This window comes from Notamacropus eugenii, chromosome 2, assembly GCF_028372415.1.
Source record: "Notamacropus eugenii isolate mMacEug1 chromosome 2, mMacEug1.pri_v2, whole genome shotgun sequence".
Classification (NCBI taxonomy): Eukaryota; Metazoa; Chordata; class Mammalia; order Diprotodontia; family Macropodidae; genus Notamacropus; species Notamacropus eugenii.
Window position 1 is genome coordinate 387,167,188 of NC_092873.1, and position 144,179 is coordinate 387,311,366.

Here is a 144,179-nt window from a genome sequence, read left to right on the forward strand (position 1 = left end):
AAACTCCTCATTTTATAGATAAAAAAACAGGCTAAAAGAAATGAAATTACTTTCCCTGAGGTCATTCAGTAAGAGGCAGAGCCAGGTTTTAAATGGACATCTTCTGATTCAAGATCCATCCCTCATTCCAGTCCACCATGGTATGGAAATCATGCTGGTTCTTGAAAATTATACCAGTAGAACAGAAGTACTAAGGTCCTCCCAGATTGGAAAAGAGCTTAAGTATAGGTTCCTGAGATATGCCTACTTAAATGTGAAGAAGTTCATTATCATAAAGTTGGCCTTTGGGTGAGATCTCCTGAGACATGGAGGGTTTGCATTGTGCTGATGAAATCACCAATATTTGCTTTTCTGTTTCACAGAAACAGACAACAACAAAAAAGACACAGAACGGTTATCATTTACATCACTTACAAAACATGTCATAAGACTAAGCCAGTAATAGGACTGGACTAGATGGTCCTTTTAAAGTTCCTTCCAATTCAAACATTCTGTACTTTTGATTCCAAACCACGGCCTTCTTGTTTTCTAGTTCAATCCTCTCTCAGTAATATAATGAGGAAAATCCTTCATCCAACCTCAGAGGACATTGTGAAGGAAGGACAAAACTAAGGTGCTTCCAGTTTGGGGAAAAGCATTGGAAAAAATCTGCAAAAATCTCCCTCCTAACTGCCCAGACTTGCCTGTTTTGTGCTCCATCCTATTAAGGAACCAGTTTCTACTAGGTGACAGCTAGTTAATCTGATAAACTAATCAATTTCCAGTAACACCTGCCAACTTGAAAAGAGTCTTGCTGGAGAAAAATTCCTTAATTCAAGAGAGCAACTGCAGGGTGGGATTTTCAGGTAACACAGAGGATTAGGGAAGGAAATATCTTGAGTAGGCGGGGTTTTTATAGGATACTTCTAGTCCCATATACATGAGCAGATCTCTAGTCCATCTTAGGAAAAAGAGGTCCCTGCTTCCCAGGGATCCTTATTTTGGACTGCAGAACACCTTATTTCCATGCTTATACTGGACTATCCTGAGACTCTTTAAATGGGCAGGGCCTGAAGAAAAAAACAACAGAGAAAAGGCTGGTTCCATTCAGTTATCCTTTATTTTATGCTTGAAACAATTTGTCACTGACCTGTACTCATTGTGTTTACTTTGGCTCTTTTGAATGGGAAAAGTCTACAAAGAGGGATTATCCTCACTATTTAATAAGCATAGATAAGAGATAGCTGACTAAGTGGAAAATTCAGCCTTCCTTCGGTTCCCTAATCCCAGTGGTTTTCTGATTATTTAACTTGTGCACTTCCTGGCTGGAGATGTTGCTCTCACTGACCTCCTGATACACCTGGAAGGTCTTTCCAACTTCTACAGGAAACATTGGAAGAAATGTGTGAGTCTTAGTCTCCCCATTGGCCAGAGCCTCTTGTTTGTAAACAGTGGAGGAGAGAAAATCCTAAGTGGAACTGAATGGTCTTATTTGTTCTAAAACAAGTATGTGTGTGGAATACTAGTCATATGTCCTGTCACAATAGAGGAAAACATACATCCAAAAGGTTTGAAAGTATGGTATCTGTTGAGTTAACCACCAGGTGGCACTCAACTTGAGCCACCAGCATCAGACTCCAGCTTTCATGCTCATTGTCTAGTCCATATCCCTGCTGGCCAGTACAGGGTATTTAAACCAGCAAATACCTGGATTGCTCCCTCCGCCATGGAATTATGGCTTTACATTCACTAGCAAACAGTTTCTTATTAATTGTTTTGTTTCTTCAAGTTCCAGTCTAGTCTAGAAAATGAAATATTGAGCAAATATTAAAATATGTGCAATAAACATGGATGGACCATGTAGTTCAAAATTACTAGCCGTAGATTGGTATGAATGAATATGATGTGGGATCTGATCCACCAGGTTTCCAAGGGAGACTGAAATTTCCCACTTTGTGGAGAGTAAGAGGAGGACCATGGTTACACTATCAGGAACCTAGCAAGGGAGGATGAGCCAACATTCAGGACAGTCACAGTTGGGTAATCTCTTCTTCATTTTCCTATTTCCAAGAGGGGCATTGGGACTAAAATCATGTCTATCATGGATCAAATATTGGTAGAATAGAGCTATGATGTCCTCTTTAGTAGTTCAGAATAAAAGCCGCTTTTCTTGGTCTCTCTAAATGGGAGGGTAACACATAGCTTACCGGGAGTCAGCTTGGTTCCCTTCTACCAAATGTTGGTTAGTTCAAAGACAATTGACCACACATCAAAAATATCAGTAAATGGAAACTGAGGAAGTTGTACAGATTAGGGTAGAAGGACATCAGCATAAGAAAGTTTAAATGAACTCTTTGACTTGGGAGCAAGCTTAATAAGCTCTCAGTTTAATAGAGAAGACAATGATCAAACTAGGAAGTTGACTTCAAGCAGTTTCTGGGAATACAGATGCTGTGAATCAAGGGATATAATGGGGGACCAGTTTCTCTACATGTCTCCAGCTGTGTGGACTTCCTTCAGCTATTTGTAAGTTTGTAGCTTACTTCTCACCCAGCCTGTCTCAAATTCACTACTTTCTCTGGAATCTCTACATTTATACAGTATCATAGACTCAGAAATCTCTCAGCCAACCAGGGGTCATATTTTCCTCTGCAAAAAGCAGTACCCAGCTTCCCGAGATGGTCTTTCAGGTAACCACCCTAAGCTTCCTTTGGGTAGACATGTTATTATAGAAATTTACTAGTTTTACTTTCAGATTGCTGCTGTACCCCCCTGGATCTTTGATATGGATTGGAATACTTCCTCAGTCTCTCACCTGGGGCTCCAAGGAGCTGTAGCATGCACAGCATCCAAATCCTGGTTAAACGACTTGGGCGGCAAAGGTAACCAACAGTCTTCAAACTCAGATAAGAACCATTTGATCCACCAGCCATGACTGTATTTGAAGCAAGCACTAAGGAAGCTCAGAGCTTGGTCAGACATCAAAGATGCCAAGTTATCTACCGTATCCCAGGACATTGCCAGTCATCTTGCCTTTTGTTTTGCCACTGGACTTTGGTGACTCTGGAAGAGAGAATGAGGTTGATGACTTTGTGCATTTCTGCCTTACTTAAAACCAATTCATACACAAGTCAAGACATCAACTCATGATGTCATTGATCCTCTTTAAAAAAGGAGGATGAACAATTACAAACATCACTTATCACCCCATCTCAGTTCATGAATCAACGTGAAAAATATCGTTTTCTCCAGCTTATCAGGCTACTGGTGAACAGGAATCATAATAGCTGCCAGTCCTCAACTAGTTCTGGTTGTGGAATGGGGTTTATTCCTTGCTGCTTAGGCTGCCCTTATGGAGAATTGTCTTTCAACTGCTTTCCCAATTCTTATTTTGAGACCAGAAAACTAAACAGAGAAGGCGTACGAAGTGTAGAAAGTATCTCCTTCATAGTGTTTTGTAGAACTTTGTTTCAGAGAGATGTTTTTTGTTTTCTTGTTTGTTTTAGGGGCCTTAAGGACAATCTCATTGTGCCTTCTTCTCTTACTGAGAAGTTAGGGACAATCTCATTTCTGGTGTAGTTTCTCAGGACTTTTTGCTCTCTGATATAAAATCGTGATGAAATACTGTTTATTGTGTTATAAGATATAAAAAGAGGGATGGTTTCAGAAAAACCTGGGAAGATCTATATGAATTGAGGCAGGATGAAGTGAACAGAACCAGGAGATCATTGTACACAGTAACAATATTGTAAGACTTGGATACTCTGAGCAATACAATGATCCCAGAAAATTAAGAAGAGCTCATGATGAAAAATGCTATCTACCTCCAGAGAAAGAACTGATGAACTTCTTTTCCCCAAATTTATTAATTTATTTGTTTTCAGTTTCCAACAATCACTTCCATAAGTTCCACATTTTCTCCCCCTTCCTCTCCACTGCCTCCCCAAGATGGCATGCAATCTTATGTGGGTTCTACACATGCATTCCTATTGAACACATTTTTACATTCGTCATGTTGCATAGAAGAATTAAAATGGATGGGAGAAACTATGAGAAAAACAAAACAAAAGATATCAAAGGAGAAAATAGCCTGCTTCGTTCTGCATTCCAACTCCATAAGAATGATGAACTTTGAATGCAAATTGAAATATAATTTTTTCACTTTATTTTCATAATTTTTTGCAACATGGTTAATCTGGAAATATGTTTTCCATTACTTTACATGTATAGTTAATATTATATTGCTTGCCCTTCCAATGGATAAGGGAGGAGTTAGAGGGAGAATTTGGAACCTGAAAATTAAAAAAAAATGTTGAAAATAATTTATAAACAATTTTTAAAAGGATGTTTTACTCTGTTTTACACCTTTGAATTGATCTAACTCATAGAAAAGGTTTGAAGAGATAGCAAAACAAAGCAGAGTTCTCTTGGGCTCTCTATGTATTTATACTCACTCATTTTTTCTCTTACAAACGTGTTTGCAAATGTTCTAATGAAAAAAGAAAAAAATGTCATTTAAATTAAAACAATTTATTTCAAATTTTCTTGGGATTTGAGTTACATGTGAAAAATGTGTTATTTTACAACTCACAATAGCTAAGTATATAGTACTAAGCAAAAGTAAATAGATCTTCAGACATAGAATCCACAATGCATTGTCATATCATTGAATTTGCCATATTGACTTACAGCTCTCTGCTGAAAGGGATCCAATAATAAAAAGTCATGGCCTCAAGTGTCTAAATACAAATTCCCAAAGTTCAGGCAATAACCAAGAGGCTAGAGGTCCATTATGTATGGGTGGTGGTGGTGGTAAATTTGACATTATAGGTATCACTGAGATTTAGTGAGATTAAACCTATGAACAAATCATGATTTTCAATAGTTAATGCTATATTATAAAGAAACAGGGTAGGTAAAAGAGGTTAGGTGGGTAGCACTTTATATTAGGAAGGTATACACATGTAAGGAAATTTCAGAACCCAAGGAAGAAAGCACGGCAGAGAATATTTTTGTAAAGGTCAAAGGACAGAGAAATAGGAGTAATTTTGTCACTGGAGTATACTATGACATGATATAATACAAACTCTACCCAATATAATGATTATAATTCCAGAAGACCAGTGAAAAATGCTACCTACTTCTTGACATATGAAGGGCTGATAAATATGTAGAATAAAACATACATTTTAAAACATGACCACTATGGGAATTTGTCTCACTTGTTTTCCAATTTTGTAAAAGCTTTTGTCAGTAGCTGCTCAGTGACTGAATGATTGTTTTTGTAGTCTCATGTTTAAGGTTATCCAAAGAATGAGATTTAAATGCATATATGACAATGTTGACATGACCCCACAAGAAAAAATTTAATGGAGCTAGATCAGGGCACTGAGGTGGCCAAACAACCGGGCTTCCTCTGCCAATCCAGCAGAGTGAGAAAATGTCATCCAGAAACTCTTGCACATGTAATATATAATAACATGGTGCCTAGTTTTGTTAAAATGAAAATTTATTATTCAAAAATCACAAAAGTAAATAAGTATAAAGAATTTTAAATAATTAAGCGTTCATTTTTTTTTACAAATGTGTAACATTTATATATATGTATATATGTAAAACTTAAAACTGCACTAATATTTTTGGAGCATATTCTATTTCAAAAATCAAATCAAGGCCTGCAGAGATACAAAGCATAGTATGAACATTTGTGCTAATCTGAGAGATTAAATCCATTAACTCATAAAGCACATCACCTTCTTTGATTATGAGGGCATGCCATGCTAGATGATCTTGTGCCAGTGTCTCCCATGTCTTACAACTGACACCGAAGTTCTTCAGAGAGACTTTGAGAGTGTCTTTGTATCACTTCTTCTGACCTCTGTGTGAGCACTTGCCTTCTCTGAGTTCTCTGTAAAATAGCCTTTTAGGCAAACATGTTTGGCATTTGAACAACATGGCCAGCCCATTGGAGTTGTGCTCTCTGTAGTAGAGTTTGAATGCTTGGCAGTTTAGCTCAAGAAAGGACATCCATGTCCCATACCTTATCACAGCAGGTGATCTTCAGAATCTTCCTAAGACAATTCAAATGAAAGTGATTCAGTGTCCTGGCATGGTGCTTATTAAATTTTCCAGTTTTCACAGGCATATAACAATGAGGTCAGAACAACGGCTCTGTAGAACTTCAGTTTGGTAGGCAGTCTAATATCACTTGTCTCCACACATTCCTTCTGAGCCTCCCAAATGCTGAGCTAGCTTTGGCAGTGCATTTGTCAGTCTCATGATCTACGTGTACATACTTAGAAAGTATACTGCCAAGGTGAGTGAAATTGTTCAAAGCATTCCAAATTTCTCTATTTGCTGTGTGTATATACTATTTTTCATTTGTCTTTGTATTCCTAGTTCCTAGAATGAAGTTGAGAATAGATTGTTTGTTGGATTAAATTGTTTGGTATGCACTATAATGACTTAAAAAGAAACCAGAACTTAGTAAGAGCTAGCATAATTTCAAAGTGGTATTGAAGGCCTAGTGACCTAGGCCTTAAAGTCTGGTTAGAATTTGGGTTGGACTGAGGGGAGGAAAGTGAACTGAGCAAAGAAATAAGCATCTTGTGTTCTAGGAAGAATTAAAAAGGTCCCCTATCCTGTGCATCTGAGAGAACTATGGGAAACAATTTTGGATAAGAAAGGTGAGCCCAGATGATGCAGGACCTGGAAAGTCAGCAGTTTTTTCTCTGGAAATAGGGAGCCACTAAAAGTTTTCTAGCAGGGAAGTGACTTTAAAGTGTATTTTAAGGAAGATTCTTTATGGCAGGGCTGTACAAGATAGACTGAGAAATGTTTCAATTTCCATATCATTTATTCATTTTTGATCTTTTGCTTTATATAAAGCAATGTGTTGGACACTAGAGAGTCGTAATGATTAAATTAGACATGTTCCCTACTTACACAAAGGTATAGATGACTTTCCAATAGATGATCTGGAAATACATAAATGACTTTAATACATGGTAGGTACATGAAAAATACAAATTAAGGGCTATGTGAGATAGTGGTGTCAAACTCAAATAGACACTGATGCCTGCTGCTCTCATATGGTTTAAAAAACACCACAAATTGACATTATCTATGTTGTATTTTCATTTATTTTGTTAAATATTTCCCAATTACATTACAATTTTATTCCTCTGAATTTGATACCTGTTAGTGAACAAGAGGGAAAATATCAATCCTGAGGCTTAAGGAAAGCCTCATGAAGAAGATGACATTTGAGCTGGACTTTAAAGTTGGAAGGAACCTCAAAAGGTAGGGTGAAATGAGAAAGGCCTTGAACACTACACTTAAGGAGCTTGAACATAAAATAGCAATAAATCTTGAAGAAGCAGCATTGTATAGTGGGATGAATGAGTGAGAGCAGGAATTTAGATTCTAGTCATTCCTTTACCACTAAATAAGTAGCTTTGTGAACTTAGGCAAGTTATTAAACCTCCATGAGTCTCCATTTCTTCATTAATGACAATTATAGCTAGTATTCATTGTATATAATAGTATACATATATATTATATGGTATATAATAGTAGCTTATTTTATCTCTCACACTAATTTGATCCTTTCAAGAATGATGAGGTAGGTAACACAAACAGTGCCAGCAAACTGTCTAGCACATAGCAGGAACTTAAAGTTGCCATGGAATTGAATTATACCGGTGTTACAGATGAGAAAACAATTCCAGAGAGATTCAGTTACTCGCCCCCAATCACATAGCTAGTGACAGAACCAAAATGTGAAGCCAGTTCTTCTGACTCCTAATTTAGCATATACATATATGTATACTATATACGTGTATATACGATACACGTATAGTAACATTATACATAGAGTAACTACATACGTTATATAGTTACTATGTTATCATATAATATAGTCAATAACCATATAGTAACTGTACCATACGTATAGTATAGTTAATATATGATATAATGTAATAACTATATATAGTGACTATAGTTGTTCTATATTATATAATATGATTAGCAATTATATATACACATATATATACAGTAACTATACTAAATGTATAGTTACCATGTCTATATGGATGTATGTGGTATAATATAGTTAGTAATTATACTCTCCGGGGGATTTGACTGAATAATCTCTGACACAAAGGTTCCCCAACCAGTAGACCAAGAATCCACTCTCACACCCCAAGTCAGTGCAACCATATGCATACAAAGCATTGTCATTTTTGCCTTTATTTAGCTCCTGCAAAAATGCAGTGTGACTCATTATAATAAATCAGCAAATATTCCTTCTGGAGGACAGCTGACAATTAGGTAGTGATTTAAGGTTTGCAAGACAGTTTAACTACATTACTCATTCTACCCTCCCATCGGTCCTGTAGAGGAGGTAATACAAATATTATCATTCCCATTTTGCAGAACAGAACACTCAGGGTTTGAGAGATTAAGTGACTTCCCCAGGTCAGGCAGCTAGTGAGTGCTGGGAAGTTTGATCCCCTTCTGACTTCAAGCGCAGCATTCATCCCAGGAGGAATGCACATATATGTGTACTGCCATCTCTTGATTGTATACAGATGCTATTGTGATGAATAGGATGCAGAAGCATTCATGAATGCACAGTAGCTTTTTATCTTCATTTCTTTTGTTGGCCAGTGGACATTAATAGCACATCTATCATGTAGGGGTCCTAAGTTTGAAAAAAGACTTCACATTGGGACAGATTTGGAGCCATTGTTCTAATTTCCCTTCCAACTCTACAGAAGGGCCTGATTTCCCAGTAGAGTTATAAAGAATAGTTCTACAAAGTGTCAAATGCTAATAAATGTGGACAATAGCAACTTTTGGCTGAAAAAAATTATGTCTGCTTCCCAGCTGGGATTAGGTTTGGGAACAAATTACATTTGAAAGAACTTGGAAAGCAAAGAAATAGGGCATTTGTTTACTTGGAAAAAGGCATCTCTGTAGTCACTTTGAAACATTTAGAGATTCTAGGAATCTGAACAGCAGGGATACCAAGTCACAAAGAAATTAGTGTGAGTGGACAGAATTTGCATTGTGGCTACTGATGGCTCCTCTTTTCTGAGAAAAGAGGCAGTATTGATTATTAATGCTGAGGGGAGAGTCCAGAGACTGAGAACATTTAAAACTGCATTCCTGTCAGTGCTTAATTCTGTAACCAGTTCCTGGATAAGAACAAGAAGAGCAGCTTTTTTCTTGCAGTCAGAGGTGAGGAGTAAAGGGCGGGGCAGTACAGTGAGTGGTACTGTGTGACCTGAGCTGGCTGTGGAGTCAGGACCTATATTCAAATCTTCTTTGACATTTACTACTGGTGTGACGTTGGGTAAGTCATTTAGCCTCCTGGGGTCTTGGTTTCCCCATCTGTAAATTGAAGGGATTGGACAAGATGGTTTCTGAAGACTTTTCTACCTCATGATCTGACTTTGGACTTTTGCCAAGATTGATTTGAAAGGTGGAGGGAGAGATGGTGGAAGACCTCTTTCAGCTCTAAATTCTAAGATCTAAATGGATGAGTGAGATAGCAAATGGCCTGGGTTGGGTGTATTAATTTACAGAGTGGTCTTGCTTAGCAATTTCTCCTCCTCTTTTGACTTGAAAATAGTTGGAGGTTTATCATTTCCACTTCTTGTACCATTTCTACTTGACTTGTCAAGAACAACTAGGTATCCAAATGTTGCCCAGACTATGCCTGGAAATGATGTTCTGTGAATGTTATGTGATATTATAGCCTGGATTTCCATTTCTTCTGTGTGATTTAGTAGGTCCTTGAGGACTGGTGTTTTCTGAGTCCCCTAGATAAAGAGCTCAAGTTCTGAGATGATGTATTTTGTTTCTTCCTAAAGGGTATATAGCACTTATCTGTTATCATTCATTTATTCATTTTTTTTTAAATGAAGTGTGTTGAAATGAATTTTTGTCTTAAGAAATTTGAAAGAGCTTTGTGACAGAAAACTGAAGATACTAAGGATGTCAAAGCCAGAGTAGAGTAATCCAGTTGTCATTCTCAATTTCTACTTTCTTTCTTGTCATTCCAGAGGATCATCGATTTAGAGATAGAAGGGACCTTAAAGGTCATCTCATCCAAATCAGAAAGTTTTGTTAATTTGGCAAGAAGCATTCAGTAGGCACCAGGCACTGTGCTCATCAATCTCTTTGTTTTATAGATAATGGAGCCTAGGACCGGTGTGGTCCTGTAACTCCAGGTGATCTGATCTAGGTCACCTGGGTAGGGAGTGGCAAAGTTGAGGTGTGAGCTCAGGTCTCTATTCCTCTAAGACTAGCATTCTTTTTCACTGTATCATGTCAAGTCCCTTTTGTTTTTTATACTCAGCACCTTAATTCCCCTCAATTGCCTGTCTCCTCTAATTGGAGGGCAAGAGGATGGAGCAATGAACTCCCCCCAAAGCCTTCCTCTATAGAGGGCTCAGATCATTTGGCAACAGTAGCTCTGCTTCTTTTCCACTCTATGGAATATCATCCCCCCACTTCCCCTGTGGAACTCCCCCCACCCTATGTTTCATCCTTTGTGTATTGTCTTCCCCCTGGGCAGCTAGGCGGTACAGTGGATAGAGCACCAGTGCAGGAGTCAGGAGGACCTGAGTTCAAATCTCACCTCAGACACTTGATACTTACTAACTGCGTGACCTTGGGCAAGTCACTTAATACCAATTGCCTCATTCTGATGAATATCTGGTCACTGGATTCAGATGGCTCTGGAGGAGAAGTAAGGCTGGTGACCTGCACAGCCCTCCTTCACTCAAAACAAAGTCAAGTGTAACTCATGCCATTATTTCTCTGATGGCATGATCTTTGGCAAAGAAGGATGAGCATACATTTTCTTTCCCCATTAGATTGCAATCTCCTTGAAGGCAGGAACTATCTTTTGTTTTTCCTTTTTGTATCCCCTGCTCTTAGCACAATGCCTGGGTTGTAGTAATACTGGATATGTGTTTATTGAATTGGATTAAGTGAAAATCATCAGTGATTGAGGAGACCTAATCTCCTCCCCTACCCCCCTTCTCCAGTCCTTGTTATATTTCAAAGGAAGCGATGAACGGTGACTAGAAAGCTGGCTTTGGAGACTGCATCATGAAGCTCAAAGTCTCATGTTTGATACATACTGGCTTGCAACCCTGAACAAGTCACATACCTTCTCAGTGTCCCCAGGCAACTCTCTAAGACTCAGACAACACAATTGGAGATCTCATTGGTAGAGGAGATGCCCTAACTAGGTAGCTCCTTACATCAATGAAACCACAGGTCTAACCCATCCTATGTAGCAAGGCCTGTGTCACTCTGTTTTGGTCTTCTGTTTTCCAGGATCATAGCTCTGGGTAGGTCAGAGCTATGTATGGGACTGTCTCTAGGGTGGTCTTTTATTAGCAGTGATTATAGCTCTAGGCATGGCCCTAAGAGCATAGAGTCTGGGGGGTTGGGAAAATGCCTGCTCATTCTGTGGCTGTCTTTTTCTGAGCTTATTTTTGGTGTTACTATTAGGGGAAAAGCAGATGGATTGCAGGGGTCTTATCTGTAAAATGAGTTGGAGAAGGAAATGGCAAAGCACTCCAGTATCTTTGCCAAAAAAACAAAAAAACCCCAAAAAATAAATAAATGAGGTCAACAAAAAGAATCTGGCATGACTGAAAAATGAACAAGAAGATACCTTCCAAGGGTGTCTGCTAACTCAGGTTTTTGCCCTATTTAACCCTTTGAGGTAAGCAGCTGAATGTTTTCATTATTTTTTTTATGGACCTTTGTTCAGTACCAAGCACCTGGAAGGTAGGGATCAGATCTCACCTAGCAGGGCACCTGTGGTTAATGTTGAGCAAGCGTTAATATTGGTCAACTATTCAGTAACTTAATCTATTGTAAATCTATATCACTGGGCCAGTGATAATAAATCCACTTAAGATGAAGTAAAAGTTAGCCAGTTTTCTTTAATATTTCCTGATTGATTGACAAGAGGAAATGTAGAGTAGAGGATAAAGTGCTGTACTTGGAGTTTGGAAGACTTGGAAGTAGCTTCCCTCAAAATACTTTTTAGTTATGTGATCCCAGGTAAGATAGTTTATGTCTCTGGGCCTCAGATTTTTTATAGCTATATAGCAACGTAAGGCTTGCAAAGCAGTTTATAAATATTTTACCCTCACATTTGCCATTGTTATCTCCATTTTATAGATGGGGAAACTAAGGTGAAGAGAGGTTAAGCTAGGGGTGGGAAATCTATGGCCTTCAGGCAACATGTGACCTTCTAGAACTTTAAGTGCGGCCTTTGGACTGAATCCAATTGGATTTAGATCTAAAAGAAAGGCCTCCAGTTCCCCAACCTGGTTAAGCAATTTGCCAAGATTTGTACAGCTACTAAGTATCTGAGCTCAAACTTGAACTCGGGTCTGCTGACACCAGGACTTCTGTTCTAGACACCTAGTTGCCTAATAACAACCATATTTTACATATCACACTAAGGTCTGCAAAGCATTTGACAAATGTTATTTCATTTTATCTTCATAACAACTATGTTATTATCCCTATTTACAGATTAGGAAGCTAAGGCAAAAAGAGTATCAATGACTTGCCCAGGGTCACACAATTTTTAAGTGTCTGAGGTCAGATTTAAACTCAGATCTTCTCAAATCCAGGTCTAGTACTCTATTTACTTCATCATTCAAACGGTCCTTCTAGCTGTAAATCTAATCTTGGTTATGAAATAATTGTAAGAGTAACATCTACAGTACTGCTGGATCACAGAAATTCTTAATGACTAAAGAATTTCAGAACCAAGATTAGGAGGGAAGCAGAAAACTGGGAAAGAATTTTTGCAACTAGTGTCTGTGATAAAGGCCTCATTTCCAAAACATATAGAGAACTGAGTCAAATGTAAAAGAATACAAATCATTCCCCAATTGATAAATGGTCAAAGTTTATGAATAGGGAGTTTTCAGAGGAAGAAATTAAAGCTATCTATAATCATATGAAAAAATGTTCTAAATCACTACTGATTAGAGAGATTTAAATCAAAACAACTGTGAGGTACCACATCACACCTATCAGATTGGCTAACATGACAAAACAGGAAGATGACAAATGTTGGAGAAGATGTGGGAGAGTTGGGACACTAATCCATTGTTGTGAGCTGATCCAACCATTCTGGAGAGCAATATGGAACTATGCCCAAAGGGCTACAAAAATGTGCATACCCAGCAATATTGCTTCTGGGACTCTATCCCAAAGAGATCACAGAAATGGGAAAGGGTCCCACATGTACAAAAATATTTATAGCAGCTCTCTTTGTGGTGGCTGAAAACTGGAAATCAAGGGGATGCTCATCAATTGGGGAATGGCCAAGCAAGTTGTGGTATATGAATGTAATGGAATATTATTGTGCTATGAGAAATGATGAACAGGAAGACTTCAGAGAGTTCTGAAAAGACTTATATGAACTGATGCTGAGTAAAAGGAGCAGAACTAGAAGAACCTTGTACACAGCAACAACCACAGTGTGTGAGGAATTTTTCTGGTAGACTTAGTATTTCATTGAAATGCATGGACTTAAAAAATTTCCAATGTTTGTTTTTTATATTACTTTCATTTCTAAATATATCCCTCCCAACATCCTTACCCATTTCTTACAATAAAATTTTAAAAAGAAAGAGGAGAAAAGCAGTTGAGTCATATCAATCAACACATCAGTTATGTTTGATGGTACATGCAATATTCTTCAATCATAAACTCTTGATGGTACCATGCAATAATATTCCGCAATCATAAACTCCTGGCTCCCTCTGCAAAAGTTGTTGGGTGGGATGTGGTACATTTTCTTAACTCTTCTTCTGGATAGCCTTTATTCACTGTTGCCAGGTTATCTCTAGCTGAATCTTCTGTTTTAGTTTCAGGGTAGTCTGATGATAAGGTCACAGCTTGAGAGGTTGAAGGGTTAGGAGATGGGGAATTTAGGCCAACCCATGAAGTCCCCAGTCCCTGTAAGAAGGGCTCTTACCCTCCCATTCTAATAGTGGAGACACAGAAGCACAGATATTGATGAGTTTCAAAGTGGGGAAAATACAAGTTTCACTGGTGGCAATCTGGTAGTTATCCCAAATCAGCTTCCCTAAAAAACATTCCCTATTCCAGCTGCTATTATCTATCATCTTGCCATCCTAGGTTTCCCTCTTTTGCCCCTGTCATTAAATGTCCCTTTTCATTTATTCTAAGTGATATACAGCTATCCCTGGGTTTTGATATATCCTGGGTTGGCATAAGAAATTAAATGGGAATTTTGGGGAAGTCTTGCAAAAGCCACAGAAGATACACAAAGGGTAGCAGATGACAGAAAAAGTTTAGGAACTCAGAAATGCAAAATATATATACATATATATATACACATATGTATATATACATACACATACATACATATATACATATACATATGTATACATATACATATATATACATATGTATATATAATGTAAATATCAACATATTTTATCTTTTAATACTGTAAACACTCCACAAAGGAAAAAGAAAGTCTTCGAAGGGAGGGCCAAAATTTTTATGTGGATTTTCCAAATGGTGGGGAGGGGTGCCATGCACCTGACCCCTGTGATGTGGAAGGAATGACTGTTTTATTGTCTGATTCTCCTCTGGAAGAGATATATAAGCTCACTCCAAGTCTGCTGTCTTTTTTGGAAGACAGTTTTCTTTGAACTCTACTGACAACCACATACCTTATTAGCTACAGCCTAGACTAGCATCAGAATCCTGTGTCACCAAAAGGTAAGCTCCCTCTCCTCCTATAAAACTAGATATATCTGCAAGCCTATCCTTCTTGAAGTGGGTGATTTGTGGAAACAGGCTTACAATGTGCAGGCATCTATTTTAAACTTGGAATATTATAGGCAACTTTCCCAAGAGTCTGTTGTGTTAGTTAAACTTGATGATTTTGATTGAAACTAAATATAACTTTATCTATAATCTATCACATAAGACTATCTGATTATCTAGGGAACTAAAGTTATCTGTAGTCTAAATGGCACAGGTGCAGTAATTTTATCCCATTAAATACTTAGAATTTTTTAAAGCACTTATTTAACCACTTGATTAAGCCGGTAGCTAGGTGGTGTAGTGATTAGAGTGCTGGATGTAGAGACAGGAATATTTTTCTTTTTGAATTCAAATCTGGCCTCAGACACCTACTAGCTGTGTGATCCTGGGCAAGTCACTTAACTCTGCCTCAATCTCTAAATGACCTGGAAAAGGAAATGGCAAACCACTCTAATATTTTTGCCAAGCACCCTAAAATGGGGTCATGAAGACTCAGGTACAACTGAAAAACCTATTGACTAACTCTTTAGCTTACACAAGGCTTTGCTATTTTTATGCCTTCTGAACATAGTTCAGGATCAGAATTAACCAGTTACCTTCTCTCTCTCTCTCTCTCTCTCTCTCTCTGTCTGTCTGTCTCTCTCTCCCGCTCTCTGTCTCTCTCCCCCTTGTCTTTTCAGTACAGTCTACGTCTCTCCCCAAACACTTTTTATCTGATGGGCTGTGTTTCTTCTCAAGTTGATTTTGTGTTTTACATGGAAATATTCTTTTTCTGTCCTTTTCCCCAATCAAAATATCCCTGTAACAAAGGGTCAGGACCTTACATAGTAAAAGCTCAAAGTCTCCAGTGGATAGTAATCCAAGAGAGCCTTACATTTTAAACTTTGCTCAGGGCATACAAACAACTTTTCCCATTATAAGATTTCCCCTCTCCCCCCTTTTTTCTTTTTAATTATGACCTTAAAGGTTAACCAACATGAATTTTTCAAAACAGAAAGAAGATAAAAGGATTATAAAGCTAAACATATATTGCATCCAGTCTTTTAAAATTACATTTTACATTTTGACATGACAATAACAAAATTGACCTGCTCCTCTGTATCCCTTTCCGAACATCCTTCCTTTGGCTTCAGTGTATTTTAAGAAAATGCTTCATTGACTGTCTTCCCATAAAATGCAATTTTAATGGAGTGTTTCCCTGTAAAATAATTCAATTGGATTTGATTTTTTAAAAATAAGTTTTTATTGGTTTTTTGTTTTTTATATCATCCTAGTTCTCCCCAATACTCCTCTGCTTCCTCCTCCCAGATGGTCATCTCATATAATAAATGACATTTTCTAAAGACAAAAGAAAAAGAGGGGAAAAAACAGCACAACCAATCAATATGTTGAAAAAGTAAAAAACAGGTGCATATTCGCAACATCTATGGACCTCTCACCTCCACGGAGGGGTAGGGTAAGAACATTCTCAGCCCTCTCTCTTTGAATCATGTTTGCTCTTTATAATTCTGCAACATTCACTTCTGATTTTATGTTTACGTTTGGTTATTCTTCGCATTTTATATTGTTACCATCATCGTGTATATTGTTTCTTGGCTCTCTACTTCATTCTTCATTAGTTCATGTGGGTCTTTCCACACTTCTCTGTTTTCATCACATTTATCATTTCTTACAGCACGCATATAATGTTCTATAACATTAATATACCACAGTTTATTTAGTCATTCTCTAATCAATGGGCATCTACTTTGTTTCCAATTCTTTATTATAAAAGGTATACTATACATGTTTTGGTATATGGGAACTTTCTTTTAACTAATGGCTTCCCTGGACTTCCTTGGACCCATCAATGGAATTTCTAGGTCAAAGAGAATAAACATTTTAGTCATGTTATTTGCATAATTGCAAATTGCTTTCCAAAATGATTTCGTCAAATCACAGCTCCACTAATACTGGGTTATTGAGTTCCATTGTTTCTAATTCTCCACAGTCTGTTCAATTGGTCTACATTTATGTTTTAGTGACTGCTGCTTTATAACGTAGTTTATTCCCTTTTTGTCCCTAATTTCTTTTCATCATTTTCTTTAATATTCTACATCAGTGGTGTCAAGCTCAAATAGAAATAGGTTCCTATCAGTTCACATATTGACTTAGAAAACTACAAATTAACATTATCTGTGTTGTAATGTATTTAGCATTTTCCAATTACATTTTAAACTGATTCAGGCCCACAAGGGAGGTCTGTGGGCTGTAGCTTTGACTCCTCTCTTCTTTTATTTCTCCAAATTAGTGTTGTTACTTTTATCAAATTTTATAAAGTATTCCTCTGATAGAATGAGTGGCATAGTATTAAAAGTATAAATTAACTTTGGCAGTATTATCTTTTTTAAATATGGGCAGGACCCAGCGATGAACATTGAATATTCCTACAACTACTTGTTGTTCTTTTGACTACTTTGGCAGATTGATCATTTTGTAATTATTTGTGGTGGAAATTCCCTTTCTGCTATTGCCTCTTGAATTTTGTTATTATTATATAGAAATGCAGTTGATTTTTGAGGGTTTATTTTGTAGTCTACCACTTTGCTGAAGCTATTATCTCAATGTATTTTTGCTGATTCCCTAGGATTTTCTAAGCATACCATCATATCATAAGCAAATAAGTGTTGGGGGTGTAAGCTCAGTTCCATGTGGATAGTCTCGGGTGGGTAAAGGTGAGAACTTCTAAACCTTAGAGTTCTCATGAGGCCCCCCAGGGAACAGCAGGGAATTGAGGTGTGAGACCGAGCTATCTCGTGCATTTCCGCCTCTTCCCGTGGGAAACGCTGGGAGAGAGCATCCCCGCCCTTGAGATTGGCCCGGGTCTGAGCACACCTATTGTTATCTAACAGGCACGGTATTCAGGTGCAAACTATGTGGCAGGAGAGCTTAAGTAGGGTCAGGAAAGCCTGAAGGCGCTCTTAGCGCTGAGGGACCCTTACAGGACAGAAGGTCCCTCTCCCCTCTCTCCCCACTTCCACTTCTGCTTTCATTCTCTTACTGTAAGATCTTTGCCTCCTTGGGAGATTTCCCTCTCTCCTAAGGAAGAGTTCCCCCTGCACATGTAACCAAGACCCTGAATAAAGCCTAACCCTCGTTCGACTCTGGAAAGTCTCTTCTCTCATAAGTTTATCCGGTTTGGCCAGCCGAAGACCTGCGATAGGTAAGGTAAGACTCGGGTAGCCCTCAGGCCTCTAGGCCTGGCAAATAAGGATAGTTTAAATCTCCTCTTTACTTATCTTTATGCCTTTAATTTCTTTCTCTTGTCTTATTGCTATTGCTAGCATTTCCAGAATTACATTAAATAATAGTTTGAGAGTGGGCATCCTTACTTTGCTGCTATGTTCAGTGGAAAAGGCTCCAGTTTTCCCAGTTGTTTATGATGTTCACTTTTGGTTTTAGAAAGGTACTTTGTAAGATACTTAAAAAATGGTCCCTCTATACCTATACTTTGTGGGGCTTTTTTTCATTCATTGTAGGGCTTTTAGCATAAATGAATGTTGTTCTTTGTCAAAAGCTTTTTTTGAAACTATAATAATCATAAGGCTTGGGATGTTTTTGATTTTAATATGAATAATTATATTGATTGTTTTCCTAATGCAGAAGCAACAATCCTTCTATTCCTAGCATGAATTCAACTTGATCAAAATGAATGATTTTTTGGATAGTAATTTCATCTTTAAAAAATAAATCATCAGTGGAATATTATTAAAGATCAAAGCTGTTTGTTCAGAACAACTGGGATTATTGGAGAGTAAGTGGAGGACACAGTTTCAAAAATTTACCAATGCTTTTTATTTTTTAAAAAATGACAGCCATTTTCTGATATAATCCCTACCTCTCACAGTGAACCCTCCTTTGTCATAAAGATATTGTTAAATAAAACCCCACTGACTGACAGCATATGTAGCATTTCTTACCCATCTCTCTAATGAGAGGAAGTAAATGTTTCACCACTTCTTCTTAGGGATTAAGATTGGTTATTGATATTACTATGAATTCAATTGCCTTTTAGTGCAGTTTTTATTTGCGTTGTGTTGGCCGTTGTGTGTATTACTTCTCTAGTTTTGCATACTTTTGTCTGCCTTGTTTCATACAAGTGTTCCCAACGACATGACTTACTGAATGAATGAAAAGGCATTATTAAATGCCTAATATGGGCCAGGCACTGTGAAAAGTGTTAGGAATATAAATATATAAATACAAATAATATAAATTTGAGTAACGTAAAACTATCAAGTTTAATCTGCATCATTAACATTTTCTCTTCCTTAAGTCTAGACAATCAAAAAAACATATCAAGCCCTGATTTCCAGTGTTCGCTGATTTCTGCCCTGTAAACGCCCACGCTGAAAATTGAGCAAGAGTAAGCTGACCAGCATATCCATATATAAAGGGGAGCTACAGTTGAAAAACAGGACATGGTCCTTGCAGCCAAGGAGTATTGTGGTAGCCTGGTTCCAGGAACGATAATGTGAAATCTCACCTGTCAGAGACCAGGGTGGGGGGGAGCGAGATATGAGTTCTGGAGAGAATGCGAATGCAAGCTGTGTGGTTTGGAAATGACTACGTGCGTGTAATTTTACAGCCTATTTTTGTTATTGAGTTGTTTCATTCATGTCTGATTCATCATGACTCCATTTGGGGTTTTCTTGGCAAAGATACTAGAGTGCTTTGCCATTTCTTTCTCCAGATCATTTTATAGATGAGGAAACTGAAGCAAACAAGGTTAAGTGACCTGCATGGGGTCACATAGCTAGCAGGTGTCTGTAGCTAGAGTTGAACTCAGTTCTTTCTGATTCCAATACCTGCACTTTTTTCACTGCTTCACCTAGATGCCCAGCCTAAGGGCCCTCCATATGAGAAGTTGCCTCTTTCTTTTAGCCACTTTTTTACTAGGCATCTCCTCTCCTCAGACATAAAGTCAAAAAATTTTATAGGGCAGCTAGGTGGTATGATGTGTAGAGCAGAGGGCCTGGAAGTAGGAAGACCTGAGTTCAAATTTGACCTCATTCACTTAATAGCTGTGTGACCCTGGGCAAGTCATTTAACCTCTGTTTACCTCAGTTTTCTTATCTGTAAAATAGGGATAATAAGAGTACCTACTTCCCAGGATGGTTGTGAGGCTCAAATGAGATAGGTGTAAAGAACTTAGCACATATAAATGTTAGCTATTGTTTGGTTCAATTTCCTCATTTTATAGGTAAAGAAATTTGAATCCTAGAGACTCACCTAAGGTTGGTTAACACAGTGGATAGAGCCCTGGACCTAGATTCAGGAAGACCTTAGTTCAGATCTCCCCTCAGACACTTACTAGTTGTGTGACCTTCAACAAGTTTCCTTGTTGGTAAGATGTGGAGGTCAGACTTCATTTTATTTTGCTCTTAAATCCATATATGAGGAGTCAGATCCTAGGAACCTGACTCTCACTACAGGGCTTTCCCCCCAGACCACTGCCCCTGTGAACCGATACACTTAATACCCCTGTAGCATGAACTTTTCAAAATCAATTCCAGGGGAGGCTGGGAAAGGGGTCACACAAGAGAGCAGCTTTTAGTCACACACACATACACAGACACTTGCATGTGTCAATGAGTGGCTGGGGCCCTGGTTCCAGTCTACTTAGTAAATATGTAACTTGAGCCTATACCAAGCCACAGTGTTCTCTGGGGTAAGTGTGCGTTGATTTGGAAGCTTTTCCGATAAAAGACGCTTGCATCCACATGTTTGGCTTCGATCTAGTCAGCCCTGGCGCCCTTGGCCTGAGTGATGTCATCCCTCCTGCCAGCCAGAACACAGGAAGGCTTCGGAATGTCTCTCATCCCCTGTCCTCCAGTATAAATATAGCTGCAGTACCCCCAGACTGGAGAAAGGTGTCCTAGGACTTTTGGTGGAAAAGGCAGCCTGAGTCCCTGAGTTCTGGAGTAAGAGGTAAGCCTGGAGTGGCTGGGGACCCTTCTTCTCTCTTCTCCCTCAGTTGTCTGTAGGTGATCTTGGCAACTGGGGCCAAGAAAGATTAAGAGAGAGGGAGGACAGCGCTGGAAAATAACAATAACTTTGAATGGCAGTAGAGGGCAGCTTGTCTGGGAAAAATCAAACTGGGAACACAATGAGCCAGGAACAAGCTGCTTGGTAGGGAACTTTTGACAGCAGGAGGCTGAGGCAACAGAAAGAAACTATTGAACATCTCATTAATTCTCTTTGCCTGAAGTTTTCCCACTCTGCCCCCAAGAGGTTTTTGGGGGTTTTTTTTCCTAATTTTTTGGTTTTGTTTTACAAGTTCCAACTCCCTTGTGAAATCATGAGAATGAGACCATGACTGTAATAAATGTGTCCTCTCTACTTCTGTACCCAAGACTAAAGATGGGGAGAAGGAGGCAGGCTTGTGTTATGCAGCCAGGATAGCCCCAAGTCAAAGAGGAGAAGGCAGCCAGTGCTATGACTGATGGTAGGCAACAGCATGGGCATGTGAGGAAGGAGATGTGGAGGCCTGGCCAGATCCTCAATCCCCATCGTTGATGAGTCTTTTTGAGAAAGAAAAAAGGAGCTTCAACCTCCCAGGAGATTGAAGGTGAAACTCTCCCAGATAAGCTGGGTTCTGCATAATGGAAGGAGCAAAGGTTGATTAACATGGTGGATAGAGCCCTGGACCTAGATTCAGGAAGACCTTAGTTCAGATCTCCCCTCAGACACTTACTAGTTGTGTGACCTTCAACAGTTTCCTTGTTGGTAAGATGTGGAGGTTGGACTTCATTGCCTTTATTTTGCTCTTAAATCTATATATGAGGAGTCAGAGCCTAGGAACCTGACTCTCATTACAGTGCTTTCCCCCCAGACTGCTGCCCCTGTGAACCGATACACTTATACCCCTGTAGTATGAACCTTTCAAAATCAATTCCAGGGGAGGCTGGGAGAGAGGTCACACAAGAGACCTAGTGCAGACATGGTTTGGCACCCTCCTTTTTCCTTCCATCAGCTCCCTCCAGAGAGTAATTTGAGGCCAATCTGCCTACCACTTTGTGATTGTTTTGTCCTGGCTGCCAGGCCTTGGAGCCCCAAATAGCTGAAATTGAAATAAAGGGGAGGGGCAATTGAAGAAGGAAAGAGTTAAAAAGGAGGGGGAATGAGCCAAATGGGAAAGAAGAGAAGAGGGAAGATGAGGGAAGAACTGTGAGATCTGCAACAGATGGAACCATCTTTCATTTTCAAAACACCAGCTGCATCCTATCTAGAAACATAGGCTTGTTGGGGATGGGGTGAGAATTGGGGGAAGGGGAACAAAGCTAAAGACTACAATTGAAGGGGAAAGAGTCTTTAGCTTGAAAAAGATCCATGAAATTGTTTAGTTTGAGAGGGTGGCCATAAACTGCAGAAAGGGCTGAGACGGGGAGAAGGGAGTGCATTTCTGTCTTATCTGGATTAAGCAGCCCCATGCCCTGCCTACATATCCATAACTGCAGAGAGCTTATTGGGCAATTGATTCCCAAAGCTTTTACTGTTGACTCATTTAGATGAGAAATCATTTGGCAAATCAGGCTTTGCTTGGAGTGGTTCAGAGGATATTTCCTATTTCCCTTCTTCATTATATTTATTTGTTTGTTTTAAATCTAAATATGTAATTTCAAGCAGACACTTCTGGTGTGGAAACACCTTCTAATGATGTGGTTCTTTAACACAAATTTAGAATATTGTCCTGGGTAGAGAAAGCATAAGTAATTTGCTGAGTATCAAATAGTATCTAAGCCAGGATATGCCTCCCCAGTCATTTACGTTTGGTAAAAATTGTAGGTAAAATCAGAATGCATAAACTGGGGCAAGGGTTGGGGCATGGTGAAGAAAATCTTCAGGCTTTAGATTATGTCCAGGTGAACAGGATCAAGATTTGAAGAGACTGTGGAAACTGAAGACATGAACAGAAAAAGGTTAAGATTCTTCTCAATGACAAAGGTAGGTTATTATGTGTCTAGCATCGTGGTACGCAAGATGAAGGAAAAGTAAATACAGGACATACAGTTGTATAGATACAAGATAGGAATCCCTGGTCATGTCAAGGACAGTAGAAAAAAAGTCTAAGGATCATAGTGGACCACAAAGTGATGTTGTTCAGCAGTGGTGTAGTTAAAATTAAAGGCTGTAGTTAAGAACTTAAGCATATTTAAATCATACATAATATCCAATTTTATAGTATGGTATGTTTTTTAATGATGGGTAGATATTAACCTCCCTGAGGGCAGAGTAAGAGGAGCTGAGTTTTTGAGTAGCATTGGGTAGCACAAACAGAACTGGATTTAAAGCAGAAAGAGTGTTACTTTTGGAGTTAGAGGACCTTGGTTCAAATCCTGCCTCAAATCTGCCTCTGTTGTATGACCTTGGACAAATCACTTAACTATTCTGGGTCTCTCTTTCCTCATTCATAAAGTGAGAGGGTTGAACTGGATGATATCTGAGTTTCTTTCCAGCTCTGGATAAGGATCCTAGGATCCTATGACCAATGGAGAGGATAGGGAGCCAGGTTTTGGATCAGGAAGATCGGAATTTAAATCTGATCTCACTTACTACCTGTGTGATCTTGGGCAAATCATGTAACCTCTGTTTACCTCAGTTTCCTCAACTGTAAAATGGGGATAATGATAGCAATTAACCACAGCGTTGTTATAAGGATCAAATGAGATAATTTGAAAATACATTTTTTTATGTACTTAGCACAGTGCTTATACCCCGTTTTAATACTTACTAGCTGTTTGACCAAAAGCAAATCACGTAATCTGATCTTGTTTCCTCATGTGCAAAAGGAGGATAAGGAAGCCTGTATTGCCCACTTTGCAGGGCTGTTGAGAGGAAAGTGCTTTGTAAACGTTCTATATTTATGGGAATTATTGCTGTTTTATAGGCTGAAATGGAAGAAGGCATTTTTATACCATAAGCTTGGTTTGGAAATTGCTTCATCTCCTCTGGGTTACTCTCTGTTGTAGGTTTTTAGCCACCACCCTTAGTCGGTACACACAATGATATCCCCAAATAAATATCAATATGCTACAGACAGGGAAATTCTCCGAACGTTAAGATGTTCACTTTTATTAAAAATAAAATAAAAAAGTATGGTTCTTTTTTACTGATTTCCTCTTAGCCATCTCCCTTCCCTCCTTTTTCTCCTTACCCTCATCACCCCTCTCACCTCCCTCTGGCATTTAATGTTGTGCTCTTAATAGCTACATCTATCTCGCCCACTCCTAACTCCAGATCTCAATATCAACATAAGTGTTTCTTCACAGGAAGAGTTGTTAAATATTAGAAGCAGTTACCAGGTGGAGGTAATGGAATTTCCTCTCTAGCAATCCAAGAGAGATAAATTCTCCTGTCTGGGATGGATCAATATAGTTCTGTCCATTCATGGGGAGGATGCAAAGATCTCTCAAAGTCCTTTTCAATCCTACAGCATCCACCCTATATTCCATGGAGCAGTGTAGGGAGCCTGAACAAAGATTGTGTCCTTACACCATTTGTGGCATTTGAGAAATAAGATCTAGACCCTCATCACAAAACTCCATAGATGTCTTCTTTTCCAAGCAATCCTCCCTACTTGGTTATAAGCACCTTGAGGACAGGGACTGGGTTTTTGCCTTCTTCTACCTTATACTGGACATAAAATAGCACTCAGTAAATACTGATATGATAGATTGATACTTGGCTACTCTGTGAGAAAGCTCTCCAAGGTCTGTTCTTAGCTCTACCAATGACATGGTTCAGTCTTAGGTTACCCACTTCCTTTTTTCTGCATTTCTGTAATATAGGACAATTATCCACAGAGGCAAGGGCTTAAACTAGAAGATTTGGAGCTGGAAGAGATCAAGAAGTCTAGATAGACCTGCTCCCTTATTTGCATATGAGCAAAGTCAGACCTCAAGAATTTAAATGACTTGCTTGAGGCTACGCATGTAGTAAATAGCACAGCCAATATTTGAACTCAGTTCTTTTGACTCCTAATTCACTTTTTCCACTATGCTGCACTAGGCAACTCTCAAAGGAGCTGGTTTATTGTAGACACATGATAATCAATCTTCTTTACTCCTTTCCAAAAATGTCATTTCAGGAAAAGCAGAAGTTGTACTTGTTAGTAGCACCTGCTCCAGGATGTTACTAAGAGTCATTGTAATTCTGTTGGGCTGGAATGCCTTGGTGGTCAGTGACCGGGTGTACGTGCACCCTTTCTACCTCCTTAACTATAACCAAAGTAGCTGCAATGAGCTGAACAACGTGGATGTGGAGACCACTGAGGAGCAGACCTTCACCCCTGTCCCAATTCAGGCCAAGACATCTGCTTTGGATGAGGTGGCCCTGAAAGACGAGCTGGTATCTTATGCACAGACACTAGATTCAGAGGACAAAAAGAGGTTAACAGGTGTGGGAATGCTGCTGAACTTTGTGGGTTTCCGCATGTATAAGATGCTGAGGGAGACGGCAACTCCCGCTAATGGGGCAATTCTCTTGTCCCCCCTTGGCCTCTTTGGGACCCTCACTTCCTTCTTCTCGGGTTCTGTGGACCCCACAGCAGCTAAACTCCAGGCATTTCTGGGTGTCCCTGAAGAAGACCAGAGCTGTAGCTCCCGACTAGATGGGCACAAGATCCTCTCTGCCTTGAAGGATATTCAGAGCCTCCTTTTAGCCCAAGAAGAGAAGGGCAGCTCCAGTCTGCTCCTGACCTCAGTGGTGGGCCTATTCACCTCTCCGGACCTACGTCTGAAGCTGTCATTCAAGCAGGGCTTGGCTTCCTTTGCCAGCATCACTTATCTCCGCTCCCTGGATTTGGCCACAAACCCAGACCTTGCTGCAGAGAAAATTGACAGGTTTGTTGGGGCTGTCACAGGATGGAAAAGGAAGACGAAGCTGACTGGAATCAGCCCAGACACCACAATGCTCTTTGCTACTTACATGCACTTCCAAGGTAAGAGCAGCTCCACGGTAACAGTTGTGCAGAGGAAATAGGTGATCTGAAGACTTGTTTTGTTTGCTTGTTTCCAACTGCTGCTTTAAATAAGCTGAGCAGAATCAGGTCTAGGGACAACTGGAGACCAAGCAAAGGTCAACTTCAAGATGGCAATATAGACTCTTTCTCACCCACTCCCTTGCCTGTTTAATTCTGTGCTTGGCAGGGAAGGGTTTATATCATGCTAGAAAAGCCACGCCAATTTCTCTTTTTCCTCCTTTGGCTGTGGATTGCTTTAAAAAAAAATACTGATTCTTTTGTTTGCATGTCACCTTGATTTCCAAATATATTCTCCCCACTGCCAAACCTGGGATGCCAGGGCTCTGAACAAAGAATAAAAAATAAAGGAAATTCAGGAAATCTAAACATCAACCCTGTCTGACAGTATGAGCAACAAAGAAGGGGTAGAATATTTTCTCACTTCTTCTCTAAGGCCAAGCTTGGTTATTATAATTATATAGCATTCAGTTTCTTTTGTTTCATTTTATTCTTTCCATTGACACTGCTGCAGTCATAAATGTTGTTTTCCTGGTTTAGCTTACTTCCCTCTGGGTCAGTAATATAAAATTTTCCAGCCTTCTCTAAAGTCATCATACTCATTATGGTCATCATTTCTAACAAAGCCCACCCACAATATTCCTTTACTTTTATAAACTACAATTTGTTTAGCAATTCCAAAATCAATGAGCATCTACTATGCTTCCAGTTCTTTGCCATCACACTAAAAAAAAAGCCATATCCCTGATCTTAATTACTTAATTAATAGATTCATTTCTCCTCCAGTTCCTCACTGAATTCCAAACTGGGTCATGAAGCAAGAGGTAAATCTGCAGGTTTACATAATTCTCCAATTCAGAGGTGCTAAGAAAAACAAACAACAAAGACCTATTTAGATCATCCTATAATACTGTACAACAATTACATAGTATGCAATATAATAAATACCATATAGACACAGACTGGTCAAATAGAAGATTGTCATTTTAATGACCATGGCAATACCCTGATCTTATGAGAAAATAGTTCAGGAACTGGAGCTTTGGTACTGTCCTTTGGACACTGGCAAATAATCCCAGGTATCATTCATTTCATGTCATTGGAAGGTAGGCTCCTTGGGCAAGCTGTCTCCCATGTGAAGGGCAAGAGTCCATGAACACTTCCAGATCTGTCTTATGGGCTCTGACTGATAAGTCAAAGAATAGTTGGTGATGCCTGAATGTAAGGACTTACTGGGAAAGTTAAGGCCAATTACAAGACAGAGCCAGGACAGATCATTCTCAGGTCTAGAGACCCATTAAACTAGGACTCTTCTATGATCTAGATGGTGTATCTCAGAAAGAAAAAAGAAAAATAAACCGACCACATGCAAACTTCCCTTCAAAAGGGTCGAATGTTTCCAACCACCAGAGGTTTGAGTTGTAGGACCTGGTGAGACTCATCCTGCCCTTTGATCAGCTATTCCAGCTAGCCCTGGGGCACAGGTTAATGACCACAGCAGTTTCCATGACATTAGTTGACTTAACCTTGTAAGATTTACCCAACTTTGTTCCCTGGAACAATGGTCTTGCTTCTAGTGGAGGGGTGGGGGAAGGATAAGGAAAGAAGTCAGAGCAGGTGATAGCACTCCTGTCCAATGCAAGCATCTTTCTGAAAGCAGCGACTATCATCATTATTATTATTGGATACAGAGAGAAGGAAGAGCCTGAACAGAGCTGTACTGGCAGGGAAAGAAATCTAGTCATCAAAAACCCTTGAATAGTCCTTTTCAAACACTCTTTCCTTTCAGCGGTGAGTTACTGTAAATTCATACTGTTCTCTCCAGACAACATTCTATCTCCTGCCTTCATATCTTTGCACACACCGGCTGCCATCCATAATGCCTGGAATGCACTCTCTCTTTCCTTCCATCTCTCAGAATTCCCAGTTGCCTTTAAAGTTCAGTTGGAATCATTTCCTCCACCTTTCCTGACCCCCCCCCCCCTCCAGCTACTGGTGGCTCCCATTCCCAAAATGTATCTTATACTTCATATTCACACTGCATACACTTAAATATATATTTATATCCTCACCTTGGGCAAGTCACAATGTTTCAAGACCTCAGCTTCCTCATCTACAAGAGGAAGGGTGGCAGAGGGTGTCTTAGATTACCTCCAGAGATTTCTTCTAGCTCTAAATCTTATGATTCTGTGAAATAGCTTCAATCCACATCAGTCATCTATATTCATTAATGGTTCATAGCTCCCTCTGAGAAGTGATCTCTTTCTACTTTCTCCTTTTTCTGAGGGATTTTCATTTTGAACACTGTGGCCTCCATAACAGGTTAGGCCAGACTTAAAATCTTAGACAGGAGCTAGAAGGGACCTCCATGGCCATCTAGTTAAATCCATCATTTTACACTGATGGAAACTGACATATAGGCATTAAACATCAGAGGCAGGCTTTAAATACTGGTCCTGGTCTTCTTTTCCTCCAAACCATACTACATCAAGATAATTAATCTAGAGCTGTAAGAGACCTCAGAGACCTAGTCCAAACCAGAGGAAACTGAGGCCTAAGGAAATTAGGTGATTTGCCCAAGATCACACATGATGTTAATCAAGGATGGAGTGAGGGTCTCAACTCAGGTTCTACAACTTTCAGTTTAGCAGTCTTTCCTTCATATAATGCTGCCTCTTTTAAAACCAGCTCTGTTCATATTCCTCAGCTTCCTCATTTCCAAATCTGGGTTGACTATTTCTCAGACATATCTTCCTTTCTTAGAAACTATCATGGAACTTCTCTCTCTGATTAACTGCCAGGGATAGACATAAGAGCTAAAGAAATCAGGGAAGAGCTCTTAGGAGGCAGGTCTTGAGGTGGGCCTGGAAAGATAGTTGGGTGACTGCTTCTCCCAGAAATTAACCTATGAAAGGCCTCTTCCACCACCTTGCCTACATCTTTAAGGTTCAGTTAGTCAGTCAATCAATAAACATTTATTAAGCACCTACATAGTGGCAGGCAGGTTGAGGATACAAAGGAAAAAGATAGTTCCTACTTTCAAGGAGCTTACAATCTTATGGTGGAATATTCTACTAGATGAAGCTGAAAAGGTGGAAGGGGAGGAAGGTAACTGTTTCTGGGGCATGATGGAGAAGACCAAAGAAGGGCAGCCAAGTGGGAAATGAAGAGAGAGCCGGTCTGGGTGTCCTCCTCCAATGGAGGTTTGGGGAGGGGTTCTTCCCTTCACTCATTGATCAAATGGATATGGAAGAAGAGGCTCACAAACTACATGCTGATTAGTTGAAGCTGGAAAAATAGGAGAAGAGAAATAGAGAAAGAGGTTCTGGAATCCTCTTTTCCCCTTCTTACCCAAGGACATATTTCCTAAATCCTTTCTCCCCTTGACTATGCAATGAAGGACCAGAGTGAGGCTTTCTTGATCTTCAAAGAGCATTGAAGGCTCCAATGAAAGATCAGAGAAATACAAATTAAACAGCCTTAAGATATCATTTTACACCTATCAGATTATCTAAAATGATTGAAAGAGAAAGTGACAAATGTTTGAGAGGATGTGGAAAAATTGGGACACTAATTCACTGTAGGTGGAACTGTGAACTGATCTATCCATTTTGAAGAGTGATCTGGAATTATGCCCAAAGAGTTATTAAACTGCCTATATTTGACCCAGCAAAACCACTACTAGGTCTGTTTCCCAAGATGATTAGGGAAAAAGAAAAAGAAAGTGTATGTTCTAAAATATTTATAGCAGCTCTCTTTGTGGTGGCAAAGAACTGGAAATTATGGGGAAGATTGTCAATTGGGGAATGGTTGAACAAGTCGTGGTATGTGAATGTGATGGAATACTATGTTATAAGAAATGAGCTCCATGACCTTAGAGAAACATGGATAGATTTGCACGAAATAATGAAAAGCAAAATGAGTAGGACCAAGAGAACATTGTATAGAGCCACAATATTGTTTTAAGAATAATTATGAGTGATGATTTTGACTATTATAAATACCCAAATTAACTACAAAGGACCTATGAAAGAAGACATTATCTGCATTCAGAGAAAAAACTGATAAATAGAAGTATAGAATGATTTTTACATACATACACACAAATTTGTGTCTAATGGTAGCTATTTCTAGGGTGAGGGAAGGAAAAAAAGGAAAAAAAAAGAAAATTACATGATAACTTTATTATATTTTTAAAAGGAATAGTAAGTTGTACATGATAGATTTGCAGCTTCATGTATATAATCATCTTTTTTCCCTATATTATTATGTTATGGAACCATGCTCAGGACAAAATAAGAATTTTTTTTTTTTGAAGAGTAATGAAGGAAGGACTGAATCAGGATTAGAAGACATTATTATAGACAGACTTTGCCACAAGCTAGATCTCTTACTTGGATGGTGAAGAGACTTTTCAAACTTGTAAAGAAATCTGAGTCTCATGAGTTGAATAGAGGGCTGCTGAAAAAGAACTTGGTCTCCAAAGGTAAGTGTGCCTTAGAACAAGGATTCAGAGGGGCAGGGAAAGCCAAGCAATTCAGAAGTGGGGAAACAACGAGTGTGATATTAGGAGAGAGAGTTTGGTGTTTGTGATGGCTTCCATTCTTCTCTGGCCACCACATCCTTTTGTGGGTTGTCTCCCTCTGTTAGAAACAAGCTTCCTGAGGACAGGATTGACTTAATTTTGTATTTTTATCTCTCTTCTTTCCTCCTCTCCTTGCTCCCACCCTCTCTTCCCTTGCTCTCTTCTGCTCTGTCCCATCTTCTCCTTTTTCTTCCCTTTCACCATTTTCTTCCTGTCAACTTTTCCAGTACAGAAGTAGAAGTGTCAGTGTTTGGATTTCTTTTGCTGTGTCCTTTGCAAGAGCTACCTGGGTCTGTTGTTGACCCTTTCTTCTCATTAACTCTTTGGATTTCAGGAGCAATAAAGGGAATCTCTCAGCTGGCAGAGCCCCAAGTGTTCTGGATAAACAACACCACCAGGGTATCCGTGCCAATGCTTTCAGGGACGGGCATCTTCCTATATGGGAATGACGTCAAAAACAACTTCTCTGTGATTCAAGTGCCATTTAATGAGAATGCCTTCCTCCTACTGCTTAAGCCTCAAAACAATAACCTAAAGAAAATTGAGAATATTGCTTTTGGCCGCGACTTTTCAAGTTGGATGAAAAATCTGTCCCCGCGGTATGACTTGGGGCTGGGGTTCTGGTAATATCTTGTATGACTTATTCTGAGCCTTAGGTTCTCCATCTATCACCTGGGGGTGGGTGGCAGCACTAACAACCCTGGGGTGGGAGGTTTGTTGGGGCAAAGGGGATATTGTTGCATTAGACCAATTTCTGAATTCCCTGGAGGTAAGCATGAATGGAAGTAGGGAGGAATAGGAAGAGATAGCAGCCCAGATCTTTATTCACATAGGTTTATTCTTCTAATTCTGCTACTCATTCCAGGGTGACCTATCATTGAAAGTACTTTCTGCTTTGTATCTCTATTTTGAGGTGAGGTGGGAAACAATTCCTATTCCCTTTGTCCCTAGGCCAAAAGCCCTGTTCCCTTCTATCATATAGTTCCAACGTCCATAGTGACATGATGGGGGTCCTCCTGCCCACATTCCAGGATAGCTACAAGGTCACCCCAAAGCTGGCATCAGTTGCTATGGAGGTGGGAGTGGGAGTATAGTGTCTGCTTCCAAGCTAGGCCAGTTCCCAGTCTAAAAGACCACCAAGAGAGAAATCAGGGTGGTGCAGGGGTCTCGGCAAATTTCACTTCTCGCTAAGAGGACAGGAAGTTGGGTGTAGGACTCCTCTGGAGCAATTCTCCAGAGCCCTGAATCAGAGTGGTCAATCGATGGGCTTTTACCTGGACCATTGGATGGCTTTGCTTGTGTTTGGCCCTTTGGTTATTGTGATGATAATTTATTACCTTCTCCTATTATGATAGAAACATATCAGTTCAACCCCAGTAAGAACACTGATTGCTGGTTCATTCTGCCTTGGTTTCTGACTCAGTTTACCAGTCCAATTTACACACTTCACATCAGATGATCTAACAATAGAGTTTACTGATAGTACGTGAACAGCTCTGGTGAACGAAGGATATCAAAGGATGCATGTACCCTGACTGCTTCACTACCCTCTGGGTCTAGATATTGGTTCTGGTTCTGAGAGATAAAGTAGCTCATGTGAGAATCTCCAGTCTTGCCCAGAGCTTTTCGGGCTGATTCTGAGAGGACCAGGCAGTTAATTTCTATGGGGTTTCATCCTGAGATAGACAAGTAAGCTTTAGCCTTTACCAAATGTGCCAATCTACATGAAGCAGACACCAGCCACCTCTGAATATGCCAGTCACGCGTAAATGAGGTCAGGATAAGCACATGGGGTAGACAAAATGCCGTGGGTGTCAGGACTTCATGTTTCCCCTCCTCTCTCTGGGAAGCCAGGTTCAGTATAACCAAACGGCATCCTTCTATCAAAGGCACTAAAAGGACATTTTAGTAGATAGACACATTTGCGCTCCTTAAAGTCAAATTCACAGGGTAGAAGTATACACTGCACATCTTAGTTTCCATTAATAGAGTAACCTGGCATATTGTACAGGTTTTTTGTTTTTGGTGTGGAGTCTTGTATTTATTCTTTCTTCCTGCTCTCCTCCTTTTTAACATCATGGTTCTTTCTTTTTTTAGGTCAATTTGTTTAGTTATTTATATATAATCTGTACATATTTAGTATATAACAAAACAGTTATATCAGCAGTTATATAGAATCAGCACACTTTACTTTTGCCTCATATATAGTCTCATTTTAACTCAACTTTCTTCACAAACAAAGTTTTAACTTGTAGATGGAGATTAGGATGGCCTCCTCTTGCTATTTTTTAAGTGAAAGTCTTCTGAGATTTTGAGAGACAATTTAAAAAACCCCTCATTTATCGGCACCTCTGGTGCTAATAGCTCTCCATTTTGAGAACTGATTATGGTTAAAAGTCTAACATGAAAATCATGATCCAAATGCATCCATCTTTTCTATCAGAGAAATTTCTTATAAAAGAAGAAAACTCTCCAGTCTGTCATCATTACAGTGGGTAGTGAAATTATCAGCAAGAAAATATTGACAACCTTGAAAAACCATCAACATATAAAACAATAACCCTTTAGGTGATACTGATATGAAATTAGTATACAAACCCAGGTTCATCTTTTTCCTTGCACAAAACATTGATTTTTTTTTCTAGTGATATTTAACTTTAGTAAAGGTTTTATGGGTCCTTTAACCTTTGGAGCACGGCTATTTTGAGACTGCCAATCAAACCTCATCCCCAGTCTCCTGAGGGTTAAAATGCATCACATCTGACTTCCTCTTACTCCCCCCAATATAACCCTAGAAACAGATACAAACAAACAAATCAACTCATCTGTCTAGCCTAAAAATGTATGCCTCATTCTGCACCTCTAGGTCACCATTTTTACTCACCATCAGTCCTCTGAGAAAACATTTGGTCACTATTTATCAGAGTTCCTGGTGGTATTCTTTATGCCTCATTTCTTAGCTTCTCCCATGGCTCTCAGCCCAGCCTTGGGATACCATGAGACATGCGGATATAATGGATGGGCAACTAGTAAAACATGAAATGACTTCATTTGCCTTGAAGAATGTGTAAGGGTAAATTTAGATTATACTGGAATATATTCTGCTCCTCAGAGCACAGAAAGCTTTAACTGTCCCAAAGTGAAGTGTTCTGTAAGTCCATCAGCTTCATTGTCCTTAGGCTCTCTGGGTCTTCTCTTCATGTCTTGAGTGTTAGATTGCTCTTGGTAGTAAGACTTTCCAATTCCTCTAATTTTTAATCTTCTAGGAAGATCCACTTGACCTTGCCAAAGCTGGTACAAGAGAGTACCTATGATGTGCAGCACCTGCTAACCTACACCAAATTGCCTGAATTGCTTGGAAAGGAGGCAAAACTGAGCAAAATAAGTGACACAAACCTCAAAGTTGGAAAGGTATGGCATTTTAAAGTCTGTGCAGGTCACTCTCCTTGCCCGTACTACCCTTAGTCATCAACAAATGGGTTCATGGAGATGCATGGTGAGAATGGAGTACGGAAACAGAAGGATGCAGAGGGGCCAAGGGAAAGAAAGGGGAGGGAAGAGAAGAGATAGGGAGGTTGGGGAGGTGTGTCAGGAGAGGGAAGAAAGTGATCGGCTCCAGCCTGGAGCATGGCACAGAAAGGGGAGTTGGGGTCAAATTATTCCACTAATCCATTGGCTCTAACTCCTGATTTGGCTACTTCTCACTACCCTGCCCACTCTGCTTTGGCCTCTGCTGAGCCTTTTTGGATATACTATCTCCTACTCTGCATGTGCATAGACGTTCACACCAATACAACTTGAGAGGTAGAAGGGAACTCAGCATTTAGTTCAATCCATATACTTTCAGAGAGATTCATGCACATGCATGTGTGTGCGTGCACACACACACACACACGCACACGCACACACACACGCACACACCAAGAAATAATCCATGTAAACTCATTTGATGGGCAGCCCTATATTGGAAGTATAAAGAAAATGTGCCTCCGAGAAAACATCCCTTCTATACACAAGGTACTCAATACCTGAAACACTGAATAAATGACAAAGCATTTATTAAGCACCTACTATGTATCAGACACTGGGTTTACATTTTACTAGGGGTAGGTAACACGTGAGGTCGAGTGGTGATTAATTAAAGTTTATATGTACCTCTGCTTCCCAATTCTTCTGCTAATTGGGATGGGTTCTACCTCTGGGAACACACCCTGAATACAACCTGATAAATCTTTATCTCTTGAGTAAAATGAAATGTGTGTGTGCTGCTCTCTTACAGGTGATGAATACAGTTCTTTTTGAACTGAAAGAGAGTCAGGGAGGACAAGAAGATCTTTCCCAAAAGCTCTGTGAAGCCGTTTCCCTGGAAGTGAAACTGGACAGTCCATTCCTGTTTGCTGTCTATGAACAAGAATCAAGAGCCTTCTTTTTCTTAAGTCGTGTGACAAACCCACTGAGTGGTGTTTGAGACCTCAGGACCCCACACTCCCCTATGATAGAGAAGGGCAAATTAGAGGATAACCCTAAGCTTCTCTAAGATTTAAAACCTGCCTTCTTCAGGGCTCTGTCAAGCTAGTGCCAATAACTCAGAATAGAAGCAGATGGCACAAACACTAAATTGTCACCAATTTCCACTTTTTCTTCTAATTATTCAGCTGTGAGCTAGTGGGAAGACCTTTCTCCTTAGTAAATAGGATAATTAGTAGCATGAACTCGTGATGGCATAAATAAGCTTCAACAAGATTCCTTCTTAAGATCAAGTTATATACCAAGGAGCTATTGGTTTTAGTGAGGATTTGAGAATTATGTTTGGAAGCTGAAAAAAAGATTCATTTTTAGTGGAGAAGAAAATTTTGGTCTTAGAATTAAAATAGAATTGCTTGCTGCCTGTATTCAGACCCATCTCATTTAACATTTATGAAAGTTACTAAGATATGGTGTGAACAAGACTCTTGAAACAAAAAGTTTGTGTGCTAGAAAATCAGGGGGAAATCTAGGAGTGCATGCATGCAAACACAATGCTACTGGTGATTTTATTTTATGCTACTAATAAATAAGCTTTGCTTTATTAAAAAAAAAAAAGCTTCACTTTTCACTTAACAGCAGCCCAGATAAACAATGGGCTAGCAGCGTGTCTTATTACATATGTATGCATAAAGAAAGGTGCTCTATAGACTATGAAATATATTTTGTATGGAATATCTCTGGATAGCCTGTCTCTGGCACCTAACCAGTGTTTAGGAACCGTTTTCAGCAATGTTATGACTCAGTCCTCTTCCATATTTAGACAGCAATGACTGACATAAAGCTGAGTTTGTGTTTGTGGGGAAGTATTTCATTTCACATTGTTTCTGAAAAGTGAAAAAGTAATGAGATTTCAGGAGTAACGATGGAGTAAGGTCTATTTATTGGACAGTCAGGTGTCAGGAACATCAACATTTAAAGACTGTCACTTGTATTTTACATGGGAGATGTTACTATCAATACGTAGCACAAGATAGGAGGACAAAGCATTGACAAATAAATATTTACAAGATGCTTTCTAGATGTTGTGTCCCTGTTTAAGCTCCTCTGAGTTGAGGGTAGGGGTGGGGGTGGGGAGGCATAGCTGTTGAGGAGCCCAGCTGGCTCCAAGAATGGTTGTAACTAAGCAAATGACTCTTATAATTCACTGTTGTTACCAGAGTTTTCTGGGTCTTATATAGCCACCCCTCATAAGGGCCACACTGGAGGAGATCCTGGGACCTTATACCTCATACATTTTAAGAGGGAAAAGTTTGCATTCCCACTGTTGCCATCAGACAATGTATATGCTATAGATTTCCTGTTGCATCCTGGGAGCAATTTAAGTTCAAGATTTATGAAAAGAAATTAAAACACCCCTTGTTCACATCAAAATATATATTTTTTTCCACTAGTCACCCATAAAAGTTTGCTTTTAAAATTCTAAACACACATTTCACCAACATTCGAGATGACCATCTAAAAGGTCATGCAATTCCTTTCCCCTAGGGAGCTGATATAACATACTGTCACATGCTCAATGTGTGGAATGGAATAACTTCCATTTCTCTACGATTTAAAAAGTTCTTTACTTAAATTATCTTATTTGATCCTCCCAACAACAGTGGGAGACAGGAACCACAGGAGGCAGGTAATATACATTTTATAGATAAGAAATCTAAGCCTCAGAAAGGTTTTGACTCATTCAAGGTCACACACACCAGTTCTAGCAGTTCTTCCCCTATATCCTACTTAGAGAAATATCCTACTTAGAGAAGTATTTTCCTTCACTGAGATAATAGAAACTACAGCTTTAAATATTATCTCCATCTGTCTGACCTGCGAGATGGGACTAGGCCACTGATATTTAATTGACAAAGAGAACGCCTCTTTACGAAAGCAGATCAGCAATTTGGTGGTCATTTATAGTGTTAGGGTTGCCTCAGGAAACCAAGAGGTTAACTAATGTGCTGAAGGTCAGACAGGAAGCATATATCAGGGGCTGAACTGGACAATCTTCCCCACTATGGAACTGACTCCCTTTTCAATAGGCTGCTATACCTTTTTGACCTATGTTCAGTCATTTTTCAGTAGTATCCAACTCTTCATGACCCCATTTTATACTGGCATGCCATTTCCTTTTCCAGCTGATTTTGCAGATGAGGAAACTGAGGCAAATAGGGTTAGGTGACTTGCCCAGGGTCATACAACTTGTGTCTGAGGCCAGATTTGAACTTGGGTCTTCCTCCAGGCCCGTGCTTCACCTAGCTCTCCTTCACACCCATTACTGTACCACCTACCGGCCCCTTCTCTGAATTGATGTATTTTCATGGTTATTCCACATTTTAAAGGCTAATAATGCAATGAAATTGCTGAGACCTTTTAATTCAGTGTTAGCAATGACACCTGAGAGGGTCCCTCCTCCCTCCCCTCCAGCCTTAGGAAATATCTCTTCCATCTCCAGTCTTCTTCAGGAGATTAAGGCAGTGCGAATTCTGAGAGTTAATCACTGCTTGGTGGAGAATACAGTAAAAGTAACAATAGCTAACATTTATATTGTCCTTTAAGGTTTGCAAAGTGTTAGGGGCAGGCCTCCCTCAGACCAAATCATTGTTAGTTCAAGTTCTATTTTGGGGACAAAAGGGGCACTAGTTCAACAGGAACTAACAAAAGGTTTACTTAAGAGAGTAGAGAACAAATATTTAACAAAGGGCCTGCAGAACTTCATGTGCTGGGAGGGAGACGGAAGATGCTGGAAGTGAATCCCTTGTCTCCATGTGGTTCACAGTGTGTGGATGTGTGGAAACTCAGGCATATCTGCAAAGTTTGAAGGGCCCCAACTCCAAACAGATGTCTTTTAATGACTTTAGGTGACTAGAGGAGAACAATTAGCTGTGTCAGTCAGTTAAGGTAGGCACAGCTTGAGCCATGGGTTCCTGGGCCAGTGAATTTCCAGGGGCATCTTGGATCACCTTTCAGGGAAAAACGAGCGTAACCTATGTTGCAGGAGAAATGGGGGACCCTGGTAAATAATGGTTGTTTCACACAAAACACCTTACACTGAACTCATTTATCTTCATAAGAAACCTGTGAGATAGGTGCCATTATTATCCCCATTTTACAGATGAGGAAACTGAGACAGGCAGAGAGTAAGTGACTTTTCCAGGGTCAGGTAACTAGTGTGTGAAACAGCATTGGAACTCAGGTCTTCCTGACTACAAGTCTAGAACTGTACTCACCTAATTTTGTACTGACCCTCATTTTCAGGAGGAGAGAATAGATATTTTTTTTCTCTTAATTTTGAAACAATCCCATAAAACCATTCTGAGGCCTATAAGCATCCTATAAGCATTTGCCACTCTAAAGGTAAAGAATAAGAACCTCTGCCTTTCCCTGTTTCTATACTCACCACTTTCAAAGACCTGACTAGGGAGGGAAAGCAACATTATGGTCATGAAATGCAGCAGTACAGCTTCCTGAGCCTTGGGGCTTTTCCTGGGGGCATCATCCTGTTACTGGGCAAGCAGTACAGACTAGTTTACTGCAAACCTCCCCAGGAAAGAGAAAAAATTCTTATGTTTTCTTGTGAAGGTCAAGACAGTACTAGGTAATCAGCCTGGCATTCTAACAGAATTCTGATAGCTAGGGAAAGGGTTGGGTGGGGAAACTGAAGGGTCAACATGATAGTCATGTAAAAGAATAAGAGCAGAGATAGGAGAGAGGGAGGTATTTACCTCGGATTTAGGAAGGCCTTAGGATTCCATTTTTGAGGGACACCACCCTTCTCCATCACTGTACCATGGGGACTTTCCTGTGGATTGTTCATGGTTGGGTATAGCCTTTCCAAGGAAGAACTGCCCTTCCCCGAGTGAATCTGGTCTTTGCTCCTTATTGCTTAGCCAACGTTTCTCCACCCCACCTCCCCCCCAGCCCCATCTCTTCATATCTGTCTTTCTTTTCATCCCTTAAAGGGACAGGAGTTGGAAGAGGTATAGTGGTGGTCTCCCTTGCCTCTGAGATGCCTAGGACATCAGAATATATGAAGGGCAGTAGGCCATCAGCCAGGGGAGAGGACCCTGCCTTGCTATTGGAGACCACTGGGTCTCATTAGGGAAGCAAGAGTCATTTGCTTCCAAATTGGGTACCAGTGTTGCCATGGTGGGAAAGAGCCTATAGTAGGTGAGAAAATAAGTTCCTTAGTTTGCGTGCCAAGTCCTCAGCTTCCTCTCCCTGTGCTCTGCAGTCCTCTGATTCCCTTTTCTCCAAGTTGCTATGATACTGAGTTGCTATGGTAAACCTCTTTCGCCAAGGTATCTTAGAAAGATGGATGATAAGGCTTTTGAGCTATTCAAAAGCTGAGACTTTTGAAGTTATTCTGGACATCTTCCCCTCTGCTGGCTTTGGAAGTTCAGAGCTGGGTGATCAAAAGGAATTTTTTTGGTTTTGTTTTGTTCTTTTGAGTAGAAATCTGTGCCTTGTCTAAGGTTTTCTGGAAGCTAAAGCAAAGAGTGCATTATAGTGAAAATGGGTTTTACAGCTTAAGATGGTTCCCCTTCTTATAACTGTTCATTTGCAAAAATGTCAAGGTGAATAGGGCTGTAAACACTGAAAAAGATTCTTTATGGAAGCTATCTTTAATACAGATACCAACTGCTGTACTTTTTGAATGGTGTTGTATCCAAAAAGCTTTGCTGTGAGATATGTGTAAACAGGGAATACCTTTTGAAAATGAAAATACTTTGCTTGAACAGATGAGTGGGAAAGCAGTCTTAGAGAAATTCAGAATAGGAGGGCAGAGACAAGATGGCAGAGTAACATCACAGATTTGCTAGAGCTCTCCCCCCAAGGCCAGTCGAATACCTGTAAAAAATGACTTTAAACAAATTCTGGGGTGCAAAACCCACAGAATGATGGGATGAAGCAAATATCCAGCCCAAGACAGCCTGGAAGGTCAATAGGAAGCATCTATGTATGGCACCATGCTGAGAGCAAAGCACAATCCAGCATGGGCACCGCCAGCACAGATGGAACCTGAGCAGGCTTGAGGGAGTTGTGGGGAACTGAATCTCTGGCATCTCTGATGGTTTCCAGACTTCATAACCCTAAAATGCTGAGGACAAAATGGAAAGTCAGTGGAAAAAACCTGTCAGACCTGTGTGAGAGAATACAGTGGTCCTGCCCCAGCCCTAGGGTAGCTGAGGGGATGAAAGAACATGTGGCAGCCACTGCAGAATCAGCATCAGCGGCTGTTTATGTAGTTCTAGGACCATAGATTGGGGGGGTGGGGTGGGTGGGAATAGAGCAGCTGACAGTAGACCCCTGCCCTGCCCAACCCCACTGGAAGCAGAGAACTACCTTCACAAAGAGCTCAAAAGTCAAGTAAGTGGCTGGGGAAATGAGTAAAAACCAGAAAAAAATTAAACTATAGAATCTTACTTTGGTGACAAAGAAGACCAAAATATATAAATGGAAGAAGACAACAAACTGAAACCTCCTACAGCCAAAGATTCCAAGAAAAAATATGAATCTCAGGCTATGGAAGAGCTCAAGGATTTTGAAAATCAAGTAAGAAAAGTAGAGCAGAAATTGGAAAGAGAAATGAGAGTGATGCAAGAAAATCATGAAAAACAAGTCAACAGCTTGCTAAAGGGGACCCAAAAAGCTACTGAAGAAACAGACTAACCCAAATGGCAAGAGATCCAAAAAGCCGACAAGGAGAGGAATGACTTAAAAAGCAGAATTGGCCAGATGGAAAAGGAAGTCCAAAAGCTCACTTGTGGATTAGATTAGATTAGAATGGAGCAGATGGAAGCTAATGACTTCATGAAGAATCAAGAAGTTATAAAATTACATATATGTATATGTATATATATATAAAATTATTTAAAAAATATATAAAACAAAACCAGAGGAATGAAAAAATAGGAGAAAATGTGAACTATCTCTGGAAAAACAACTGACCTAGAAAAGAGATCCAGGAGGGACAATTTGAAAATTATTGGACTACCTGAAAGCCATGATTAAAAAAAGGGCCTAGACATCATCTTTCAAGAAATTATCTTATAGACCAATTTCTCTAATGAATATAGATGCTAAAATTTTAAATGAGATTTTAGCAAAAAGAATACAGCAACTTATCACGAGAATAATACATTATGATCAGGTAGGATTCATACCAGGAATGCAGGACTGGTTCAACATTAGTAAAACTATTAGTATTATCGATCATATCAACAACAAAACTAACAAAAACCACATGATTATCTCAATAGATGCAATAAAAGTTTTTGACAAAATATAACACCCATTCCTATTAAAAACACTGGAGAGCACAGGAATAAGGGCAACTTTCCATAAAATAATAAGCAGTATCTATCTAAAACCCTCAGCAAACATTATATGCAATGGAGATAAGCTAGATGCATTTCCAATAAGATCAGGGGTGAAACAAGGATGTCCATTATCACCACTATTATTCAATATGGTAGTAGAAATGTTACCTGTAGCAATTAGAGAAGATAAAGAAATTGAAGGAATTAGAATAGGCAAAGAAGAAACTAAGTTATCACTCTTTGCAGATGATATGATAATATACTTAGAGAATCCCGGAGATTCAAGTAAAAAACTACTTGAAATAATAAACAACTTTGGCAAAGTTGTAGGTTACAATATAAACCCACACAAATCTTCTGCATTTCTATGTACTACTAACAAAGCCCAACAGCAAAAGATAGAAAGATAGAAAGCCAGGGTAGACACTATAAAATATTTGGGAGTCCATCTGCAAAACAAATCCAGGGACTATAACAACACAATTACAAGATACTTTTCACACAAATAAAGTCAGATCTAAGTAAGTGGAAAAACATCAGTTGCTCATGAGTAGGCCGAGCCAATATCATAAAAATGACAATTCTACCTAAATTAATTTACTTATTTAGTGCCATACCAATCAAACTATCTGATAATTATTTTCTAGAGCTGAAAAAATAATATCAAAATTCATCTGGAAAAACAAAAGGTTTAGAATAGCAAGGGAACTAATGAAAAGAAATGCCAGGGAAGGTGGCCTAGCTCTATCAGATCTCAAATTGTATTATAAAGCAGCAATTATCAAAACCACTTGGTACTGGCTAAGAAACAGAAGTGTAGACAAGTGAAACAGGCTAGGAACTCAAGACACAGCAGTCAATGAATATAGCAATCTATTGTTTGATAAACCTAAGGACCCCAGCTTCTGGGATAAAAACTCACTGTTTGACAAAAATTACTGGGAAAACTGGATAAAAGTGTGGTGGAAACTGGGCATAGACCAATGCCTGGCACCATACACAAGAAAAAAGTCCAAATGGGTACATGATCTAGGTAAAAAGATTGATACTATAAACAAATTAGTGGAGCAAGGATTAGTGTATTTATCAGATTTATGGAGAAGGGAAGAATTTTTGACTAAAGAAGAGATAGAAAGCATTATGAAGTGCAAAATGGATAATTTTGATTACATTAAATTCAAAAGTTTTTGCACAACAAAATACAACGCAACCAAGATTACGAGGGAAGCAGAAAACTGGGAAAGAATTTTTGCAACTAGTGTCTGTGATAAAGGCCTCATTTCTAAAATACATAGAGAACTGAGTCAAATGTACAAGAATACAAGTCATTTCCCAATTGATAAATGGTCAAAGGATATGAACAGGCAGTTTTCAGAGGAAGAAATTAAAATTATCTATAGTCATATGAAAAAATGCTCTTAAGTCACTATTAATTACAGAGATGCAAATCAAAACAACTCTGAGATACCATATCACACCCATCAGATGTTACCACGACATAACAGTTAGAAGATAAATATTGGAGAAGATGTGGGAGAGTTGGAATACTAATTCATTGTTGGTGGAACTGTGAGCTGATCCAGCCATTCTGGAGAACAATCTGCAATTGTGCCCAAAGGCCTACAAAAATGTGCATACCCTTTGACCCAGCAATATCACTTCTAGGATTGTATCCCCAAGAGATCATAAAAATGGGAAAGGGTCCCACATGTACAAAAATATTTATAGCAGCACTCTTTGTGGTGGCCAAAAATTGGAAACCAAGAGGATGTCCATCAATTGGGGAATGGCTGAATAAGTTGTGGTATATGAATATAATGGAATACTATTTTGCTATAAGAAATGATGAACAGGAAGACTTCAGAGAGACCTGGAAAGACTTATATGATCTGATGCTGAGCGAAAGGAGCAGAACCAGAAGAACTTTGTGCACAGCAATGACCACAGTGTGCGAGAGTTTTTCTGGTAGACTTGGAACTTCACTGCAATGCAAGGACTTCAAAAAATTCCCAATGGTCTTTTAAGGCAAAATGCCTTCCACACCCAGAGAAAGAACTTTGGAATTCAATTGCAGAATGTAGCAGATCATTTTCTTTTGTATTATGTTTTCGTTTGTTATATGATTTCTCCCATTCATTTTAATTCTTCTATACAACATGACTATAGTGAAAATGTATTTAATAGGAATGCATGTATAGAACCTATATAAAATTGTATGCTGCCTCGGAGGGAGGAGGGATGTAGGGGGGAGGGAGGGGAAAATAATCTAAGTTATATGGTAGTGATTGTAGAACACTGAAAACAAATAAAATTAATATAAAAAAAAGAAATTATCAAGGAAAACTGCCCTGATATTCTAGAACCAGAGGGTAAAATGAATATTGAAATAATTCACCAATTTCCCCCTGAAAGAGATGCCAAAAGGAAAACTCCTAGGAATATTGTAGCCAAATTCCAGAGCTCCTAGGTCAAGAAGAAAATATCACAACCAGTCAGAAAGAAATAATTTGAGTACTGTGGAAACACAATCAGGATAACACAAGATCTAGCAGCTTCTACATTAAGTGGTCAGAGGGCTTGGAATATGATATTCCAGAGGTCAAAGGAGCTAAGACTGAAACCAAAAATCACCTACCCAGCAAAACTGAGTATAATATTTCAGGGGAAAAAATAGTCATTCAATGAAATAGAAGACTTTCATGCATTCTTGAATTCTTGAACTGAACTGAATAGAAAATTTGACTTTCAAACACAAGAATCAAGAGAAGCATGAAAAGGTAAACAGGAAAGAGAATTCATAAGGGACTTATTTAAACTGAACTGTTTAAATTCCTACATAGAAAAACAATATTTGTAACTCTTGAGACTTTTCTCAGTATTAGGGTAGTTGGATAGATTATATACAAATAGACAGAGGACACAAGGTGAGTTGAATATGAAGGGATAATATCTAAAAAAAATAAAATTAAGGGGTGAGAGAGGAATATATTGGGAGAAGGGGAAAGGGAAAAACAGAAGGGGATAAATTATCTCACATAAAAGTCAAAAAAAAAAAAAGCTTTTACAATGGAGGGGAAGAGGAAGGAGCTGAGGGGGAAAGAGTGAACCTTACTCTCATTGGATCTGGCTTAAGGAGGGAATAACATGCACACTCAAATGCGTATGAAGATCTATCTTACACTACAGGAAAGTAGGGGGGTAGGGAGGAGGGTAAATGGGAGGAGGGAGTAATTAGAGGTAAATACTTTTGAGGAGGGACAGAGTCAAAAGAGAGAATAGAATGAATGGGGGGCAGGATAGGATGAAGGGAAATATAGTTAGTCTTTCACATCATGACTGTTATGGAAGTGTTTTGCATGACTACACATGTATAATCTATCTTGAATTGCGTGCCTTCTCAGAGGGGATGGGTGGGGAGGGAGTAAGGAAAAGAAGTTGGAACTCAAAGTTTTAAAAACAAATGTTAAAAATTGTTTTTACATGCAACTGGGAAATAAGACATACAGGCAATGGGGTATAGAAATCTATCCTGTCCTACAAGAAAATAGAGGGGAAGGAGATGACAGGAGGGAGAGGTGTGATAGAAGGGAGGGCAGCCTGAGGGAAGGGATAATCAGAATGCATGATCTCCTGGGATGGGCAGAGTGGAGAGATGGGGAAAAATTTTGGAACTCAAAATTTTGTGGAAGTGAATGAGGAAAACTAAAAATAAGTAAATTTTAAAAAGATTAAAAAAAAAGAAATTCAGAACAGAAGCTAAGGCCATGCAGGAAGAAGCCTCATTCTTGTGAGATAAGTGGTTTGGGAATTAGGAGGATGGGACTATTGAGGGTTTGGATTCTGTATCAGCTGCCAGTAGCTAAACTGTCTGGGAACCAAGGTGAGGAAGGAAGTGTTAGGAACTTATATCCCATCCCCTGGATAGAGCTCCATTTGCTTTACCCATCATTGTTCTTTGCTAGTCTGGTACCAGCAAACAAGGTATCACTTCTAAGCCATTCCAAGTTCTCCTCTCTCCTGTATATGCACGCAAAATGAACAAAATGCATAATTCTAGAAAGTTTATCTAGTCAAATGGAATGCAAACATCAAAAGCAGTGAGCTAGAAATCAGCAGAAGGTGTGGGACCCTATAAAGACAAGTCATAAGACAAGTCACTTTTGTTTCCTCATCTATAAAATTGGGATTATAATACCTGTTCTATTATGTAGTTATCTTGCCATGATACTGTAAGGATCCAATTCGATGATGTCTGTGAAAGCGCTTGGGAAACTGCAAAGAACCTGGCAAATGTAAGCTGTTCTGAGGGGCCCAATAAGTAGTCAGTAGACTGAAGCAGTTTATAAGCCAATATGTAAGATAACTTGAAAGCATAAATATCTCATTTTTATGAAATAACCTATAGTATGAAGGCATGAGCCATGTGACCTTCTGACCTCCATGGACTACAGCCGCATTTTTGCTCTCCCATCATGGCATTCTGTAATATAAGCCTGGCCACAACAGCATGCTTTCCACAAAGTAGGCCATTCTTTTCTTGGGGACAGAGGGACAGGGATTAGAAACAGGGTTACATTCCAAGAATAGTTGACTTAGGCATTGTTCTTCCAAAGAAATTACTAAATAAGGAAGGTCTTCTTCAATGTCATGCTCACCTAGAAGTAGTTAGACAGAACTCTATAGTCTGTCTTCAGTGAAGAGAGACTGTGTAAATCAACAAGCAAACCATGTGTGAAGAAAGGAAGACAGTAGGAGACCTAAACAATCTTTGGTGGCAAAGTGGGAAAATTGAACACAGAGGTAGAAGAGATGCTTTAAAGGACACATGGAAACACAGCTTCCACAGCATGGCCTTGCTGCAGGCCATTCAGAAGTAGTAGCCATCTGCCAGGCAATTCTCTGCTATGAGGTGGTTGTGAGCAAAAAAATTCAAAATGCCAATTAGAAGTATGGGCTGAGATGCAGAGTGACAGGCTCTACTCCAAACAGTAAAAAGCAATCCAATTCAATTAAACTTAATTCAAAAAAGGTTAATCACCCTAGATATAAACCCTGCATGCACTTATGCAAACACACAAACAACAAAACAGTAACAGCAAAAAGTAGTCACTGCCCTCAAGGAGCTGATGTTCTGCTGGAGAGGATAGGACACATACACACAGGGCAAGGTGAACTGATGACTGAAGAGGGCTTAACTGAGGGAATCAGGGAAGACTCTGTAGAGCAGGAGGCATCTGAGGTGAGACTAGCAATAATAAAGTCAGTAAGTCAAGAAGAATTTATTAAGTGTCTACCGTGTGCTGGGCCTTGTGCTAAGTTCTGGAGATAAAGGAAGGCAAAAGCAACCACTGCCCTCAAAGGGCTCACAGTTTGATGGGGGAGACAAAATGCAAGCAACTGTGCAATCAACATAGTCACAGGGAAATAATTTCAAGTGAGAAAGGTTTCTTATAGAAGGTGGTATTTTAGCCGAGACCTGAAGGCAAGGAAGTTTGGAGAAGGGGACAAAGAATGAAAAAATTCCAGGCAAGGAGGAAAGACAGTGAAAACAGAGAGTTAGGAGATGAAAATAAATTGTTGGAAGAAAAGTTAAGGAGGCCAGTGTCAGAGAATCTTAGTGAAAGGAATAAGCATTTATATAGTACCTATTATGTGCTAGGCACTGTGCTAAGCATTTTTTATAAATATACCATTTGATCTTCATCACAGCCCTGTAAAGTAGGTGCATCCTCATTATCCCCATTTTACATTTGAGGAAACTGATGTAAACAGAGATTTGTACAGAATTAATCTATTTTAGTTATTAAATTCAACAGTAAGTCAGTATCAATGAAGAAGGTAAAAAGAAAGTATTTGCCTGTGAAAAGTGGGTAAATAAGGAACTAGCACTCTGGAGGGTGGCCGGTGACTCAAAGTCTTCTAGAGGAAGTCCATAAGCTTTACTTTACGTCACTGTCAAAGGATTCCATGCTAAACACAAAAAAGTTTATGAACTCATGGCCAAAACGATCTCCTTCTAACAATGTGTAAGATACGTAAGTGTAGACCACAATTCCTGACTTTGCAGAGCTTATTTAACTGCCCGTTAAAAAGACTGAAGAATTCAGTTACTTTACTTTCCTCTATCCTGATAGTGGTCCTGCTCCCTTAGAGTCCACGCCCTGGAAGATTTCATCTTTTCCGATTTGATTTCAGGACTATTCTGAGGCCTGAGGTCCTGACTGGTAAGAGCTTCCTGTGTGTTGTTCTATAGCAGGCTGGTTGCTCTACTCATGGTTCCCATGACCTGGCCACTATCTTCTTACCAGCTACTTTGCTGTCTCAGATGTACACTCTACACCTCCCCTCTAATAACTTGAAGTCCTGGAATTATATTGAAATCAACAACATTACAAATACTGGAAAAAGTGGGTCAATCTATTTTTCTATGGTTCCATTCACAATTCCTATAATTTTGCAGACCAAAATACCTTTCTCCTTTGCCATCATTCCCTTACACGTATTTTTCCCCCATTAGAATGTAATCTTCTTGAGGAAAGGGACTGATTGTCTCCATTTATGTTTTTGTGTCACTAGTGCATGGCGTATAGCAAGTCTGAATAAATGCTTATTAATCCATTCATCATTCAAAAGACAATTACTAAAGTTACTACTATGTGTCAATCACTGGGCTAAATGCTGTGGAAAACATAAAGCTTAAATAAGACACAGGTCCTATTTACACAGTGTTTTTAATCCAGTTTCACATCTACCATCAATTCAATTATCTGTACTAATGGAAAAGTAGAATAGATTGACACATTCATTCTACTCTCCTTCATGATCCAGTTACATTGGTTCATGTACTATTCCTTGCATATCACCTTTCTCTATACCTTTGTACTATTGAAATTATCTATGGAAGGGATAAGCAATCCTGCACTAAAAATGAGTGTTATTATATCACAGTTATCCCTGTAGATCTGGGAAGGGGGTTAAGTATGACAAAGATTTGAAAGTATGAGAGTAGGTCCATCAAGAATGGTAGGTATATAGTTGCTGTGGCACATCCTCTCCTACCTCCCATACTTTTACCTTTCTCCTCTTTTAGGATTAGATGGTTATTAAAATGAAAGTTCATAACTCTGAAAGGGTCAGCTGCTCAGCTCCAATGTGCTGCGCCTTCACCATCCCCCTATACCATAGTCATTGACTCCTCCCTTACTGTTCTCCCAAAATTAAGATGGCCCCATTTTGCTGCCTAGAATTCTACCTTCTGGCAAAATACATATTGGCTATTTTGATTTTTCACATTCTTGATACTCAAACTTAATACTCAAGTATTAAGGAAAACAAGAGTGGTAGTGATGTATGGTGAACAGAGAACTGGTTTTGGAGTTCTTTAGGAAATAAAGATAAGTTCCCATTCCCTGGTACTGACTCCCTAGCAATGTCAGAATAATATGCAGCCCTATCAGAAGCACAGTTCACAAATAATAAGTGTCACAGCAGAGAACCACCATTTTAATGTGTGTTCTTGTAAACTCACAAAAATTTACAGCCATTTAATTTCATGGAAAGTGGAGAAAGGAACTCTCCATAGCATCAACTGTGGAATCTTCACTGCAACATCCTTTTTCTTCAAATTGTAGTATCAGGAAGACAACTTTTTATATACATACATATAGATATGTAGATATATTTGCTTTAATCATATTTTAGAAATCAGTTCTTCCACACTAAGATTTACAACAAAAATAATTTGCTTTGTAACCTAGAGTAGAAAGTTTCAAACACACAAAACCCCCCTGGTCTTCCATACAATGGAAGAAAAACTTGTGTGATTCTTTTGCTTGTGAAATAAGCCCCTACCACACAGACAGGAGACGCACTGACTTGTTGCTGGAGAAGCGTTCGGAAGCACTTCGTTGCTTCAGAGGGATTCGTAAGAGAGCAGTGCCACCTTTCAGGTTTAAGAGGTCCAACAGTCTGCTGTCCCCTTCACTGGTATCCCAAGTGCTCATGGCTGTTCTGCCATTGCCTGGTCCTTGGCAGCTACAACAAGCTCTATGAGAGCTGGAAAGCTTTTTATGCTGCTTGTTTGAAGGCCCATCTTTTGCATCTGAAAAAGTTTAAAAAAAAAGGATTATATTCTCATTCTTTATGTTAAAAGAGGAAAAGAGAGACCTCTGTGTTCTCATAAACCTGAAAAAATAGCTCCCTCAAGCTTTGGATAACAACAACACTCTCTTCAACTCTCACTACCTTCAGAGCAACATCTATATGGAAACATTTTGTTTACTTGATGAGTAAAATACTTCATATTCTAAGCAGTCACACCAACTGGCGCTCAGTGTTTAAGTACAGCTCACCATCAATGAAGCCAATCTCTTCAGAGAATAAGTCCCTTTCTGCATCTTTTGCACAAGGAACATTTTTATGCCAAGGGAAACATGGAAATAAAAAATTCTAAGTAAAGGATTTTAAAAAGAGTCCTTAGGATGTACTAAACTTTTAATTTCTTTGCAACCTGAGAATTTACCTAAAAACAACTGGGCATAGTAACCATCATTCAATAAGTTGATGTGCTGAATTGAATTAAAAATGGCATAGCAAATGCAAGGTTTTAGGAGAAAATGTTTTTGAATTCACCTTGATGTATTTTTAAACTAAAAAGTCTCTTTGTAGACAGTGTTCCTATGCATAAAGGCTACCCTTATGTTATATGTGAAACACCTATTTCCTCAGTCAGATGCAGCACCAAACATCATTCACCTTTAGTTTGGAGTGAAAGCTTTGCAGCAATATGTATGACATATTCCACAAGACTCACAAACAGATAAATGCACATCCCTGTAAATCATATACAAACACTTTTCTTTCTATCTTATGCTAGAGATGTGGTCAGTACCTACGATTAAGAATGTTATAGTACTTTATAGCAAAGCCTCAGCTCTCTGGAACCCTGAGTTGCTCTGGAAATTTTCCAGGTACTTGGGAGGTTAATCTCAAGTGCTAAAACTTTATATTTTAACTTTGTGGACAGTAATTTGTCAAATACAGAACTCAGTATCTTTCCCTTAAACTTAGCCCTCTTCTTCATTTACCTCTCTCTGTTGAAAGTTCCATCCTTCTAGTTACTCTCAGGTTAGCAAGCCTGGAATAGTTTCTGACTCTTTATTTTACTTAACCTCTCTTACCTAATCTATTTCTAGATGTTATTAATGCTACCTCCCCTTCTCTATACTCCCAAGACCATCACCCTAGTGACTCTAATCACCTGGACTATGAAAGGAGTCTCTTAAATGATCTGCCTGCTTCCCACCTATTTTTTCAATATCCACACAGATACTAATTTGATATTCCTAAAGCACAGAATTGACAATATCAGTGCCCTTATCAAAAATCCGTAGTAGTTCCCTACTTTGTCTAGGAAGGGTAATAGAGAATAAGCATTTATATGGCACCTACTATGTGTCCGACACTGTGATGAACGCTTTAAAATACTATCTTACTTGATCCTTACAATAACCTTGCAAATTAGGTGCTGTTATTGTCTTCATTTTACAGATGAGGGAACTGAGGCAAACAGGGTTAAGTGACTTGCCCAGGGTCACACAGCTAATAAGCGTCTGAGGCTGGATTTGAACTAGAGTCTTTCTAACTGTATGCACAGTGCTCTGTCTGTTGTGCTACCTAGATGTCCCTCAGCATAAAATACAAACTTTTCTGGCACTTAAAGTCTTTTGTAATATGGTTACAGACTGACCTCCTCAGCAATTCTAACCAAAGTGGTACACTTGCTATTTCTCATACATGATATCTATCCCTCACCTCGAGTCCTCTTCACAGTCTGTCACCCTCACCTCTGGCTCCTGATATGCCTAGCTCCTTCACCTTTTCTGATTGCCGAAACTGTCTGAATCCTTCCTCTTTCCCTGGTGATTCCATTGTACATAATCTGTATTTACTTAATCTGGATGTGTTGCTCTCTGCACAGAATGAAAAGTCCTGTTAATTTTTGTCTTAATACAGTGCCTGGGACATATTAAGTACTTAATACTTGTTGTACTGAAACATTCCCTCCACTCAGCCTTCTCCTACATGCCTCTGTCTCCTACAGCTCTTTGGCTCTGCTGTCAATAACTGCATTTCTCTGCCTATAATTATCTTTATCCCTTTTCACTCTCCCCGCATTTCCTGGCTATGCCATTTAAAAGTCCAGCCTTTAAAGACATCCTCAGTTAAGTGGAATGCTTGCTTCCTTCCATTCATGTAGCATACTCATCCACCTCAGCCCAGTATTCAGGGTATAATTCTCAAATCATCAGGTCTTAGGGGCTGCACTGATTTGCTGCCACAGGTTCAGAGTGCTGTGTTTTGGTCCACATGAACTACAATAACTCCTTTAAGGGCCTCAGAAAACATAGAAATTAGTAGCAGTTTATCATAATACCTGTTCTCCTAAAGACTCCACATCTAAGGCCAGCTGGAGCCTGATCTTGTTGTCATCGCTCATGCCACCATTAGTGCCAACAGGGTTGGGTGTGGCAGTTTTTCTGGCTTGCTTTAGTCTTTTCAAACTCTCTTCCATCTTCTTCACAGAACTCAGAACATCAGATACAGTTTCATAATATCTAAAGAAAGTGAGAAATGTACTGAAGGATGAGAAAGAAGTCTAAAAGGAGTGTGCATGAGGGAAACACAACAATGTGACTCGCAAAACAAGGTCTGGGGGAAAACACTGTAGAGAGAATAGTTAATCTTTCAATGAAATGTGCATCCTTGGTAGATGTTTAATGTGTGTTAAGGCTGGGAGAGGAAGAAAGCTACCTTATGGCTCCCTTTTGAAGTTAAAGAATACAAGAATGTACTGCAACATTTGCTTGGACTCTCAACATTAATATTAACAACGATTCATGTTTATATGGAGTCTTTAAAGATTTGCAAACCACTCTGTTCACAATGATCCTGTGAGGTAAGTAGTCTAGGTATTATTATTTCCATTTCACAGCTGAGAAAACTAAGGCTCTGAGAGGTTATGGGTTTGCTGATTATTGAGTACTAGAAATGGTGCTGAAGTAGGCCCAGATGCAACTCTCATGATTCCAAGTGCAGCTACCACTCATGAGGCCACTAGGGTCTGAGCAAGTCAGATAATTAAGATCCAGATGGAATGGAAAAAAATTAATCCCAGACACAAATGATTAAAATTCATTTTACTAAGTAATAACGTTTTGAATAAAACATTCATTTCCAATCATTCAGCTCTAAATACAGGCACTCACCAACTTATAAACAGGCTATTTCCAAAGGTGATCTGTAAGGAGGTTACTTGCAACTTGGAATAGTACATAAATGGAGGTCTCAAGCCAAGACTGAGAACTGGCAGTGAAAAGTAGGTGAACCCTAAAAAACTTCAATACTAATAAGGAAACAGTAAACCTGAACAAGGAAAATTTTTTTATTTTAGTTTACAAATTGCGATGCTTTTAAAAATAACAGAAGGATGAAGATAGAGGGATGGTGTAAACTGTGTAGAAAACTTTCTGGGTCCTTTCAAGAGCTGTGGAAACTAAAGGTACTGTTTCTTTATTATGTTTAACTTTAAAATATCTCCTTGGCGTAGAGGAGGTACTTAATAAATGCTTGTTGATCAACTGAAACATCTGTGTCACTATTACTATTTTCGTGCTTATATGTCAAAACCGGGATATTCTGACTCTAGTAGAATGGAAAAGGCAAAGAAAGAAGAGGACAAGAAGAAAGACAGAAAGGAAAAATGGAACATGGGACATAAAGAGAGAAAGGTGAGAGAAGGAAAAAAAGGGAGAAGAAGAAAAGAGCAGGGAAGAGAAGAGGAAGGATAAGTCAGCTACTCAGTCAACAAGTATTTTTATTCAGTTCTTACTCTGTGCCAGGTACTGTGCTAAGCACTAGGGATACAAAGAAAAGTGATAAACACAATCTGCCTTCAAGGAACTTACACTTCAATGTAAGAGACATCATGCACATATATACTGTGCAAATGGAAAGCAATCTCAAAGAGAATGTACTAGCAATGGGGGAGATAGGAAAGGCCTTGCCTAGAGGGTGAGATTTGAATTGAGTCATGAAGGACGCTAGGAGGTAGAGGTCAAAAGAAAACAAAGAGCATTCTAAGCATGGGGGACAGTAAATGAAAAGGCAAGGAGTCAGGAGACAAACATGCTGGGAAAGGAACAACAAGACCAATATCACATGACTGTACAGCATGTGAAAGGAGGTGAAGAGTAAGAAGACTGGAAAGGTAGGAAGGGGTCAAATTGTGAAGGTCTTTGAAAGCCTAAAAGTGAAGGGAAGAGATAGAAAAAGGGAAGCAAGGGGGCTTTAGAGGAGGTACATACATCTTGAGAAGAGACTGCCTTGGGTAGAACTGAGTTGTGAGCAGTGGAAAAATGGAGGGGAATGAAATCTATGCACAATCCAAAAGGAAAGAAAGGGTTTGGGGGATGGGTGGGTAAGGAAATGTCTGAAAAATTGTTCTTTATAGGGGGTCCAGGAACTTGGCTGTTATCCGAAAATACGAGAGCTTGAAGGATTTGGGGTGATGGGGAGGAATGGAGTCTGGGTTACATATTCTGAAATACCAAAAGAATAAATGCTCTGACTTTTTCAGCTATTTTACCTTTAAATGATCTTGATTTTTGATCTTGCCTCTAGTTTGGGACGTTTTTGAAAACAGAATATTTCATATATTTCTACTTTCATATTACTTACTTGTGAGTACTTTCTGAAAGAGCACCTTCTAACCATTGATGAACTATTGACTGCTTGAGTTTATCCTTGTGCTCACTCTGAAGCTGGTAGAAGGGCTTCAGAGCACTGTCCACGTAGGGTGAAGCTTTGGTCGGGGCCTCCTGTAATTTTGTTGGCACAGGGGTGGGGATGGGAAAATTAGGGTAGGAAGAAAAATGGAAGAGAATCACAACTCGTTCCACAATCTTAATGTCAAATTCATGCTGCAGGTAGACCTTCATTTGGAGAAAGGCATGGAGTGTTTTAAAGTAAGACACATAGCTATATAATAAGCTGCAGAATGGCAAGGAAACAATTGGGCTATAAAGGATATGAAAAATGGAAAACAATCATTCCAAAAAATAGCTCCCCCCTTCCCCAATCTCTAAATGATTACTACAAATGAGAATAGAAGAGGTAAAATGCAGCATTCTGAATGCTAAAACTGAGGTCTTTCCTAAAGTGCTCAGTGTTTCTTTTATCTGAGGTGTAAGAAATAAAAAAGATGAAATATAGGCATTGGCTGTAAACCTCTAGCCAGGGGAGCCAAGAGCCTTTCTACTATATTTATTCTGTAATAACTGTAATAGATAGGAGGAAATTGTAGAATCCTTGTATCTTTACAAGGCTGACCAAATAATGGACTTGGTAAATAAGAAATTGATTTTTATAACAACTCCAAAGAGATTTACAATAATAAGCATACTTAACATTTTCTGACTATCTCTTAATAGCAAATGAAGTCAAAGTTAGCTATACCAAATGGGAAAAGAATCGAGAAGAAAAAAAAATATTTCTTGGACACTCTAGAAGAAGAATAGAGAATAATGGAGGATGAGGAGAAAACAACAGGTCAAACAGGTATTAGCAATGACAATAAATTCTCTAAATCAGTTTGCACAGAATGGAAAACTAGGATTGCCCTTTTCAAACAAATGTGAAGGGAAAAGGGATTTTGTACAGTTTTTCAACTTTTAAAACCTGGTAATATTCCTTGAAAAGGAGGTAAGGTTATTCATCTTTTCTGATTCTTAACTCATAAACAACTGCAATAGTTCATGACACAGTTTAGCAAGTACTTTCCTCATAACCATCTTGTTAAACAGGTGATGTAAGCATTAGCATCCCATTTTAAATATAGGGAAACTAAGGATCAGGAAGTTTAGTAACTTGTCCAATCAGTCACCGACTATTAAGAGACACTTATAGACTGACCCACTTTTTTTTACTTCAATTGCAGGTTTCTATTGCCTCTAACGTGGCCACAACAGAGCATATGCCACGTCAGGGAAAAAAGTCAACAATATTCAACAATCTGTGATTTTAAATCAGTGAGAAAGACTTCATTCCATTGTCCTAGCTCTTTTTCTCTCCTTCACCGCCAAACTCCTAAGTGTTCTACACTTGCTATCTTCACTTCCTTATAACTTCTTCATCCCACTTCTCAATGTGGTTTCTATCCCCACAACTCTACTGAAAATATTCTTTTCAAGGTCACTGATGACCTTGTTACTAAACTCGTTTTTTCTCTCTTTAGCCTCCTTCACCTCTCTGTAGCACCTGATACTGGTCACCTTTTTGATCTCCTCTCCTGTGGTTTCTGGGACTCTTCTACTTAACTCTAACCATTCCATTTTGATCTCCTTTGCTGGCTCATCATGCTCCTTCCTTTTTAAATGTGGGTGGCCCTCAAGTCAATGTTTCTTATGTCTCATGGTAACCTCACCCTCTTTCATGACTTCATTTATCAACGCTTCAGTTATATGCCCTTATCATCATTACTTATCAATACTTATCTAAGTGGTTAACTCTTACATCTAGATGTCTACCTCTAATCTCTCATCAGAGCTTTAGTCTCATATTTTTCAGCTGTCGGGCATAATTACCAGCACTTCAAACTCTACATGACTAAAGCTGAACTTATAATCTTACTCCCAAATCTATTCCTCACCTTAGCTTCTCTCTTTCTATCCACTGTAGCACCATTTATCCTGTCACTCAGAATGGAAGCCCTGGATCATCTCTGACTTTTCTCCTTCCCTCATTGCTTTTATCCCATTAGTTGTCATGTACTATATTGCTTTTACCTCTCTGATATACTTTTTCTTTTCTTGCTTTCACTACAAACAATCACAGTGGGTCTTGGAGTCAGATGACTTGGATCTTAGTGTTAGCTCTGCTATTCTCTCTGTGACCTTGGACAAGGTCATTCTTTTTGAGCATCTATGAAAAGATGGATCTGGACAAGCTCATCTTTAAAGGGCCTTCCAGCTCTCATCACATTTTATAATTTTAATAAGCCAAGCAATACCCTAAGTAATCATCTTGCCTCTATCCTTTTCTAACCAACCTATTACATTCTCTCATGAATAATCTTCCTAATGCACATCTCTGATCACATAGCTAGACTCAAAAACTATCAGTGGTCCCAAGTGTCTACTGAATAAACCACACAGGGTCCAGGCATTTAAGGGCCTTAATAATCTGGTGACAACCTATTTTCTCAGTCTTATTTCATACTATTTACCCCTCACATCCTCTATTCCAACCAGACTGGACAGCTATGGGATTCTGTGTTATATTACTTAACTGCTATATCTTTGGAAAAAAAATAGTTTTTGTTTAATGAGACTAACCTTATTGGTTCTCCGGTAAAGTCTAGGAACTTCCAGGGCACTTTTCAGATAACTGAAGCAGGATTCACTCAAGTCTTGGATGATCCTGTTACTCAGGGAAGGCATGCAGGAGGATAAAGAAATTCGAGAATCCTCAAGGGCTGCTGTTGAGGTATAAATATTCAAGCTTAAACCTCTCTCAAAGATAAAATGTAAGTTTTACTTTAAATATGATATACTCTATTATAATATCACATGAGGTGAAATCTCTAAATGAGAGTTAAAACAAGAATTCTTGCTAAAATAATTAAATGAGATTAAAATAAACAAAATACTGCATTTGAGAAGTTAAGGACTTATTTCAAAAGTCAAAGAGAAAAATAAAAATGTTCACATACTATTAAGATTTCAGAAATTTATTTCAATTTATTTAATAGAAACTTATTGATTGAATAAAGAATTGTTAAGAGATAGTGGACTAATTTTTACCTGAGACAGAAGAAAAGTTCTTGAAACCAATTACTTCAAGTTTGGGCTTGATTAGTTCCAAGAGTTCTGGAAGCTGAAACAAACAAATGATATATTCTGCAGCTTTTAAAAAATATGTGCATTTTTAGTTCCACAATAATTACACTATTATTAACATTATAAACTGACAACTGGCATGTCTAATAATCTTGTTCACAAGAAAGTAACATTCTTAATGCTTTCCTTGTAAATGTATTTAATAGTAAATGTAGTAAAAAGTCTAATTAGTGGTTATCATATGGGAATTTGAAAAGCAGGAACAATATTTTCCATTCTGTGATCCTCTTACATAAAAAAGCCTACAAAAAAGTACACTATTGATCATATGACAATCTTACTCATTCATATAAAATATTCTGTTTTGGGTGTGGGAGAGGGCAGAGAACAAAACTGTCTATCAGAGGGCTTTATATGTATATCACTACACTCTTTTAACAAAGAAAGCAAAAGAAAACAATGAAAGCAAAACTGTGACAGTTCTATGCATGCCACAAAGAAAAAAAAAACTGTTACGATCTGAACAGTATTTAATAAAGCTCAGCTGAAGACTAAGTGTTACCAGCAAATATTTCCTTAAGTAACAAAAATAAAAATTCACCACACACCAAAGATTATGCCCATAGAAGATGTGTCAGGCTGCTAGGATAAAGTAAGCATGAAAAAGCAGTGGGAATCTAGTAAATATTTATTCAAAAACTTCACTTTATATGTTGTCAAAAACAAATACATAGAAAGAGGCATGATTTTTGGCATTACTCAAAAAACATAAGTTGCTCAAAAAGCCAGACTACATCTGTCCTGCATAGTTTTGACTTTCATCCAGGCAGTTAGGAAAAAAATAATCTCTCCAAGTCCCTTCTACCTCTATATTATAAGCCCCATCATGCCCAGTGTGTTAACAGTGTTTATTATAATGCAAAGTGATTAATATTGACATTCATAAACAACACTGGAATGCATGCCTACTTGTTCTTGAAGTTTGTCAAGATCTGCAACCATATATATAAGTTGTGTATTGGAAATGAAAGCTACAGCTTGTGTTTCAGAAACACCATTTCCTTGGTCCTCACTGGTTCCTTGGGTAACGGAGGAAGACTCCTTGTTACTAGTTACGGATGATTTTTTATTATCCTTGGCATTTTCGTTGGAGATAGGTCTGAGTAATAGCTGAAAAATAAATTAACGATTAAAATTTCATTCCGGACAAATACTCTATCTGCCATAAAATGACTTGTTGAACATGTTAAATTATACTTAACCTTATATAAGGATACATAAAGGTACTCAGTAAACACCTACTGATTGGCTCACCAGGTAATTGCTCACCGGGGGCAAGCATCACATGGTGACAGGCAGGTCCTGTAACTTATTTTTTCACTTTTGTAACCAATTTTAGATTGGCAAGGAAGAAACATCTTTGTATTTTCCTGTTCACCATCTTGAATCCTAGATCAGTCTCAAATCACATAATGAACTACAGCAGTCCTCTCTCCATCTCAACATTCAAGCATCTACCTTTTGGACCATAACATAGTCCTATGAAATCAAGTAAGGTTCAGAACTAATAAAAAAACAACAACCCACAAATAAGCCTCAAATTATGTTTTGAAACAAACAGAAACAAGAACAACAGAGTATTCTTTGCATAGCTAGAGTTATATAAAAAATAAATGTTAACGGCATAATGGCAAGAAGACGAGAAAGTATCATCTCCTTTTCAGATCAAGGGGGTGTACTAAGAGGAAGAGCAGCAAAGGAGAACTCTAGGCAGTGAGAATCATTGTACTTTATCAGGCACAACATCCTTTTGAATTTATCTCATCATTCCTCTGTCTCTGATGTCATGTAGGAAGACTCAAACACTTCTGTGTGGCTTTGGACAGAGGGAAAGAGCAACTAATGAGTAGGAGTATTAAGGTAGGTGCCAAAAGATTGGGGTTTTATTTTTGGCTCTGCTACTGATTACCAATGTGACCTGAGCAATTCACCTGACATTCCTGAGCCTCAGCTTCCTGGCCTGTAAGAGGATGGGATTTAGGCCCCTTTCAGCTCTAACATTCTAGGGTCAATGAGGAAAGAAATTAAACTAAGTTTTGTGGCACTATAGACCTCCATATTTAGAAGCACAGAAAAAATCAAGGTTAAAATTACACTATGACTTTTTGAGACACCCTGTAAGAAGCTCCTGGGTTTTCATAGAAGGTGACCATCCTAGACTCTACAGGATCCTCCTCTAGTCCAGCTGGCCTCCAGGTTCTTCACTCATTTAATCTCTTCCCTTTTTCCCAGTATTTTTCTCCACTATCAGAGGGGTGGGCAAAGGAAAATAAAGAAATATAGATATACATAGTGTCCCATGTTTTCTTTTCTTTCATTTTTCATTCTTTTGAATATAAGTTCTGCCTGGGCTAAGGATCTGACTTTACATAGTACACAGTCCAGGCTCCATTAAGGCAAGAACTGTATTTCACTCATACTTCTATCTTCCACAGTACCTAGCAAAGAGTAAGAATATACTAGCATTAACAGAGCCTAATGCACCATTACAGAGCATATAATAATAAAGGCATGATTTTTTGAAATGAGAATAAGTTTAGCAAATTTTACAAAAACAGGAAAGGAAACCAACTATTCTTATTTATTTTCATCTCAAATAGCTTTAATAAGATGAGTATCTTATTCTAATTCAAGGATAATACTACAAAAGTATTAGAAGATAATACATCCAACTACATAATTTTGAAATTATCAATGAAAAAGAATCTTTCAGTAGATGATGTTTTCAAGAAACATGAAGCAATGAAAATATGACAGTGAATGAATCTTAAAACAATATTTACATAGAAAACTAAGGGCCTGATACAGACTTGAACAAATAAGTGGTAGTCCATCACAGTTTTTAAAAAATTTTAACTTTTCATAACAGAAATCTGCCCTCTTAAACTTACTGAAGAACAATTTTAAGACAGGCTTAAATCTCATCACAGTATTTAACTTACATTTATGTTTGATCTTTTATTAGCATTGATGATCAACACTTAAACACCCAGCCCTTACCTCGTTAATAAACATGGAGTACCGTGCTAAAATCTGTAAAGTGAGTTTCCACAGACGGTGTGCTAGCAATGGTAAAAACATCTGATCTGACCAACACTTCATAAGACTGACCCATGCCATATGAGAGGCCAAAAGGCAAAATGAGCTCCCAGCTAGGGGGGAAAAAACATACATTTAAGGGATCCCAATCACCTTAAGTCAATTATGATCTATAAAGCTTTTGTAAGTCTTGTGTAACAGTCTAATCTTTTCATTCCATGCTATTTAAGAACCAAAAAGGTGATATTCTAAACTACTTGACTGCTGTGAAGAAACTCAAGTTTATTCCCAAGTTATATGGACAGCTATATAGTCTGCCAGTCCCCTAAACTAATAATGCATACCACTCTTTTGTTAAAGATGTCTTTCTCATCATGACTCTCTACTAAGTAAATGAAACAACCACAATAGAAATAAACATATCATATTCAGACAGCAATTTATTAAATCAAAGTCTCTGTCAGTCTGTTGATGATCAAATGTTCTTCTTGTCCCCCTTCTTTTAAATGTTACTTACTGAATATTTGGACAGCCACCAAAATCACTTAGCTCATTGAAAAATGGATTTTTGGGAGTGGGGAAGGTGGAGGATAATGGTGAAAGAAGGTATGCACCAAATCAATCAAATAAAGTTTAAGGACTTCTATTTCCTCTTTTCCATTATTTCTTCTTCTATATATCTCTTACCTTAATATACTCCATATTCATACTATGGAAATTAAATGCTACCTGAGGAGGTGTTCTCTGAGGTTCCTTCCACCTCTAGTTGTATAGCCTATGCTAAATAATACTTTATTTCTGGCCCAGGCAATAGCTAGCAACTAATTTTTCTTCTTAGCACTGAAATTGTTACTGTGCTTAAAGAGAAACTGGTATTGTTACAAAGATATGGAACTCATGGTTTCTTGTTTGTTTTCTCATAAAGAAACACTGCAGAAATGTTCAGAGAATAAATAATATGGTGGTTCCCAGGTAGAATCAAACTATTCTCACTGATAAATGATTATAATGTATAGAAATAAAGGGTCACAGAGTTTAATGTGGACAAGTTGCCTATGGGACACCCAGCAGAGCTATTGCAGTACAGTCAGTTTCTGAGGGAAGAAAATGTCTATCCTGACCCTAAACCTTCTTTGTTAGTCCCATTTTTAGAATACCAGCCAAGGGCTCTTACTGTATTAGAAAACAGAGACCAATACTGTGGATCAATCAACATTCATGTTTAGTTGTGATGGTCCAATAACTTTTTCTATAAAAAATGGACATTTACACAATCTTTGAGAGGTCACATTTTTATGCAGTAAATTCAGAATACAAATTCTGTGAGACTTAAAGATGATAATCATTTCAATACTCCTATATTAGAAAGCAGCAATGAAATGGACCCTTCTGGCTTCTACACTGCCAGGTCAATTTTTGTGTGTGTTAAGTATCTAGCTTTTTAAATATCAGAAGGATATTAAGGTCTAGATGACTTGTTTACCTTAACTAACATTTAATATTCAGCCACATTTTGTCAATTATACATTATAAGCAAGTTACCTGGAGCTTCTTCCAGCCCATCTATAAGTGCTGCTTCTAAGGATCCTGCTATTTCTCTAAATCTGATATGAAGAACAAGAATAAGATAGTCATAATATGCTATTAAAACATATTAATCTTTAAATTACATATACTCTATCTATATGGTCATGTAGCTCCATGAAGACAAAAAATAAGCTTCATATGGGACCTAACATACCATTCAAATCTATAGATTTTATTCTTCCACTTCCCTAAACGTATAGATTGGTAGTACCCAAAACAGTCCAATTCCTCTTGTCCTCACTGACCTTAGGATATGAGAGCTGAAAGGGGTCTCACAGATCCAATTTCATCTCATCATCTTACAGGTGAGGAAGCTGAAAGCCCAGAACATGAAGTGACCTACTCAGGTCACATTATCAGTAGCACAGTCAGAAACAGAAACCTGACTTCCTGGCTCCTAGTTTAATACTATTTGTAGTTGATCATCTGAAAACTAATGTAGAGGAGAAGCCCTCCCTAAGCCAGGGGCTACCTGAGGGAAAGTTATAGAAGGGAGGACTGGCATAACCCGAGAGATTACTATTTAATATAGTTTAGAAAGACATCAAAATGAGTTTAAAACAAATATATCAAAAGTCTTATAAAATGTTAAAAATAATTTCTTGGAACAGACTAGTATTTAAAATAACTCTTTTATTGTGGTCTCTGGATTACATTCCTGTGTTATTAATTATATTGCTACAGTTGCTAAAGCTTGTTTTGCACACAGTTAAGTGTATTTTATCTACTCCAAAGGAATGTAAACTTCTTGAAGGCAAGCAATCCAATTAACATGGACTCTAATACCTCAAGCGATTTATTTAATTATTGTCAAAATAGTAGGTGCTCAAAAGTACTAGTTTAAGGATAACGGACAAAGTTATCTTATTTTCCCCTAAAGCAGAAGCTCAAAGTCTGAAAACTTAATCCAAGTGAAGGCCACCTGAATCACACAATTATAGATCTGAAATGGACTTTGGCAGCCATCTAAGTCCAGTTCATAATTGAAGGAATCACCACTAAAATATCTCTGTAAAAGATATATTTATCTGTAAAATGTCTCTGTTATGTAGTCATGTAGCCTCTGTCAGAAGACATGTCGGGGAGAGAGTGGAGAAATTTCCTCACCCTTCAAGGTAGCCTATTACAATTTTGGATACCTCTAATTGTTTGGAATTTTTTTCAGAGGTCAAAGATGACCTACCTCCAAATGATGGGCCTTCAAATACTTGAAGATAACTATCATATTCCCTGGAATCTTCTCTTCCTGAGGTTCAACATTCCCAGTTCCTCCATCTAATTCAAATAACACAGATTCAAGGCCCTTACCCATGCTTCTGGCCTTCTTGGGATACTCTTTAGCTTCATCAATGTCAATCTTACGTTGTGGTGCTCAGAACCGACTACAATAATCTAAGGTATGACCACTGTAAAGAGGGACCACCATCTTCTTATTCATAAAAGTACGTTCATTCTCGTGCTCGACCTCTCTTCCCTGTCTTTTTCTCTCTACATATTTACGTGTACACACACACACTTCAAGTAATCCTAAGAGGAGACACCACACAAAGATAGTATGCACCTATAATATAACTGCAAAACGTTTAAAGTGGAGAAAAAACCCACAAAATGTGTAATACTGGCATTAATATTTCCACACAAAAAATTTTCAACAAAATGCCTTCAATCTCAACCTTAGATTTACTTTAAAGGACCCTGATATATCACATGGTACAGTGATTACGATCTGAACCATGTCTGCAGAACTTCTCGTCATTCTCCATTAATAAACAATCCAATAGCTGATAGAAATCAACAGCAATGTGCCACAATGTCCTACTTGAAATTTATTTTAAATGGATAAACCACTATATTGAAAAACATAACAATTAAAATCTTTGTGAATTTTGAATAGTGTTAAGAGAAAAACTCAATCAACTATTTTTAGCTGTGCAGGTAATGTTTAATTAAGCCAGGAATTTGGGAAAGTAAAAAGCCTTTTGGGAGAAAGAGCTGTTGTTCAATTACAATTCAGGGTTTCAATAATAGCTCTGAGAGAAGCTAGGACATTACAGTGGGATCAATCCAGCCTGGCAGGCATCAATGGTATTATAAGTCTCAGGAAGGCTATTAGCAGAAGAAAGAACTTTGATGAAACAGTTTATGAAGGAATGATTTACAGTTGGGGCTGTGCAGGGAAAGAAAAGGAAAATGAACACATCAGAAACAGAAATGACAAAGAATATATTTAGTCTGATTAGCTGCTGTGATTAAGATAAGTGAATAACTTGCTGTTTGTCTTTTACAATACTATAATATTACAGAATATTCCTTTAATATATTTTAAAATTTGCCTATGAAATAAAAGGACAATTTGCTCTAAATTCACTTCATACAGTTTTCATGACACAACTGTTTCCAATTCAATATATTAATTTTTAAAACAAATTAATAACTCCTTGACCATTCACTGAAAGACAGTACGTTCTGGGCCAACTTAATGGGGAAGATATATTTCTGTCTCTGGTAAGACCTATTTCAAACTAATAAATGGGATTCAATTATTAAGAACAAAATTACATTTGCAATCATGACAGGCAATTATAATGCAAGTTTCCCCACTGCTAACATGTTCCTCTTTCTGTGATTTTTTTTTCTTCTCTACCTGGCAGAAGGACACTAACACAGATAATAAAAATATCATCCTTTAAAAAAGATCTAATTCTCAGAGTATTTCTATTACAATATTAGTTAAACTTTACCATGTGATGAAAACTATAATTATCAAATTAGATAGTTTTCTAGGTGAATCTTAATTACAATTATTACTATCTAATCATACTTATGATTTTTCCAATTGCACTTATAAATTATAGTCTTTTCATCCCAAATTTCTCCCTTTTATTTAATTAGTCAAGACAGTGCCATCATATTGGTGAAGTGGCTCAGTGCCATTAGTTTGTAGAAGAAAGAGATGAAAAAGGAAAGCATTTGAGCATTATCTAGAATGACATTCAACTTAGTAGAAAATGCTAAAGATTCGAAATAGGGCTTTTATATGTTTGGATGAGAACAGCAATAAGGCCTAATGGGTCATTACAGAGGGCACTATTATTGTGAATAAGAGGTTAGACTAGATGACCTCTTAGATCTATTCTAAGATTCTGATTCTAAAGTCAAGTAAATGCTTCCTTAATACTATTTATTCGATATTATAAATAAAATTTTACCTAATTTTCCAAATTCCAAACATCCTTAGAACTTGCTTCATAACCCCAGCTACAAATATCTCATTGATCCAAGCATTGTCTTAATTCTAGGCCAGTCAGAAAAGCAGGCAGAAGAACTGAATAAGACTTTAAAATTTCTCAAAATTAGTTTTGTTTGCACTGAAATAATAAGTTACAATATCAAATCAAATTCAGTAAAAGTAAATAACTTGAATCTTTTAGTGGATTTTTTTGTTGAGTTGTTTTGCAGTCATGTCTGACTCCTCGTGACTCCATTTGGGGTTTTCTTGGCAAAGACAATAGAGCGGTTTGCCGGTTTGCCATTTCCTTTTCCAGTTCGTTATTCAGATGAGGAAACTCGGGCAAACAGGACTAAGTGACTTGTCCAGGGTCACACAGTTAGTGAGTATCTGAGACTATATTTGAACCCACAGAGATGAGTCTTCCTGACTCTAGGCTTGACATCCTATCTACTGTGCTAGCTGCTCCCTTTTACTGGATATCTTAGATTTAAAATAGCAAATGAAAACATAAATGAAGTATGCATAAATAAATATGCACAAATAAATGTCCGGTAGCACTTTGTGGGTTCTACATTATTTATCTTTCATTATTCCTGCAAGGTAAGAAGGAGACAGCTATCTTAGCACTGCATAACGAACAGGGCACTGAACTTGGGAGTCAGAAAGACCTACGTTCAAATCCTTCCTCAGACATTTACTATGTGACCGTGGGAATGTTACTCAGCCTCCCTCTGAGTCTGTCTCTTCATTTGTAAACTAAAGGCAAGGGGACGGAAGTTATAGTCCCTAATGTCCCTTCAAGCTCTAAATCTATGATCCTATGATCTTCATCTAGGATACAGTGAAAACTGGGACTAAATAGCAGTTCAAAATTTATTATCTTCCCCTCTAAACCTACTGCTCCTCCTAACTTCCCTATTTCTGTTGAAAGTGTCTCTAACCTTTCAGTCAACTATGTTCACTATCTCAGACTCATCTTCATCTTCCAAACCAATCAAATGCCAAGGCTTGGTGAATAATAGCATCTCTTGCATCTGGCTCAGGCCTCAACAACCTTTTCTTGCTGGGAATATTGCATGAGCTTCGTAGTTGATTTTCTTGCAACTGGTTCTCACACTGCTCTAATCCATCTTCCACACAGCTATCAAACTGATCCTAAAAGCACAAGTCATTCCTCTGACTTGAAAAGATTCACCGGAATCTGAATTGCTCAAGGATAAAACACACATTTCTATTTACAAGTAAGCATTCTTTGAAATCTAGCTTTAACCTATATTTCTAGACTGATACTATCTTACTCTTTTTCATTCCCACAAGAACCCAGCTAAACTGACCTATAAAATGTTTTTCCTACATGAAATCCCATCTCTTGCCTCTGTATCTTTGCACAGGCTGTGCCCGAAAGCCCTCCTCCTTTCTACCTCCTGGAATCCTTATCTAATTTCCAAGTTCAGTTCAAGTGCACCCTTCTCTAAAAGGACTCCCTTTCTTGAATACTCCAGCTGCACATGTGAATACTCTGGTTCTCCCCTGAAATCACTTTATATTCATTTTATATATGTCTGTATTTACAGCGCATATCTTCCTTCCCCAGTAGGATGTGAGCTGCTTGGGAAAGCTTGTTTCATTTTTGTACTTGTTCTTTAACCCCTAGCAAAGCACCTGATATTCACATGCATGCTGTGTTTCATCTAGTATGATATTCTGGCAGTGGTGATATAGTTTACAGACTTTAAACTTTATTACCAAAAGGAGAAAACTGATAACCGTAAATAAAGGAAGCTCTAGTTAAAGACAAGATTGCTGACCGACAACTAAATTCAAAATAAATGAAAAGGAGCATGGATGGAATTTAACTACTGACCTTATTTGAAAATAAACAGGTAAGTTCCACTTGTTATTGAAACTGTGGTAGGCAGGATGTAATCTTAATCTTTTTACACTGGCCTGTGATCCACATTGTCTCTCAAATCTTCTGACAAAATCCATACTTATGGTGTACTTCTGTAATAAAAACAAAAGTGCAATCTTTTAAATTGAGTTTCAATCCTTAACCAACGTGCAGTTAGTAAAGTACACTCATAAAAGCAATAATCCAGACCTGACAAGGATCGATACAATTTATTCTCCAGCATAGAAGACTGTACTTAACTCTAAGTACGCTGTCCATAATGTGTCCTACTGGCCATAAATGAAATTGAAGGAGACAAGATTAAGGTGACATCATTAAAACTAATAGGCTGAAGCACATGAAGAGTAGCATCATGTACACGGATGAAGGACAGCACTTTATTCTACCCAAATGCAATGCAAGGAACAAAAAGGCAATAACATGTTCTTCCTGTTTTCCACTACTGTGGTCCTCGTACAGGACTTTATTACAATCCATTTTTTGTTGCTTAGTTGTGTCTGAATCTCTGTGACCCCAGAAGATACTGGAGTGATTTTCCACATTCTTCTCCAGCTCATTTTACAGATGAGGAAACTGAGGCAAACAAGGTTAAGTGACTTGCCCAGGGTCACACAGCTAGTAAGTATCTAAGGGTTAGTGTCTAAGAAGCCACATTTGAATTCAGGAAGAGAAGTCATCCTGCTCCAGGTCTGGCACTCCACTGTGCCACCTAGTTGCCCCGACAATCTATCTAGGCTACTGCAGTATCTTCCCCTAAGTAGTTTTTCCTCCTTTATTCTCTCCTACTTCAAGATCTGACCTTCTTGGTTGATCTACCAATAGTTTCCCAACTCCCTATAAAACAAAGTAGCTTTCTATTGTTTAGCACCTCGCTACCTTTCCAAATTATCTCTAAGTTACTCCTTTCTCTGCGCAACACTTACACCCTGGTGTCTATTTACAATGACCTGAAATGCCCTCTCTCATCTACTGAAACACCTATCCTTTACAGTTGAGTTTGAATGTCATCATTTTTCACAAATGGTTTCATGACCCTTCCCCCTGATAGGCAGTTGTTTTGTACCTCTCTCGGACACTTATCAAGAACAATAGTATGATGGAGTAGAAAGAGTACTGAACATGGGCCTCGCTCTGCCTCTTTACCTCTATAAACCTCAACTTCTTCATATGTAAGATGAGGATAATAACATTTATACCACCTATTTCTGGGCTGGAGACTAAATACTCTGTAAACTGTGAAGTAAAAAATGATCAATTACTATAAAGCACAATTCTGTATTACATTTGTGTGTATACCATACTGCCCTACTAGCTTTGAAAGCAGAAACGGTATATTATCATTCTCAGAAACTCTCAGAATTAAGCACAGCACTCTACAAGCAGTGAGTGCCTAATAAATACTGGCTGAAGTTCAAAGAGGTGGACTGGTGCAGAGGCAGGAGGACATTCTACGACAGACAGACCGAGCTCATGGGGAGCTTTCAACATCATTTTAGAGCCACACTATAGTCTGCAGCATCACAATAAAACAAACTATAATTACCTACTTTTTGCTGCTTCCTTTTGGGTCACTGCTCTCACCCTAGGCTCTTAGATATAATATATTTATTATTTTGGGACACATTTTTGCTACCTACTCTGACTAAAGGCAGCTGTTATATACGTCCTTAAATTCCCCTTTACGGGATCTGTATTATTCAATGGAATAGCATCCTTTGTAACACAGAGATGCCAGACTGCCAAAAGGCAAGTAGCTTAGTGATTATCCCATAAACTTCAGTACTGAAGTGAGCTAACTAGGAGCGTCAGGGGAGAAGACATTTTGTATAGGAAAAAAAACACTGAAGGAGTATTTTTAAAGGGTAAATTGCCATCCCCAGAGAGCTGTTATTGCTCAGATGGCCAGACCTAGAAATCTGACTCCCTAAGGTAGAAGGTTACATAGCTCATTATTATAAAAATATAGCAACCACAGGGACACAGAGTGAGTTGGCCTCCTTCTTGGAGAAGTCGTTAATTACCCTGTCATGCTAAAGTTGGCCCTATATTAGTTACAAAGTGTCTGGTGATGGCTTGGAAGGCCAGTAAGACAAAAATTTATACAAAATTTCTGTAGTGAGTACCTGCAGAGAGTTTAGGTAGAATGGGGCCAAAATCCTAGGGAAGTTGAGAACAGCACTTATTTATCCCACCCAAAAGAGATGCTCATCCCAAAGAGCCTCCTAAAGAGAGTTACCCATCCTAACATGGGCAGGTGACTGATAAGATAACTTGATAGTATGGGCAATACAAAGTACCCACATTCACTTGCAGCTCCGTCCTTGGGGGTTTGTAAAAGAAAAGACTTGGTTTGTTATCTCTTCGTCCTACTTTCCAGTTGCCACTTGAGTGGGGAAAACTGGGTGGAAAGGCATGAACCAGCAAGACTCCAATGAGAGTGGAAGGGAAGGATTACTTCCTCCTGCTAGCAGTTTATGCCCAGAGAATAGCATGGGAGTGGCTGGTGGTGGGGATGGGAATGGAAGAAACTTGTGACTGACCTATATCAGCAGGAAACTCTTATACTGCTATTTCCTCATACTCCATTTTTCTCCCTTAGAGAGAAATGTAACTCTTTACTTAAAATAGTGATTGGGAGAATATGAAAAAGGCATTGTGACATTAAACTGGGGAGCTCATTTATGGATTGCTGTGGCCAAAAAGTCTTTCACAAGTTCGCTAACCTTCTGAGCACTGATCTCCATACTTGGTGAAACTAGGCCTTGGAGAGGAGGCACAGTCTACCATCAGACTGTGACCCACTGGCAAAACCTAAAAACTCAGGGTCATTTCTGAGTCACAATAAGGGGTCCTTGTAGGTCATTTGAGGGCAAACTAGTTGCTAAAGGAGTCAAAAGTATGACTCTTGATTTTCTGAGCTGAACTCTCAGATGATTACTCCATAAATATAGTGTAGAGTATTACCCAAAACTTGCATGATCTCTTAAATGACTTATCAAATAGAAATAAAACAAAGTAATTTCACCCATATACTTTAAGATATTCTGAATTTCAGGAGAAGGAAGCACTGTATAATAGAAAGGACACTGGATTTGGAGTTAAGAGAGACCCAGGACTAAATTCCAGCTATGACAATTTCTGGTTATATTATCTAGAGAAAGTTACTTAATCCCTCTGAGCCTCAGCTTGCTTATCTGTGAAATGAAGAAAATAATTTTATTGACTATCTTCTACAAGTTTGTTCTTAAGGAAGGTGCTTTGTATACCTTAAAGTTCTTTGTCTTTTTCTCCTTCCCTTCTCAGTATCAATTAATATGAATTTCATCATTCAAAAGTTGGAGGAAACAAAAAAGGGAATGTCTACTCTGGGCATTATTTTCAATAAAAGAAAGATTAGACTGAAGGAGGAAGAAATAATGGGAACCTTGGAGGAAAGTAAAGATTCCAATTTGGAATTAATGAAAAAGAAAAGGAAAGTTGGGAAAATCTGATACACACCCTAGATTTTGGGAACATACATTTTAAGGGGTTCAAAAAAAGAAAAGGTAGAATCCTAATGAAAGTAGTCCAAAAGGGATCATAGAATCACAACTCTGGAACTAGAAGCAATGAGAGCTGGAAGAGTTATAAAAAATTATCTGGTTCAAACCTGTCCTTTTATAGATGAGGTAATTGAGGTCCAATAAGGTCAACTGACTTGCCAAAAGACACCAAAGTGAATGTACATGGAAATTACTGATTAACTTGGATTTTTTAAAAAAAATATGGATAGAAGATAGAAATAAGAGCAAGATACCAAAAGCTGAATACAAAAGCATAGCTAAATCTGAGAAAAATTTGAAGCTGGCAAGGGAAACTAAGGAAAACAAAAGGGGTTTTTGAAAACTATGATAGGTAAAAGAAAAGGATCAAAGAGGGAAAGAATCACTGCTCAGGGTAGATGCCATGATGACTAATAAATGATAACTGAAAAGGAGCTGCTCTATCTTTATTTTGTTCCTCTTTTCTAAGCAAAGAAAATAATCTCTGGACTGAAAAGGACCAGGACAAAAATGGCTAGGGAGTTGAACCTTAAAATAATAAAATAAGTAACTCATAGTTTCAATTCAGCAGGCCCCGAAGAACTAAGGGTACTAACAGAACTGATGGATATGACTGATGAGTCACTGCCAATGATCTCTGAAACATCATTAAGAAGCAAAGAGATGCCTTAGGACTGGAGAAGGGTAATTTAAAATTTTCAAACAAGGAAAAGGATGGGTTCTAAAAACTTGAGCTTGACTTTGATAATTGGCAAAATTCTAAAGCATATCATTAAAGGTTAGCAAAAAGGAACTGGTGATCACAAAGGGCTACATGGCTAATCAAGAATAAGACACACCAAACTAACCTCATGTCATTTTTTGACAGTAGTACTAGAAAGTGAGATCAGAGGAATGTTTAACTTTGGTATATTTTTAGCAAAGCATCTGACAAAGTCTCTGGTGCTATTCTTGTAGAAAATATGGAGAGTTGGAGGCTAAAGTCAGGTGGATCTGAAGCTGTTTGAATGGCTGAACTCAAAAGAGTTATCATTAATAGTTTTGTCAGCTTAGAAAGTGACTGATAATAGAGTGCCCTAGTGATTTGATGTTGGTCCTATGTCATTTAACACTTTTAGCAATGGCCTGAATAAAGGCATGGATAGTGTGCTTATCACATTTGCAGATGATACAGAGCTAAGAGGAATAATTAGTATCAGGAGAGAATTAAGATCCAAAATGTAATCAGATACAATTTAAAAGAGATAAAGGTAAAGCATTATACCGTGTTAAAACAAAACAAAACCCTTTGTTTGTCTGTATGAGATGGGGAAAGTATGCCTGGCCAATAGTTCATCTGAAAAAGGAAAGTCAGCTCTAGTAGACTGCAAGCTCAGTGAGTCAACTATGTGACACAGAAGCCAAAAAGAGACACTGTGATTTTAGATTTCATTAAGAGAAGTATAATGTCCAGGAGGGGGATAATGAAAGCTTTACTTAATTCTGCACTGGACATACAACATCTGGAATATTGAACGTAATTCTAAATGACATTTTAAGAAGGACTCTGATAAGCTAGACAGTGTCCAAGAGAAGGCAACCAGGATGGTGAAGGACTTTGATAATCTGTCATATGAAGACTAGCTGAAAGAACTGGAGGTGTTTAATCTAAAGTGGATGAGACTGCTTTCAAGTATTTGAAGGGCTTTCATCTGGAAGAGGGATTAGATTTCTTCTACTTGACACCAAAACACAAAATAAGAAGCAGGTAGATACTACAGTTAGTTTTCAGCTTGATGAAAGGAAGAAAACAATAACAACAAAACTTCTTAACAACTGGAGCTATCCAAAAGTAGAATGGGATGGAAATCAAGCAATGTTTTAATGACTATTTATTGTAGTGGGCAGCTAGGAATTTCAGTGGATAGGGATCGGACCTGAGGTCAAGATAGATCTAAGTTAAAATCTAGCCTCAGACACTTACTAGTTGTATGCCCCTGAGCATGCCACAAACTTCTGTCTGCCACAATTTCTTCATTTGTAAAATGGGAATAATAATAACAAAAACAACTACCTTCCACATATGTTGTGAGGATAAAATATTTGTAAAGTGTTTTGAAAGCCCTAAGTTCTACAGAAATTTCAGTTATTATTATTATCATCATTATTATTAGAGGGGATTCTTGTTCAGGTATTGATTGCACTAGAAGTCCTCTGAAGTTCCTTCCAACTCAGATACTATATATACTTCTATGATCTAAGTAAGGAAATGCCTTTTCATTTTTAAAGAAACTATTTTATTACTAAAATTGTAATACTAAGCAACTGATCCAGTCCTTTTATCATTTTAATTGTAAGACCTTTTGAGAAATTCCTACTACCAGCTTGGATTACTATTCTTGATAATGATTCATATTTAGGTAACAAGGAAACATTTTTGTTTCTAAAATAATATATAATTTTCTTTCTTGATTTAACCTCATAACATTTCACAAAAGTCCAAATCTGAAAATCAATTCTAAAAGGTAGTGGCTTTTGAAGGCCTTTTATATACACTAAAATGAAAAGCTTCCACTAAAAACTCAAAACACTCAAGGAAATAATGGATTTCTTTGTAAAAGTTTAAAGAACTTAATTTATACTTACACATACATGGTTTTTGTGTTGTCTGATTAATACTAAAAACAGTTAAATTAAAATTAATTAATTAAATTAAAATTAATTAATTAATTAAAACAGTTAAATTAAACTTGTTCCTACTCCTTCAAAGTATTAGACATCTAAATCTGGATAGAAACTTCTGCACAACTGCACATTTTACAGCAGAAGTATGATTGTATGATAGCAAGGTTTTTTCTTTTTTTCTTCTAATGAGCCACAGCACTCAGAAAAGGAATGAAGGACACTGTAATTTTTAAATCCTTGACCCTCAAAATGGAACTGTGAGAAGCATCAAAATACTTAATTAAAAAAAAAAATTACCTCATGGAATGAATCTGGATTCCCAGGATTAAATAATGAAGGTAGTTTCTCTTCTAAACCACGTACTATTTCTGGCCACACAGAATTCACCAGAAAATCATATCCAGGAACAGTATTACCTTTTTCACTGTGAGATAAAGGCAAAATTCCAGTTTAGTACATTCCAATTTAGAATATCTCTTCTTCATACAAAAAGCAAATGCTACAATGATGCTCCTTCTAAATGTCCTTCACTCTAGAACTCAGTTGACATCTCTCTCTCTCTCATCTCACCTGTTACAAGTACTTTTACTCCTCTCCCCTAATCTCAGTTCAGTTCTTCAGTCACAGCCCTATTCTCAAACATGACAGTTTTTAATCTGCCCCTAACCATCTTATTACTTTACAACCTTAGGCTTGAGAGTCCAAACTAACTGCTCTGCAAACCAGTGACTGATGTAGGGCAGAAACTTTAAAAACTTTTAGGAATGTCACTACCACTCCATACTCTACAAATTTCTATTGTTGCTACATTTTCATAGTAAATATGCAGCCCCACCACACAAAAAAAATGTTTTTGTTCAAACTGCCATTAAGTCATAGGATATGAAGTGGAAGAAACCACAGAGATCATCTCACCCAATCTCATTTTAAGATTGAGAAAACTGAGGTCCAGAAAGATAAACTAATTTGTCCAAGGTTGTAGCATAACTGGGATTCAAACTCCAGATGTAACTTCACATTCAGTGTTTTGGTCACTACACCATGGCTATCTGCTATGTCTTTCCCTCAAACCAACAAGTATGCTACAGGTTATCCAGTTTCAAAAGTCAATGAACCAGTAAGTACTTCAAGCAAAATTCTGACATATTGTCCTTAAAGAAATGAGGAAGAACAGATTCAAATTTCTTTCACATAGTGTTTCTAATTAGCAAGTTCTCTAATGAAAAGTAATGCCATTTTTTCTGAAACTGTATTATCTTTTATATAAACAGCAACCATCACAATCTGGTCAGTGAGTTGTTGTCTAATGAGTTTTTTGTTCCAGTTTGATATTTCCTAAGCAATAAATGGAAAATTGGACCTATTTTAGCAAACTGGAAAATAAATGTCTTACATCTAAACTGTTTTCTAAAATAGGGCTTGTTAACATTTTGACAACGGTGCTAAAGCACTATGTCAAAATCCCATCTTTTTCTTCATAATATTCCAGCTTAACAAAAATGGTAGCTTTTTCTACAGGTACTTAAAGGAAAGCAATTTTCCAAGTATTACTAATCGCACATAGATGAATCTTAAATTAGTAAATTTGGAAGCTAAAGAGAAAAGGAGGATTTTGCTATTCTGGCTTTGGATATTACAATAATTCAAAATGAAAAGAAGGAATTAAAATTTATTGAAAGAGTAACAAATGAAACATTAAAAAGAAATTAAAAGCATATAATACCTGCAAGTAAATAGCCAATTAAGTCAATCTACAGTCTTCAGAGAATAAAGCTTAAGCCTTGCTAGCTTTAGAAGCATTTTATATCACTGTCATTACTACTACTTATTACAGTTAATTGCAAATGACAGTATATTAATGTAAATAAAATTTTATTTTTTAAATGATAATCTTAGTTTAACTTCTTATTAGTAATATGACACTGGGCAAAAATCACTTAACCTCTACAGGCCTCAATTTTCTCATCTGTAAAATTCTGGGGTTGGATAGCCCAGCAACTTTAATAGAAAATGACTGAAAGTTGTTAAAGAGTACTTCATAGCTTGAAACCATCTAATCCAAGCATGACAATGAAACTATGGGGCAAGCTAAAAAAATTATAGTACCTTGAGATGGCCCCTCCAGTGACTTCTCTAAGAAGACGGCAATGGTGAGGAACAAACTCCAACAACTTATTATACATGGTTTGAAGGCCTTTTGGATGAGACTGAACAAATTGTTCTACAATCACCTGTCAGCAAAAGTAATAATATAAAGCATCTAAATAGATGGAGATTTATTACTTACACAAAAAAAGGTGAAAATCTCAAAAAAATCTAACCCTTCTCCCCCAAATCAATGGCTATTACAGTTAGCACACAATGTTTCTTAGAATAGTTATAAAAATAACATTATTGCATCAAGTGGCCAACTTTGACCCTAGAGAAATACATGTCATGCAGAGGAATCCTGAAGCTGGCACATTAGCACTTTTCAGTCCTTTCTCTTTAACATTATGCCTCTTGGTGATTCTGACAGGAAAACAATGGGCTAGGTACTGATCCAGGGAATTGTGTTCCATTGCAAAGTTTCTACTTGGGGAATGATGTTGTGATTATCTCACCCTGCTTCCTCCACACCCATGCAGAAAAGTTTACTAGATCATAGAGGGACAAGGAGATAGAAATTATGGAGTGAGTATAAGGAAGGAAAAGTTTTTATTTTTTAAAGGTAATGTGGTTGACAACAGGTTTCAATTATGTACCTTATGTTACTAAAGATATTCCCAATCTAAAATATTCCTTTAATTTTAATTGCAATCTTTTTTACTGTTAACCAAAACAGTATCACAAGTCCACGAGACATGGATTTATTACATGAGAAAGGCACATGCACGTGGGAATTCCTTATACCAAGAAGCTCAGTGGTTCAGGGAAAGCACTGGGTATTTAAGTTCATAGGGATAGGCAATACCAAAAACAGTATTCTTTTTCCCTGGGAACTTCTAGACCATGAAGGTAGGACAGTATAAGGGTTCCAGCTATACAAAACAGTTTTTGGCACTTGTCTTGACTCCCAAGAACACACATGGAATCCAGCTTGGAATGCAGGCAAATTATGCCAACTCAAGGTGGAGCTTTGTCCTTAACATGTTCAGGGCCTCCTGCATACTCTGGGGTCCAGTGTGTCTGGAAAATATGGAAACTCAGGAAGACAAGTTCAGCGGGCCCCTGAACAAAAACCACTCTCAGTAGGGTTACCAATGACGCTTTAACTGTTAAATCCAATGTCCTTTTCTTAGTCCTCAGTCTTCCTGACCTCCTAGTCACGCAGGTTTGCAAGTTTGGATTCTTCTTGAATCTTCCCTTTTCGTCATTCCCTATATCCAATCAGTTGTCAAATCTTGTTGACTTTGCCTCAACAAGCAGTTTAGGATTTCATCACATCTCACCTAGACTAGTTGAGTAACCTCCTAATTAGTCTCTCTGCCTCCAATTTCTATTCCTCCTACAATCCATCATCTACCAAACTGTTATTTCTAAAACACAGGATGACCACAACTCCTTACCCTATATTTTCCACAAAAGCACAAAAGAACATAAGCTTGTGGGCAGAAATGACTTAATTTTTTTCATTTGTGCCTAAAGTAGCTACAACAAGGCCTGGACTAGGACAAGGCCTAGCACAAAAGAGGTGCTTAACTGAATGCTCCCCATTACCACACAATTTACTGAGAAGTCCGTAGCCTTGTAATAAAATGCAAACTCCCTTCTCTAGGTTCGTATTTGAAGCCTTTCACAAAAGGGCCCCAATCTACTTTGTAGAAAGATTGACAGAAGAGAGAGACAGAGAATTTAATTGGGTTCTTAATAGGTGGTAGGAATTGTGCACAATTAAACCTTGGGAATACAAATATAAAAAAGTAAGATAGTCCTTGTCCTCAAGAAGTAAACATTTTAGTTGATGTTTTTAGCACATGATGTTCTAGCTCCTATCTTCCATGTCTGTTGCCCATGCCTAGAATGAACCTTCTTCTCATAGAATACCTAGCTGGCTTCAAGGATCAGCTCAAGAGCTACTTGCTCTAAGGGGTCTTTTCAGACCTTCTCAAGTTGTTAGTGCTCTCCCCCACAAAATTATTTTTTTTGTATTATGTTATTTTTTATATTGTAGTAAGAGGCAACATGGAGTCACTACTGATGGAAAACTGACCTCTGAATCAGGAAGACTAGCTGTGTGAACATGGGCAAATCTCTTAATCTCTCCATTAGGCAGGCATCTAAGACACTGAGTGATGAGCAAGTTGCTGATCTACATCCATGGAAGGAATTTCTACAATAAAAGTTCCGTACACCTATGAAATCAAAGGTCTGCTACCTCCACACCCTACCCTGCTATGTACTTATTTGTGTTCATGTTATTTCTTCTCAGTAGAAGCTATCTGAGGGTGAGGATTATTTTGTTTTGGTCTTTATAGTCAATGCTTTTTGAATAAATACTCTATTTTCAGTTCTATAATAAAACAAATAATTGGCACAAAATCTAGAGACAGCAGTATGAAAAAACAGAAAGAACCCTGGCCTTGGAGTCAGTGACCCTGGGTTCCAATTCTCCTTCCGCCACTCACAATCCATAACCTATGTGACCTTAGGTAAATGACTTCATCTCTCTGGTTTTCTCAGCTGTAAAGAGGAGTTTTCCAGGGAGCATCTAAAGTTTCTTCTAGTTCTAAATCTATGATCCTAGGAAATAAGATCCTTCAGAACTACTGATAAAGTAATTGCTTGAAATCAACCACCATTTCTCTCCCAATAAGAGTCATGAAAGAGAATGTAATAGGAAACAAGGAGAACAAGAGAAAATCTCATTTGTTTCTGCTGTGATACCTGATTTTATTTTAAATGGCTCCTAAGATGCTATTTTCATCACTTAGATCCAAAGAACTGCTGTGGAAGCATTTAGCTGTCCACTTTTGTTTTAAATGAGGGTTATCCAGTCATAAAGAATTGGGAATCAAACTATGGTAGAGAAGGGGCTACTCTAATAAAGGCAGGTGACGAGGGATTGAAGACAACTTTAGCTTGATGCTGGCTAGGAGACAGAGAGAATACAGATTGCTAGCATGAAGATTTGCTAGCATGAGAAGAGTGAGTACAAAGTGCTAAATAAATGAGCTATTATTAGTAGTAGTCCTCAGTTCAACCTCTGCCTAAAAGCAATCCACTCTACCGCATCTTCAAATGGCTACCCAACCTATGCTGGAAGACCTCTGATAAGGGGTCTGTGCCAACTCGCTTTAAGTACTAGGGAGAATTTTGCAGTTTTTCAAAGGTGATGAAATCTTGATATGAGTGCTATGAATATATATACAGGTACACGTAGACACAAACACACACACAGCTATTTTAAAAAATATATTTCTAAGATTATTGTACAGGTTTAATACAGATTCAGTCTAACCAACATTTTTGGTATCATACAATAACCGATGTTTATATTGGTAATTTGAGATTATAAGATACCAAAGTACTTCCTGAGTTTAAAAAAAAAGATTAAATTATGTGTAACTTAGTCTTAAGTATTTTTATTGCACTTTTAATTATTAGAAAATCTGAGGGGCAGCTACATGGGACAGTGGAAAGAGCACTAGGCATGGAGTTAGGGGGAACCTGAGTTCAAATCCTACCTCAGACACTTGACACTTACTAGCTGTGTGACCCTCGGCAAGTCATTTAACCCCAATCGTTTCGTCAAAAAAAAAAAAAAAAAGGAAAATTTGTAATAAATGCAGTTAATTGGCACAATACAATAATGCAATTATTGCAATGATAGAGAAATGTATCATACTTTTATATAGCTCTTTGAAACTTCACAAACATCTTTTTTGAACCTCACAACAATTCTGTGAGGTAGGTAGGTCTCACAACATTATCTATGTTCTGAAGAAATTAAAACTCAGTTTTAGGTAAGTTTCCCAAGGTCACAGACATTAAGTGGCAAAAGCGGAATTAGCCAGGACAGATGAACTCAAGTCTAGACCTTTTCCCACTACACTATACTTCTCTTATGGAAATAACTAATAAGAGCACCTTGTTTATCCAACTACTCTGGCTAACTATGAATTTATTGTAATTTTAGTAGGAAATTTTATTTTAGACAGGTTCATGCAATAAGGATTTCCAATTAGTTGACAAAAATCTGTGAGAAGTGCTGGCTCAGGTTCACAGTGATAGAAAACTTCATCTCTCCAGAACTTTTATAAAATGAGTCATTAACAGAGAGCTGAGTTTTCCAACAAGTTGAGGCTTTACCACGTAAGCATTCAAACTTTTATTTTAACTATTTCCAGCAGAAATCTCTCTAGAATGTATTAAGCTAATTATATCAAATATAATGTGGCCTTGAGAAGATTTAATAGCTTTTTTTCCCTCAGTTATCAACATGAGTATCATATCCAATTGTTTGGAAGGCAATGGTACTCACAGGACCTACTGAGGAAGATTAAGCTACTTGTGCCTGCATTAGGCTGTCTCAGACCACCTACTCTTCTGAAAAACATCTGTTTTTAATAGTTTTTATTCAGCTTACTTTGCTATGAAGTGTTACTTTTCAATGTCAGCATGTCTGCAATAAGAATAATGTGTGCTATTTCTAATATTCTATAGTTTAGGAATTATAAATGTTAGTATTTTAACAAAAATAGGAAAAAAGACACTCCTGAGTGAGCCCCTGGGAAACTGTAAATTAAATGAATGAATCCAAAGCACAAACTCTGTGATATCATTTTGGTTGAATAAGACATCTCTTTTTAACTATTAATTGATTTTTAGCTGTATTCTGAATATGAGTTGTTATAACACTCCTTTTTCTGGGCAATTATCTCTTCACATTTGGGATTTTGGTTATTCATGAGTTGGCCATCAATAATAAAATGGAAATTTTTGGAGATTTGTAGAATACTGCAGAAAATCACAGATGACGCACATATCGACAGAAAACTAAAAAAAAATTCATGTCATAAATGCATAAACATTTTATATATTAGTCTATTTTATCATTTACTACCATAAATATGTATACATAAATTTATTGTAAATAGTTATATTTTATTCAAAGTTTCAGTACTAAAGAATTATGGGCTACGGACTCTCTTTGGAACATCTCCTCTTTGTCTTTCTACCATCTAGACACAGTCACGTGATTTTCTCTCATAGTAATCATCGTATCTTACCCTTTATATAGAAGGAAATCTGCGAAGCAGTTGCTGCAGTTACATCAGCTCCTGCAAAGATGGCAGTGTACAAAATACTAATCTCTCTCATATAGAAACTGTGATATTTTTATGGGTGCAATGTGTTGTTTTACTTGTTTTGTGTGTTAAATAAGATCAGAATTATTAAAAATAAAAGTTTAAAGTGGGGCCTAGAGTAATTCAAGATTTTTCACATTTGCAGGCATCCTGCACCCCTATCACTCATGAATGCTGAAGGACAACTGTATTTATTAATTTTCCAAATAAAAAAATCTTGAAGTACACATACCTCATCAATGTATGGTTTCACTAGTACTTGTCCAACTAATGCCTCTGCATCTCGTGTCTTGTCAATTGTTGCATAAGTCCTCAGGCAATGACGTATTATATCAACATTAGAAGTCTGGAGACCTTCTAACAGTAGTCCTTCTAGTGATTGTTGCAACAAGGCTGTAATACCTGCTATACGCTATAAGAAAGAGAAAAACAGTAAAAGAGAAGCCCCCAAACCTCTAGATTACAACAATGATTTTTGTTTTAACAAAGTTTCTTGCCCTAAGACAAGTCATAATGTAGTGAAAGTCAACAATGCTATTCAAATTCCTGGAAAAATAAGAATTTCACACGCAAATAGAGAAGAGTAAAATTAAAAAAAAAAAATGAAACTTATAATCATTATAGACTGAAAGATTCTGTCAAGAACCTTGGAAAACTGAAGTTGGCCACTTCTTAAATCATATGTAACTGTTATGTAAAATTTACTCTTCACATATTTGCATAGTACATTATAATTTTTAAAAAAATTTTCATATACACTATCACTTAATCCTAATAACAGCCCCTTGAGGTTCAGATGGACAAGCAGGATCCTCATTTTTTTTTTCAGAAGCTCCAAGAGGCTAGTAATAATAACAAGAACTACTAGAATTTACAAATTTCTTTTAGATTTGCAAAAATGAGGATAATTGAGGCTGAAAAAAAAGTTAAGCGACTTGCCCAGGATCACATTAGACGGTTAACATTTGAGGCAAGACTTGAATTTAGGTCTTCCTGACTCCATGTCTAATACACTGTGCCATATAGTTAAATCACCTGCTAAAAATCAAAAGTCTAATAAATAGTATGACTAAAATTAGGATCCAGGCCGTCTAAATCTAAGTATGGTGTTCTTTGTTTACATACCACAGTCTCTTTCCAGATGTATCACTAGGGAAAACAAAAAACTGAACTAATCACTTTCCTAAATATATTAATGCCCTACATTCCCTAAACCCAAGAAAATCAAAATAATACTTACTGGTCGCACTTTATCCAAAAGAGGCATTCCTTTGCTTTGAACAGCATGAAATTGTAACTGGTTAAACTCTGTGGCAATTCTCTCTAAAATCTGTCCAGTCAAAAGTGGGCTAAAAAGGAAACAAATGAAAACTTTATAATACATAAAATGTAATTAATTCACTGTGTTTTCTTATATGTAATTTTTTTTAAAACATCTATATTGTCACTTTAGTTAATTTAGTTCAAAAAAAATTATTCCAAACTTAGTTTCTATCAACAAAGATATGAATATCTGAATAAAAAATGAAAAATGATTACACAACACGACTATAAACACTATTATTTACAATTTATATTTTAAAATGTGGATGTTAACATTGAAAAACTACTCCTAGGTCTTCTTCTGGACTATTCTGGGCAATTTTTCAAATTTCATGACTATTAAAAATATTATTATATAATTTGCTTTGCATAGTTGTAGTCAATGTATATATTACTATTTTTCTTTTTCCATATTCGATGACCTTTTTCCATATCCAACTATTTAAAAGGCTAAACTTGAAAGTTATTTCCCTTTCTCTGAATCTTTTCCAACTTACTGAGAATCAAGTATGTGCAGAGCATTATGTTAGATCCTATGGTAAATGGCAAAGGAAAAACCAATAGTTTTTACCCACTGACACCCTGGACTGAACTGTAGAGGAATAACACTGAACAGAGATTATGACTAGAACTAGGACTTTAGACAATAAAGTGAACTACTTTTTAAACTTTACATGTGTCTACCATTCTTTCTTTATTTTTCTATTTGCCACTTCCACCTTGGCTCCCAAACATTCTCTTTACTTGCCATACTATTTGTAGCTAGCATTTCTATAGTGCCCATTTAATGTTTGAACACATGCATCATCTTATTTATATCATACAATACATATGTCTTCTGATCTGATTCTCACAATAAATCTATAAGGCACCTGTTATGTGCCAGGCACTGTGCTACATGTTGGGGATACAAAAAGAGGCAAAAGACAGTCCCAGTCCTCAAGGAGCTTACAATCTACAAAGAAGATACCAGAATTAAGATGGGTTGGTAAACACCTCCTGGAGGAGATGGAATTTTAGCTAGGACTTGAAAAAGCCAGGGAAGCCAGGAGGCACACATAAGAAAGGAGAGAGTTACAGGCATGGGAGACAATCAGAGAAAATGCTGGGAACTGAGAGATGGAATGCTTGTTAGTGGAAAAGAAAGAGGTCAGTGTCACTGAATCAGATTACATGGTGGGAAGTAAAGTGGACAAAGATGAGAAAGGTAGGAGAATGTTAGGTTAACAGGCTTTGAATGACAAACGGAGCATTTTGTATTTGTTTCTGGAGGCAACAGAAAGTCACAGGAGTTTGAGTAAAGGAGTGACATGGTCAGATCTGTGTGTTAGGAAACTCTCTTTAGTGGCTGAATGGAGAATGGATTAGAGGGGAGACTTCTAACAAGCAGACCCACTAGTAGGTGACTGCACATAAGCTAGGTGTGAGGTGATGAGGGCCTGTACCAGAGGGGCAGTAGTGTCTGAGGACTGAGAAATGTTGCAAAGGAGAAATTGACAGGTCTTGACAATAGACTGGATATGAAGGTTGAGAGACAGTAAGAAATCCAGGATGTCACCTAGGTTTTGAGACTGAAGGACTGGGGAAGATGTGTTGCCCTCTACAGTACCAGGGAAGCTATGAGGGAGCAGTGAAGAAACTATTGCTGAGAGAGTTAAATGGCTGATCCAGATTTACATAGTGTCTGAGGCAGGATCCAAACTTAGGTCTTTCTATTCAAGTCCAACACTGTGCCACCAACAGAAATATGCCCTCTCCTACATTTAATTCTACTTCCTCCTGAGAACTGTCTACCCTTTTATAATTTGTTACTTTAAGATGGTTCATGTTACTTTAAAAATGGCTCAAAATGCAAACTAAAAATGTGTTTTGTGTATATGCTTCCTTTTAATTTTTTTATGAGGGTGGGTGAAAATCTTACAATCTCATGAATAAAAATGTTAACGAATACAAAACCTAGAACTTGCAAATTAGAATAAAGTAGAATTAAATGTATGGTACAACCTCATGTAAAGCATAATGGAATTAAACACAATTTAGATATAATATGATTTAAGAACCTCTAATAAGAGAGAATTCACTAGCAAATGAGGTAGCCCAATACATTTTTTGAGAACTCTTATTCTAATTAAGGTGAAACCAATTTTTCTGCAACTTTTACCCACTGGTCCTAGTTTTGTCCTAGGCCAAGTAAACAAATTACATCTTTTTCACATGTGATAGCTGTTTCACCCTAAATCTTTTCTTCTCCAGGCTAAGTACCTCAGTTGCCTTTAACTGATACTTTATGCCATGGTTTTAAGTTCCTATATCACCCTAGTCATTGCTTTCTTTTTTTCCAGTGTGATACCGTCCTTGCAAATATTCTAGCACCTGTAATGTTAATGGAATGGGAAGACCTTTCCTGCCCATTAATAGGTCTATGTGACGTGCTTTGAACTTGGGCCCAGCTGACTGCTGTGATGAAATCTGAGTCACATGGAGCCCATAGTGGAGGAGCTTGCCAAATGGGTGGAGCAAAAAGGGTGGAGCCGGGAGAGAGGCGGAACAGCTAGCTTGAGTGAGAGAGGGAGGAATTTTGCCTAGGGGAACTCATTTGTGGGGGGGAGGCCTAATAGAGAGAAGAGTTGGGAATATCATCAGTGCTCCCTGGATTAGTGATGTATATAAACTTCTTTGTTACCACAGTGGAACTGGCTGAATAAGCATCTTGGTTTCATCTTTGAGGAAGAGAGTTGGTTATATTTTGTGATTCAACCCCGGAAATACGTCTGTATATTCATAGCTGTGTCTATGGATACCACATTGGCAACACAGCACCCAAAACTGAACAAAGAATCTCAGATTTGGTCTTACCAAGGCACAAGAATCTTTTTCATTCAAAGAATCATAGCTCTAGAATTGGAAGGGCCATCTAGTCCAACTCTGGACACTATACTTCTGTTAACATAGTTTAAGATTGCATTACCCTTTTCAATGGCTACCTTATACTGATGACTTACATTTACTTAAATCTTCCTATTGTTTCCATTTTTGCCTAAGCCCTATTTTCCTATTCCTATACTTTTGCAATTGTTATCTTGAGTCTGAGTATAGTAGTTTATGTGTTAAGATGAATTTCATTAGATTTGGCTAAACTAACAGCAGTCATGGAGTTGGGGTGCCTTGGGTTTGTCTTGTCTCTGACACATGCTGGGTAACCCTGGGCAAGTCATTCAGTCTCTCAGTATCTCCACATAACTCTCTAAGACACTCAATCAGAGAGAAGTTGACAATGTGCATTGGTGGAAGAAGTTTCCTCTCCAGATAAAAAAGCAAAAACTGACAATGATAAAATAACAAGTTCTTTCCTTGTCTGGTTTCTAAGACTACTTTGCTAAGCAGACATTTAAAAAGCCATAAAGATTTTCCTAGCTGTAATCAGTGTTTCAACTATGTTTTTTTTTCTGATCACTATCTTCTCATTCCTAACTTCAATTTGTGCAAAATCTTTTCCATTTATGACCAAGCCTTATAAGTGATAATAACAACAATAGTGATAATAAATAATTCTAAATCATTGGAATGATGCTGTACAAGGGGAAAGGATATAAGCATAACAAGTTATAAACATATTTACAAATTATAGGTATTTATCGTGTTGTGCAAAAAGCAATGGAATCAGAAGACAAAGGTTCATGTTCCACTTCTGCTACTGCGAGGGACATCACAATCCGAGTCCCAGTTTCCTGGCGTATAAAATCAGGAACAGTGCCACTTGACTCACATAGCTGCAGAAAGGATCAGCTATGATAATGTAAGCAAAATACTTTGTAAACTATAAAGTACTATATCAGCAACTATACAAGTGTGGTTTATTTTAGTATTTTATAGGAATATTGCTCAACCCACTAAACATGGGTGAGCACCACCCCCTCCTCCCTAAGTTTCCGTCTTTGGCCTTTTGTCTCTATAAACTCTCTCTCCCTCGGCAACCCTAACCAATCAATGGCTAGATTATCAACTCTATTCAGATGAAACCCACAGTTTTATCTTCAATCCCTTGCCCAGAGCCCCAGTTAATTTCTAATTATGTGCTGAAAATTTCCACCTAGATTTCTCAAAAGCACTCGAATTCAACATACCTAAAACTGAACTGACCTTTTTTCTCCCTAACCCTTACTTTCCTCCATACTTCCCTATATTTGATGGCAAGATCCCAGTCAATTAGTTTATAAAAAAATCATCTTTGACTCTGCCCTTTCCCTTTCTCACATCCAATTAGTTAATAAGGTCTATAAATTACAATTCTGAAGGCTCTCTTTATAATCTGTCCCCTCCTTCCTATTCCCACTCCTACTACCCAAAGCAAGGTTTCTATTTCTTCTCACAAGGACTACTGTGACATACTTCTAAATTGTCTTCTTACCTCCAGCTTTCTCCCCAATCCAATCTATCCTGAATTTGACTCCCAGAATTATGTTCCCAGCTTGCTCCAACCATATCATTAACAGCTCAAAAACTTTTCAGCAAGTCTTCATTTATAAACAGAATACAAACTTCACAGCACTGAATGTTCTCCATAATTTGGCTCCAACTATATTTCCAGACTTATTATATACTACTTCCTCTTCACATACTCATATTCTAGTAAAGATAGTCTATTCCTCATTCCTAAATCCGTCCTGCCCCTTTCCACCTTTATGACTTTTCACTCTACTACCCCAAGCCTGAAATGGACTCCTACTACGTCTTTGCTTACTGAAATCCTCTTCTTCCTTCAAGACTCATTTCAGGCATTTTCTCTTAAAAGATGCTATTGGCATAAATGGAAGCAAGCCATTGACCCATCCACTGACAGGCAGCATACCACTTTTAATAAATGTCATCTTACTCAGAGAAATGTGCCTCAGTTACTTTTTTCTATTTTTATCACATCCTAACTTGCATATAATAATTTATAAATATCTTACTGCCCTATAAGTCTGAAAAAATACTTGAGGGTGAGGATCATGTCAGACATCATTTCTGTATCCCCAATATCTACCATGGTACCTTGCCCATGGTAATAAGTGCTCAGTAACAGACACCAGGTCTAAAGTAGGGGTTGGAAAAGAGGAAGAAGACAAACAAATGGACTCAAGAAAAAGTGGTAAAAAGGTAGAAGAGGAACTAGGTCACTATAATTAGAATGATCATTTTATCTGATATTCTACAAATCTCATCAAAGGAAATTTAATGCATAGAACATTTTCAGCAGAATTATTACAAGAAAGATAAAATGACAATTTGCCACCAGAACACTATGAGGCCACTCGCTCCATCAGCACTTGTGGTTGCTACTATAATTGCTTGCAATAAGCAATTAAGTCCTAAAATAGCAATCACTTAAAACAGAAATACAGGATTTTTCCTACTCCTCTAGGGTAGAGGAGACATAGTAGTTTGACAAAGACTTTGCTTTCCCAATATCCTGTAGTTTGAAAATGTTTTCCATTCCCAAAATTTCTCCCTTTTGAAAATAAGAGATAATGGATGCTTCCTCATAGGTTTTCATGATCAAATAACTCATCACTTCAAGGTCAGTCTAGGAGGTGATAAAATTTAGTTTTATTATCTTAGTTAAGATAATCCTCAGACAACTGACACTATCTGGGGATACAAAAATGAAATCTAATAGTCAAAGGGAAGAAGAAAAAGGTCATTGCTACCCCCTATTACCAAACTTTCAACCAATCATGTTGCTCCTTGCACCTCAGCTCTATAACCAATTATGCTGCCCTCAACCTGATGATGTCACCTATCTGTTCTTTGTTCTATACTCCCCAAAACTTACAAAAGGGGAGCTGTCAGTATGCTTAGGGTCTTCAGCATAAATTAAGGCAAACCACTTACCCATTTATTGATAGGCAGCATGCCCCTGTCCATAAATGTTATCTTGCAATTATAATTCACAAGTATTAATTCATGAGATGATTTGCTTCATTTAAAGCTTGTTCCGTCTTCTTATTTTAACCACTTAGCTCTAATTACTACATCTTCTGCATAATTCTTTTGTTTATAGACTAAAAGGTTAGGGAGATTTGTGAATAGTTATTAATTCACCACCTTTCAGTTCAACAGAAATGAAACTGAACTATAATCAAGACTTTTAGATACAGCCGTAAATTAATGAAGATGACCATCTTTCTAGTCACTCAGGCTCAGTCTAGACTCCTCAATCTTAATCACCACACAAATACTCTTGTACATACCTCCTATACATTCTTCCCCTTCTTTCCCCTTACATAGCTGTCTCAACAGTATACCACCTAATGCTTGGACTACTGAAATTATCTTCAGGTTGGTCTCCCTACCTCAAATCTTCTGCATTCCAACCTATGCTGACAAATTTCTCTAATTACACGCTGACAAGAGGTGCCTCTGAACACTCATTAGACTGGCAAAGCTGACAAAAAAAAAAAAAAGAAAATGCCAAACATTGAAGGAATTATGAGAAAACAGATACATGTTAGAGCTGTGAGTTTGTCCAATCATTCCAGAAAGCAATTTGGAACTATGCCCACAAGGCTATTAAACTGTGCACACCCTTTGACTCAGTGATATCACTACTAGGTTTATACCCTAAAGAGATCAAAGACAAAGGAAAATGACCCATACGTACAAAATTACTTATAGTAGCTGATGACAAAAATGATGACAAAAAACAGAAACTGAGGGAGTGACTATCAGTTATGGAATGGCTTAAATGGTTATGGTATATGAATACCATACTGTGCTATAAGAAATGATGAAGAAGGTTTCAAAGAAACCTGGGAAGACTTGTATGAACTCATACAAAATAAAATGTACAGAACAAGGAGAACAATTTATATAATAACAACAGTATTATGAGAAATAACTTTGAAATAGTTAGGAACTCTAATCAAGAAAACAAATAACTACAACTCTTTAGAGGACTCATGATCAAACATGCTACCTATCTCAAGATAAAAACTGGACAGACTCAATGAAGACTGAAGAATATTTTTTTAATGTGTCTAATGCAGGAATTCTTTTATTTGATTACATATATTTGTAATATGTTTTGTTTTTCTTGCATTCTAATGTGTAGGGGAAGGAGAAGTGCGAGGAAAAGAATTCAGAAATTTTAAAAAAAATGAATTTAAAAAAATGCACACAGTTGGATGTTACACCAAGCTCAACAATCTTTAGCATTTGCTTTTTAAAAAGTGCCTGTCCCTAACTTTCCGGTACCTCTGATATTTTCCATGATTCCTCAAAGATCATTGACTGTACTTCAATGATTGATTCTGTAAGATCCTTTTTAGCATTTTCTATATAGTTCATCTAATCTGGAAAAGAACTTTTTTTTAAAGTTGTTAGATTCTGTTTTCTATCACATATCTTGTCCTCTAATTCCCTCTTGCATCTTTTCTGACACAAAGTCATTCTGACAAATATAGAAAAAAAATTTGAGTAATCTGCTTTCTCTCAGCTGTCAAAGCAATTACCTCATTTACTTAAAATGGTAATACTGTTCCCTTACTTGCCTTCTTTTGTTTTTTTCCTCTTACTCTGAATATACCTATAATTGTCCATTTTGCTTTTTTCTGAAAAATTTTCTCAGATCTCAGCTCAATCTTGGCTTTATCTTTCCTGAGAACTGTTACAGCTCCCCTGTAGTATTTTGTAGTGTTCTGTGGCAATGTGCTCCTGTTTTCCATCTCTGGTACCTGATCTCCTCGAATATGACCTTGAAGATCTTTCTGTTAACTACATTAATCTTATTTAGATCCTTGACCTCAAAATAATACATAAAGATGTTTTTTAAAAGGCAAAATGCCAGGAGATGTGGCACAACATGATCTCAGAGTCAAGAAGGCACAGGTTCAAAGACACCTTTGATACACACTAGCTTATATGACCCTGGGAAATTCAATTATACTCTCAACGTTTGAAGCTAAGTCTCTAATAAGATTAAAAATAGCAGAACAGTTGCTAATCTGCATTTTAAAGGGAACATCCTCTGCACAGGTTCCCTATTCCAATGAAATCAATGATATGATCCCAAAGCGCAAAAGTCAAGCATTACATTTAGCAAAATGTGAAAACAGCTAGAACTGCACAGGATAAGACAGCTCTGATGGGTTGTCAACTGCACCTTTGGAAAGACCACTAATATTGGTGAAATCATGGACCCACTGGAGTATATTATTATTCCCTGTCAGAATTATTTCCCAGTTTTATCATAAGAATTTCATTCTTAAAATTTTCTGTCACTCAAACTGCCTTTACTTTTAAACTCTTTCCCATAGAATCATATCCATCTTTTCTGTATTTTTTGAAAGTGTGATACTTTGGTACAAGCTATAAAGAGTTAAAGTACTCAAACACCTGAAAAGAATCTTTTCCTACAAGTCCTTTAGCTAGCTACAGTTATCAAAAATCTACTAAGTGAAATACTCATGTTCCCAAATACTGTAAGAGGATAGTATAGATGAAATTGAAGGCACTTTATTCACTGCCCTTAAGAAGTTTATAACACAGGAAGAAAAACATGACTAATATATCTAAAAAAGACTTAAAGGAAAAATCAAGGGTAAAGCTTAGGAAGTAACAGTTAAAGTAAGTTTTCCAAAGATCCTACATGTTTTAAAGATTTGGCCCAGGAGACTGAAAATTAGGATGGCAAGGACTACTTGGAAATGAGTATCCTTGAACTGAGTGGTCAATGAGGGATGGTTTTAAAAAAACAATTCTCCCAAGATGTGGCAAAAAATTAAATGACTATTGTCCTGTTTGATGAAGCAAACTGTTAACTGACAGGAAACTTTATCAGGCATCTTTAAGTATCAATTTCAAACCATCCTTCTCTCTCTCTCCAGATCAGCTTAGGATAAGACTCAACACTGAAGTAATTAGTTAAAGCAAGAAGCCTTTGAATAACCCACCCTGACTGGATTAAGATACTTATCCCACCTAAGAGAAGGAAGAATTTCCTTTGATAACTTCAGTTAATGGAAATTAGGATGGCAAGGACTACTTGGAAATGAGTATCCTTGAACTGAGTAGTCAGTGAGAGATGGCTTTAGAAAAACAATTCTCCAAAGACGTGGCAAAAAATTAAGTGACTATTGTCCTGTTTGATGAAATAAACTGTTAGCGGAACTATTACCTAATCTTTGGACCAATGATTAATCTTTAATATTTCTTGTGCAAGAATCCTATTAAATTGGGCTTTCAAAATGACTTGCCAGAAAGACATTCAATGGTATGAGAATACTGTCAGTTTGAACATTTCTTGCTTTAAGCAGAAAAATACTTAATCTGGAATAATCTAAAAATAATAAAAATTGTCTCTGGTAGGCTTGTGTCTGTAGTGTAGACAGTTCTTTGACAGTTTTTATGATTACTGTTTTATAATACAGTTTGAATTTTGTTCTCATTTTGTCTCTATGTCTTTGGTAGTTTGACAGATGTAGACTAAAGTATAAATTAACTGAGGTGGTTTTTTCATCTTTATTATATTACCTCTGCCCAACCATGAAGAATGTCTATCAATTTTCAATGTTCCTTTATTTTCATGTTTTGTAATTGTATTTATGTCTTGAGTATCTTGATAGACTGATTCCTTTACATTTTACATATTTTGTAAATTGTTTTGAATGAGATTTCTCCGTAATTTCTTCCTGGTTTGTATTAATAGCATAAGGAAATATTGATGAAGAGAGGGAGGATTTTGTATCCTACTTTTGTGAAGCTAGTCATTATCTCAATCATTTTTTTTTTTCTGATTCTCTGGGGTTTTCTAAATAAACCATGTCATTATCTGTAAATAAGGATGATTTAATTGCTGTGCTGTTGTTTATGCCTTTAATTTCATCTTCAATTCTTTACTCTCACTTTCAATCAGGTGTCAACTCCCATCAATTCTATTTTTCTAACTTTTAGCTATGTATGCCCCCTTTTCTCTTCCAACACTGCCACCACCCTGGTGCATGTCCTCATCACCTCACACCTGGACTATTGTAATAGGCTGCTGATTGGTCTCCCCGATTCAAGTCTCTCTCCATTCAATTCCATCATCCACTCAGTTATCAAACTGATATTCCTAAAGAGCAGGTCTAAAGTGGAATATGTCTTCTCCAGCAGTCTACCCTATCATTTTCACTCTCGCTCTTATCTTCAATCTCTCCATGCTATCCTGGGGAGCTTGCATGGCAGGGCCAATCATACTTTAAGTGCTGTAATGCTTTCCCTACTCAATCTCTGTATTCTATATTCTCATTATGCATTTACTTTTGCTTTACAGGATTGGTTAACTACAAACATTATCCTTCTTCTCTCTGAGCATTCTGCTTGCCATCGAATAGAAACACTAAGGTCACACTAAGCATGAGGCACTCTGCTAAGTATTAGCAATACAAAGAAAAAGTGAAAACAGCTCCTGTCATGCAGGCATACAATTATACCTTTGTTAGAAGCTTTGTGTATTGAAAGTTTATGTTGCCTTAAACACTATGGATGAAAGCTCACATTACCCCACCTACAGCAGTTAGGTGGCACAGTGGATAGGTGGCTGGAATGGGAATCGGGAAGGCCTGAATTCAAATCTAGCCTCAAATATTTAGTAACTACAAGACCCTGGGCAAGACACAAGAGATATTCCTTAAGAGGAGATTAGGACTTTAAATGGGAATAAGCTGCAGGGATTTGGTACTTGGCGAAATGTCTACCCCTAAGAGAGTGATATGCCTCCAAGGACAGCATCCTGATTCAAGAGAACAGAATTAGGGTTCCAGGGACCAAGATGATATCAGAAATGGTGGGAGGGCATGGAAAATAAGAAAAAAATTATCATCCATGAAGAATACAGAGACTAAAGAATTAAATAAGTATAACTATCATGAATCACAGAATAAAAGTCTAGGAAAGGCAAGACTATATTGTTTAGGTCCACTAAAAATTTATGGTGCTTGGCCCTCCCTGCTGCAAAGAAATCCTTTTACACATCCTTAATTAATGCATTCTCCCACTTATCAAAGCAGTTCTTCCAAACCTTTTCATCCTTCCTTGAACATTCCATGACTCCCCCTTTCCCCATTCTCTCAGCTGAGAACTTTGCCTCATATTTTACTGAAATAATTGAGGTCATTCATCAAGAGGTCCTTCTTCCCTCTTCTTCACCTCATATCACCATGATGCCTTCTGCCCCATCTTCTTTTTCACCCCTGTCACAAGTGAAGAGGTACCCATGGGAAATCCTGAGATTATCCTATCATCTCTACTCTCTCATTAATCTTCAATCTCTCCCAGGCTATTGGTTGTTTCCTACTGGCTTATAAACATGCACATGTCTCTTCCAGTCTTAAAAAAACTTTCATTTGATCCCTTTCAACTAGCTATCAACCCAAATATTTCCTCCCTTTTAACTTCTTGGGAAGGGTGCCTCCACTTACTTTTCTCTTGCTCTCTTCCTAATTCTCTAGAGTCTGGCTTCTCCTCATCATTCAAGTGAAAATGATCTCTCCAAAGTTACTAATAACTTCTTGATTGCCAAATTTAATGGCCTTTTCTCAGTCCCTCATACTTCTCGACCACTCTGCAGGCTCTGTCTGTTGGTCACCATTTTCTCCTTGATATTCTCTTCTCTCTAGGTTTTTGGGTCACTACTTAAAATACTTAAATACTACTTAAGTAAAAAATACTTAAATACTACTTTAAGTAAAATACTTAAATACTACTTTAAGTAAAAAATACTTAAAACACTACTGTTTCTTCTACTTTACCAATCTGATCGCTCTTTCATTGTTGGATCTTCATCTAGGCTATAGCCACTAAGCGTGGATTTTCCACAGGATTTTCTATCCTGGGCCCTCTTCTCCTTCTACACTATTTCCCTTAGGGGTTGAAAATGAGAGGAAGAGAACCTATAGTGATAGAATTGCTTTAAAGAAGATAAAACAAATAAAGAGACAAAGTACTATTTTTATACAGAAAGAGGGAAAAAAATCCTGATTCTGAAAAAAAAAGAATATTAGAGACAAATGGAGAAAAATATAAACTAAACTCTCATAACACTGTGAAAGCACTGGACAATCCAATAAACAGGAAAGAGTGACAAGAGTCAATTAAAAAATTTAAATAAAAAAAAACAAACCTCAACAATCTGTTGTTTTCAAAAAACTCACCTAGAATAAAAAAATGTATAAGAAGAAAGTGTTTCCCTCTCAAAGAGGAAGGCACAAGAAACATAAGCACCTGTAGAAGATCTTTGGTTTTTCACTTAAAAGAATAACCCAAAACCATTCTCCTGATACCGACCAGACACTGATATATATCCCATGTTGTGTCCCTAGCTTTTTGGTTTCACCCCTGAAATCAGCCAAGAAAGTCCCTCACTCTTTTCCCATTAACTTCATAGATAAGTGTTCACCTCAGGCCAGATGGCTCCAGAGTAACTGACATCATAGATAAAACCCATAACTATCTTTGAGTAAATCAAAGAACATTTCAGTCACATATCTTCAATTTGTTACTGTGACCAAAGCTCTCCAAATATGTATTTAAAAGTGGAGAGAGTAGACCAAACTACTTTGCTCCCCCTATTAATTACCAACCTGAAACCCCCTAAAGAGTAGGGAGCATTTTTAACACATGTCAGAGATGGGACCTTTCCTATGCGAAAAATGGGAATCTGGGAAGCCAACTTTGGAGCTTCCACATGATCCAAATCTGCAGAACTGTTTCAGCATTGCTCCAATCTAGACTCAGATCTGGAAGTCTGCAATATGTCACTACAGCCAGCTATAAAAAATGCTCTCTCATAAATTATCTCTGGACATCTAAGCCTTATATGTGACTTTACTTTTCCCTTCCCTACTTTGGACATTTGGATTATCACATAATCATCTGCCACCAATGTAAGATACTAAATGAATGGGGGAAACTGATCAAATCTCTTTCTCATTTTAAAATTGTATTTCAGGGAGCCCTCTGATTGCTGAAGTAAATGGGCTTAATTTAGCCTACTATGAGAGATGAATTCACTTGGAAAGAAACATGTTTTAATCAATTAATAAGAAGGCATGTAAAGTTCTCATTCAACATTTTAGTGCAGGGGCTCTTAACTTGGAGTCTGTGGATAGATTTCAGGGGGTCTCTGGACTTGAATGAGAAAAAAATTACATTTCTATTGCAATATACTTTCTTTCCTTTGTTATCTTCTATATTTTATTTTATGTATTTAAAAACATTACGAGAAAGGGTCTTTTAGGCTTTACCAGATGAGCAAAGGGGTTCATGATACAAAAAAAGGTTAAAAACCCTGGTTCTAATATTATAATCTCCTACCAATCTCTTTCAAATGGTTTACCTAAGATTGATAGAAATGTTTATTAAGTTATACATTACGCCTATTAAATTTGTAATAGCTGCTCCATTATGCCACTTTAGATTCAAGGTACATTAATGTTCATTTGAAAAATTTTTATAGTTCATTCTAAATATTTTAAAATATCAAAATATTGAAAATAGGCACCAAGACACCTAGAGTAGACTAGTCTGACAAATGTATATTATATCATGCCCCAAAGGCCAACAAGGACTGTATACATCAAAGGGGGAAATGTCAGAGACAAAGGCCTTGCAGCAAAAACATTCTGCCTCTGATTCCCTGAAGTTAGGATACTGAAAGTGTGAGAACTTATAGGCTATGGTTGCTGTGAAAGTATGAATAGGAGATAAGTTATATAATTCAAGTATATGTTTCAAAACACCCAGAACTTCATCTAAATGTCACAAACCTAGACTTTTAATATTATGCGTTTTAAAAATTCATGCTGGTCCATTTTGTTCTTTAAGTAAGTCACAACTTTTAAAATTGTGGTAAGTTAATTATGATTGATATAGTTAAAAAAAATTCATGGGCATATTTTGAAAAAATTATCTTACATATTTACCTGCTTGCTTCTAATGAAGATGTCTCCTTAGAATTTTGGGAATTTAATATTTTTTCAATTTTCTCAACTGAGCGAATAACTTGAATAAGTCTCAACACACACATCTGTAAAGAATAAAGCAAAAAAGTGAGAAAGAAATTTTTTCCTGATATTTTATCTTTGTTACTTTATTTCCTGGGTCTAAACTCAGGACAAGACTTAAAAGGTACTGTTTGCTCAGTCAAAACTTTCAAGTTATGAACGGTTTTCTGTGTCTTAAAATTTGTCATTGAAAACACAAAGAAATATTAATTTTGACTTTCTAGAAGAAATACAATGCCTTGCCTTATTACAACATGATACAGGAGGCTTATTGCAACAAATGCTGACATTCCTTATTTCTTAAATTTTCTATCCTTGCTCCTTTCTCTTCCATTTCTAACCATGAACTTTTTCTTCTGCCTTACTTTTTCTGAGCTCCTTCAATTTTAACTTTACTTATTTTCTTGTTAGATCTTTCATTTTATGCATATATGCACTAAGTATACATCAAGAAGCCTGAACATAACAACTACATTTACATGTATACGTGGGAGTAAACAGACATAATTTTGTAGATAGTTAAGCACTTTCAAAATAGCTGAAACAGGGTAAAAATAAGCAGTGAGGAGTACTTTGAAGGGATGGATAAAAGCAGCCACTTCTTTACAAAAGATAAGTTTTGTGTCATGGATAAGAGCTAATAAGAACATGAACAGAAATAAGTAAACAGATAAATCTGTCAAGCAGGTCTGTTTTCTTTTCAGCTTTAGAAAAGTTTACAAATTTCTGTGTGTGTCTGTGTGTGTCTGTGTGTGTGTGTGTGTGTGTGTATTCCTCTTTTCATTTTTGGGGAGGGGGATGGTTGTTGGGAAGGGTGCAGACCTGTTATTTCACCGGGATAAGGAACTTTCCATGAGAAAAAAGTCCCTTTACCAGTGAAGTTTGACAATCATTCTGCAGTTCCACTATCTCACATTTTTTAGACCTATAATACCTATAATTCCCAGGTGGTTTCAAATCCAGGTACTAACCAGGCCTGAATCCTCCTACCCTTCTATTTTCAGATGACATTTTGTGCATTCAGGTGGTATGGCTATAGACATTAAATTGATAAGCAAGTTTTTTTGTGGAAGATTACTCACAGTATAGTCTTTTGGAAAGACCACTAGATTAGGATGGCAGACTTGAGTTCTATTCCTAGCTCTGCACTTGTGTAACTTTAAATGACTCACTTATTTCTTATCCCACTTCTTTATCCATAAAATTAAGAATCCAGTATTGTTCTGACTCCATGGGTATGTTATTTAACCTTTTCGTGTGAGTTTCGTTATCTGTAAAATGAAATATTATCTGCTGCACGTAGCTCACAGGGCTGTTGAGCATTTTGCAAAACTCAAAACTCTATATAGCTGTTAGCTATTATCATTAATACTAGAAAGAATAGTAGCCTGGGAGGAGGCCTGGGTTCTATTTTAGCCCCAGATCTGTGTTAACCAGTTGTGTGAGCTTAGGAAAACCACTTAACACCTATCTCTGAGACTGGACATTTTTATATGTAAAACTGACACTTGGACTGTACGATTTCTAAAAATTTCTAATTTTATAATCTGACCTCTTCAAAAAACTGGTGGAAATCTAAGATTAAACCTATGAAGGTTTTTTTTTTTAAAAGCATGAGAAAAGTAACATATAGGGGGAAAGATTCTGAAAATGTAAATTTAGTGAGTTTTAGTTACAAAGAAGCCAGAGACTGCTATATTTAAAAAAAATTAAAACCAAGATAGGCAAGTTAGTGAACAAAATAATATGCCAACAACCAATATATTTCCCTGCTATTTTTCCTTTGATTACACTCCACCACTGCTGTTCTTAAAAGATGAGTACCTAAATAGGCCTTGGCCTAAAGGGGCCAAGGTCTCCCATTGCATCCTGGGCCATCTCCAGTCATCCTGATAAATATCTGGTCACTGGATTCAGATGGCTCTGGAGAAGAAGTGAGGCTGGTGACCTGCACAGCCCTCCCTCACTCAAAACAAAGTCAATTGCAAGTCATGCCATCATTTCTCTGATGGCATGGTCTTCTTTGGTAATGAAGGACAAACACAACAATCTTAAAAGAACTTTTAGATTGGTAATTTATATATTTGCTCATACCTTTTTTCTTCTGATATCCTCTTGTTTAGACATTCGCTCATCAACTGCCCGAATTCCCTCACTGACAGTTGACTTAAGACTCTTAGAAAAGAGAAAGCAAGATAAGTCAAAAACAAATAAACCCATGGCAGGAACAAATGAAGTATAATATTGGAAGCTTTTTGCTTACTCAGTTGCCTATCTGTTAGTACTGTACCAAGTGCTATGGGAATACTAGATATAAGCTTTATAAAAGTGATTATTTATATGATAGGCAATAGGAGGATAATTTAAGTTAAAGGACAGGGATGCTCTATGAAGACATTTTTAGAAAAATTATGACTAAAGGGTGATAAGTGGAATAGACCAGGAGAGGAAAGGAATTAGGAGATTATTTTGATAATTAAGGTCTGACCTAGAGTGAATAAGATGAAAGAAAGAATTAAAAGGACTTCATTACTAGACATAAAGAAAACAAAAAGTTTGTTTATTCAATAAATGTTAATCACATAAAACTGTAACAATATATGCCACTGGCGGGAAAAAAGACATACTATTAGAGGAAAGTGGGACATGTACAAAGAAAATAAAATACAAAATAAAATCTGAATACATAAGAAAATAATGTGGCATCAGATTAGATAAAGGAGAATTCATTTAATTTGGGGGTGTATGTGAAGAATTAGTGGAAGAGGTGATATTTAATTTAGGCTTAGAAGGAAGGGTAGCATGCAAACAGATTAAGATTTGGTGAATAGGATATTCTAAGATTAAGCATAAACACGAACAGAAAGGAACAGGAAAGGCAAGGATGTGCTCAGAGAACAGCACACAGAGAATACATGAGAAGTGGTGTGAGATAAAGTGAATATGGTTAGTTGGATTAGGATTACGGGTGGTTTTGTCAAATCATCAGAGAAAGAAAACAATGCCTTTATCCTTCACCATCATGTGCAGGAAGGTTGGCAAGGACTACCAGTGACACCAAGAGCCTTGCCCCTGAACTCTCTGACTCCTTTTCCAAACATTGGCCCCAGGAGACTGAGACTCCAATAGGGGAAACACAGGAACTGGATTCAGAGGCATCCCTTACTCTGGAACATACAGACACATGTGCAGTCAATTCCTACTCCACTTTGTTTCACCCAACCTTCTTAGAAAAAAATACCACTTTAGCCCTTAATAAGCACTCAGTGTCTACACCAAGATCAGGGTCTCAGATCACATATCTGATCAGGAACCAAATGAAGGGTATCTTTTGAGCACATAATCTCTTGCTACCTTGTGTATCATAGAAGAAATGGCCCTGGAAATGGATCACCAAATACTTACCAACAAAAAACACATGACATGATCTCTCTGTTGGTTTCTTTCCTTATGCCAGGAAGGAAAAGAGCCTGACAACATCTTTTGTAATCACAGGATCTTTGAGTGTAGGAATACTCAAGTCAAATGGCAATTTCTTGGTTTACGGATAGCAAAGTCAATTCCTCAGAACCTAATCACGGTGATTCAGTTAAAGATGTCAAGGTAAAAGCCCTTTTCTCCTATTACTACTCCTCATTCTCTGACTCTTACCCTACTCTTATCACCTCTCCCTACTTCCTATCCTTTCTCCCATCCCTTTTCACTATGCCTTCTCTGGAACCTTTTCTGTCCTTAACAAACTTCCCTTCATCCTAAACCTCTGTCTCTCACACTCTTTCCATTTCCTCATTCTCATAGAAATCTGGCTCCTTCCTGGCAGATAAGACTTCTGAGTTTATCAGTGATAGCTGAAAGGCCACTGGAAAAAGAAGGTGGTAACACAAAAATGAAGAAAAGCAAATGTCCCAATATTCAAAAAAGAAAGAGAACAAATGATATAAACTATTAGCCAATGAGCTTGCCTTAGATTCCTGGGGACATCTGTTTAATAGATTATTAAAGAGATGGTTGGTAAACACCTAGCAAAGGATGTAGTGATTAAAAAGAATCAGAATGGATTCATCAAGAACAGGTCATGTCAGACTGACTTTATTCCCTTTTTTGACAGGATTCTTAAGTAAATGAAGTAGATGATAAGGATATAGTTTAATTAGATTTTAGCTATGACTTTGATAAATTATCTCACATTATTCTTAGGGAAAATGTGAAGAGATACGAGTTGAACTATAATATGATCAGATGGATTCAGAACTGGTTGGATAGCCAAACTCAAAGAGTCACTGTTAATGTGTTAATAGCCACATGGCAACGTCTTTAGCATAGTATCCAAAGGATACGTCCTCGGTCCTGTGCTGCTTCACATTTTTATCAATGACTTAGATAAATGTATAGATAGCATGTAAATAAAATCAGTATATGACAAATTTCAGGAAGGATGACACAGTGGATGACAAAGTCAGGATTCAAAAAGATCTTGACAGGCTAGAGCACTGAATCTCATAAAATGAAATTTAACAGGGATAAATGTAAAATTTTGTACTTGGGTACAAACAAAACAACTTCACAAGTATAGGACAGGAGAGGCATAGAGAGATGAGTAGAAGAGTATATCCAGGAAGGCAGGGCAAAAAAGTTAAGGACTGAAAAAGTGCCATCAAATGTGTCACCAAGTAAACAACCATTTATTAAGTGCCACTACAAACCAGGCACAGTGGAAAGGGCTGGGGACATGAAAGGCCATCAGTTCCCTTTACCCACCCACTCCCAAAAACATGAGTCCCTGCCTTCCAGGAGTTCACAGTCTAATGTGTAGACAATATGCAAATAATCACGTAGAAACAAATTATCTACAGGATAAATTGAAGATAATCAACAGAGGGAAGGCCTTAGTACTAAGGGGGACTGGGAAAGGAGCTGAAGGTTATATTTTAGCTTTTAGCTGGCACTTGCATGAAGCCAGGGACACAAAAAATTCTAGGCATGAGAGAAAGCCAGGGAAAATGCCTAGAATCAGGAGATAGAATGTTTTGTTTAAGTAACAGTAAGGAGGCCTGTGTCACTGGATCACATAATACATAGTGGGGAGGGAAAGGTGATGTAAAGTGTAAGAAAACTAGAAAAGTAGTAAATGGACAAGTTTTAAAAGTCAAAGAGAGGATTTTATATTTGATCCTGGAGGTGATAGGGAACTACTGAAATTTTCTGGGAGTTGGAGCTGGGGGATGACAGGGTCAAACATACACTTTAGGAATATCCTTTGGCAAATGAGAGGAGCACGGACTGAAGTGGGGAGAGACTTGCACCAGAAAGACCAATTATCAGGCTATTGCAGTAATCCAGGAACCAGGTGATAACAGCTTGTACCAGAGTGGGGACAGTGTTAGAGGAAAGGAAAGGGCATACGTGACAGATGGTAAGAAGGTAAAATCAACAGTCCTTGGTAACAAACTGTATGCGGGTGGTGAAAGAGTGTGAGGAATTAAGGATTACAAGCCTACATAAGTGGGAAGATGGTGGCAACCTTGACAGTAACAGGAAAATTAGGAAGAGGACAAGGCTAGGAGGGAAAGGTAATGAACTCAGTCAATTTTGGACATGTTGAGTTTAAGATGCTTATGAAACATAAAGTTTGAAATGCAAGATTGGAGGTCTGGAGGTGGGTTAGGCATGAATATAAGTAGATCTGAGAACCAGATCAGATGTTAATTGACTATGGGAGAGATGATGAGGTCATCAAGGAAAATAGCATGGAGGAAGAGGAAAACAGGTCCCAGGACAAAGCCTTTGGTGATACTCACCCTTAGGAGGTATGATGGAGAAGGTTAGAGAACAAGGACACACTGGTGTCATGAAAACCTAAAGAGTTGAGAATGTCAAGGAGAAGATGTGGCAATTTAGAGATAACTGGTAACCCTGAAGAAAACAATCTCAGTTGAATGATGAGATTGGAAGCCAAATTAAAAAGGACTGGAAATTAAAAAGGACTGGAAAATGTATGAGGAAAAGAGGAGACAAGTGCAGACAATTGTTGCCTAACAGTTTAGCTGTGCAAGGGAAAAGATAAAGAGCAACAGTTTAAGAGGATGGTAAGATGAGTGAAGGCCTTTTTATAAAGAATGGGGAAGACTTGGTCATGAAACTATAGTTTGTAATCAAGATAAAAATGGCATACACTTTAATTATATCTAAAAATATTTAAGAACCTAACTGCACAGACCAAAAATCTGGCCTGGAAAAAAAGGTTTTGACACATTTGATGTTAACACAAACCAATTCAACAGCAATACATAAGCAAGACAAAACTAAGTAAAAATGATAAATTTAAGCATTTTTGGAAATAAATTCACAGAATCTCCTTTCAAGGTTGGTATTGTTCTAATAATGACATATATTTATACAGCCATGAGTTTTGGCATCCTCAGGAGACCTTAACATACCACTCCCCTTTGATGTTAGGATGCTTTGGCAGATTCTCAGGAGCAGGGAAGAATTCTGGGTATCAACATGGCCAATTCTTCCATCAGTAGCTTCAATAATCATAAGACTTTTAGAAAAAGCAAAATTCACTACTCAGGGAAAAGCTGAAGACTACTCATCTAAAGTAAATTTGATTATATGATGTCTTTCTAAATAATTAAAGACCTATTGATTTTAAAAAGTAGATTCCCACTTTAAATAATCTACAACAAAGGGCTCTGTAAGATCAATTTAACCCCCAAAATACCCCCCACAAATCTAAGAAGAAAAAAAGCACAATCAGGAGAATCCTCTGCCCCTTCCTGATTCAGCATACATTAATGCTCAGGGGCCTATATGGCATGAATTAGTAACAAAATATATGGCCCATTATTTATATATACTCCACCTGTGAAGCAGATAACAAGGGTGTTTTACGATCCTTCACCTTCATTCACAAAATCTGTTGCTTTCATCTTTTTCATCAAATCAAAATTTTTAAAAATTGTGAGATCACATGTAAAACAATACATCATTTCATTTCTGGTTGAAGTTATAGTAATTCACCCAATTGTTTTCTCTACAAATAATAAGCATTCCATGTTTGATTATGTATTAGATGACATTATTTTGTACCCACCATAACCTCTTCTCGTAACTGCCCCAAAGGCACAGAGAGCTGGTTGAGGGCTTTGTCCATGCCAACCTAAATGGGAAATTTTGTTAACAAACACATAATTATCAGGAGTGATAGTTATAATGAGTATCAACAAGAAAATAACACTAGATTCACATTCACTTGTCCTGACATCTACATTCAATTGTCAGTTCCTCCTTTTCTATATCATATAAAAGTCTACTACTATATAAGGCTGCAACAAACAATCAAACTAACAGAAATATAAATTTCCAACTACTGTCATTGAAAATGTCTTCCAACATACACTATATGGGAATATAATAAAAATTGTTTTGTATGAAACTTCAAAAATCAGAGAGATAAAGAGAGAAAGAGTCAGGAGAAGACAGATGAAAACTGAGTGGGAGGAAAAGCTGGTTTATTTTAGCATTATCAATAAAAGAAGAGTTTACAAAGCAAATTAAAATTCTAAAGAGGAAGGAAAACTATTCAAATATTATTTCCTCCAGCATTTGAACCTTTCCATTTGTATATTACAGCTTCCTGAGGCTAATTATATAAATTATTTAGAGCAAGTCTCTTAAGGATATTTAAGGGTAAATATTGCCTTAGTCTAGTTCCAATTTAGCATTTATACTTGCAAATAAATCAAACCATGGCAAATTTCTTTCAAAATAACCTTTATTTTCACTTTTTACTATTTCAGACTGGTCTTCCAATTTGACTGAGTCACTGAAGTTTTTACTTTAATAATTGGAAAGTTTCCTCCAAAGTCACAATCATTATATTATTGCCATTTAATAAAGTGCTAACTTCTTTTCAAAGCTAATTGAAAAAGACAGACCAACATAAGAACCAACTTAAAGAAAAATAGGTTTTCCTGGAGAAGCAAGGAATAGTGTATTTATCAGATCTATGGAGAAGGGAAGAATTCTTTACTAAAGGAGAGATAGAATGCATTATGAACTGCAAAATGGATAACTTTGATTACATTAAACTGAGAAGTTTTTGCACAACCAAACCCAATGCAACCAAAATCCGGAGGGATGTAGTAAATTGGGAAAGAATTTTTACAGCTAAGCTCGGGGATAAAGGCCTCATTTCTAGAATATATAGAGAACTGACCCAAATGTATAATCATACAAGTCATTCCCCAATTGATAAATGGTCAAAGGATATGAACAGGCAATTTTCAGAGGAAGAAATTAAAGCTATCTATAATCATATGAAAAAATGCTCTAAATCACTATTGGTTAGAGAGATGCAAATCAAAACAACTCTGAGGTACCACATCACACCTATAAGATTGGCAAACATGACAGAACAAAAAAATGATAAATGCTGGAGAGGATGTGGGAGAGTTGGAACACTAATTCATTGTTGGTGGAGCTGTGAGCGCATCCAACCATTCTGGAGAGCAATTTGGAACTATGCCCAAAGGGCTACAAAAATGTGCATACCCTTTGACCCAGCAATATCGCTACTAGGACTATATCCCCAAGAGATCATAAAAATGGGAAAGGGTCCCACATGTACAAAAATATTTATAGCAGCACTCTATGTAGTTGCCAAAAACTGGAAGTCAAGGGGATGTCCATCAATTGGGGAATGGCTGAATAAATTATGGTATATGAATGTAATGGAGTACTATTGTGCCATAAGAAATGATGAACAAGAAGACTTCAGAGAGGCCTGGAAGGACTTATATGACCTGATGCTGAGTGAAAGGAGCAGAACCAGGAGAACTTTATGCACAGCAACAACCACAGTGTGTGAGAGTTTTTTCTGGTAGACTTAGATTTTTGTAATAACACAAGAACTCCTGAAAAAAAAAAAAAATCCCAATGGTGGACCTCAAGGCAAAATGCCTTCCACACTCAGAGAGAGAAATATGGAAGTCACTCACATAATGTAGCAGATCATGTTTGTGTATGTGTATCTGTTTGTGTATCATGTTCTGATTTGTTATACGGATTCTTTCATTTATCTTAGTCTGACTACATAGCATGACTGTAGTGAAAATATACTCAATAGGAAAGTATATGTAGAATCTATACAGAATTGTATGCAGTCGTGGGGAGGGAGGGAGGTAGTGGGGGGTGGGTGGGGAGGGATAAAATCGCAATTGTATGGCAGTGATTGTTAAACATTAAAAAAATAAAAAAATTAAAAAAAAAAAAAGAAAAAAGAAAAATAGGTTTTCAAATGCCCAAGTTAAAAAAAAAAAGAAAGAAAAGAAATTAACAGGTTTTTAACAAACTTCAGCTTCTATGTTAACTAGTTGCTTCAAACTTCTAAAATCAATCAAGGATAAAAGCTAGAATAGAAATGTAAAACCACTTGGATAAGAACATTAAAAACTACATAAATATACAGCTTTGAATGCTTACTAAGTTTGTTGAAAGGTTGACAAAGTCAGCATAATCCTTATTAATGAGTTCTACCATGGCTGTTTTGAGAAGTTTGTAATAGAGCTCCAGATCATCTCTAAGCTCTTCCAACTGGACCCGTTTCCTACAGTCAGACACAAAATGATCAACATCAAAATCATCCTGAAAAACAAAAACACAACAGGATACAATATTTACAATAATTTCCAACATTCGAAAAAGAAAATATTAAGATAAACAACACAGAAGAAAATGCCTATTTCTGCTGCAAGTTACAAAGCTGTAGGGAAAAATCAATTAAGAGGACTATCAGCAATATAAATGGTAGAGACGTTCACTTTCTGTAGAATTCAAGATGCGGCAGCATTAAACAAGAGCACCCTCTATTGTAGCTTACATTCGGTAAGTGCCTTTATTATTCACATAAATGTGACTTAATTTGGGAAAGATTAGACTGTGCTCTCTGGGACAAACTTGAAAGACACCTTATTTTCACTCATCCATAGGAGTCCTACAGCCCAGCAGCTATAATGCTCACAATTAGACAGAAAGAACAATGACCTATTAGAAATCAGAAGGAATGGTTTCTACTCTTAGCTCTCCCAGTACAGAGAGAAAGCGAGGAGAACAGGGAAGGTTTCAGAGAGGTGGTGCTTGAGCTGCATCCTGAAGGAAGGGAGGGATTCTATGAGGTATCTTGAGGAAGAAGTGCAAACCAAGCAGGGGTGATGGCCACTACAAAAATGGGAGAAGCAGAGAGGGTGGCTTGGCTGCACAACTGATTGAGGGAAGGAAGTGACGTTTATGTGATTCATCTGGAAAGATAAGTTGTAGCTACATCATAAAGGGCTTTACGAACAAAACAGAAGAGTTACACATTTTAGTCTAAAGACAAATGCAAGTCCCTGGAGTTTACTGAATCGGGGAGTGACAAGACTGGACTGGTGGTTAAGGAAACTCACTTGGATTGCTCTGTAGAGGATGGGGATTGGAGAAGGGAAAGAAAACCAATTAGTTGGGCACTGCAGTAGTTCAAGTGAAAGGGAATGAGGGCCTGAACTAAGGTGGTGGCTGAGTAGAAAGAAGGCATCAGAAGGAAGAAAAATTTGGGAAGGAGAAATAGAAAAATTGGCAACTGGATGTGTAGGGTGAGGGAGAGTGAGGAATCAAGGATAACACAGAGGTTACAAAACTTGGAGACTAAAAGAATGGTGTTACCCTTGAGAGAAACTGAATTTAAATTTGGGTATATTGGAGGGTTTGAGGAAGATTTTTGTTTTATAAATGTTGAGTTTTAAGAAGTATACCGGACATTCAATTTCATACAACCAACAGGTTGTTAGTGATATGAGGCTGAAGCTCAGGAGAGAGACAAACTGAATATACAGGTACTAAGGATAATAACGACAGCAATAATAGCAGTTATATAGTACCTAATGTGCCAGGTACTGTGCAAAGTCCTTTATAAATATCAGATTTGATTCTCACAAAAACTCTGAGATGTAGGTCCTATTATGATCCCCATTTTAAGGTTGAGGAAACTGCGGCAGACAGACATTAAGTGACTTGCCCTATCACAGTTAGTGTCTAAGGCCAGATTTGAACTTAGATCTCCCTAAGTTCAGGCCCAGCACTCTATCCACTGCACCACCTAGATCTGGAAATCATCTGTAGAGAGAATAACTACAGGAGCGGAGACTATAGTGAGAAAAGAAGGCCCAGGACAGAACCATGGGGTACACCCACTGTTACTAGGATGACAATGTGGATAACGAATCCAGAAAGTACAGTCAGAGAACAGAGAGAGGGAGAGAGAGAGGGCAATGTCACAAACTCCCAAAGAAGAGAGTATTCAATAAGAGGGGGGTGGTTAACAATGTCAGGTGCTATATAAAAGTCAAGAAGGATAAGGACTGAGAAAAGGCCATTAGATTGGACACCTGACAACTCTGCAGGAATCAATTTCAATTGAGTGATGAAGTCCAAGGTTAGAATGTAAAAAGTTCAGAAAAGAGTGAGTAGAGGAAATTGAGGCATTAAAATATAGATTAAAATTTAAAAACTAGATAAATATATTAAATATTTGGAAAATATATTCCTCCATCAGACTGCAAAAATACAGTACAATAGAGATAATGTTAATTTGCAGTTTTCTAAATCAATATGCAATCAGCAGTGATCCATTTCTATTTGAGTCTGACACTGCTAGTCTAGAACACTGAGACAGCAACTTGGCCAAGGTCACAAAACCAGGATGTATCAAAGCTGGAATATGAACCTAGGTCTTCTTATCTTTGGGGCCAGAATTCTACCCACAACCACACAGCGCCTGTTCAGGACGTCACAAAAGGAATTCATACCATTAGCAAGAGAATGGACTAGATTACAGAAGATAAAGAGACCTCAGAGGCTACCTACTCCAAGCAGGTTCTGGGGCACATGGATTTCAGTGGGCCCATTAACTTGAATAGGAAAAAAATACATCTTTATTGCAATCTATGTTCCTTTTCAATGCTACATATATGCATATGTATACACACACTCTCCCATCCTTAAAGTCCCTCAGGTGTGCAACTTAAGTACCATTCCTGACTCCTTCTCTGTCATCACAAAAGCCTGTCAATTTTACTTTAGTACCATCTCTTACGTATGTCCTCTCCTTTCATACTGTCACCACCTGGTGCAGGCCCTCATCTCTTCAAAACTGGACTGATGCCCTAGGCGGCAGGTTGGTCTCCCCGCCACAAATCTCTCCCCACTTCAGTCCCCCTTACATGCTAAAGTGACGTCCCTAAAGTGTACGTCCCCTTCCAACGTGAACTCCAGTGGCTCCCCATTACCTCCAGGATTCAGTATAAAACCCTGTTTGGCGTTCAAAGCTCTTTATAAACTGCCCCCTCAGCCCCCGCCTTCACAGTCTTCTCACCCAAAGGGTGACCCTGGCTTCCTTGCTGTTCCTAGAACAAGACCCTCCAAGTCCTGATTCCAGGCATTTTCCCCGATCATCCCTCCTGCTGGGATTTCTCTACCTCCACCTCCGCCTTCGGCTTTCTTCAAATCTCGGTTTGAACCCCATTTTCTTCTGCAAGAAGCCTTTCTAGGTCCTAACCTTTAATTTCTGTGCTTCTCTTCTCTCTGCACAAAGCACAGCTGTCTGCATAATTCTCGCCCCGTCAGACTTCAAGCTGCTCGAGAGCAAGAGCTGTCACCACCTCTGTGCCAGCCTGGCACACGGGGAGCACTTAAGAACTGTTTACCGACGGGCTGTTTCACTTAATGCATGTAAAAACACTGTTCTGGAAAGGCATCGACAGCCTTCACCAGGCTGCCCAAAGGGTTCGCGACCCGGGCAAGGGTAGGAAGCCGAGGTCCGCTCTAACTCTGACCTGGCCAGGACGCCGCTGCCCCCTAAGGAAGCCCGGCGTGGGGAGCCTTGAGGGCCAGGCTAACAAGCCCGGGCTCCTAGAGCTGCCCCGGACTTCTCAAAGTTTGGGTCGGTTGCCCCGCTCCCCCCCCCTCCCCCAGCGTCCACTCCCTGCCGAGGGTCGCGCTCGGACCGGAGCTGGCGGCGGCAGACGCAGCAGCAGCCCCTCCAGGCAGTGCCCGCCCCCGGGGGCACCGGGGCCCCGCCGAGGGGAGGAGTCGCTGGGCCCTCAGCCCGGCGCGCCCGCACCTTCATGAACTCGTCCTTGTCGAAGCACAGCGTATCCGGCCCTTTGGGCAGGTTCATCCTCCTCTTCTCCATCCTGCCCGGCGCGAGCCCGCCTCGGGCCCAACTCCGGCAGCCTCGGTCAACGCAGGAAGGAGCCCGAAGCCGAGCCGGAGACAGGAGGCGGGAGACGGGGCCGGCACTTCCGCCAACGCGGCAGCGCCTGCGCCGCGGCCAACGATTGGGCCCGAGAGCCAGAGGGGAGCTCTCCTTCCGCTCGCCGCCGGGAGGGACGCGGATGGCTCTGACGGTACCTTCCAGAGATGACGTGCTGCCCCCTGGAGGGCGGAGGGTCGCACTGCAGCCCGGAGGCTGAGCAGCGAACCAGTCTCTTTCACAACCTGAACCAAAAGGAGGAGGAGGAGGAGGAGAAAGTAAGACCTGGCGGAGGTAGGAGTGATCGATCGCACATCCCGGTCGCTTTGCTTCCTCCACCGATTCTGAGAAAGAAGTTGGATGTTTGCACTGACTCAGTTCCTGGAGCCCCGACATCACCTACCTCCGCATCATATACAATTGTTCTTATTTGCAATGGAGATGCGTCTTTCTCTGTGTTGTTGGTTAGTCCTGTCCCTATTTCGTAACCCTTTGGGGTTTTCTTGGCAAAGATACCGTAGTTTGCCATCTCCTTCTGCGGCTCACTTTACAGATAAGGAAACTGACGAATCAGAGTACTGGGACTCGCCCAGGGTCACACGGCTAGTCAGTATCCGAGGCCAGCTTTGAAATCTACAAGGTGAGTCTTCCCACCTCCAGTCTGTCTCCACTGTGCCACCTAGCACTCACCCACAAATTGTTGTACACATCTTACACCAGGGGTGGGGAGCCTGCGTCCTCGAGGCCACATGTGGCTCTCTAGGTCCTTAAGTGGGGGCCTTTGACTGAATACAAACTTCGCAGAGCAAATTCCCATAATAAAAGGATTTTTTCTGTAAAACGACCTGTATTCCCACCCCCCTCCCAGTGTATTACGTGGGCTGCCTTCATTCAGGTCTTCATCACTTCCCACCTGGACAATTTTAATAATCTCTTAGATGATCATCTGGCTCCAATCTCTACCTTTTCTAATTCATTATTCACAACTGTCAAAATAATCTTCCTTAAAGCAAGGTTCCGATCATGTCATTCCTCTGCCCAAAAAACCCTCAGTAGCTCTGTTCCTTTCAGAAAGAAATATAATTTCTTCAGCCTGGTATTTGAGACCTTCCATAATTTGGCTCTAATTTACCTTTTGAACCTTTTTTTTCACATTATGTTCATGACTTCACATTCAGTCATGCCACTTTCTGTCAAATTGGACTACTAATTCTTCCCTAAAATAGTTCTTCAATCCCCTTGGACTTGAATGTACTTGCTTTTTTTCTCTATCTGTGGAAATCCTTCTTTCCCTGTGTAGCACACCCTTCGGGACTACTTCTTCAACTGGAAACTCACGCTGACCGGTTATGTTCTGTGGCATTCCCCCAAAAGCCTAGACTTATTCTCTCATAAATCTACATATTGAGTGGGTGTTCACTGACAGTAAGGACAATGATAGTGAGACGTATGTGGTAGATCATGCCTTATTTTTAGAAATCCTCTTTTCCCTTTGTAGAGCCCTCATAAAGTTTAAGGATGGATAAGTCATTCCACTGCTCACCTCCTTCTGGGCTGCCTCCTTCTGAGAAATGACATCTTTGCTGGATAGGTTGATCTGCTGCTGAACAGGACTGATCTGTTTCAGGGCTAGGATATTACACTAATGCAAAACTGGGCTGTTCCTCTGCTTATATGATCTACTTTTCTGCTAGACCAGGAGGCTCAGCTGATGATAATTCTCTTTGTCCTCTACTTCTCCAGTGCTGCAGAAGAGAAGTCTCTGGATGTTACCACACGATCTTCCTAGGTCTTACAGTGTTCACAAGGTAGCTGCATGGGCACTACCTTGTCAAAGTTGGTGCTCAGTCACCTTTAGACTGCTGTGGCTACTGCTCTTGACTATGATAGACACTATAATTGATACCACTTATCTCTAACAGAGGACAGGGCATCTTATGGAACTCTGGATCTCCTAAACTCACAAGGTCACTTGGACACTCCCCTCTAAGAATATTCATTTGCAAAAGATCAGGTAAGAATAAATATAAAGAATCAGAGGCAGCTATTTGCTTACAGCTGGATAAGAGACTGAGTTGCTGCCCTTCCCCCACCTGAAGCCCCCAAGGAAAGAGAGACATGAAGAGTAAGCCATCCCTTTTGTTTATCCACTGAGTTCTGGCTCAGCAACCCCTGTGTGATCAGTTCTTCTGTCTTAGCAGACAATTAGAAGACTTTTTTGTAATCGTATAATACCAGTCCTTCAGTCACATGAGGCCAAAAACCAGCTCCTCTTGTTTCCAAATGGTTGTTTCTACCCCAGCTGTATTTAGAGGCTCAGCAAGGTGCCCTATGTATATTCAAACATCACTATCCCTCCTTCCAACCAAGAATATTCTCTTTCTCCATCCTCAAATTTTTCTATGCCATTTTTCATGGCTCTGTCCTTTGTCCCTATCATACTCCGCTCTATATTTACTTGTGTGTATATTAATATATACATATAAGTGTATATATATATATATATATATATATATATATATATATATATAATATACTGTAATCTCCTTGAGGGCAGGGACATATCATTTTTGAACTTTGCATCCCTGGTGCCTAGCATAGTGCCAGTACATATTCAGGGAATTGAATTAAGTGTAAGAGGCACTTAAAATATTTCTGTCAAGTGAATGAATAAGTTAATGAATTTCCCATCCTTCTTTCTTCCTCTTGAAGAAGCTTTTATTTTCTTGATTTGTCTGAGGCTGGTTTATCAATTTCCTCACAAAACATTTTGACAAGATGACATATCCATTGGATTGAAGACCTTTTTGTTTTGCCCTCCCCTCCACACCCATTCTTCACTCCCTGCTCATCTCTTGCTATAGCCAGAATCCAGGTGAGATCATCATTTCTCAGAAGCTCAGCATGAAGAACAAAGAGAATGTTCTCTATATTTCTCTTTTCATTCTCTTCTTTCTAGCCCCCATGAAATATATTATTTTTATATTCCCTTTTTCCTTTCTTCCTCTCTCCTTTTGTCCTTTCCCCGTAAGTTGTGATTGTCACGGACAAACCTTAGATTGTGATTCATTAATGCCTGCTCTTCCCCCGTATTCCGAACACCCAACTCATCCATCTCACTCAGCACTTTTCATCTTATAACAACGCTTGTACAGAACCAAATGAGGCCACCTTTCCTGTGGCCTGATTTTATATAAGCTTGGCCTGGATTGTTCCCCGAAATGCTATACGCAATGATAAGCTCCCAAAGAGCATTATACAAATGTTCCCCTTCTGAAAGGGAGGGAGAGCAGAGAAATCCCTCCAAATGTCCTGCTGCTGTGACCAAGGAAGCCTTAAACAGGAAATTGCTGATATTTTCTAAGAATGGAAAAGAATTAGCCCCTGGACTTGATATGTGTAAAGCCAGCCTGGAAGAATTGTCCTTGCCACTAACAAGAAGGGAGAATATGAACTATATTTTCTTTCCTGGAAATCAGTACAGAGTGTCAAAGCAGAAGGATAAACCTAAGCTAGCTTTCCCTGAGGTGTAGCACATCATTTTTCTTTTGTCGTTATAAAAAACAAAGAAAAAGGAAAATATCTAGACCTTTATATCACAGATTTTATCAAAATTCCACTCCAGCCTTCCTCTCTGACTCAGATTGATTACATGTGCTGGTTCCTTTAAAGCAGGAGCAAGGATTACTTTTTTCTTTTCTTTTCTTTCTGTTCTTTTCTTTTAAACCATATACGCTATAGGGTATAGTACTTTTGCATGACTTATCTTCATTATTCTGTTTTCTTCTCTGCTGGTACCTGAAAATTCTTATGAGAAGCAATGTGTCAATTTTCTCAATTTTGAAAATAAGGTTGGATCCTTTTCTTCCCTTCTCAAACTTTGCCCCCCTCACCACGTCCCCTCTCTTCCAGTTTAGGACCTTGCCTTTTACTTTCCTTAGAAAATCGAGGTTGTGTTTTGTTTTGTTTTCTTTCTCATGGTTTCTCCCATTCGTTATAATTCTTCAATGCATCATAACTAATGTGAAAATTTGTTTAATAGGAATATATGTGTAGAGTCTATATGAGACTGCAAATTGTCCTGGGGAGGGAGGTGGGAAGGAGGGGGAGAAAATTTAAAACTTATGAAGAGAATACTGAAAACTAAAAATAAACAAATTAATTATGTAAAAAAAGAAAATTGAGGTCATTCAAACTGAGCTCTTTATCTCAAAATCCCATGAAAGCATAGCCTACTCTGCCCTCTTTTCCATCATCCGCTGTACTTGGAGTTCTGGACTTTGAGCCAGGAAGATATGGGTTCCTGTCCTATCTTAGATACTTATTAGCCTTGTGACTTTGGGTTAGTCACTAACCTCTCTCATCTGCAAAGTGAGGGGGTTTGACTCAAAGGTCCCTTCTCAATATATGAACCTAGGTGGACCATCTTCTTGACAAGGCCAACCTTTCTGCATGTATACTTGATCCCATCTTCTCCAGCAGTTTGTATCTTCCTACCTGCCTAATCATTCCTTGTCAATCCCCTCTGGAGCATCATCTATAGCCTTACCTGTAACCATAGATGTTACCAAAGGGTTTATCCTAGGTCCTATGCTCTTCTCTCTCTTCATTCTTTCTCACTTGGTAGCTTCATCAGCTCTCATGTATTCTACTACACAGAGATAACTCCCAAATCTATGTATTCAACCCTAGTCTCTCCCCTGACCTTCAGTTTCACATTACTGATTGCCTATTGGATATTTTAAACTTAATATCCAGAAGACATCTCAGACTTAATATGTTTAAAACTGAATTCATTTTTTACCCTAAACCTTCCCCTGTTCCAAACTTCTCGATAAGGCACCCCAATTCTTCTGTCTCCCAGTTTTGCAACTTTGCCATTATCTTCAACTTTTTACCCTTTCTCACTTCCCATATCCAGAGTTGCTAATTCTTGCCTTCTTCACCTCCAATATATCTCTCCTATCTGAGCCCCCCTCTCTACTCACACCATTATCACTTTAGTTAAGGCCCTCTTCACTTCTGTTAATGAAAAACCATATCACAAGTCCATGAGACGTGTTGGAACTGGATTTATTACAAGAGAAAGGACATTCATATGGGAACTGGAGCCCAGCAAGGCAGGTAAAGTCTTGGATATTTAAGTTACAGGGAAAAGAGGAAGTCATAAGAGAGGGGAACAGGACTAATCCTCTCCTGAGAGAGAGGAGAAATCATGAATAAATAAAATGACAAAAGCAGCGTTCTTTTCCTTTGGGAACTGCTAGACCATGAAGATAGGATGGTCTACTTCTGTACAAGGGTCCCAGCTGCACAAAACAGTTTCTCAGTCTGGGCAGACTTGACTCACAAGGACCCACAGGGAGTCCAACTTGGGCTGCAAATAACAAATCCTTTCGGCTCAGGATGGGTGACTTTGTCCTTGATGTGTTCAGGGTTTCTTGCATACTCCAGGTCCAGTGTTTCTGGAAAATATGGCACCTCAAAAAGACAAGTTCAGGGGACCTCTTAACACCTCTCAACTAAATCATTGCAGAAGCTTCCAGATTAATCTCCCTATCTCAATTGTCTCATTGCTCCAATCCATCCTACACATGACTACTGAAGTGATTTTTACTTAAATGCAGATCTGATATGTCACTTCTCTATGCAATCAACTCCAGTGGGTTCTTATTGCCCCTAGAATTATCCTTTTAACTTTTAAAACCCTCTTACTCTGCCTCTCACCCCTGCCAACTAATTTTTTCAAGCCTCCCTCATCCACATCCTGCAATTTGACCAAACAGGCCTTCCTTCTCTTTTTCACATATGAGGCTCTGGCTCCCATCTCTGTGCTTCTTTATAGGCTTTCCTACATGCCCAGAATAGATAGCTAGGTGACACAGGGGATACAGGTCCAGGCCTGGAGTCAAGCAGACCTGAGTTCAAATGTGACCTCAGACACTTCCTAGCTGTGTGACCCTGAGGAAGTCACTGAACCCTCTTTGCCTCAGTTTCCTTATCTGTACAATGAGCTGGAGAAGGAAATGACAAACTACTCCAAGTATCTTTGCCAATAAAGCCCCAAATGGGGTCATGAAGAGTCAAACACAACTAAACACAAACCACACGCACACACAGACTCCCAGGATACATTCCCTCTTTACCTTGCCCTAGAGGGTTTCTTTCTTCCTTTAAATTAAAGCTTAAGTGCCATTTTCTGCCCTTTCCTTTCCTGATCCTACCAACTATTAGTGATCTCAATCTATCTCGTATTTAACTACTATATATTCATTCAGTTTATATTTTTGCTGTGTGTCCTTATTTTGGGTAGTTTTTTGTTGATATCTTTTGTTTTTTATATCGCTTACATTTCTCCTTGTATCCTTCCGCGTACCCTCTACTCCCTTCTGAAGATCCAGCTCCTATAATAAAGAAATGTTTAAAAGAGGAAGATGAGGGGGAGAAAATCATCAAAATCAATCAATGTATTCAAAAACATCTGGTTTTTTATTGGAATATTTCACATCTTTGGAAATCCACCTCTTCAAAAGATTTCAGGGAGGTGCCAATCAATAAGCATTTCTTAGTACTTGCTGCGTGCCAGGAATGGTATCTTGTAATATGCCTTCTTTTGGGCCAAGCTTTATAATTTTACAATTCAGTTTTGATTATCATGGCCATTGTTCTTTACATTTGCATTATTGTCATCATTGTGCCCATTTTTTCCTGGCTCTGCTTTGTTAGTTTATGTAAGGCTTTCGCTGCTTCTCTGTATTCACCATCTTTGTTGTTTCACACAGCACAGTAATATTCCATTGCATTCCTGTACCACAATCTGTTTAGCCATATCCCCTAATCAGAATATATGGATATTTTAATCATTTTATTTGCATTATTCCAAACTGCTTTCCATATTGTTTGTATCAATTCACAACTCTACCAACAATGCATCAGTGTGCGTTTCAACAACCCATCCAACAAGAAAAGAGTGGATGTGATGAGGAAAGGCAAATTGAAGGCATTATGAGGATCCCAGGAGAAAGTACCTAAGGGAACTTTGTGAGTACCCTGATGATGTGTGTGTTCATCCTTTGTTGCCAAAGAAGATCATGCCATCAGAGAAATAATGACATGACTTATTTTTGAGGGAGGGAGGGCTGTGCAGTTTACCAGCTTCACTTCTCCTCCAGAGCCATCTGAATCCAGTGACCAGATATTCATCAGGATGACTGGAGATGAGACAGGATGAGACAATTGGGGTTAAGTGACTTGCCCAAGGTCACACAGCTAGTGAGTGTCAAGTGTCTGAGGTGAGATTTGAACTTGGGTCCTTCTGACTCCTGCACTGGTTCTCTATCCACCGTACCACCTAGCTCCCCTCCGTGAGTACCCTATAAAGAAGAGAAAAGAACCAAGCAAAACTTGGAGCTGTGAATTACCACTTTATCATATGTATTCTATAAATTTGAGCCCTCTTTCCCCTGAACTCTGCATGTACTAGTAGGAGAATATATTGCAGACTTTTGGGGTATATGTGTGATGTTTAATACTACCATTTATTTACAATTACAGTTGTAATGTAATGTAATGTAATCAATGAGGGCAGCATGCTGGTAGGCACTCATGAGTTATAATCCTAGAAAAGTACCCCCAACTAGAACAGTAGCCAACTTTCCAAGGCCAAGGAGAGTAGCTGCAGAGTATGTGCCAAATGTTCTTGTCTTCCCCATTTGGAACGTACAGTCCTCATGAGAAGGAATCTTTTCATTCTCTGTACTGACATTCCTGTACCTAGTAGAGTTCCTAGCACATAATCAGTGCTTAATAAGTGTTTATTGATTGATTAGAAAGCTATTAGGCCATATCTAACATCTTGTACACTGCTCAGAAAGATATAAAAATGGACATTTAAATAGCATAGCAGACAATCAAGGAGATGACCTATGCCTCCATCTATCTGATTGAAGTACCAACTCATTTTCTTCAAGGATCCTAAAACTGGGTCTAGTGAGAAGTGAATAAATGACAATTTCATATTCATGTCTAAATGCTTCCCAATTCTCCTTTTAATTTAATTTGCTCATCAAAGTACATACATGCACATAGCTTATTAGGCAACCAGTGATTTTCTCAAGAAGGCAAGTTCAACTTAATAGAAAGAATTGAGTTGCAAAAAGAACACTGGATTTAGAATCAAAGGACTTGAGTTTGAATCTAAGCTGTTATTTTTTTTACCTGTGTTGCTTTGAATAAATCACTTAATCTTTCTGAGCTTAAACATCCTTATCTCTAAAATAAGAAATTTCAACCAAATAACCTCTGAGATTCCTTCCAGCAATAACTCCCATAAAATTGCAGGCCATTGATAGAGAACTAAAAGGGACCATAGAGGCCATTTAATGCAATTCTCATTTTACAAGAGGAAACTAAGGTTAGTGACTTCCCAAGGTCACACTGACAATATGTATCAGAGGTGCACTTTGAAGGCAAGTCTTCTGATTCAGAACGTGCTCTTTCCAGTGCTTATACCAGATTTTCTCATCTTTTTCAAAGTTTTCCCCTTTTCTGTCTCCCAATTCTGTCCCATCTCCTTTCCTTTGTAGCATACACCACCCTGCCCTTTACTCATAGCTAAACATTTACCCATCTTATTCTGCCTCTCTAGAAAACTTAGTTCCACATTTTAGTTGTTTTGAGATGGACCCCCATTCCTCTTCCCACACCTCCCTATTTATAGTTTTCACATATTGGTAGGTTTGCTGCAGATCTCTGAAAAACTAGAGGGAGAAATATCTAACCACAAAAACAGAAGTTCATGCAGTAACCATGACTGCAGTCACATCAGGTTTTTGAATCTTAAAGCAGCAACTAGATAACTATTTGCTGTGTTCTTATATGAAGGAAGTTTTTCATTTAAGAATGAATCATGTGCTGATGGGGAAAGAAAATACAGTTTGGGAAGACGTTTTGGTAAGGGGAGGTGTAGGAATGACTGTTGTGGTCTCAAGTTTGACTTGGAAGTCCTTAAAATGGAAGAGAAGGGGCCATTTGAAAGTCCCTCCTTTTTATGGTTGTGATTGACCTGGCACTTTGATGTTTACATACATATTAGAAGGCAATCTGATAAAAAAAAGTACCCACCCATAACCTTGACATCTATCAAGTTGTTGCATAAATATTAACATAACTCCCAAATATTTTACTATACATAGTTTGGAAAAACCTTGGATTTTGGGAGCTTCTCTGATATCCATAAGACCCTCTTGAAACAGGCTGTCTCCTTTGGACATCCTCTCCCCACTCCACCTGCCCTTCCCTGAACACATACATCCTCCTCTTGTCTGGCACCACCCTCCTCTAATCACCACAGTTCCCTTCTCTGACATCTACAAAACTGTCCTTTGTTCTTGAAGAGGACCATGTGATCAGGGAGGTGCGGTCATGACTTGTGTCAACCAATGAGAAGTTTGTTCTTAGAAAGACAAATAAAATTTGGCTGCGTGTGAGTATTTATTTCTCTCAAATCTTGTGGAACATGCATATAGAGATATGCATAGAAGTTCACTGTAGACAATGAACTCAAGGATGGACAGACACAAGAGATATTCTACCGTCAGAGCAATTCACTCTTCCCTCTCCTTCTTGGCTCAGCATGCCTATATCAGCTAAAATTATGGTTTTCATATGTGTTAACCATAATACAAAAAAGAAATTTTATTAATTGGATAGGTTGTAAATACAGTGAGCTAGGAGAAATGTTAAAGTATCTAACTGAAATTATAAATCTAGGATATCTATGTTTCTTCTATCATTAATGTAGCATGATATAAAACAGCATAGCATATGTTCATAAAATACCAAGATAAGAAAAGTTCCATTATTTAAGACAGTGTCTAGTTCAAGTCATCTTATTCTTGGCAGTCATAGACAGAAGAATGCTCCTGGTCAGCTTCATCTGACCTTGTAGTTGCTGACACAGGAAGGGGCATTTTGGGTTCATTTAAAGAGCAATGTGCGTCTGTTATGCCAGAGTATACAAAGTATTATGGTATGATAAGCTCAGAGTGGGGCAAAATGCCTCTCCTGATTGGCCAATCCATGCTTTAGGCCTTTCTCAGGTGTTGGGGGCTTGAAATGATTTGGGGAGTGAATTGATTTGCAAGTGAATTGAAGTGAGGGAACACTGTGCAAAATCACCAGCCTCACTTGCTCCACTGGACCCATCTTCAAAAACTTACATGCTGAACATGGGGTGAAGAAGAGGGGAGGGGGGACAATCACTGGTCAGTTCCTGATATTTCCTGGTTGTGACAAGTAAAGTGGGACATCAGCACCCTTAAAGCACCATGACTAAAGCACCAACTCACATTGTGACTGCTTCTACTCTCAGGGTTGTAAGAGTAACCCTCTGGGTGGATATCTTATCACTGTAGCTCATGAGCTCCTACTGGAAACAGCCAGCTTACTCTATCAGATTTTTAGAAAAGGTACTTACAGTTAACCAAGAATTATGCCTTCCCCCCCAACCTGAGCTGCTCTCTTGTTGGGGTTGGAAGCTCAATTCCGTGTGGACAGTCTCGGGCGGGTAAAGGTGGGAACTTCTAAATCTTAGAGCTCTCACGAGACCCCCCCAGGAAACGGCTGGGAATCGAGGTGAACCGAGCTATCTCGTGTATTTCCGCCTCTTCCCGTGAGAAACGTGATGGGAGAGAGATCTCCCCGCCCTCGAGATTGTCCCGGATCTGGGCACACTATTGTTATCTAACAGCACGGTATTCAGATGCAAACTATGCGACTGGAGAGTTAAGTAGGATCAGGGAAGCCTGAAAGCTCTCTTAGCACGTGAGGAGCCAAAGAGGACACAAGGCTCCGCTTTTCCTCTTCTCCTTCTCTCCCCTCCCCCTCTCTCCCCGCTTGTACTTCTACTTCCAATCTCTTATTGTAAGATCTTTGCCTCCTTGGGAGATTCTTCTATCCCTCCTAAGGAAGAATCCCCTGCACTTGTAACTAGACCCTGAAATAAAGCTCAACCCTTGTTCGACTCTGGAACGTCCTTTCTCTCATATGAGCATCCGGTTTGGCCAACCGAAGACCTCGGGAGGTGAGGTAAGAAGACTTGGGTAGCCCACAGGCCTCTAGGCCTGGCACTCTCTGTTATAAATACAATCTGTTAGGGCAAGGCTAGTCACAGATATAAAGTGCAATGAATGAATGAATGAATGAAGCATTTATAAAGTGATTACTATGTGCAAAGCACTGTACTGAGTGTTGGGGATACCAGTAGAAAAGCAAGATAGTTTTTTCCCATGGACCTCACATTCTAATGGGAGAGAAAACATGCATGGAAGATTTCAGGTGCAAATCAAAGGGGAAAGTCCCATGGAAACCAGCTATTAATGCTTTGTCAATGTCATTTCCACAGAAAAAAATCATATCACTTTTTGATGTCGAACTATTTGAAAGTGCCAAGGACTTTGGTGGCAAGAACATTTCCTTTCTGGGTCTCCAGTAGCTGTGGCTGAAGCATCTGCAGGAGCAGGTGTCAGGCTGCATCTCCACAGGGGCTGCTTCCCAAGATGATGGCTGAGGGAGGGCACTGGGCTGGAAGCAATGCTGTTCTCAAGGCTCTTGGGTTCAGGCCTAGTCTTGGCCTGTTTCCATCTGTGTCTGGAGGGGAGATGGTGATCAAGGTGATGGTGGTGGTTTGATTTGCCTGGCACATGTTGCCTCTTGTCTCTCCCTCAGGGTGCCTTGATGCTTTATCTAAGCTGGTTGGTCTGCCCTGTGTGCAGTAGTTGGTTGACCGTTGATGGGATGGTTGGATCTTTCTCCACAGGAGTTGCCTCTCTGGATGATGGCTTTGAGGGCTTGGCTAGTCTGGGGGATGCTGCCACTCCCAGGCCTCCTGTGCCTATCTGACTGGTGGGGGCAGCTGGTCCTCAGTTGTTACTGGTGGGGATAAGAAAGGTAGACCCCTCTCCACAATAATTCTTCCTTCAGTAATGGCTATGGGCACTGGGCTAGAAGCAGGTCTGCTTATTTGTGTATGTGTTGTCTCTCCATATGGATTAATAATCAGATGGATCAATAAGAGCTAGCATTTGTATAGCAGGTACTATGTGCCACATACTTTACAAATAGTATCTCATTTGACCCTCATATCAACCCTGGGCAACGGGTGCTACTATTATCTCTATTTTATAGATGAGGAAACCAAGGCAGACAGAGGTTAGGTGATTTGCCCAAGGTCAAACATCTAGTACAGATCTGAGGCTAGATTTGAATTCAGGTCCTTCCTGACTGCAGGCTTACTATATTATGCACTGTGTTATGTAGCCTGTAGGGCAAGGATTTTTCATTTTTGCTTTTCTATCCCCTGCACCTAGCACCAAAACATTGTTTTTATATCCCCTGATTTGTATATATGACATATAAGTAAGTGTTTAGGAATATATGTATACATATATATGTTGATTGAATATAGTAGGTGATTATAAATATTTGTTTAATTTAATTGAACCAGTGTATCATCATGTAGGTGGCTATAATGGTTTAACAAAAATTTACCAGGCCAGTAAGTTTTGCTTCCTTTGTTTTGTGTTTTTTGCTTATTAAGGAAGCTACCCTGATGTTTAACATCTCTTATAAAAAGCCAACTGATTGTCGCTGTTGGCATCTATAACAGAATAATACCTCAGATTTGTATAGCCATTTATAGTTTATAAACCAAGTTCACACCCTTATTTCATTTAGTAGCTCCTTCAAAGCAAGAGAATGAGACCACTGCCAGGATTGTTCAAGGCTGCCTAAGGGACCTACAAATTGCATAGAATCAATCATTCTGCATTCAGAGCTTCTCTAAGGAGACCTGGGTATTGAATGACCTTTGCTCACTCATCTTGTGTCATGTCTCTTGTGGGAGACAGCCAGCCTATGCAAACAGATTTTTGCTAAATTGTTAAATGTATCACTTGCTAAATTCCATATCTCATTTGAATCACCTCTCAGAACTCCATGCTGGAGGGTGTCTGCATAATTGTCTTCATTCATTTGTTAAATGTAATTGTTTTTCCCCATCTTCTCTCTTCATTTTCGTGTTCTACAGCTGGGCCCCTAACCAATGTGATTTGTGTTCCCTATGGTATGGCCTAGGAAGGAGCCCCTGCATCATTAAGCTTAGGATGTGTCTCAATTTCATGTTGCAGGTTCTTGAGGAACATTCTGTTTGAGAACTAGGGTCTAGTTAAAGGATCATTCTTTTAGAGTTTTATCCTCTCTCATTCTGCCTGTCATTGTGCTGAAACAGACAGAGAATAAAGAGGATGATGTTGCTCACAGAACCAAGGGAGGCACTTTTTGCTAAATTGCCAGTACTCCCAAAGAAATTCATTCCAAATGTTTAAAGACAGTTCCATCACCACCAGGAAAGAAGAGAAACCTTTTATAGAAGTAAAATTGTGATATATAACCTTGATAAATAAAGCTGTCATACTGATCTCTTATGATTCCTGAACACCATTCTTTCAGTGATCTCAAAGTTCCTTATTTTTTCTTTCTTTCTTTTTCCATTTTCCTTTTCTTTTTTTGGAGACTGGCTCTCCATATATCTCCTTGGCAGTAAGTGCAGCATTCACTCATAAATTAATCTTGCCACTGATCCACATAGGAGTTTTGACCTTCTCCATTTCCAATCTAGGCCACTTTGCTTCTCCTTAGGCAGCCTAGTTTCCCCCTGAACCTGGGAGCTCACTGTATTGGTGCTAGATTTAGTGTAGATACCCAATCAGCTTAGTCCACTGAAGCTCAGAACTCCTGAGCTCAAGCTATCCACTAACCTCAGCCTTTTCAGTACCAGGGATTATAGATTTGCATAAAAAGTGCCTTGTAGACATAATCCTATATCCTCCCCATATCTTCTGATGGTGCTTATTCCTGAAACCAAAAGAAAACTAAGACTTTAAAGTCATGCATTCTTTTTGGAGACCTTTTAACTTTCAAACTGACCAGTGATAAAATATGCGTATGATTAAAGATCTATCCAGCTCTTAAAAATTTATAGCATTTCACAGCATGTGTATGCCAAGAATTGTGTTCCTATACAACGCTTCTACATGGTAGCATCAAACAGGGGCATAGAAATAAATAACATTCTTTCCTTTGCCAAGACCCCCATAATACTGCTCCGTGGATTTACTTGAGTCTAACTCTGTTGTTGTATCACACTTTCATTGTTCTTTTAGTATTTCTAGAGTTGTGGTTAAATGCTGTGGATCAGCAAATGCTATTATATCCTGCCTATTAGAGGCATGGAGTTTGCAAGAACTTGGGAGAAGAGATTCATGATCTTTTATGCAGTTTCAGATTCACTTCACCTCCTTGAAAGGAAACAAAAGGAAGCAGTCAACATGCAGAGCAGGTGGTACATAGTTCATGCCCCTATTCCCATTTTGCTGCACTGGGTGAGATCTGGAACTCTCTCTTTCTTGATTGAGCTGTCTTATTCCCAATCATAGTTTCTCTGATTTCTATTTGCTATCATTTTGAATAAATGTGTTGGTTTGCTATTCACTACATGTGTTCTTTGTGGAATTGGCATTTGGTAGGAAGGGAATCAAGCCTTGCATATATAGCTTAAGGCACCCCTTCCTGGTAAGCGATAGTGATCAGGAGCTCAGACTGAACCTAAAAATGACTTCCTTTGGACTAGCAGTTTTAGGTAGACCAGATAAATGTAATTCTCTTCCTCTTGCTGAGGAAAATGGGGTGACTAGACTCTAGCCCCAGCCTCCTGCTTCCCCTCCTGGCAGGAAATCAAAGTCTCCCTAAAGTATAGGTGGAAAAGATTATACCAAAAACTATCTGTTTAGGAGGCAGTTAAGGTAGTACGGTGGTTAGAACGCAGACCCTGGAGTCTGTGAGTTCAAATTTGAACCTGAGTTCATTTGAACATAAGTTCAAATCTGGCCTCAGACACTTGACACTTACTTGACCCTGGGCAAGTCACTCAACCCTGATTACCTTGCTAAACAAACAAACAAAAAAACCCGAAAAGCTATCTCTTGACTTCTCCCTTTGCACCACATCTAGATACAAACATGTGTACATATATAACCTACATGGGGAATACATACCACCCCTTTTACTGTAGAGGAGGGCTAATACGTTAGCTAACAATCCAATTCTGGATTCAGGAAGAAGGATATAGCTCATACTCACAATGAGTATGCCTAGTTATGATTTATTGTTATTAAGAAGGCATACATAACCTGCCTCCCACAGGCCACTTACAGCCCACAGGCGAGACAAAGGATTTTGGGTGTTTTCCTCTACATTTTTTGTGAGATGCCCAAAACCCTTTGTCAGGCTGCAGATTGTACAGGCTTCTTATTAAGGGAAAAGATTAATCAAGATCAGATCTCTGACATAATCAGTTTTTTCCTTTTTCCTAATTCAGGCCATGCCATAGTAGAAGTGAGTTGGTTCTATCAGAACTTCGATTGATTTGAGTGCCTTCTGAACGCTGGGGTTTAGATTCTTTCATACTGAAGGGAGCTTGGAACCTTACACGCATAATTTTCAAGTAGGAAGACCTGTTTGAATACGCCCATCATGAGTGAGATATGTAAAAACACACAATTCTTTTGACATTCACTAGGTACACCTGGATTCATTAGTCATTAACTGTTTCTATACGTTTCCCAGCTTCATTCTCTGGAAAAAGGGACCCAGTCTAACCAGATTGTCTTATGTTATCATTCAATATCACTATTAATGTTTTAGTTCAGTTTCAATAACTTAGAATTTGGGGTGAGGGTGGGACTAGAAATAGGATTGTTAAATTTGTATAAGAGAAAGGAGGGCCTTGAGCATAAGGCATTGGGGTATTGTTGGAGTGGCAAAGGATAGAATCATGGTGGTGTTTCCTAGGTAGTCAGGGAACAACATGAGTGCACTATGGATTTGAGACAGGGATTGTCAAAAGTGGAGGTGAAAGGAATTTTAGACCTCTTGGAATCTAGGCACCTTGGACCTTAGAAGCCATATGGAAGATGGCAGGGTAAAGCCATGGACTCGCCTGAGCTCTCCCAAATTCCCTTCCAAACAACTTTAAAATAATGTGTCAAAATGAGTTCAGGAGAGGCAGAACCAAAAAAAAAAAGCTGGGGTGAAACAGTTTTCCAGACCAAGACAACTTAGAAGGTCAGCAGGAAAGGTCTCTCTCACTGGGATGAGAATACAGTTCAGTGCAGGCTGCACCTTGGCAAGCCAGGAGCAGGCCTTGAGGGCAACTGAATTGACAGTGGTAGTTTCCACAACTCACAGACAGTTAAGGGAACTGGACAGTTGGTCAGAAGGAAATTTTGGGGACCCCTTTGCTGGCATTGGGTTCAGGATTTTGCTGCATTGCCTGTACACAGTTCTAGGAGGGAGAGTCAGGAGGAGCACTAGTACACTAGAGTGTGTGGTCACAGGAGAGTGGGGATCCTGGTCAAAGTTCCAGGGTGGAAAAGAGTGCTTATGGTTGCTCATAATCCAGAGAATAGGCTACGAGAGTGGTGATTGCACCTCTGCTTAGATCATACCACCTTGGAAGAACTGAAAATTTCAAGATCCCCAGAGGTAGCTCTGAAAACAGCAAGCAGGAAAGGCCTGACGCTTCGGACAGCGCCCCCTACATCCTGGGATCAGTGCCCAACTTTAATATAAAGTTAAAAATCAAGAAATAGGCAAGAAAAATGAGCAAACAACAAAAGAATCTGACCATAGAAAGTTACTATGGTGACAGGGAAGATCAAAATGAAAACTCAGAAGAAGGTAACAAAGTCAAAACAGCTCCATCCAAAGTCCTCCCCACCTCTCCCAAAGAAAATTGTCAATTGATCTCAGTCTCAAAAATAATTCCTAAAAGAGCTCAATAAAAAACTTTAAAAATCAAATAAAAGAGGTAGAGGAAAAATTTAAAAAAATAAGAGTGATGCAAGAAAATCATGAAATAAGAGTCAACAGTTTAGTAGGAGGCACAAAAAATACTACTGAAGAAAATAACACCTTAAAAAACAGAATATGCCAAATGAAAAAGGAGGCACAAAAGCTCACTGAAGAAAATAATTCCTTAAAAATTAGAATTGGGCAAATGGAAGCTAATGACTCAGTGAGACATAAAGAAATTTAAAAAAAATCAAAAGAATGAAAAAAGAAGAAAATGTGAAATATCTCATGGAAAAATAACTGACCTGCAAAATTGATCCAGGAGAGATAATTTGAGAATTATTGGACTTTTTGAAAACCATGATTTGAAAACATGTTTCATGAAACATCATGTTTCAAGAAATTATCAAGGAAAAATGCCTTGATATTCTAGAATCAGAAGGTAAAATAGAAATTGAAAGAATCCACTGTGAGCACAAGCAAGGTGAGATTTTTGTTGATTTTCCTTTGAAATTTATTTTCCCAGGCTTATGCTAAACTGTAAACATCTCAAGAATTAATTTCCTTTGAACTCTGATAATTCATGGCTGTAGCACATTAGGTACTGAGGCACATGGGCTTTTGTGCCTTTCGGCACCAATCAGGTGCTGAGTTTCAGCACTATCCTTGTGGGCTCTCATTCCTTCTATGCTGAGCCAATCAGATGCTGAGAAAAACTGCATATAGAGAGAGCATTGAGAGGGCAAATGAGAAGATAACATGTGAAGAAAAAGGAGAAGAAGAAAAAGAAGCATGGTGAAGAAAAAATGAGCATGAAGAGAGAAAATGAAGATGAAGAAAATGAGTCTTGAGTGTTGTGAGAAGCAGCAGCAGCAGGAACTTGCTGGGGAGAACTTGCTGAAGAGAAACTTGCTGGAAGGGGACCCACCCACGGGAAGGATGGAGGATGAGTTTAAGTCCTTTTAAAGTAGCTGTTATCAAGGAGCCTTGGTTGTGAAAATGAATGGAGATGGAGGTGCTGGCAGTGCAAATATTTTTGTTGCCCTGTTAAGTTTTATTTTCCTATAGACAGAAGCTAGGGGCAGGATCCCCTGGAGCCTACTATGCCTAGACTCAGGCAGGAGCAGGGAGAACTTTAAATGGAGTAGTCCCTTCCCCTGTGAGCTGAGACATGAAGCAGAAGCAGAGAGCTGCCTGCTGGTGAACCCAGGACCCACTGGAAGGAGAGGAGCCACAGAGCTCAGGACTCAGCCTAGAGTGGAGATGGAGACTTTGCAGAAAGGTAGGAGCAGTAAGAATACTCCCATGGTTTGGGACCAGGGGGTGGAGCTGTTTGTGGTGAGTGGGGGCAAGTATTATAACCCCAGGGGACCCACCCTGTTGGCTTTGTCACCCTGTCACCCCTCAAAACTTGGAAGCAGGGGTTGGAGCAGTGGGAAGATTTGGACTCTGGCTCACTGTAGCATGCATGCCCCTGAGAGTACCAGGTGGGAGCTTGCAATGGCAGCACAGAAAGGACACACTCCCAAGAAGACTTTTAGGATTTGGATATTTTATTTTGATTGAGGGAATTGTAACCTTCTGTGACCTAGCGTTGGAGTATGTTGTATTTTCTGCTACCTCTGGGGATGTGTTGTGCTAGGGAAGATGCTGGCCTGGGATCCCCTGATTGTATAAACAAGTATTTTGGGATATACTGAATGATACGTTTTATTTAAAGCCATGTGGCCACCCTGGTAATAAATTGTTATGTTATATTGTGAATGCTTCAGTTTCTTGAATAAGGTTTAGGTTTGAGTAAATAGAGGACTTATTACATCTTGTGAGTCAATCCCTTCGATAAATACATATTCATAGCAGCAGCCCTCAGGTGTGCTGTGTTGGTTGGTGTTACATCCATCAATCATCCCCTGAAAGAAACCCTAAAATGAAAACTCCCAGGACTATTACAGACAAATTCCAGAGCTCCCAAGTGAAGGAGAAAATGCTGCAAGCAGCCAAAAAGAAACAATTCAGATATCACGAAGCCACAGTCAGGATAACACGAGACTTATCAGCTTCTTCATTAAAGAATTGGAGAGCTTATGTTATGATATGCCGTAAGGCAAAAAAAACAGTATTACAATCAAGAATAACCTACCCCCCCAAAAAAACCTTAATATAATCCTTCAGGGGAAAAAATAGATACATCATGAACTAGAGACTCAAGCATTTCTGATGAAAAGACTAGAGCTGAATAGAAAATTTGGCTTTCAAATTCAAGACTCAAGAGGAACATAAAAAGGTAAACAGAAAAGAAAAATCCATGACACTATCCATCTCATCCTCTACCATCCTTTTTTCTTTTGCCTTCAATCTTTTCCAACAGTAGGTTCTTTTCCGATGACTCCTATCTTCTCATTATGTTGCCAAAATAGTTAAGTTTCAGTTTCAGTATTTGACCTGCCAGTGAATAACCTGAATCAATTTCTTTAATTATTGATTTTATCTCCTTGTGGTCCAAGGGACTCTCAACAGGCTTCTTCAGCACCACAATTCAAATGCATCAGTTCTGCAGCACTCAGCTTTCTTTATAGTTCAATTCTTACAGTCGTACATTACTCCCGGAAAAACTAAGCTTGCACTATATGGACTTTGATCAACAAGGTGGTATCTCTCCTTCTTGGTATGCTACCCAGATTTGCAATGGCTTTTCTTTTAAGGAACAAGCATTTTAAAATTTCATTGTTACAGTCTCCACCTGTAGTTATCTTTGAACCCAAGAATGTAAAATCTGGCCCTGCTTCCATTTCTTCTCTCTCCATTTGCCAGAAAGTAATGGGATTAATTGCCAAAATCTTAGTTTTTTTATGTTAAGTTTTAAGTCAGCTTTTATACTCTCTTCTTTCACCCTCATCAAGAGTCTTCTTAATTCTTCTTCACTTTGTGTCATCAGAGTGGTAATTCTGCAAGCTAGGCTTCAGCAGTATATGAACCAAGAATTACCAGAAGAGCAGGCTGATTTTCAAAAGGGCAGAGAAACTAGAGACCAAATTGCTCAACATTCTCTAGGTTATGGAGAAAGCAAGGAAATTCCAGAAAAATATCTACTCCTGCTTCATTTACTACACTAAAGTCTTTGACAGTGTGGGCCACAACAGAAGATGGTAAATCATCAAAGAGATGGGAATACCAGATCATCTTAATTGTCTCCTGAGGAACCTGTATATGGGCCAAGAAGCAACAGTTAGAATGGAATATGGAACTGCTGATTGGTTTAAGATTAGAAAAGGAATACCACAAGGCTATATACCACCATCTTATTCATTTAACTTATATGCAGAATACATCATGCAAAATGCCAGGCTGGACAAATAAAAAGCCAGAAGTAAGATTGCTGGGAGAAATATCAGCAATCTCAGATATGCAGATGATCCTACTCTGATGGCAGAAGGTAAAGAAGAATTAAGAAATATACAGACATTTATGTACCTACATACATACATATGTTTATATCAAGCAACCATACCAAGTCAAGAGTGTGCCAGATTTTTTGCACCATGCCTGTCACAGGATAAGGACCCAAGGAAGATTATATATATTCTGACAGAGCCATAACTAGGCATTTTGGGGCCTGGAACAAGAAAGTAGCTTGACCTGGGTTATGTATGGTTATCAGGGGAAATGAGATACTCCAGGTCTTTTGCTTCCTTCTTCATAGGGTTGTTGTAAGGAAAAGACCGTATAAATATGAGTTATTATTCAATTTGTACAAGTATCCATTGATCATATTAATTCATTGACCATATTACTTGAGCTTGCTTCCTAAGACTCTAGCATAGGTGAAAAACACTTTTAGAGCAGCATGTTGAAGGGGGGAAAACACTAGACTAGAAGAGAAGAGTTGTCTGAGCTCTGTGGCCTTCAGTAAGTCTGTACACCAATTTGGATTTCACTGTGCAACATGGGAGATACTGGCACAGGACGGCTCAGCATGGCATGCCCACATAATAAAAGGTTCTGTGCTCTATGAGCAAAGCAGAATTGAGACAGCACAAAATAAATGTAAGATGCGAATTTGGGATATCCACCCCAAGTATTCAAACAGACTATCAGTGCCCAACCTGTGGTAGAGCATTCCGAGCTCATATTGGTCTAATCAGCCACAGTTGGACACACTGAAATTTCACTCTACAATAGTAATGTCATTTTGGTCCTCTTCGAAGACGAAGGACAACAACCAACCAACACCAATCTGGGCTGTACTGTCCTGATTTGTAAAAGGAGGGGGTTAGGCTGGTGACACATACTATTCTATGATTCTGTGACAAGATAATCTTTTTGGAGTGGAACCCATTTAACTTTACTTTAGCTTGTCAGGAAACCTGGGTTATGTCCTGCCTTTGACGTATACTGATTGTATAACCTGAGCAAATCACTTAATCTCTCAGTGCTCTGAGACTAAGACTAATTTATAGAGAAGATGCTGACCTACACTGGTAGAGGAAGTTAACTCACTTGGGAGTTTCCTATGCAAATAAAATCCCAGACCCATTCCTTATCTCTATTTCTTAGCAAGTCTACCCACAAATATTCATTCTAGTTTGCTTTAAAATTCAGGTCAATTTTAGGACCCTGATAATTTGTATTTTGAACCAGTCAAACTATTTTTCAAAGCTACTTCCAGGTTGTGGATGATTCCACTCAACCCTAGTATAACACAAAGGAAACTTCTTTCTTTACCTTGGGCACATTACAGCTTTCCAGACAGTCACTGCCAATAACAAATAGAACTTCTTTCCTGCTGCTCCCTGAGTGAATTGAAGAGTGAATTACCCAGGGATACTGCTTTTATTCCAAAAAGGGGAAAGGGTCAGATCTAAAGACACGAAAGAGAGAGCTTCTCTTAGTCTTCTTAATATTAATCAGCTGACTTTTGATCAGTCTTGGTCTACAGCACATGTACATAACCTTTTTGGGATTGTTTCCAAAGGATGACATCCACTTGTTTTAAAAGGGCCTGGAGAAAAGGAGCTAACAGTCACCAACAGATGAGCCATTTAGTCAAGAGCCTCATTAAACAATGACCTTTCATTCCCCATCTTGTCTTCAAGTCAAAGACAAGAGGATCCCTTTTTTGTGTCTGCTGAAGTAGGTCAGGCACTCTTTCTTCACACTCTGTGGTTGCAGAGAAATACACACTATCTCCCTTCAAAGGGACAGAGAAATAGCTTAAATACCAAGAGAAAATAATCCTGCCAGGTTTTGAAGTGGCCAACCTGCGGCAAGCAGAAGCTCTTGCAGGGTCTTTGAGTACTTGACATCCAATATTTTAAGATCAGATTTGTGGGTATCGTAGACATCGTCCATTTTTTATGACACTGAGCCTATTAATCGAGTTAATTGAACATCCATTAATACAATGGTGAAAGGAACAAGTTCTTTATGAAGATTCCAAAGATCTTGATTTTGACTTAATGAAATAGGTACCATCAATAAACACGTATTTGTGGAGGAACTAGTCATTTGCATTGGACCTGTAATTTCAGTGGGGTGAAGAAATAGTGTACAAACATTTATGAAACTTTTATTCCATATCCTTCATAAGTGGACCAGGCACTATGCTAAATGCTGGGCGTACAAAGAAAACAAAAACATGGTCCCTGTTCTCAAGGAGCTCACATTCAAATGAGGAAGAAAATATACAAGAGGTAGACAACATAAATGGAAACTAACCTGAACCTCCCTCTCCCAACGCAGATTGGCCACTGTTCTGTAAGGCATAGTCTTAGAGAATTACATGGGGGCCCTGAGAAGTTAAATAGCTTTCTTGGTGTAGAACAGCCAGTATGCTTGAACCCAGGGCTTCTTGATTTGGAGGCTAGCTTGCTATCCACTGTACCATACTGTCTCTTAATAAGCTAATTACTAAAATAAGTGCTTTCTATGTGCAAGGCTTAGTGGTAGGCCCTAAAGCTAAGACAGTTCCTTCACCCAAAGGACTTCTAATAGACAACATGCACACAGAAAAGTACAATGTAAAGTAGTGAGAGGTAGGAGCAAAGAAGAGACCCAGGCAGAGTATGTGCTCTAATCTAGACAGAAAGAATACTGTGACCTCTTCATGAAGGGCGGTGACTCCAGAGGTGAGCTTTGAAAGAAGGTAAAGATTCTGAAAGGCAGAAATGAGGAGGATGCATGTACCAGTCATGGCTGATGGCCACTGTGAATACAGGACACCATATTTCAGGACCAGGATATGAGATGGTAGTACAGTTTGGTTGGAACACAAAGTGCATGAAGGGAAGGAATGTGAATTAAGAATGGAAGTGTAGGTTGGAGATAAATTCTTGAGGTCTTTAAAGCCTTGTTTTTAGTTCTAGAAGTAATAGGGAGCCACCGAAAATTTTTGTTTGAACAGGAAAGTGACATGGTCAGACCTGAGCCTTAAGAGGATTACTTTGCCTATTGTTGTCAAAGTGTAAAGGGTGTGTAAAGAATGTAAAGGAGAATAAAGGCATGTAAAGGATGAATTTGAGAGGGGGAGAGCATCAAGAAGACAAGTTAGGGGGCATTTACAGTAGTCCAGGTAAGACAGGGTGAAGGCATGAACTAAGGTGGTGACCTTTAAGTGGATAGAAATAGTTAAATATGAGAGGTAAGGAAGCATGACTATAAGCCTTATAATGGAATGGATTTGGGAACTGGGGGTGAGCGAGAGGGATGAGTCAAGAAATACAAGAGTTTTTAAACCTGGGTGACTGGACCCTCAACAGAAATGAGCAAGTTTGCATGGGGTGGATTAATGACTTCTGTATTGGACATATCACATTTGAAATACCTGCAGGCAGAAGTATGCTAGTTTATGTTTAACAACTGAGTCTGAAAAAATTAACATATGTATGAAACACTTTTGAGCTTAATTTGCTTTAGTAACATTTTTTTGGTTGTCTAGATAATAAAGCAATGAACCAAGCCCTGATCTGAAGAACTTGTTGATTTCTGAGGTGTCAGTGCTCACACTGAGAATGTAACAATTAATTGACTCCAGCACACCCCTGAACAGGCATCCAAAAGGAAATTGATTACATGAGATTGGAATTGAGAAAAGAAGAATGATTGATGGGGCAAGCTCCAAGAAGTCCACGACAGTTGTGTCAAAAACAGAGTGGGTCCTATAGAGCCTGCGATGCTCCCCAGTGCAGCCTGAGCCAGATTAAAATGTAATTGGGAAACATTTAATAAAACAAAATTCAATAGACCTTAGAGAATGTTCATATATTATTTTCTAAGTCAATATGTGGCCTCCAGGGATCTTTATGTATTGTGGAGTGGCCCTGTTTCTACATGAATTTGACAATCCTGCTCTACAAGGATTAGGAAAGGGGAAAATGAGGGCCGAAATTACTGTGCTAAAGGGAAGGGACCATGAAAAGTGAGGCAACTTTCTGCCGGAGCTACTAAAGCTTTTGTATTTATTCTGCATACATACAAACATACACTTACATACACACAGAGACATTTATACATACACAGGGCAGTACGGTGGATAGAGTGCTGGGCCTGAAGATGGGGCCTGAGTTCAAATTCAGTATCAGACACTAGCTATGTGACCTTGGACAAGAAGAACTGACTTCTGTTTGCCTCAATTTCCTCAACTGTAAAATGGAAATGCTAACAATGCCTTAGTCCCAGCGTTGTTGTGATGATCAGATGAGATAATATTTTTCTAGTGCTCAGCACAGTACTCTGCACATAGTAGGTGCTATATAAAAGTTAGCTATGATGATGACGATGACGATGATGTGGTGCATGTTTTCTTTTCAGAGTCTATAAGTCTATGAGGATGTTTTATTTTTATATCCTCAGTGTCTAGAGCAGTCTCTAGAACACAGTACAGTTTATCCCTTCTATAGCATGACTTTCCCCAGTACAGTTTTGATGAACTGCAGGTTGACATAAGAAATTAAATGGGAATTTTGGGGGGAGTTTTGCAGAAGCTACAGATGACATGTGAAGGCAGCAGATGACACAGAGTCTATGACCAAATAACCCAAATTTTACAGTAAGGAACTGTAAATAGTCCATAAAAGAAAAAGAAAAAAAAATTTAGGCTTCTTCTCGGCTGTGAAGGGAGAGCCAAAAATCTTACTCAGATTTTCCAGATTGAGGGGGTGCCGCACCCCTAGCCCCTGAGATGTGGAAGGGATAACTACAGTTGCTTAATAGAAGTCTATAGATAGGTTGATTGCTATTCATGAAAATAGAAAAGGACATATTTTTATGCCTCCCCCTATGCTGTTGCCCCCACACCCCCATCCTGCAGGTGCCAGAGATTGGAAGAATGCCACATCCTCACACTTTGCTGGAAAATATATTTTGAGGCAGGCGTTGTTTAAAAAGGTAGGAGAAAAGACATGATCACAAGTGAGCAAGACTCTGGACTTTCAGCACTGTCATCAGTGAAGCAAGTGTTACCAAATGGTGAATACCCTTGTTCTCTGGCTGACAGAACTCCCAGGCTGCAAAGCCCTCCTAGGACAGGAGACAGACAGCAAGCCTAGGCTAACTGTCGTCGAGAGAGTGACCTCACTGGAGACAGATAGACGTTATTTTTCTTTTTGAGGAGGTGGGGGAAGAAACCTCATTAAAAGAAAGTTGCCTGTGGTCACTGCCCATTTAAGAGAAGAGAAGTAATTTCCGGGATGTGATACATTCTCTGTCCTCATGGCGCCTCAAACCAAATCTTTCTCTGAAATACCGAACTAGACAAGTTGTCTTAGAGGGTAAGCTATTCTCTAAGTTTTTTGTATATACCTATTTATGGATGTTGAAGAGGCTGAATGGGCCTTTATAGGCCATTCCATGGAGCATGTACCCAGAGTTCTCCTGGATACTTCCTAGGGCCCAGGGACATAGTGACTCATCCTTAGGCCTTTGGGGGATGACAAACTTCCTAGTTGCTTCTGGCTGTGCGGTGGACCATGGCTAAAAGATCCTGGTACTTTAGAATGATGTGGCAGATCCTAAATGCTCCTTTGGTCCTCTGTATAGGAGAGTAAGATAGTACAGCTATTACAATAATAAACAGCTTTTAGCATAGCCCTTTTTGACTATGACTTTCAAGGTATCATGATGTAATTCCATGTGGAGTGGGAAGGGATGGGTCCTTCTCTGCTTTAGTTATTTGGAATCCTGGTTGCTCTGAAATTTTGCTAAGTACCTAAAAATTAACCCCTTAAATGCTAGAACTTAAATTTTTTTTTAACATTGTGGTTATTGTTACTTAGTAGTGTACTTTTGGTCATGTCTGACTCTGTGACCCCATTTGGGGTTTTCTTGGCAAAAATACTGGAGTGGTTTGCCATTTCCTTCTCTAGCTCATTTTGCAGATGAGGAAACTGAGGCAAAGAGGGTAAAGTGACTTGCCCAGGTTTACACAGCTAGTAAGTGTCTGGGGCCAGATTTGAACTCACTTTCCTGACTCATGGCCGAGTATTCTATCCACTGTGCCACCTAATTGTCTCTAACATTGTGGACCATGTGTTCAATGTGGAACTCATTGTATTTCCCTTCTAATCTCATGCCTCCTCCTCTTTCTTTTCTTATTCTTATTGAAGGTTCCCTCCTTCCTATCGCTCAGGTTAGCAATCTTGGCGTCGTCTGTGATATTTTTCTTTACCTCTGCTTCCTCTCTAACCAATTCCTAGATCTTTTCAATGCTACCTCCTCTTCTGTTCACCTTCATGACCATGATCATAGTGCTTCTCCTTACCTTGCACCTAGACCATAAAAAGTCACCTTATCGAGCTCCCTGCTTTCTTTTTGTCTCTCCTTTCTCCAATTCATCATCCACATAGCTGTTAACATGATATTCCTTACTATGTAACTGCTCCTATCAAGAGAAACAGCAGGCTCCTTCTTGCACCTAGAATGAAATTCAAACTCTTCTGTTTAGCCTTTAAGCCCTGTAACTCCAGTCTACCTTTCCAGGATTATTGGCTATTATTATCTTTCAAACATTCTACATTTCAGCCAGACTGGTCTGCTTGCTCTTCCCTGTAACACATTTCATCTCCTATATTTGTGTCATTATACAGTTGTTCCTTGTCCCTCGAAAGTGGTCCTTCCTCATAGACTCAAGCTTCCTTCAAAGTTCAACTCAAGAAACATAAACTACAGGAAGGCTATTCTCCCAGTTGTCAGTGCTCTCACCTACACTCTGGAGATTACTTTTTATGTAATTTGTAAGCATCTTCATAATTACTTATCTGTGTGCATATTATTTTCTCTCAAAGGAATGTGCTCTTTGAGGAGAGGGACAATTTCATCTCCCAGTACCTAGACCTGCATAGCTCCTGGGGAGGAGGGAGAAAGGGGAAGAAACAAATATGTATTAAATTCTTAATAGATTCATTTGCCTTACCTTTTCTTTGTTTGAAGGTTTCTCTGTCATGAATGTCTGCTTTGCTTACGATTTTCCATTCATGACCATCTCCCATCTCTGTGTCTTTCACAGGCTGAGTCTCCCAAGCCTGAAATGTCCTGATTTCCCTACTGTCTCTTGGATCCCTAGCTTCCTTCAAGGCTCAAATCAAGTGCTACCTCTTATGTGACACCTTCTCTAATTCCTCAAGTTCTCAGTTTCCCTCCAACCCCCAAACTACTTAATATTTACTTTGTGTAATGAAGATTAAATGCCTCCTCTTGAAATGTGTCTTTAGCAAATAGGATAGAAGAATCTAGGAAAAAGCCATGCAATGTATTCTTCTGCACTTTTCTTTCCCTTCTTGCTACTAGACTTAGAATTTTAGGCTTGTAATTTGTCTGGGGAGGGGGAGGATTCAGCTTTAATTATAACAACTTTCTCTGGTCTTTATTTAGCTCTCTTGTTTACTACCTTGGGCTGACTTACAATTTGTTAGGTGCTGGCTTGGCAGCCAGGACCAGTTCCTGGGATAACTCACTTTTCTCTTGGTCATTCGAGTTCCAAGCGGTGACTTCACAACTGAGAACTGGATGAATCTCTTCTTGAATTTAGGTCAGACAGCTCTATCTCCACACCTCATCTGCAGTGCTCCCCAAGTGATCATAAAGTAAAAGCTCATAATGCACTAAAATATTTTTGTCTATCAAGGATGAATTAGAACATAAAAGAGGAGCAAACACATAACTGGATGTAATCTGGATATAATACTTCATTCACACAGCATCTCTAGATCCTTGGTTCTCATGGTCATTAGTTCTCACAATCCTTCTAAATACAGATGCTGAGAAGACATGTTAGATACACTGAGGTTAGCCACACATCTCTCAAGATCAAAGTTTATCTATGGCATCTCCTCTTCTACCTTTCTCCCCTAAAAACTCATGGAAACAATCATAATCACATGTACACACACACACACACAGCCTCTGGCATTTCCTTCCCAAAATCTCTCTGAAACTGTGCATTATAATACAGAGAATGTGTTTGTATACATTTTATATTTGCTTATCAGTGTTCATGTTGTCTTTTTGCTGTGGAATTTAAGCTCTTTGAGGGGAGAGATTGCTTTTGAAGCAGGGGAAGAAGAGTGTAGATGTTTGTATATCTAGCAATTTGTACGCTTATTGGCACATTGTAGGCACTTAGAAAGTCCTTGTTTAATTGAATCAAATCAAGTTGCAGAAAACTGAAGAACACTTTTGAATCTTATGTCAGTTTCGCTTGTGACCTACATACCTTTGATTCTCAGGAACCTTGTCACACATCACCATTTGAAATGTTATAATTTACGTGTATTGCTTCAAAAGAGGCAGATGCCACAAATCAGGAGAGGGTAGCTAAGAAGTGTTTTAAAAATTAGATCTGCTATTGAAAGAAGCAGTTTATAACAGAATAACATCAAATATTCTGCATTTGCACAGGCCCTTTTATCTAGAGGCTTGAAGGATCTTAGCAACATTAACCCACTGTCGTGGGTCATATTCAAAGCGTCTGCATCTCTATGTAAATGCAGTTCTTGAAGCTTTTTGAAATCCTTGGGTAAAAGGAACACTATAAATAAAGTTATTAGATAGGTAAATTGTTCAATTTGCACAAGATTAAAATGGCACAGGTGGGTGGTATTGTAATAAAAAGCACCATTAGGCAGAACTGCACTCAACAGAAGGCAATTAGAACTGTTAACTATGTGATCCAGATAGAAGAGAATAGAAGACAGAGATCTAGGTTCTAATGCTGATATCTCTGATGCCTTGCTGAGGACTCTGAGAGATTTATGAAATCATAGTATAGTAGAACAAAAAAAAAAACAAACCTTTGAGATCATCTAATCCAATTTCCTACCCAATCTGTGAATCCCCTGTACAACATCCCCAGCAAGAAATCATCCAATCTCTGCTTGAATGTTTCCAGGTACAGGGAGCTCGCCACCTCACAAGAGAGTCCAACCTCTTTTTAATAGCTGTAATTGCTAGGAAGTTCTTTATTATATTAAACAAAAATGAATCTCCCTCTAAAACCCATTGGCCCTAGTTGTGCTTCTGGAGCCAGACAATTAATTCAATCCGTTTCCCACATGAAAAAAAACCAAAACCAAACCAAAAACTTTTAGAATTTGAAAATTGTTTCATAGTCCCTCCAAGAACAATCCAAATAGTCCAATAAACATTTATAAAGCACCTTCTACATACCAGGTACTGTGGATATAGTCAATAAAAATAAAGATAATCCCTGCTTTCAAGGAGTTTACAATCTAATGGAGAGAGATAACCCAGAAAAGGAAGCAGGGAAGTGGAGAGGGGAGGAGGAACATCAGGGAGTACCTGGCACTTTTGTGGAGTTGAAACCAGGCAGGGCAGCAGATGCAGAGTACAATAAACTCTAAAAGTCCAGTTTCTGCCCTCTAGCTCTCCAGTCAGGACAGCTAGGTGATTCAGTAGATAGATTACAGAGCTTGGAATCAGGATGATATAAGTTCAAATCCAGCCTCATACACTTACTGGCTGTGTGACTCAGAGCAAGTCACTTAACTCAGTTTACCTCAGTTTCCTCATCTGTAAAATGAGATGCAGGAGGAAATGGCAAACCACTCCAGTATCTTTGCCAAGAAAACTCCAAATGGGGTCACCAACAATAACAACAGCCTCCCCTCAGAGAAAGGTGGTATTAGTCACCTTTGATGGTGAGATTAGATGCAATAAGCTTAACCTGGGAGAGTATCTTGTTCAATGAAGTTGAAACCAGGTAGTGTTTTCAAGTCTCTTAAGCCTGCCTGGATCTGTTTGCCTTTGCTGGAGTGACAATCGCTTCTTGTTTACATCTACCAAAACAAGAGAATAAAAGACTCTAGACACATTTTTAACACCAAAATCTAGTCAAAATTAGGAAATTGAGAACGTGCTTTGAGCTCTTCTTGAAGAAAATGAAGAGCCATAAATCTAACCTGGTATTATTCGCCATTTCAGAAGTACTCAATGAGGTCATCATGATCATATTATTCCCTACCACATGCTTATAGGGCAGCCACCAAAAGAGCCACCAGATCTTTTGAGCACATATGAAGCAATTTACAGCTTCAGGAGACAATTGCATCCAAAGGACTTATAGAGTATTGGAGACCATAAATAGCAACAGAATTAGAATTGAGGTAAGAAGAAAGGAAAGAGAATATATGTACTCTCCCTCTTCTACCTTATGAATGAAACTGTCTTCCTTTTCTTCTCCACAACTAAAAGAAAGAAACCTGCTCTGTGATCTTGAAAAATTCTCCTCTGCCAAGCCCTAGGTAAAAGAAAGAATGAGAGAGAATAGATTCCAGGTACCATCTTTGGACATAACTGTGGTAGAAGTGGTGAAAGCATTGGAAAGCTAGTTTAATTCAGTTCACATCAATTCAAGGAAGCATAACTCTGGAGTCAGAGAACCTGGTTTCTGCCTCTGATGTGTGCTACCTATGTGACCTTGAGCAAGTCACTTTGTTGAGGGTTAAACCCAGGGACACCAAAAACTGTTGAGGTTTCATGATGTGTTGTGGTAGAACCATCTCAAAGAATTTAGAGTCAGCCCACCTCTAATCCAAGTACAGGCATTTATTGAGATTGATGCCTGTCATGGAGTGGACTAAGTTCCAAGAGGAACCAGCAACTTTAGAGAAAATAAAGTGGATTTTTATAGGGTAAAAATGCAATTACATAACAGAAATTTACATAGAATATAAGAATATGATTAATATTAAAAAGGCAGGAGGAGTTTGTTAAGGGATTAGCTAATGAAGGAGGGGTCCCATCTATGGTTTGGTGGTTAAACATTCTGGTCATACTACCTTCCAACTGGCTAGCTATTGTGATCCTGTCTGGTCAAGATAGATAGTTAGGTATTGTGATCCTGTCTTGGGCTTGATGGATGTGTTGTGTTTGTCCTTCATTCTCGAAGAGGACCAGATGGATGATATGATTGTGATTGACTACAAGAACATACCTGTTTCTATGGGAATGGGTCTGGGGGTCATGGCTGGGTAGAGGCAGTGACTAGGTCTCCACGCCTGCTGTTTCTGTGAGAACTATGAGTTTCAGGGACACACCTGTTGTTCTAGTGAACAGTGAGGCATATATGAAGAAGTTAGGACATTGGTGGGGGCAGATGGGAGGAACTAGGTAGGTACAGTGGACCTGTAATGAAGTTAGACTATTGGATCTGGAGGCAGCTCTATTAGGACTCCATAAACTTAACCTCACTCATTCTCAGTTTCCCCAGCTGTTAAAAAAATAGGAAACTGGCCTAGATGGTTTCTGAGACCCTTTCAGCTCTGGAGCTATTATCCTTTAAATGAACATTAAGGACCTCCTAGATGCCTCGCCCATTCTAAAAGCCAGGGATACCAATGCACTCGCTCCCCTAAATAGTCCCTGCCCTTTATGGACTTATATTCTATGAGGAGATGAGAGGTAAATTAATACCTCAAGCATGGAAATGAGTTTGTGAGTTCTTGTCATCACTAAAATTTCAGCCATACATGACACAAAGGTTGCTGATTAGCTACATAGTTACTTAAAAAAAGATAGTTTAAAAAAAAACCCTTTTCTCTAATTAGTGTTAATAAAGACATATGAATACAAATTTCTAGTTTTAGCACAGATCTGAGAAGTACATCTTCATTTGGTTTCCACAGACACATTCTTTAATATCTTTAGAGAGAATTTTCACTTGTGAGGGAGTAAAAATCAGCCTCTGGGTGTTTTGAGAAGCTTACAGAAAGAAATAGGTGAAGCATACCATTTGTTTTCTAAAAGTTGAGAAAATTGATTTTTCAAAAGTGCAGAGAAAATTATGTTAGGTTCTGGTGGAGTCCAGATCGCCCACAAACATATGAGAAAACTAAAAATCCACTAATAGGAATAACAATAAAGAAAACCAAAGGGAAGCAGTAATTATTTCCTCCGTCTAGTGCAGGACTGTTCCAAGAGACTGACAGAGTTCTGAGGAAGCTCAGAGTGGAGACAAATCCAAGCAAGGAGAGGCCAAAGCATGAACTCAGACCAGAAAAAAAAGATAAAACCAGTGCCCAGGAAGGGCAGCACACAGTGCCCAGGTAGCTCAGTACCCAAGCAACCCACCAGCAGCCAAGCAGGGTACAGGGCCAGACCAGTGCCAAGACTGGTGTTTAGTTGCCAGACAGTCCAGCACCCAGTAGCCAAGCAGCCCCACTCCAGACTCAGCAGAACATAGGGTTAGAGCAGTGCCCAAACATTTCAAAGTCCAGGTCCAGGCAACACAGCACCAGGGCAACCCACTGCCCAAGAAACCCATGCCTGAACAGCATGGGAAAGGGTCAGGTGAGCACCTAGAAAACACTTAAGGGTTTCTCAGGGAGCTGCTACCATTGACAACATCTGGGTGGGACCTGTCAGGCTTACAGAAAAGGACAGAACTAAATAGGGATTTGGAACTGAGCAAAATGAAGAAATCAGAGAAAGAGCCAAGAAGAAAACCTAAATTAAGCTATGCAGAGACTGAGCCAAAAATGAGTAATTCCTGCTGAAGATGGGGTCCGTACTTAGTTACCACATTCAGGAGCAAACAGGATCCTCCTATACCATGGCAGTAAATAGAGTCTGACCCAATTCACAGCTATAGCCTAGATGAAGAAACAGAAGAAAGTAATAAACAGAATGAAGAAATATCATGGACTCCAAAAGGTAAACCCAGACAAAAAGAGACATAAAGAACAATGCCACAACAAGCCCAAATAATGGGAGTATATGAGATAAAGACTATATTAGAACTGGCCATAAGGGATTGGGCTACCTAAAGACATGGTTTTCTCTCGTTGGAGGTCTTCAAGCAGAGGCTGGACCACCACTTGTTGGATATGATATTACATGAATTGAACCAGCTGACCAATGAGGTTATTCTAGCTCTCAAATTAAGGGATTTTGTGATTCTTTAATCCTACTGTCTTTAACTGACACTTATGTAATGAATTTGGCTTTTCAAATAGTTAAAGAATGGTTCCTGGAATGTTGTCCAAAAGGGCAAAAGAGAACCTCTCTTGGAAGCTAGGGACTCTGAATTGAAAACTAATAAATTTAAAGCTTTCTTTCTTTTTTAGGGGATAGTCATTGAATTGGACTCAAAAGGTTTCTCTTTTCTCTGATCATTTGATTTTTTTATAAAAGAGCCACAGAGAAGTCTGTTTCCACTCTCAGTGGAAAAAAAAAAAGATAAATTCTGGACCCCCAGGCAACATTTTAAGATTCTTCTCTCTTCCATTACTCAAGTATATATTTGTTGGTAAAGGAAACACTTTCTTTCATAAGTCTTCCTACAGTATATAAGGACTGCTTGGGCAATTTTTATGTCTATGTCTATAATGCTTCATAATGATCAGAAGATTGTAAATGACCTTTTCATATCTTAGAAAGTAAAGTCTTCTATTTGCTTACTTAAATAAAATTCACCTTCCCCTTCCTTGTAACATCTCTTGTCCTCTAAATAGTCTCAGATCAAAGGAAGGTATGAAAGAAAAGAGGGAAGGAAAAGAGGATGAAAGAAAGGAATAAAGGAAGGAAAGAAGGAACGAGGAAAATAAGGAAGAAAGGAAAGCAGGAAGAAGAGAAATGGGGAAGGAAACAAGCATTTATTAAGTGCCTACTATGTGCCAGGCACCGTGCTAAGAGCTTTAAAAATATTATCTCATTTGATCTTCACAATAACTCTTTGAGATAGGTGCTATTAATATCCCCATTTTACAATTGAGGAAACTGAGGCAATTAGAGGTTAAGTGATTTGCCCAGGATCATACAGCTAGTGAGGATATGAGGTTTTCTGAGAATGAGCATATTCATACTTTGTAGTTTTATGTTTTGTTTTACCTCCTCCTTTCAATCGGAATTGCCCATGGGCTACCTTCTTTATAACTAGCAGCAGATGGAATGACACAAGTAGTACCTGTTGTATTTGGAGTTGTTTCTATTCTCCTGCCCACCCCACCCTCCCACCCCTTTCTCTGTTTTGTTTATGACTGGCAAATCTTTTGACTCTCACTTAATATTTTCCTTATTGGAGGGATTAGCCTCCCAAGTGACCTGAGAAAAGGAAGTTATCAGAATTCTTAGTACCAGGACTCCAATCCTGGAGGATGACTGGAACACCAACCAAGGATCAAGCTTCTGATGGCAAAGAGGTCAGGCTCTTCTGCTCACGTAAAGCTTCTCACCCCAAGGGCTATCCTCATGGAGTTCCCACAGCACCCAAATCCCTAGTCCACATGGATGACATGCCTCTATTTTAGATAGAAATACTAACAGATCACAAGTAGAGGGGTCAGCATCTCTCACTCATAGAGCCGATTTGCTGTAGTCTGCTAAAGAACTGTAAGTCCTAAGAGGAACAAGACCAACATGGTAGCTCAGACCTCCTAGAGATAAAAGTTTCCCCAGCCAGCAGGAGAACTCAGTGGGAGCAATAAGTCACTTGGAGGTTTCCATGGAGCTGCAGCTGTCATCTGTCTTGGACTCTATTCAGTACAGGTCCTCACAGTTGAAAAGAACCAGGGGGAAGATAGAAAATCAAACAGACCGCTGTTGTCATGGGTACAGTCAGAAAGGCTATAATGATGGGATGTAGTAGCAGAATGGAGCTAGGCCAGAGCCAGTCTCACATCAGC

The 144,179-nt window shown here is 38.6% G+C and overlaps 2 protein-coding genes and 1 long non-coding RNA gene across 4 annotated transcripts; 1 reads left to right on the forward strand and 2 right to left on the reverse strand.

The window, feature by feature from the left end:
* The first annotated feature begins 20,688 nt into the window (after window positions 1–20,688).
* AGT (angiotensinogen) lies at window positions 20,689–35,988 on the forward strand. Of its 2 annotated transcripts, none has more exons than XM_072647463.1 (5): window positions 20,689–20,808; window positions 24,968–25,819; window positions 30,778–31,042; window positions 33,710–33,854; window positions 34,723–35,988. In XM_072647463.1, the coding sequence occupies exons 2-5, from the start codon at window positions 25,009–25,011 to the stop codon at window positions 34,909–34,911; spliced, it is 1,410 nt and encodes a 469-aa protein (XP_072503564.1). In that variant the 5' UTR covers window positions 20,689–20,808; window positions 24,968–25,008; the 3' UTR covers window positions 34,912–35,988. The 2 variants fall into 2 exon arrangements, with proteins under 2 accessions (XP_072503564.1, XP_072503565.1); XM_072647464.1 differs by lacking the exon at window positions 20,689–20,808 and adding an exon at window positions 22,748–22,824.
* A 12,766-nt stretch (window positions 35,989–48,754) lies between these two features.
* Window positions 48,755–109,212, reverse strand: COG2 (component of oligomeric golgi complex 2). The gene is made up of 18 exons (XM_072647462.1): window positions 109,006–109,212; window positions 105,333–105,494; window positions 102,943–103,008; window positions 97,941–98,021; window positions 95,766–95,869; window positions 81,740–81,848; window positions 80,732–80,911; window positions 75,317–75,441; window positions 73,508–73,634; window positions 66,957–67,096; window positions 61,816–61,877; window positions 60,235–60,386; window positions 58,144–58,344; window positions 57,139–57,211; window positions 56,671–56,813; window positions 54,017–54,156; window positions 51,714–51,894; window positions 48,755–49,379 (listed from the first exon to the last, which is right to left on the reverse strand). Exons 1-18 carry the CDS (start codon window positions 109,075–109,077, stop codon window positions 49,278–49,280), a joined length of 2,220 nt encoding a protein of 739 aa, XP_072503563.1. The 5' UTR covers window positions 109,078–109,212; the 3' UTR covers window positions 48,755–49,277.
* Window positions 109,213–114,195: 4,983 nt separating this feature from the next.
* Window positions 114,196–118,497, reverse strand: LOC140524090 (uncharacterized). Its single transcript, XR_011973562.1, has 3 exons — window positions 118,343–118,497; window positions 115,488–115,541; window positions 114,196–114,618 (listed from the first exon to the last, which is right to left on the reverse strand). It is a non-coding gene; the product is annotated as an uncharacterized lncRNA (long non-coding RNA).
* Window positions 118,498–144,179: the final 25,682 nt, after the last annotated feature.

Coding starts and splice junctions, on each gene's coding strand:
- COG2 (XM_072647462.1), bottom strand. CDS start 109,077: ATGGAGAAGAGGAGGATGAACCTGCCCAAAGGGCCGGATACGCTGTGC. Junction 60,387..61,815: donor TGGGCTGGAAGAAGCTCCAG/GTAACTTGCTTA, acceptor TTTCCCCCCTAG/CTGGGAGCTCATTTTGCCTT. Junction 51,895..54,016: donor CTTTCAGAAAGTACTCACAA/GTAAGTAATATG, acceptor CACTTTCTTTAG/ATATTATGAAACTGTATCTG.
- AGT (XM_072647463.1), top strand. CDS start 25,009: ATGTTACTAAGAGTCATTGTAATTCTGTTGGGCTGGAATGCCTTGGTG. Junction 31,043..33,709: donor ATGAAAAATCTGTCCCCGCG/GTATGACTTGGG, acceptor TTAATCTTCTAG/GAAGATCCACTTGACCTTGC. Junction 33,855..34,722: donor CAAACCTCAAAGTTGGAAAG/GTATGGCATTTT, acceptor GCTCTCTTACAG/GTGATGAATACAGTTCTTTT.